Source organism: Rattus norvegicus, chromosome 6, assembly GCF_021556685.1.
Source record: "Rattus norvegicus strain SHRSP/BbbUtx chromosome 6, alternate assembly SHRSP_T2T, whole genome shotgun sequence".
Lineage (NCBI taxonomy): Eukaryota > Metazoa > Chordata > Mammalia > Rodentia > Muridae > Rattus > Rattus norvegicus.
Genome location: NC_141539.1, coordinates 12,079,364 through 12,201,259, shown reverse-complemented (window position 1 = coordinate 12,201,259; position 121,896 = coordinate 12,079,364). Strand labels below are relative to the sequence as shown.

The window sequence follows — 121,896 nt, the reverse complement described above, 5'->3', positions numbered from 1 at the left end:
TAAACCAAAGGCAGCAGTAAGTACAGGAAACCATGCTTAATAAGAACCATTAGAGAAATGCAAATTAAGACCAGAATGAGACACTGCTTCTTAATAATTAGAGCAAATTGGACAAGGAATATAGACAATGACAAATGCTTGTGAGGATGCAGAGAATTAACAAGTTGTATAGTCCACAGAAAAACGCTGTGGAAAATAGGAAGGTTCTAAAAGCTAAAAAGTAACGTCACCACATGACTTTCGGGGTCTTTGTTCAGCAGCTTGGAAATAGGGATTCGAGCAGATGCACCATTCACAACCTCCCTAAGTGGAAACAAATCAGATGGTCAGAAATGGATTATTTTATTTTGCAGTACTAGGGTTTGACCATAGGGAATTGAGAAGCTGAGGCCGGAGTATTCTGGGTTTAAGGATAGCATGGGCTAAAAGTGAGACACTGTCTCAGAAACAAACAAACTGGCAAGGAGAGTGTGCTGTGTACTAAAAGGCCCGCCAGCTAACTGTCTCTCTTACTCTTTCCTTGCTGTTTTCTGATTGCTTGCTTTGGACGGCTCAAGAAGTGCTTTGAAGTCTGAATGAAGATGTTGCTTTTCAGACATGGGCAAACATGGGTACCTTACCATAGCTAAGACTACACAGGTGGCTTCTACTCTACCATGAAATAACATTTGCCCAAAGGCTCAGAGTGTTTCTCATACTTTCTGTAAACCAGTGGCATAATTACTTGTGCATGTAATCAAGAGATGTTCTACAGTGTTCTCAATCTACACTCAGTTGAATCTTAGTACATATAGTAGCTATGTCTTACAAATTGCTACAAACATCAATGTACAAATAGCGTCACTCCTGGGGAAAATTCAGAGGTTCCTAAGCGCATCTGGTCACATTTTCCTTAATGGTTCCATACAGAATCACATTTTAAGTGTACTTGGGTTAAAGGCATGTTATTAGATAGATATTTTTCCTTCATTAATTTCAAATCAACGGTCAGCAGCACTCTGCTTCCTTCCCTCCTTCCTTCCTTCCTTCCTTCTTTTTTTTTTCTTTTCTTTTTGCGGCAGGGTTTCTCTATGTAGTTGTGACCATCCTGGAACTGAATAAGTAAACTAGGTGGGCCTCAAACTCACAGAGATCCTCCTGCCTCAGACTCCAAAGTTCTGAGATTAAAGGCATGCATCACCATATTCAACTAGCATTCTGGACTTAATGTTTGTCATACATGTTTGATCTTCATAAAGCTAAAACTAGCATTTCTGCATTAAGAAACATTGTCCAGGGGGTTGGGGATTTAGCTCAGTGGTAGAGCGATTGCCTAGCAAGCAGAAGGCCCTGGGTTCGGTCCTCAGCTCCGGAAAAAAAAAAAAAAAAAAAAAAGAAACATGTCCAGGGCTGGAAGGGGCTTCATTGTTGTGCTTGGGGCCATTTGAAATAGCAAACTTTTCAGCAAAATAATGTAAAGCACTCACCTAGTACTATCTCGCGGGATATCGGATCTTCGCTACTCTGTGCGTGCCTGCAGACACCCCAGTGAGTGATGTATTTGAGTTACACACACATTTTATGCAAATCTGAAGATTCATTTTGTGGATGAGTATTGACTGTGGGCACAGCATGTCAGAGTCAGCGGCAACCAACTTTTGTTGCATTTCTATGAATTTTTAAGAGATCTATGATTAATGTGCAGTGCCTTCCTTATTAGGTTTGATAATCAACAATTGACAGAATGGTATTGCACTTAATATATTTAAATTATTACGTGTGTGTGTGTGTGTGTGTGTGTGTGTGTGTGTGTGTGTGTATGTATGCCATACCTTGAGAACAGAAGTCCAAGTAAGTCAGCTCTCTCCTACCATGTATGTCCTGGGATTGAAATAAGTCTGGGGGCTGGAGGGGTGGCTCAGTGGTTAAGAACACTGACTGCCCTTCCAAAGGTCCAGAGTTCAATTCCCAGCAACCACATCGTGGCTCACAACCATTTGTAATGTGATCTTGGCGCCCTCTTCTGGTGTAAGGCATATATCAGTCAGAACACTAAATACATAATAAATAAACCTTAAAAAAAAAAAAAAAAAGGAAATCAGTCTGTGTGGCAGGTAGTCTCTGAGCCACCTTGCCAGCCATAACATTTTAAATTCAATCTTCATCTTCGTCGCCGTCGTCGTCGTCGTCGTCGTCGTCATCATCATCATCATCATCATCATCATCATCATCATCATCTAGTTTTCCCCCAAATCATGGGTCCTTAAAGTCCACTTGCCAGTTAATTTTTCCCATGCCTCAGCTATCCTTTGAAATAGTAAAATACATAGATATGGCTTTTTTAAAAAAATTAATTTGTAGGATCTCCTTATAGATTTGGACAAGAGCCTACTGTTGGGTACATATGCTGCTGTTAACTTCTTCCCCCTTGTGGCTTGCCTTTTTAATACTAGTTGAGAATGAAAGTCTTAATTTTAATTTACTCATATTTACCAACTAGAGTTTTTAAAACAATGTGTCTAGCCAATGTGATGGCCAGTCAGTCAAAGTAAATTTCTAAACCCAGTAATATGAATTCATAAGGCTCCCTGGCTAAAGCTGGACATTCTTTCTTTGGAAAATTATTTCTGGAATGACATTTTTGAAACAGTAAAAAATTTCCATTCCCATCCAAGCCATGGAAAAGTATTGCATTATTTAATTCTGCCACTTGGTGGTGCTACAGAAAACTAACACTTCTGTTAGGAACTATTATTCTGGAAGTTTGGATGGCAGTACTTGTTTATTAGCAAGCCAAAAGTGCACACTTTGAGTTCGGTCAGGAAGTGATACAGGCTGAGCTCTTTGCTGAACAATTCCTGAATTGCTCCCAGACAAAAGAGAAGCTAGGCTAGCACTGCTTTCATTTTAATTATGGCTCTAAATAATCTACAGTGCTGACCCAGCATTCCTGGATGGTTTCTTCCATAATAATGTAACAATATTTACTTTAAAAACCCTAAAGAACCCATCCCAACTCAGCTCCCAACACTGAGCATCTCCCTCACAATTCCATCCCAGACCCCATAATAACAGGAGGGGCCTAGGGAGCCCTCCCTTCTCTCTTGAATACCATCAATAAAGTTCGCTGCACCCTCAAAAAAAAAAAAAAACCTAAAAAAATAAGTGGATGCTCCTCTGTCCTGATCATTTCATTTCCTTCTTTTCTCACTAGAGGCACCCACCAACCAGAGTTCTAGTTGTTCAGGTGTTTAAAAATAATGTTACTTCACATAGGATGGATGGGTGTGTGTGTGTGTGTGTGTGTGTGTGTGTGTGTGTGTAGTGCTCTCAAACTTGATTTCCTCCTGCCTCCCACACGCTTGTACTGCTGGTATGACTAAACGTGTCTGGCTACTTCCACTTAATATTTTTAAGATATATTTATAGTATATTTTAATTCACATTTTTAAAGACAGAGTTTCACTGGCTTGCCTGGAACTTAATATGAAGACCAGTAGAGATCCATTTGCCTGACTGCCTTCTAAGTACTGAGGTTGGGTCTCTGTTCCTCCCTGTTCCAGAGACAGCCGCATCCTCTCATGCAGTGTGGGTGCCTTATTACCAGGGCTGCCTTCTGCTCTGCATCTGGCAAAGTGGAGATTGTTGCCATCAACGATACCTTCGTTGATCTCAACTACATGTTCAGTGTTCCAGTATGACTCTACCCATGGCAAATTCAACAGCACAGTCAAGGCTGAGAAAGGGAAGTTTGTCATCAACGGGAAGCCATCACCATCTTCCAGGAGCGAGATCCCGCTAACATCAAATGGGGTGACACTGGTGCTGAGTATGTCATGGAGTCTACTGGTGTCTTCACCACCATGGAGAAGGCTGGGGCTCACTTGAAGGGTGGGGCCAAAACGGTCATCATCTCTGTCCCTTCTGCTGATGCCCCCATGTTTGTGATGGCTGTGAACCATGAGAAATATGACAACTCCCTTCCTCAAGATTGTCAGCAATGCATCCTGCACCACCAACTGGCCAGGGTCATCCATGACAGCTTTGACGTTGTGGAAGGGCTCTTGACCATGGTTCATGCCATCACTGCCACTCAGAAGACTGTGGATGGCCGCTCTGGAAAGCTGTGGCGTGATGGCCACGGGGCTGCCCAGAATATCATCCTGGCATCTATGGGAGCTGCCATGGCTGTGGGCAAGGTCATTCTAGAGCTGAATGGGAAACTCACTGGCACGGCCTTCTGTGTTTCTACCCCTAATGTATCTGTTGTGGATCTGACATGATGCCTGGAGAAACAGGCCAAGTATGATGACATCAAGAAGGTGATGAAGCAGGCATCTGAGGGCCCACTAAAGGGCATCCTGGGCTACACTGAAGACCAGGTTGTCTCCTGTGACTTCAACATTAATTCCCACTCTTCTACCTTTGATATTGGGGCTGGCATTGTTCTCAATGACAACTTTGTAAAGCTCATTTCCTGGTATGACAGTGAACACACGGCTACAGCAACAGGGTGTTGGACCTCGTGGCCTACATGGCCTCCAAGGAGTAAGAAACACTGGACCACCTACCCCAGGAAGGACACTGAGAGCAAGAGAGAGGCCCTCAGTTGCTGAAGAGTCTCCATCCCAACTCGGCACGCAACACTGAACATCTCCCTCAAAATTTCCATCCCAGACCCCCATAATAACAGGAGGGGGCCTCTGGAGCCCTCCCTACTCTCTTGAATACCATCAATAAAGTTTGCTGCAGCCCCCCCCCCCCAAAAAAAAAACAAAATAAAAACTAAGTACTAAGATTAAAGGATTACACAGCTGCATCCAGTGCAATTTAGTTACTACGTTTAACATGTATATGTGTGTGTGTACAAATGTAGTTCATTAGTTTCAGCTGTCATAACTCAACATATTTTTATTCATTCATATTATTCTATCAAGAAATACTTCAATGCTACACCTACATTAATCCCTAACAGAACTGTCAAAAATATTTTAAATGAAAAAGGTGAGACAGATTTTCATCATAAGATATCTCAAGCTATCTAGTTTAGCCTTTGAAAATAAAAAAAATTAATGTTCTTTACACATGAATGTGTGGTAGAAATTCTCAAAAATTTCCTAGTGGCTTTTTATCACTGAAAATGTTCTGATGTATGAATAAGGGTCAGGAGTGGGCATATGGCATTTGAGTACGACAACAAAGGTTTTCTGATCTGAGAAGGGGAGAAGGGGAGAAGGGCAAACGTTATAAATATGTAGAAGGCAGATAATGAACGAGACAGCAGAAAACAAGCTTCCAGGCTCCTCTTGAAAGATGCAACCAACTGACTCCAGGCGGTTGCTATGGGAACCAGGTAGCCAGAATTCTTGATGCTCTTAGAATGTTTCTCCTTCCGGTTCTCCTTGCACCCCCTGTCTCTCTCCTCGGTGTTCTATCCATTCCGTATGCACTCATTCTCCTCCCGCTTGATTCTGGCTGGCCCAGAAGCTGGTCGCCATCTTGATGCCTCTTCCAAGATGGCGTCCCGGGCCACAGGCCGAGCAAAGGAACCGCACAAGCATATCGGCGAGGCCGCACATGCGTGAACTGAAGCACCAGAGGGTGGGGCGGTGATGTCAAGACGTTGCCCCGCCCACGGTGGTCGCCCCGCCCCTGGGACCGCTCCGCCTTCCTCCCGCCTGGAAACCCGGAAGTGGAGGAGGAGGCGCGGCGGCGGAGCTGCAGAAGCTGGCTGAGCCCTGCCCAGGAGCAAGTGTGGGGTTGGGGGCGGGGGGCGGGGCTCAGCAGCCCGGGCGGCCAGGCCTGGACGGGGCGGGGGAGGCCATGGCCTCCGCAGAGTTGCAGGGGAAGTACCAGAAGCTGGCTCAGGAGTACTCGAAGGTACCCATCGTGGGTGGGGAGACAGGGGTCCCTGGCCCTGCGGCCTCGGTTAGCCATGGCAGCGATTTGGGACGGTGGGGGATGCTGAGGGATCTCCTCTCCACCTCTTGCTTCCACCATTACGATGCCTCCACCTGCAGCTCCATGGAGATAGGGCCGGGCGGTGTCTGGGTCCGTGTGCGTCTCTGCAGAAGGGAGCTGGAGTTTGAGTCTTCCTTCTCGCTGGACCAGCAGGCTTAGAAATGGAATGACAGAAATCCAGGACTCAGCCCTTGGTGCTAGCCTGAGGGGAAGAGAGGAATGTGGGACCACCCTTTGCTCTCTGCTTCCTCAGTTTGCCCAGCCCAATGGTGGGGGAGATTACCCTTCCTTTGGGGATGCTTTAAGGATAAAGGGACTTATCTACCTCCACACCAGTTTGGGAGGGTAAACTGCCTCATCGGGACTGGTGTTTTAGAATAGGATGTTGTCTCCACTGATTTTGACAGCTTGGGTGGTGAGGCTGGTTTCCTTTTCACTTGTTCTATCCTTACCTGGAACGGGGCAGTGCACACAGCAGGTTCTCCTTACATACAGAATCATTCAAAACAGCCTTCTGAAGTGTCAGTCTTTCAAATGGTGAAACCTTTCTCTTGGACAAGGGTGGTGCAGTTCCTGGGTAGGGTTTTCTGCCTTAAGAATAGTCTAATGAAGTTATTAAAGCAGAACCTCACGCCGTTGGAAATCAGTAGTCCTGTTTAATTTTCACTTACCTTGGCGTTCACAGAACCAATGAAAAGATTTAGCACCTCTTCTAATTTAGAAAAGGCAGTGTGCACTCCCCTTTATGATTTTATTAGGCATGTGTTTGGGAAGGAAAAGTGAAATGTGTAAAGAAATGAAACTCTTCAGTCTTCAGCATTAGATGGGAGCCTTTATGAGGCTCTGCTTAGCCCATTCACCCTGCCATTGTCGACTTTCTATTTCCATTTGAAATCCTCTTAGGCTTCTGTGGCTCAGTGTCTGAGATAGTGCATTGTCTTTTGGGGAGGATTCCCTTGTTTGAAGCCAGAAGTTTGGAACAGTTCCATATGATGAAAGAGAGTGGGTGGAGGATGGCAGTGCCCAAATTTGCCTCTACTATTTTTGGTTGAAAATGTTTCATGCATATAAAGCAAGGGGACTGATTTCCATCTCTGGAGGGTAAACAGTTTTGAAAGGCGGTTCCAAATGGCCAGTGAGTAGTTCCAGAAGTGCTCAGAGCAGTGGCCGCTGTGCGGAAATAATGATATCACCTCCTGAAGTACTAAAAGACATCGAAAGGTTTTATTCTTTTAGGTATGTAAATGTGTTCAACAAACTCATGCTATTATGTGTACCCCACACGCGGTGTGCCAGGCTCAGGTGAGAGCCAGAGTTCAGGCCACACAATCGCCTTTAATAGACTGTTAAAGTGTGGCCTGAAATTATGATATGGTGTAACAAGTGATGGTCAGTGCAGCCCAGAGGAGGGTCATTGAGTGAGGGTAAAGTAGGAAGGGAGATGGAGAAAGCTTTCCATGTAAAGAGATTAGCCTGTGTTTGCTGTTGTGAAAACCCCTTCAGATAAGATGTGTGCAACGGGAAAGTCGAAGAAACCCTTCTATCAACCTGTCCATTTGTCCATCCATCCATCCATCCATCCATCCATCCATCCATCCATCCATTCATCTATTACTGTGTGTGTATGTGTGTGTGTGTTTGGGGGAGGGTAATGGTGGTGATGGTGAGGAGGAGGGGACAGCTTTTGGGAGTTGATTTTTTTTTTTTTTTCTCTACCATGTAGGTTCCAGGGACTGAACTGAGATCAGGATTGGTAACAAGTGCCATTAATGGTTGAACCAACCATCTTGCCAGCTTCCAAAGGTCTCTCTTACTAAGGGAGTAATATCACTCTTTGGAAGGAAATTAGTAGGCATATGATAGATAGGTTGGAGTAGAGATTAGGTTGTTGGACCACAGTGGGAAGAAAATGTAGGCCTAAGTAAAGTTCAGAACTGGAATGGAGAAGCTGCATTCAGGAGTTTTGATGTAACAATATGTTTTTTAGCTTACCTGCTTTGAAGGCCTGCTTTGTTCATAGCACTGGGCTCAGGAAAGATATGAACAGTGTATGAACTGTTTGTCCTCTGGTCTTACTTCGGGACTCGGTGAATAAGGGAAGACTCAGAGTTTGACAGTTTTGAGGTGAAGGATTGTGATTGCCACTAACCAAGGAAGGCCATGTGGAGCAAATGGGCGTCTTAAAGATATAGACTTGGAATTTAGGGACGCAGATCATGCTAAAGTTGCCTGGTTTATATGTTAGCTTGAGTTGATACTGAGAATAATTGCTGGACACTTACTGGCATTAAACTTGCTTAAAATGGTGGCAAAGATTAGTTCATTAAAATGTTCCATAAAGATGAACTTGGAGAGTGTGAGGGTGTGGGTGTGGAGAACACCTGTAGGAGTGATGTGTCAGGGAGAAGAAGCTAAGACGTCTGCTGGACTTGGGCTCATCTCCCCTTGGACCAGATTCGTTCTCATTCTTTTGTCTCCACTGTCACAGACATTTCTGAACATAGAAACAAAGACTGGGTGAGGTGACTCAAACCTGAGGCAGGGGCATTGCTGTGAGATCTTTATGTGGACCAGCTTTAGCTACATAGAGAATTCCAGGCCAGCCTGTGCTATAATAATGTAAGACCAAGTCTCAAACACAACACACACACACACACACACACACACACACACACACACACACACACACACACACACTCTTACACACACACTCACATACATGTGTGTCTGCTTACTTGCATGTTCACACATACAAAAACAGACAGACAACAGACACTGGTCAAGGACTTCCTGTTGTTTTATTTCCTGTCAGCTGTAGTGTAAAACAGTTTCTAGATTAGATCTTTACCTTTGATAGCCTTGTGCCATGGAAGAGATATTTTACCTTTTACTTCCCTTCCTTGGTGCACAGACCATGGGCAGATACTGAAGTGCACCTGTACTGTTCTGTGCTAAGGGAGAAGCTTTACTATTGATATATTAAAGGAGAGAAGCAGGCACGATTGATTCCTGAACCAGGAACGTTTGCATTCCTCTTAATCCCTTCAGAGCAGACCTCAGCCTGTGTTTGGGGAAGGCCTTCCTTATTCAATAACACGGGCAGATATTTTTCTGAGAAGTTTTGTTTTTCCCCCCAAGAATGGCATTAATTTTGGAAAGAATCAAGATGAACACAGACAGTAGTAAACTATGGGAGTATTCAGAGAGATTGGGGAATGGTAAAGTTCTCAATGACGAAAATGCTGAAGATTACAGTATTTTTTAAACTTTAATTAATTAATTATTATTGGTTTTTCAAGACAACTTTTTTTCCCCTGTGTAGTCCTGCCTGTCCTGGAACTCACTCTGTAGACCAGGCTGGCCTAGAACTCAGAGATGCTCCTGCTTCTGCCTCCTAAGTGCTGTGATTAAAGGCATGTGCCGCCACACCAGACTTTAGGATATTTTTTACTCATTGATGATTTCATATGTGTGTGCAGTGTGTGTAGACCATATCTACCTCACTTCCTTGATCTTTTCCCCCTGATCCCACAACATATCCCCCTTGTAGTTCATGTCTTCTTTTGAGTCCTCACATTAGAGCTGCCTGCATGCACATGGTTTGGGGCCATCTACTGGAGCCCCAGCAGCCTCCCAGGATCCACTCCCCCAGAGGAAATCAACTCTCCCTCCCCGACACTTATCAGTTAGTGGTAGTTCCTCTGTTGCGGCTGGGGTTTGAGTTCCTCCCCTGTGAGCTTTGAACACAACAAAATAACTGTAAAAAGAGATGAGAATGTAGTTAGATAAGAGCTAACTGAATTGGCAGAGAATCTGAAAGCTGAAAGGTAAACAGGTTGTTAAAACAAAGGTTAGGAGGTCAGTGCAAATGGTTTGGGCAGTGGAGGTCACTGGAGACTTTTAAGATTTCAGCTTCAGTTGTTTTTGGGAAGGAAAAGATCTAGGTTGGTTTCCAGAGGGATTTTGAAGTGAGCAGGTAAAATTGCAAGCTGCTTCTTCGAGACGTGGAGGAAACCTAGTGAAGGCTCCAGTTGCCACAGTATACATGAAAAATAAAAGACCACACAGTTCTCAGCGTTTCTGGTTGCCTTCCCAGCTCTCTGGTATGTCTCATTTTACCTCAGCTTGCTCTCCTTGAGAGACCACCTTTGCCCGGCACCATGGATTATGTGCGTGAGCCAGTTTCAGGATCCTGGTGGTGTTAATGCTCTCCTGCAGAGTCTGAGCCCTAGTTCCCATCAGCGACACCATCTAGGGAAGGGTTAGAAATGCAGACCCCAGAGTTCTCCCTGAACCCATGGGATCTGAAATGGCCCAGCCCTCTGTGCTGTGGTAAACCTCTGTGATTGGAATACACTACTTGTACACTTGTGTTGCCACAGCAGAGTTCCTGAGGGAGCAAGTGACTCGTACAAAGGTTTATTTAGCTCACTCTCTTGGAGGGTCAGCATCCAGAGAGTAGAGTGGTGCAGGCTCAGAGTGAGCACCTCTTGACTCCTCCTAGCAAATGAGTGCAGATGCAGGCGTCACTCTAGGAGCATGGCTGAAGGAAGAATCTGACGGCCCTAGTAGCCTGGGAACCTCACACTTAATTATCTTTGCCCCATACCTCCCCAAAGAACAAAACAAGCAAGCAAACAAACAAAACCAAATCCAACAACAATAGCAACAAAAGCCAAACCGGGGCTACACTAGACCCCAGCCTTTATGTGTGAACCTTTAGGGGTCACTTAATACCTAAGCCTGAGCATGTGATAAACTTTGAGGATAAACTTTGACAATCATCTTTGAAAGGACGCTATCTGTAAAGTAGCCTTTGTTCAGGTAAAGACAGTCTTTTCAGGCCTCTCTTTGTTGTCTTACAAACCGGTGGGAGCCTGTTTTATTCCCTAGCAGTTTATTTTGCAATTAAAGGATCTATTTATGAAGACAGATGGCCTTTGGGAACTTTTCAGAGCTACTTGGGGAAGGGCCAGTTTGATCCAGTTTGCTTTGCAGGTGATGGGGCCTGGCGGAGCCTGATGACTCACCAGCTCCAAGAGAAATAGGCTTGGTCCAGATTGCGTGGAAATTGAGTACCAGTTTTCTTTATTCCTGATGTGTGGATTTCAACAGCCAAAGTGGGGCAGGTCTGTGTTCAATGCTGTGGGTAGAACTTTGCATTAGAAGGGCGGCCTTCTTTTTCTTTGCTCTTTAGTAGGGCATCCACGTGTGGAAATTAACTTATGTGTATGTGTCAGTGTGTGAGTGCACGCACATGCACATGTATGTGCACAGATACACATGCGTGTGCCACCATGGATGTGCGGAGGTCAGAGGACAACTTGTGGGTTTCGGTTCTCTCCCTCTACCGTGTGGATTTCTCTGATGGAGTTTGGGTTTTCAGTTTTAGTAACCAGTGACCTTACTAACTGAGCCATCTCACTGGCCCCATGTACAGAGGATTCGGACTAAAGAATGAGGCTAGCAAGGCTGAGCTTTACATTGTATTTACATTGTATTTACATTTACATTGAACTTTGCATTGTATTTAATCTGGAGTAATTAACAAGGCTGCACATGGCTCGTGGCTACCCTGTTGGACGTTGCTCATTGAGACCCTGGTTCAGCGCCTTGTGTATCAGTCGGCAGACCTCTCTAACCTGCAGGTCTGGCCTACTAGGTCCGGGTGAGGCCTGGGGTTTCCTTCCAAGTTGCCGTCCTAGCTGTATGAAGACCAAGAGTTATGTTCAGCCTTCCTAGTGCTGTTACACTTTAATAGAGCTCCTCATGTTGTGGTGACCCCCCAACCATAAAATTATTCCATTACTACTTCATAACTAATTTTGCTACCATTATGAATCATAATATAAATGTCTGATATGCAGGATTATGTGACCCCCCCCAAAGGGGTTGAGACCCACAGGTTGAGAACTGTTGTTCTCGAAAGACAAGGTCTGGCAGATTGTTTTCCTCTGGCTGAGCTGACTCTCCCTCTAGTTGCTTGCTAACCTGCAAGCTTTGGGGGAGGACTTTGGTCTTAGCTAATTTTCTTTCATGAAGGCAGGGCCAGAAGAAAGGATTCTATTTGAAGGCATACCTGAGAGGAGGCTTTTCCTTTATCAATGGCAAAATAACCCCTGCTACTCAGTGATCCACAGTTTGCGGTCTGCCCCTGTCCCCACTTCCTGTGGTAGAACTGTCTGAGAGAAAGACCAGCAGATATTGGTACCAGGTTAGAATGTTTCAGAACTGGATGGAGTTTTAGGGATGGACAGTCCTGGCTAGACACTGTAGCTAGAACCTGCAGACAGCTTTCATATTCAGAAACTGAATTGAGGTTATGGTGAGGTTCAGGGTTGGCCCTTATACACATTGTTTGGGTTGAAGAAAACTGTATATTTAAAGTTCATTTTATAGGGTTGTAAACCATTTGTAAATGTCAGCACATATACTGCATGAAATAGCCATGTAAGAATGGTTCTAATGCAGATGGTGGTTAGGTTTAGATGGGAAAAGGGTGTGCATAATTTGTTTCTCCTTCCGTCAATGTCTTGTAGACATCGTGGTTGTAAAGTCACACACCCCTGGTCTTGGGCCTGTGATCCAAACAGAGATTGCTGGAGTGACATGAGGGGAACAGAGCTGGTTTACTGCCCAAGAGGAGCACCTGTGTCTTAGGCCTGACCAAGGGCTGAAGCTGATTGGTAGTTAGGCCCCAGGCGTTCGAGGGCTCTTTCCTCAACAGGACATGGAGAAGTATCTTGGGAAGGCCTGTGTACGTGATGTCAGTCTCTCCTGCCATTGCATTAGACACCCTTTGTGTGTTATTTTTATTTGAATAATTAGCTAATCATTTATTGAGCTCTTTCTCTATCCATGGCACTGATTTTTTTGTCATGAGCAGGAATTACATAGTTTCTCTCATGAAGAAGTTTAAATTGACATGTTGGATATGGGACAGAAATATACATGCATTAGTAACTGTAGACTTTCCAACTTTAGAAAAGTAAAATTAAGACAAAACACAAACAAACTCATCTTGTTACTCCTAAGTACCAAAGGAACCAAGGAGCAAGCTCACTGTGGGCCTCGGGTTGTGGTTGGGAAAAGATTATGGCAGAAGTATGGCCAGAAGTCAAGAGCAGCCTCCCGGAACTGATGGGGTTGGCTTGCCCCAGGGACGAAGAGCTAGGCACTGGGTGGGCAGTGAGGAGAGGTCCAAAGGACTGTGGAGGGGCAGGAATGGTCCTGACCCTCCACCCTGTGGCACAGAAGAGCTGTTGCTGCTTAGAACCAGTGATCTTTCAGGGTCACTTTCTGTGCACTGGAGACACCAGAGCAGTTGCTTCTCAGTCGCATCACTGTGAATCAGTCCCCATACCTGTCCCTGGAAGTGTCACAGTCTGGATGGCAGTCACAAAACTATCGAAAACAGAAACAGCTGCAGTCACCTCCTCTCAGTGTTGACTATGGGAGAGGAGGAAGCTGGATTCTGAAGGCCAGACTGAGCATAGGTATCAGGGTGCTGGCTCAACAAGCAGCCCCTGGCAGCTGCTGGTGTGCAGGGCAGCTTCAGTTAGAGAAGTTCAGCACCAGCTGTTCTCAGTGGCCTTCTACATACACATCCCTAATGGGGAGTTCGGTGATGAGTTTCACTACTTGAGTTGCCAGTTTAGCAAGCAGTGTTTCCAAAAGGAAAAGCCAGGTTTTTTTGTTTGCTTTTGTTGTTGTCGTAATTGGTGAGATAAGAATCCACAGAGTTGCTTGAAAGGTCCCCCCTTTAACAAATTGGGCTATTCAGTTTGTTCTAAATACTCTTCACTATACCTTAGAAATGAGTGGTAAGATTGGACTATATTTTAATTTTTTTCTGCCATTCTGATGGACCAGGAAGTGGTGAGTTCAGTAGAGGTGAAGGCCGATAGACTTTAAAGCAGTCACTAGGAGCTTATAAACACCACACAGAGTGTGCTATACTGCAGTCAGAACAGCGGTCAGAGTGATGCCTAAAGACTGAAGTGGGTGCGCTAATCCCAGTGCTGGGAGGCAGAGGCTGCAGGATCAGGAGTTCAAGGCCATGTTCAGTTACAGACAAGTTCCTGGCCAGCCTGGACTCCATGATGCCCAATTGGTAAGGTTTCATTCTACCAGATGAATAGCATTGTCCTCGGGGGTGACGTACTGAATCTACACAATGAAAGTCAATATTGAGATAGTGCTCTTCTGTTAGCGCAGAGGCCACCAGGTTTTTCTGTAAGGAGCTATCTAGTAAATAATTTAGTTCTAAGATGCTGTAAGATTCTCTTGCAATTGCCCATCTCTTCGTGTGGTACACAAATACGGAAGTATGGTTGCATTCCAAAACAACCTCAAATTAGGTAGCAGTTGTTTGGATCTCATCCTTTTGTTTGCTAAGTCCTTTAAAAATTCAATTTTTAATAATTTTATTTCTAAATATCTTATGTATTTGTCTATGTGAGTGAATGTCATTACGTCTGGGTACCCTTGGAGGCCAGCGGGTGTCACCTCCTCTGGGAACTGGAGTTTAGGTAGTTATGACTGTCACATGACATGGGTCCTGGGAATCAGGCTGGGATCCTCTGGAGGAGCAGCCACTGCTGAGTCATCTCTCCAGCCTCTTAACAAAAATGTGCCTACACTAAAAAAAAAAGCAAAAAAGTACACCATTCCTAAATTATCTTAAAGTACTTCATCTTTCCTTTTCAATTATTTATATTTTAGGACATCTATGTCTGTATATCTGTATATGTATGTGTACATGTGTGAGCAGATGCTAGCTCGGGGAGCAAAAGAGGACATCAGTTGTCCTAGGCTTCTCTCCACTTATCCCTTGGAGACAGTGTCTCCCCCTGAACTTAAGGCTTACATTTCCTCAGCTGAATGGAACCAGGAAGCCACGGTCATTCTTCTGTGACCCTCCCTTAGATTGGGGTTACAGTGTGCATGGGTGCCTGGCTTGTCATGTGCACAGTGCCTGGCCTGTTGTGTGCACAGTGCCTGGCTTGTTGTGTTCACAGTGCCTGGCCTGTTGTGTGCACAGTGCCCGGCTTGTTGTGTGCACAGTGCCCGGCTTGTCGTGTGCACAGTGCCAGCCTGTCGTGTGCACAGTGCCTGGCCTGTCGTGTGCACAGTGCCTGGCCTGTCGTGTGCACAGTGCCCGGCCTGTCGTGTGCACAGTGCCCGGCCTGTCGTGTGCACAGTGCCCGGCCTGTCGTGTGCACAGTGCCCGGCCTGTCGTGTGCACAGTGCCCGGCCTGTTGTGTGCACAGTGCCCGGCCTGTTGTGTGCACAGTGCCCGGCTTGTTGTGTGCACAGTGCCCGGCTTGTCGTGTGCACAGTGCCTGGCCTGTTGTGTGCACAGTGCCTGGCCTGTTGTGTGCACAGTGTCTGGCCTGTTGTGTGCACAGTGCCTGGCTTGTTGTGTGCACAGTGCCTGGCTTGTTGTGTGCACAGTGCCTGGCTTGTCGTGTGCACAGTGCCAGCCTGTCGTGTGCACAGTGCCTGGCCTGTCGTGTGCACAGTGCCTGGCCTGTCGTGTGCACAGTGCCCGGCCTGTCGTGTGCACAGTGCCCGGCCTGTCGTGTGCACAGTGCCCGGCCTGTCGTGTGCACAGTGCCCGGCCTGTTGTGTGCACAGTGCCCGGCCTGTTGTGTGCACAGTGCCCGGCTTGTTGTGTGCACAGTGCCCGGCTTGTCGTGTGCACAGTGCCTGGCCTGTTGTGTGCACAGTGCCTGGCCTGTTGTGTGCACAGTGTCTGGCTTGTTGTGTGCACAGTGCCTGGCTTGTTGTGTGCACAGTGCCTGGCTTGTTGTGTGCACAGTGCCTGGCTTGTCGTGTGCACAGTGCCCGGTTCGTCGTGTGCACAGTGCCTGGCTTGTTATGTGCACAGTACCTGGCTTGTTATGTGCACAGTACCTGGCTTGTTATGTGCACAGTACCTGGCTTGTTATGTGCACAGTGCCTGGCTTTTTGTGTGCACATTGGGGTCTGGACTCATTCCTGATTGCATGGCATCTTTCCAGTCCTAAAATTCTGTTTTTGAGACAAAGTCTCACACTGTAGCTCACTTAGGCTGGCCTTGAACTCACTATTATATGAAAGGTAAAAGACTGGCCCCAAATTCAAGGCAGTTTTCCTGCCTCAGCCTTGTAGTGTTGGGATTCCCAGTGTGAGTCACCGCCTCTGGCAAATTTTGAATTGTTTTTAAATAATAGCCAGATGTTTCCTGTTCTCTTTCTCATATTCTTCAGAACATGGTTCTTAACCTTGTCTTGGCTCTTCCACAGGGGTCACCTAGACCATCGAAAACACAGATATTTATATTGCAATTCGTAACACTAGCAAAATTACAGTTATGAAGTAGCAATGAAAATAACTTAAAAGGTTGCAGCATTAGAACAATGCCATGCATGTGCAAACTAATAAACACACCTTAAAGAGCAGGCTGTTTAAATCCATGCTGATGCTAAGGTCTCTCCTCCCATCTGTGAACACTGTTGCTCTGTGTTCTGATGCCGGCTTCTTATATGGTTCTCTTGGTGTCCTTAGAAGGAAGGGGATAGGGAAGATGTGTTCACCCATGTTGCTGGAGCTCAGAAGTCTAAGTGAAGACCCCGTTTCTATTGCCTACTAAATGGGGAGGGGCACTATTTAGATCTGCTTCCTGTTGTAGCTCTGAACTGTGATTCTTCACTTCCTAACTGGAGAAGCCAAAGATGCCTGTCTCTTCATTCTAATGGTAAACTTTCTGTTTTATTTTAAATATCCCATGAAGATTCAGCATTCAATATTCCCACTTTCTTGGCACAGAAAATTGTCACTGTCACTTCTATTCTCCTAAGGAGACAGATCTGAGCTATGCAGAATTTTAACTAATTCATTAATTTGAGGTAAGGTCTTCCTGTAGACTAGTCCGGCCTCAAACTTTCTGTGTAGCCCAAGTTTCCCTAGATCCTCAGCCATTCAGGTTATGGGATCCATGAATGGGAATACCTGGTGAAATAGATTTTTTTAAGCTCATAGATAAAGTTATCCTATTTCAGTTTCTCAGAGGAGAGCATAGTCATTCAGTGTCTGGGTTGAGCTCCAGGGTATTAGCCTGTCAGTCCCTTGCTTCAGCCATATTTAAGTCATATGTTCACACTTACCTGTGTGCAGTCTTTCTCACTGGGAAGATTTACTTCTTACCATGGAACAAGAGGGGAGGGAAGGGAAGGGGAGAGGAGGGGAGGAGGAGGAGGAAGTTGGGGGAGGGAGAAAGACTCCTGCAAGTTGTTTGCTGGTACACACACACACACACACACACACACACACACACACACACACAAACACGTAGTACAGTTATACATATATTTTAAAAAATAGCTTTGGGGAAGAGGCTCAAATTCTATCTCATTTTACAAGCAGAAGGTCCATTTTACAGCCCATTTTTATCTCAAAAGCTCATTAAAACAGTAGCTGGCATTGTCTAGCTGGCATTAGAACAGTCAGAACTGCCGGCCGGGCCTGATCTCAGCACCAGAACCCTTGCTGTTCTGTGCCTCGATGCCTCTAAAGTGGAGGTGAGGACTGTGAGCAGTGTCACACATGGAAGGCACTGGGATGCAGTGCGAGTAGAGGGGCGTGTGCGTGTGTGTGCGTGTGTGTGTCTGTGTGTGTGTCTGTGTGTGTGTGTCTGTGTGTGCGCGCGCGTGTGTGTGCGCGTGTGTGTGTGCGTGTGTGTGTCTGTGTGTGTGTCTGTGTGTGTGTGTCTGTGTGTGTGTCTGTGTGTGTGTGTCTGTGTGTGTGTGTGTGTGTGTGTGTGCATAAGGGCCAAAGAACAAACTCAGTTTTACTTCTCAGACTGGTCAGCAAGCCCCAGAGATGTACCTGTTTCAACTCTCATAGTCACCATGCCTGCCTTAAAAAACAAACAACAAAACAAAACGAGAAAACCCAAAGAGCAACAATAATAAAAATATGAATTCATGTCCTTGTTTTTGCAAGGCAAGTACTTTATTGACTCTGTGTGTGTGTGTGTGTGTGTGTGTGTGTGTGTGTGCACGTGTGTGTGTAGAGGGGGTTTGGAGAGCTACTGTGTGTGTGCGCGCGCACGCGTGTGTGTGTGTGTGTGTGTGTGTGTGTGTGTGTGTGTGTGTGTGTGTGTAGGGGTTTGGAGCTACTGTTACTTTTAAAACTGAGCGTGCGTCAGCTGACGGCTGATAAAGGCCTACCATTCCTGAGGCAGGTCATCAGGTGATGACGGTGGTGGTCTGTCCACCATCGGGCACCAGGTCCGATGAGTCTTCTTGCTCTACACTCTGCTCACATCTTGTTCTGTCATTTGCTGCCTTGTGTCTAATGAAGCTGTTCCAAATGTTCAATAAAATGGCATTTTCTCTTTTTATTTTGAGCTTTTATTTTATGTGGATTTATTTTATATGTATGAGTGTTTGCCTGCATGTATGTGTCTGTGGCATGAAGACTCAGGTATACAGGAACCATAGAGGCCGGAAGAGGATGTTGGATGTGCTGAAACTGGGATCCAGAACCTGGATGCTGGGAATTGAACTCAGGTCCTCTGGAAGAGCAGTCAGTGTTCTAACCACTGTGCCATCTATACAGCCCCACACTTTCTCTTCTATTGTATCCTTTTAAATTCAGGACCATGGCTTATAGAGAATATGAAAACATATAAAGAATGACATACTCAAAGCCAGGAGACCTGGGTTTTATTATTTACTTATCTATCTTTTAAATAAACCCCCAGACTTACCTCAGGCAAGCACTCTGCCTGCCACTGGGCTTCTGCACATTTCTAGGGGTTTATGTCACCGGAGGGCTCACCTTCTCTGTTCCAGGTGACAAGTTATTAAATGTTTGCCCCTTTGGGGCAAATAGTGCTTGTTTCCACACGAGTGTGTGTGTGTGTGTGTGTGTGTGTGTGTGTGTGTACAGAAGAATGTATATAGAATGTGAGAGGATATTTAGTTATTCAATGTAAAGTTTTCATTATGAAGTAACTGCATGTTCTTTCTGTAAGTGTTTGCTGTATTTTAAAAGTAATTACTGCTTTCTGTTTTCAGCTTCGAGCTCAGAATCAGGTCCTGAAGAAAGGTGTTGTGGATGAGCAGGCCAGCTCTGCTGCTCTAAAGGTAAGCAGCGGGAAGCTGGAGTAGCTGAGGTTGCTCCACGACTGGAAAGCAGGTGGTTTAGGGGTAAAGTCCTGGTCTTGACACTGATTGACTAGGGTAGGAATGACAGGAGTGTTCCCTGTGTCTAGCTCCCTTCACGCTGACACATGCATATTCTGTCTCCTCAGCAAAACAATTGTACGACAATACTGGCTTTATTTAGTGCATTTCTTGTGTAGCTCAAGGTCTTTGCGGAGTCAAATCCATGTGGATGAGGGCAGCTTTCTGTCTGCTGTCTCCAGGCAGCCCTCTGAGCGGCCATGTCTGTGTTTGCATCCCCGGTGCCCGGTGGTCTGCCCTAATGAAAGTGCAATGTGTGACTCTGGCTCCTCTACTGTGGCCTTCAGTTTGGCAGTGGTGACCGGCCTGACATGCACACACTGCCTGAGCGGCTCGTTCACTATCAGCACCTGTCTTAACTGAGGCATAGTGGGGTTGGGAAGGACTTCCCTCTGTACAATCTGTCTGGCATATGATGAATGCCGACCTGTGATAGTTTTGAATGGAGAGAGTAATAATTGTAGGGCATGGATCTTTCCTGAAGCCTTTGATGAAATGATCACTGACGTTCCTAATGTTTAAACCTACTACTGGCGAAGTGTCTCAAGTGGCCTGCTTTGTGTGGCTGCTCCTGATGCTGGTCTTGTGGTACCGCTGTGTTGGTGGGACTTTGTGGGTGGTTATGGTCGTGATCCTGGGATATTTACTTCTCTCTCTGAGCATCACCACTTCTAGGCATCGTACGGAGCACATTACTACACTGTTATCTTCTTGTTTCCAGCAACTCTGTAGTGCTGTCATCCCTGCAGCAGAAACTGGGCCTTAGACAGACAGCTTCTGAAGCTCCTGAGTGGTTAGCACATTTGGAGCTTCATTCCACTAGCGGGACGCGGTAGCAACAATGTAACGAAATGACTTCTCACTGTGCTCCTTCTGAGGTCATAGTAGTTGCTACTGGCCGTTTGCCAGCCGGCTAGCCACAAGTGTTGGGGTGTCCTCTGATTGATCTTGTTGGACTTGCGCCTGAGCGAGTTGCTGGGGGTGAATAGCATTGACTGGACTTACTTTCATTTGAGGTTTTACGATAATTTATACTTGAGCCAAGCCTATGTGTGGCTTTGTCCTTCAAGTAAAAATTAAGGGTTTACTTGATAACCAGTGGGAAAGAAACAGTTTTTCTACTCACCAGGGCCTGTGGCAGGGACTGTCTAATGCCCTTGTCACACAGCACACACACAGCACACACAGCACACACACAGCACACACAGCACACACACAGCACACACAGCACACACACAGCACACACACAGCACACACAGCACACACACAGCACACACAGCACACACAGCACACACACAGCACACACAGCACACACACAGCACACACAGCACATACACAATACACACAGCACACACAGCACACACAGCACACACAGCACACACACACACAGCACACACAGCACACAGCACACAGCATACACACAGCACACACAGCACACACAAAGCACACACAGCACACACAGCAGCCTCGGCTGTTTCGGCTGCCGCTCCTGTGTAGTTTGAATAACTATTTGTTATTTCACTTCTCAGTCTTATAACTGTTAGAGTGAAGTTAATTAAAGTAATTATTTAAATAGAAGACTGACCACTTAGGTCTGGTTATCAGTGAACACAAAGTTGTAAGTAGAATATAGTTGAAATAGTGAATTCTTTAAATAAGGTAAAACTGAATTATGTCTATTTAGCCTACTGTTTTTCTTCTTTCTCTCTTTTGGAGGGACACAGTCAGGACAGGGTGGCTCTGTAGACCTGGCTATTTTGGAAATCGCTCTGTAGACCAGGCTGGCCTTGAACTCAGAGCTCTGCCTGCTCAGCCTCCTGAGTGCTGGGGTTAAAGGCGTGCCCACCACTGCTCAGCAACTTCCTTTTCACCCTTTATGCACAGCAGAGGTCAGTGAGCAGATAGGATGCCCGTGGCTTTTCGGATGTTTAGAGTTTTGTGTTTGTTTCCATGAGCTTGACAGTGAGCTGTGGAGGACCCGCCTGACGTGCACTTGTGCTGGGTTAGTATTGGCCTTAAAATCTGACCGGCCAGAGACTTTGGTGAAATGAGTGCTGAGAAGGCCGTGGGCTGGGGATGGCGCTCGGTGGGAAGCACACTCCTTGGTCACGGAGAGGTATTGGTGTGAAGTCTGTAAAACATGGGGCTCCTGTAAGACATCACCTCTGTAAATGTGAGACCACGACTTATCTGTCACACACTCACGACGCACACTGGCGGGCCTTTGCTGTGAGCTGCTGACGGTCTGCTGTTCCTGTGTATAGCTTTTCTTATTTTATTTGTAAATATTCTGGTTTGGCTAGGAGATATTTTATATGCAATATAATTTTGCATATTGTGTATGCAAAATAGCCAAAACCATCACTGAAATGAGAAACATAAAACTTAGACTCCCCGGAGCACGTGTTTGATTTACGTTGGTGGAACACAGACTCGAAGAAGCAAAACTGTGTGTGTGAGGACCTGTTTGGCTCTGATGTAGGAGCAACTGAAAATGAAGGACCAGTCCTTGAGGAAACTACAACAGGAAATGGACAGTTTGACATTTCGAAATCTGCAGCTTGCCAAGAGGGTGGAACTCCTTCAAGACGAGCTGGCGCTGAGTGAGCCGAGAGGCAAGAAAAACAAGGTAAGCTCAGACGCATCCCTGTGTCACCTGAGGAAAGGCAGGTGACTGGCTCACCAGAGCGCCCCTTGGTCCTCCAGCCCGCTCTTGAGTCCACAGGGGAAGTTTGCTACGGAAGCCTACCACGTAGAGGCAGTTTCCTTTCCTCTTTTCTGTTTTTGAGACAAGATCTTTTCATGTAGCTCAGGCTGGCATCAGATCCTCAATTCTCTCATCAGCCTGCCTCCCTAGTGCTAGAATGACTGCCGGACCAGAGCCACATGACCAGTTCAGGGCATTTGCACAGGAAAGCCAGTTTTTAAACACTGTATTAGCACAAACAGGTACATAATTGAGGGGGTACCTGAGAAATCAACGGAATCTCTCCTAGTGCTCAGAACTGATGTCTTTGTTACCTTAATTCCTGCAAACACAATCCGATGGTGTGATGAACCCTGGCTGCAGCCGGGGCCTCTGGGATCAGGTGTTCTCTGTGTGTTACTTCTGTGATTTAAGGGAATCTCTTAGGTGAGCATATTTAGACCTCCGTCCTACAGGTGTTAACGAGCTGTGCTGACAGGAAGAAGCACAGAGACCCTGAGAAGGATGTGTGGGGGGAAGAACAGTTCCTGTACAAGACCAGGTCCTCTAGAGTTAAGCTCAGCTTGGATCCTCTGCCTGCTGTTTACGAACCTATGACTTTGGAAAAGTTGGTGATCTTTTAGCTTCACTTTCTTCTCAGTTAAGTGGGTCTGAGAGATTTGGGTTTATGGGATTAAATGGGATCTTACAAAGTGCCTAAAACTGCATTATCACACGACATGTTCATTCCTTTCCAAATGCACTGATCTGTTTAGGATGCTCTAAAGTGTTCAGGTAAAGAGGGGACAAAGAGGGCTCACCACATGCATGCTAGAGTCACTGGGAGGACATAGTCCTCCAGACTTCAGACTTGACTCTTAGGTATCTTTGTTTTAGTTTTTTGAGCTGGGGTCTTACTCTGCAGGCCAGGCTGCCCTGTTATTAAATATGTGGGCCAGGCTGGCTTCAGATGTGTAGAAATTCTCCTGCCTCCGCTTCCTAAGTACTAAGATTATAGGTGTGAGCCACCATGCCTTGCTAACCTACCAGATTAATTATTTAGCAGAAGTGACTAAGTCTTGTGAGTCAGTCTTGTTAAAGCTTCCGAGTTTAGGAGCATGAAGAGTACAAACACATCATTCCACAATGTGTCTTATGTGTCTATATGTGATGGATATTTAGGGTCTTATGAATACATAGCTGTATTCAGAGGACCCTTTCATCACCAGTTTGTGTTGGATTAGCAGGTGACTTTATTTGAAGTGATGAACAAGATGCAGAAAAGGCAGAGAGTGGGGACTGTTGTGTAAACACAGTGTCTTTGTTAGATAGCCCCTTGCAGTCTCTGTTCTGTGTGTCACCCACCCTGAAACAACTGTTCATTCTTGGATTTCTTAAATACTGCCATTCTTCCTAGTGGGAAAGTCAATATTGAAAAGAAGGGAATTTTTTTCATAAGCTTAGTTTTTTCTTGTGTGTATAGCAGCTTTATTTTAACACGGTTATTTTTTTTCCTTTTTTTTTTTTTTTTTTTTCGGAGCTGGGGACCGAACCCAGGGCCTTGCGCTTGCTAGGCAAGCGCTCTACCACTGAGCTAAATCCCCAACCCCAACACGGTTATTTTTTAATCTAAATAGAAGTTTATGTGAACTAGTTTGTGAATGCAAATATATAAATAAGTACATAAATAAATAAATTAATGGAACTTCTTAAAGGAATGTAATAATTGCTCAGACGCTAATGTAATCTCTCCCAAACTGAAAGGTCAGGTGAGTCAAGGCTGCCTGCTATTCTGTCTTACAGCAACTCCTGAGTCTGTATGCAAAAAATGACGAACTCATTTATGTTTTCCTCTGTCTTTTTAAGCTTCCTTGCCTTTGCAGTCTTTGCTGTTTGAGTTTGAGTCCCGTAGGCAGAGTTAAATGCTGTGGGGATGCTTGAAAACTGTAACGCATAGAGGAGACAAACCACTAGGGTCACAGAGCTGTCGTGTGCCTTAGCATGTTTTCCTAAAGGATCAAAGTTGTGTGGACATAACCTGTTCTTTTCGTTAGAAAAGTGGCGAATCTTCTTCTCAGTTGAGCCAAGAGCAAAAGAGTGTCTTTGATGAAGATTTGCAAAAGAAAATCGAGGAGAACGAACGGCTGCACATACAGGTGACTTAGAACTGAATTACAAAAGAATGGGTCTTGGGGGCTGGCAAGATGGCTCAGTGGGTAGGCACTGATTGTCAAGTCTGATGGCCTGACTTCCATCCCTGGGTCCCATATCATGGAAGGAGAGAACCAACTCCTACAAGTTGTTCTCTGACTTCCACATGTGTACTATGTGTGCCCCCCCAACACACAATAAATAAGTGAATGTTTAAGGAAGTATATCGGGCAGATAGCTTTGTGGTGAAGAGTGCTTACTGCGGTCTAGATGACCCAGGTTCAGTTCCTACCACCCACGTTATGGCTCAAAAATGCTTGTAACTCCAGCTCCAGGGGATCCCTTTCTGGCCCCTGAGAGCACTGTTTGCATGCGGTACAGTACAAACATGCAGACAAAAGTTTCATATACATCAAATGCATAACTCTAAAAGTGGGTTTTATATTTCAAGAAGTAGAGAAATTAATGCAAATAGTCTTCTATCTTGTTGTCTGCATGGGTTTTTAATATCTTCTATGTCCTTAAATATGTACTGTGACTGTGATTTGTTTCTTTCTTAAATCTCACTTACAGCTTGATGTGAATATATACATTTATTCAGAGTCTTCGGAGTAGAAATATATAGGCACTAGTGTCTTAACCTAGGAGTTGATAAGATGGATCATGTGGCTTATCAATAAGTAAGGCTTATTTCACGATTTATGGAGTAGAGTTGTTTCTTTGTTTATGGATTATTAGATTTTGGGTTTTTTCCCAGTCGGGGTCTTTTATTTCCTTTGTGTACATTAGGCCATGAATCCGTATGGGATGGGCTCCACAGCTCAGGCTCCTTCCCATTAGTCCTCACAAAGTGGGCTTCTCTGGGTGGCGCAGGCTGGCGCTTCAACTGAACCCAGCTGCCGTTCTCTTTGGCTTCCTCTTTCTTCTGATTGTTCTTCACCCGCTTCAGGAAGCCGTCTCTGCTCTTTGAGTGCTTGATGTGCTTAATCTGCACATTGATCCTCTTGGCCAGAATCTTGCCCTTAACTTGCTTGTTTACAATGATGCCCACGGCATGCTGGGTGACACTGTAGACTCTTCCGGTTTTGCCGTGGTAACACTTATGGTCATTCCTTTTTGAACAGTGCCCATTCCCTTGATGTCTATAACATCATCCTTCTTGTAAATTCACATGTATGTGGCCAAAGGAACGACTCCACGTTTCCTTTTCTTTTTTTTTCTTCCGGAGCTGGGGACCGAACCCAGGGCCTTGCGGTTGCTAGGCAAGCGCTCTACCACTGAGCCAAATCCCCAACTAACTCCACGTTTCCTAAAAGGCCTAGAGAACATACCTGGTGCCTCTCCTCTTTCCCTTTGTGTTCATCATTTTGGTGAGTTACTGAAAGATGGCTGCCATAGGTTTTTGGGGTTTTTTTGTTTTATTTTTGAGGTGGCTTTTGTTGTAGCTCAGCCCTGTCCCTGAGCTCCCTGTGTAGCTAAGGATGTTTTTGGACTCTTAGTTCGCCTGCTCCCTCTCCCAAGTGCTGGGATTACAGATATGAATCACCGTGCCCAACTTTGAAAGATCTTAGGGTCCCTGAGATGGCTCAATGCAGAAAGGTGCTTGCTGCCAAGACTGACAACTGGGATTCATTTGGTTCCCTGGGACCATAAACATCATCCTACAACTATCAGACTCAGGCTTTGTGTGTTTTGGGAGCAGTGCTTCAGGTGAATTGTCTCTGAGTAGTTGTTCCGAGTGAAGGTTCGTGAGCCTAAGAGAAGGGAGGTGCAGGCTTGGGGCGGGCTGCTGTGTTTTACTGTCCTGTCTGCAGTGTTTAACTCTGAGACGGAGACCAGAGCTGCACTGTGTTCAGGCTGTCTCCCTTCTGTAAAGCAGGGGTAAGAATGCAGACCCTGGTTCCCTCTGTAAGTAAGCTTGCCTCCTGCTAGCTACATGGCAGCCACGGGGTGAATGCCCGCTGCTGTCCCTGCTGTCTATATGGGGGTCTTCAGAAGAGCACGGTCTTCCCTTACAGTTTTTCGAAGCTGATGAGCACCACAAGCTTGTGGAAGCGGAGCTGCGGAGTCGGCTGGCCACTCTGGAAACGGAAGCTGCTCAGCACCAGGCTGTGATTGACGGCCTGACCCGGAAGTACATGGAGACCATTGAGAAACTCCAGAATGACAAGGCAAAGCTAGAAGTAAGCCCACTGCCCAGGGCGACGTGGCCTACGATCTAGCTCATGCTCCTCTGATGGTTTGGGTGTTGTGTGGGGGCTCAGCCATAGGCTGAACTGTCAACTTTCATTTTTCTCCCCAAATTTAGGTAAAATCTCAGACTCTAGAAAAGGAGGCCAAGGAATGCCGACTTCGAACAGAGGAGTGGTGAGTGGGAGCATGAATTCTGAGCGGCCCTGGACTCAGAATCAGCCCAAGGCTCCACTGAGCTTTTCCTTTTCCCGTCTTTTCTCTGAGTTGAGAAGACTGAAGTAGGTCACCTCAGGGTCCTTTTCCTTCTCAGGGGCCACAGCCTCTTGACAAAGTGGTCTCTGCTTGGCCTCAGCAGAAAGTCTGGGAGACCCTACTCTGCGCCTCCTGAACTGGGTCTCTATGTCTCTGCCTCTCCTGGGACAGGGACTGCCTAATTGCTCAGCACAAAACTGGGCTAAACCATGCCAACTTTTTACTGTACATTTTGAGTAAAATTGAAGTTATAGGATCTAACTGAGAGATTTCTAAACCTCAGAGCATTGCACAGTCTTGAACGTCTAAAGACATTCATAGTCTTAACTTTTTTTTTTTGATATTTATCTGTGCTAATAATTTAAACGAAACAGAAATTATCAGCTTTTGAACTCAAGCAGAAAATAATTTGGTATAATACTTAGAAGCTGTGTAGTAATAGTTGAATAAACATGGATAGTAAAGAGGAAGTTTATGCCTGGGGTTGTGTAAGAGACTAGTGCTATGGTGGATCCCAGACGTCTCTGGGGCTTTGCCGTGGGGCTGGTGCCTCCTAATGTCATCTTTGAACAACCCTCAGCGGAGTGTTTCAGATGTTGGCACAGCTCTCTGAAAGCTCGTTGCCAGCTGTTGGGGTAACGAGAATTGTCGATTCACTGATTAGTAATAATGTGGTTTTGTGGGTTCTTTTTTCTTTCAGTCAATTACAGCTAAAGAATCTTCATGAAGATTTGTCAGGTAGATTAGAAGAATCCTTATCAATCATCAATGAAAAAGTCCCTTTTAACGATACAAGTAGGTATTACATAAATGTAAGTTTCTGTTATTTGTATCTTTGAGTCTCTCTGTAGTAGCCAATAAAAAGTAAGATAATTTCTTCTTACTCAAACAAACAAGCCAACCAACCAACCAACCAACCAACCAACCAACCAACACCCCACCCAGATTGTCCCAGTGGAGGGCTCTGTCTGGCTCTCCTGATCGTGTGGCTCTGATGTTTCCTAAGTTAGCTCCTAAGGGTTCCAAAGTCAGTCTTCTTGGAAGATGTCCAGGGTGTTCTCTTAGCCGCATTTCTCTTATCCTAAGGTGAGACCCACCTGCATGTGAAGTGGTGGGATGTTTGCATAAGGGAGATGGCTCCCTGGGTTTTGGGGGTATGCATGTGTGTCCATGTGGGATGTGTCTTGTTGGCCTCTTAGCTCCTGGGGACTCCCCAGTGACAGGAAGCTGTTGCAAAGTCTAGCTTCTGTTTCCTACTGGGGATGGCCTCGTAGCTTACACATCCTGAAGTGACAAAAAGGGACTTAAACAATACTCTAAAACAGCATTCATATACTGTTTAGATATTTAGCCTTTAGGTAAGAATGAAGTGAAATCCTTGAAAGCAAAGGAAATATTTATTTGGGAAGCCAGAGGGATGGCTCAGTGGTGGAGGTGATTGCTGCCAAATCCGACACTCGGCAGAAAGAGAGAACCAATCTGGGAAGTTGTCCTTTGACCTCCATGTCTGTGGCATTCAGGGTTTCCTCTTACCTGCTTCAGTAAATAAATAGTTTTTAAAAATTAAAAAAGTAAATAAAATTTAAAAGAAAGTATCTTTGGAATTTGAAGCCTATAATCAAGTTAATACATGCTTCCTTTTTCTACAGCTATGTTTGAAATTCATTTTTTAGTTCCCTTAAATTTTTCTTAGAAAAGTCTAGAGGGAAAAGAGGGAAGCTTAGAGGAAGCAGTGCTTTGATGTCACGCTGACATCAACACTGAGGGGCCGGAGAGGGCTCAACTGGTGAGAGTACGGAGTACTCTTCCCCGGCCTGAGCTCCACGTCCAGCAAGATTACAGCAGCTCCCCACGGTTTACAGTTCCACTTCTAGGGGTCTGATGCTGTGGGCATGCACGGGGTGCACAGACATGCACTGTAATTGTTTCTGTGACTGATTGTTTATGCAGGTGAGACAAACACATAAAGTAATTAAAATCAGCATAGGCCGTTTCTGGGTCAGCAGCTTACATTTCCCTGGAAAACAGAGCCTGCTTCTAGCTTGTACATTAACTCAATGGTGTCAGCGCACCTTGGCTGGGCCATGCCGTCCTGGAGTCCTTTCCCCCTTACTCTTTGTATCAGTTAATGAGAGGGGATCGTAAGCATTTCTCCTTTCTTTCCAGGACTACTTGTCACCCGGTTTTAGATTCTTGCCACATCATCGTGGGTTGTCTTTAGCTGTTTAAACTGGACTCTGCCATAGAGAACCCTTGGGTTGGAGGGAAGGGCACTCACACTCGGAGTGGGGCGCCTCCTCAGGAAATATCCAGACCTGCATGCAAGAACCAGCTTTTTGGGTCTTCTGTATTTTTGTTGTTGTTTTGTTTTTGTTTTGTTTTGAGGAGGCAGGGAAGAACAGAGGGAAAGCAGCAGGGAATGTCAGAGAGTGTAATCCACGGGATGAGAACCGCCATGCTGTCTCAGGAACAGTATTTAACGGTCAGTGGCAGGAGGCTCAGGTCAGGGGCGAGAGGAGCAATGGCCAGGAAATTCTAGGGTCAGGACTTAGGACAAATTTCCACGGCTTTCAGGTTGAAGGAGAGTTGTGTGGATGAGGCATTTCCTGGATTTATGTATCCACACGGTTAATCTGGAGCACAGAGTGGGAGAGGGGAGAGCTTCTGGTCCGAGAGCCCATGTGCCGACATGGGCTGGGTGAGCAGGGAGCTGTGGAGGATCTTGTGGAAGAGGAAAGAACAGACTGGTGGGTGTGGGGAGGCAAGGGGAGGACGAAGCTACAGTAGACGGAAGTAAAAGGCAGATGGGTAGCTTTCTGTCACAACAAAACTACTTATCTAAAGAATCTAAAAAGGGGCTGGAGAGATGGCTCAGTGGTTAAGAGCACCGACTGCTCTTCCTGAGGTCCTGAGTTCAAATCCCAGAAACCACATGGTGGCTCACAACCATCTGTAATGGGATCTGATGCCCTTCTCTTGTGTGTCTGACAGTTAACGTGTACTCACGTAAAATAAATAAATCTTTAAAAAAAAAAAAGAATCTAAAAAGGAGGGACAGTCAAAAGGAGGGACACGGTTTCTTTGGGCTCATGGCCTTGGGTGTTGGTTTATGGTTCAGACGTGCTGATCTTGGGCCTGCGGTAAGACTGAGCGTCATGGTGGTGGCACATAAAAAGGCAACAGGGAAGCAGAGACAGGAAGGGCTGGGGTCCCCATATCCCTCTGAAGAGCACTTTTTCAGTGATGTAATTCCTTGCAATGGGATCTCACTGGACTGTTCCTTACCCTCACAATAGCACTATAAAATGCCAACCACGTCTTTGATGCCTGGGCTTCTGGAGAGGTCTATGGTCTAAGCTATTACTGAGGATGGATAGCAGGGTGTGAATAGTGAGGTGTACCTTGGCTTGGGTTGATGGAAAAGTTTAACTTTGTTGTTGGTTACTATTTCACACAGCTCAGGAAAGAAGCATGCTGGCCCTGCTGGCCCCAGTGTGAGCCCAGGGAACACGGACACACAGTGTGAGGCACCTGTGCAGGGCCCTGTGAGCCCATCTCAGTGGTGGGCAGTGAAGGGCTGAGACAGAGAGAAGGCGGGGAAACAGTGAGGATTTTCATGGAGGGAGTGCTTCCGTCGGGTGGTGTTGGTCATTGCTGCGCCTGGCTGTGAGGAGGTCAGAGACAGTGACTGGAAAGGCAGCTGAGCCTGCTGGCTGCATCTTGTGACTTTGGGAGAACTAGTTGTTTTTGAGGGAAGGGCTTCTGTGCCCACCCAGTTGCTAGCACAAGGACTCAGAGATAGATGGTTATTAGGGGACTGATAAAGTGATGTTTAGCTAGCCAGTGGGAATAAAGAAATGGGTGAGGGCAGAAAGAAGTCCGTTACAGGATAGGTAAAGGATGGAGGGCTGGATATGTGCTGTGTCCCTCCTGTTTTACCAGCATTGGGGAGCCTGAGGCCCTGAGAGTGCAGGTGTGAAACTAGCCTGGGATACATAGAAAGGCCCTGTCTTAGAGCTGGGTTGGGGGTGGGAGATGGAGGGGAGAAGGGAGGGCGGGGAGGGGGAGAGGGGAGATGCTTAGAATGAAGAAGAAGAAATGTGCTAGGTCTCTCAGTCAGTCAGGAGGAACTGTTGCTACAGAGCCCAAGAAGAGGATTAGCTGAGCTGTGGCCTTCAGCCTCTGAGGCAGAGTCAGGGAGTTTACGAGCACTGTTGGACTGGAGATACGGCTTAGCAGTCAAGAGCATGTGCTTCTCCTGTAGAGGACCTGAGTTTGACTCCCAGCACCCACATCAGGCACACAGCAGCTCGGAGAGTCTGAATCCCTAATCTGGCCTTGTTGGACACCTGTACATGTATGAGATACATAATCTCTCTCTCTCTCTCTCTCTCTCTCTCTCTCTCTCTCTCTCTCTCTCACACACACACACACACACACACACACACACACATTTTCTTTTTAAAAATTACTTCCACTTTGGCCTGGTCCTAGTAGACAGCAGGGAGGACATTGATTTCCTGGCAGAGTTGGAGGCCCCGCTGAAGTTACGTTGACTAATGTGGCAGACCTGCCTCTGGTATTATTATCAGGGCATTTTTAAAGGATGACCAGCATCAGTGGGGCAAGAAGCAAGGCTTCAGTGGAACTGAAAGAAGGCAGAGGTGCCGAGGGACAGAGCAAGCAAGGTGGGCCCGCATGGCTGAGTGACAGCAGAGCTCGCTTAGAGAGCACAGGTGAGAAGGCCCAGGACTCAGAATGGCTTGTGGCTGTGAGTGAGCCGTGCTGAAAGGAGGTGAAAGGGGTAGAAACAGCTACAAGCAGCAGCCTGCTGCCTGTCGTGGGCAGCAGCCAAGGCAGGTGGCAGCCGCCTGCGCATGAGGAGGCTGGAGGAGACTGGATAGGAAAGAGCACTGAGGTGCTGGGACCAGCAGCAGCAGGCTATGGTGGATTTGAAAACGTGGCTCTGTTAGGGAAACTATATGTTTGGAGGTCAGTGTGGCAGTCTGGCCAGGGTTCTTGTAGAAGAATGGCTGATGACAGCAGGGACATCACAGGCCTCTAAAGGAATCCTGAGGCCCCAAGAGCTGCAGGAACTAAAGAGGAAAGCAGTTACTACATTCGCTGTACATAGCGCCCCCCTGTGCTGTGATTGTGGGGTCTGGCATCTTGGTCTCTGAGGAGGCTGACTCTGCAGTTGCTCCTCCTCTGAAGGCTGAGATGCGCTCTAATGGCCTCCCTTTTGTTTCGTAGAGTGTAATCAGTACAACGCTCTCAACGTTCCCTTGCACAATAGGCGGCACCAGGTAAGGCTGGGCTGGTGTGAGCGTCCCAGTCAGAGGGTTAACGCTTGCTCTGTGTCGCACGCGCCCGCTCACATGCTGCCTACTCGTTTCTTTACACTGTGAGGATTGACTTTATTGAGTTCGGGTGCTACTGCTTTCTGAAACTACTAGTTTATTTTTTATGTTACTCGGGGAGAGCTCATGTGGGGGCTGAGGACAGCTTGTTGGAGTGTTATTTTCTCCTCTACATCCTGGCCTCTGCTCAGCAGGATTGGCAGCGTTGGCGGCAAGCACCTTTACCCAGTACCACTACTGATGATTTTATTTGATCGAAATAGCATCTCCCTGCATATCTCTGGCTGACTTGGAGCTTAGTTTATAAACCAGGATGGCCTCAAACTCAAAGAGATCCCCCTGCCTCTGCTTCCCAGGTCCTGGGATTAAAGGCATGTGGCAACATTGTAGTACTACTGATTTTTTTTTAAATATCTTTTTTCATTTTATCACATTAGAATTGAATTATGGGACACCTTACTTTTTGGCCAGGCTTTTGTTTAGGGTCGTAGGCTTCCTACGCTAACTTGGACAGGAGGGCACTGAGATCCAAGAGGGAGAAAGGGATGTGGACCTTTGCGGTTTCACTGGGGTTGGAGTCCTCTAAAACAACCGTTTGATAGGTGACCATGTTACTTTGCATTTTAAAGCTGAAGATGCGGGATTTAGCTGGGCAGGCCCTGGCCTTTGTTCAGGATCTTGTGCCGGCTCTTCTGAACTTTCACACCTATACCGAGCAGAGGATTCAGATCTTCCCTGTTGATTCGGCCATAGACACTATATCACCATTGAATCAGAAGGTAAATACAGTGCCTTTTGTTGCCTGCACAATGGGGACAACCAATAAGGAATTCTTTTCAGACTACGTAGCCAAGGATTGCGGGAGACAGGAAGAAATTTCAAGTCACGGTCTTCGTGAAAATGAGTATGGCAAATGCAGAGTGTTAGGGAATTATCAGGAGACCGCAGACTGACACATCAAGGGACACACGGGATGAGCGAGGGAGCCAGTGGCCAGCATCCAGTGTGGCCAGCAAGTGGGAACCAGTGGGCCAGGGAACTCCGTGCTACTCTCATCTGAGAACCTGGAAGACTGAGCAGGGTTTGAGGGGGAAGAGGGTAGTGACTGTCGTTTCTGTTTGTTTATTTCAACTCCCAGAAGGAGCTATGTGGCTGGAGCTGTGGGGCAGGAAAGCATGGTGGGAGGGGCTGAGCTTGGGCTCTGGAGGGGATGCTGAGTGAACTTCTGGCTGGAATGTGCAATCCCTGGAGGGGAGGAATGGGATGAAGGCCAGGACAACAAAGCGGAGGCCTGGAGCTGGGCTAGGGCAGACCTTCCCTTGCTGCTGCCTGTGCGACCCTTTGACTGTTGGCATAGTGGATGTTTCCATTTTATTGCTGGGAGGGCTGACTCCCTGGCATGTTTCTGTCTTGAGTGTGGTTGCTGTGAGTCTGTCGCTGGGCCAGGCAGCCATGCACTCTGCCTGCTCTCTTCCTTCTGCTGAGGCGTCTAGTGGGACAGGGCATTCCCAGGTGAGTACTCTTCAGGGTCGGTGCGGCAGAACTGAGGGTTGAAGAGGTTTACTTGCTACTTTCCTCAGTCCCTGCACTTTCTTTTTGACCAAAAGATTGTTCCCGCCTACCCAGGTAATTCTAAAAAGGATTTATGGACGTCTGCAAGATTTTATTTAATCAACAAAGCTAAAATGTTAATGAGTAGATCCGTTTTGTATGGCTGGACAGTAAGGTACCCTGGACTTAGTGTCAAGCAGCAGACATTGGCTATCCCCTGGTTTCCTGGTCAGCTGACTAGGGGGTTTGTGGCTCCTGACTTGCCTGTCACCGGCTCGGGGATTTCTCTCAGGTGGCTTAGGCCTGGTAAGTTAGTGCTAGATGGAGGCTTGCAGCTTATTCCTCATGAGCTCCTCTCTGGAGGGCGTTTGATGTCCTCATCCCTTAGGGAGTTTGCTTCAAAAGTCATGGAAGTCAGTCCTTTGAAACCCTTGTCTAGCCCCATTGGCATTCCTGTTGTGATTTTGGTCACACTGACTGTCTTAGTAACGGTTTTATTGCTGTGAACAGACATGATGAAGGCAAGTGTTATAAAGGACAACATTTAATTGGGGCTGGCTTACAGGTTCAGAGGTTCAGTCCATTATCATCAAGGCGGGAACATGGCAGCATCCAGGCAGGCATGGTGCAGGAGGAGCTGAGAGTTCTACATCTTTATCTGAAGGCTGCTAGCAGAATACTGGCTTCCAGAATACAGGCTTCCAGGCAGCTAGGATGAGGGTCTTAAGCCCACGCCTACAGTGACACACCTACTCCAACAAGGTCACACCTTCTAATAGTGCCACTCCCTGGGCCAGCACATACAAACCATCACACTGACTAACCCTGAAACAGTCTGAGTGGGTAGCATTCAAAGGCAAGAAAACATGGATGTCACTGAGGCCAGCTCACACACGGGGGAAGTGAAGGACTTGATGCAAAGGTGTCCTCTGTGGGCTTGATAATATGATCCATGGTCAGCCATGCTTTTTCACCCTGTGGGACTCTTCCTAGATTGTGTGTGCGTGTGTTTGTGCACGAGAGTGCAGTGTAGTACTTTTAGGGATGGTTGTACTCTTGTCTCCAGACACCCCAAATGCCTACTCATTTAGCAGAGACCTGGACTCTGAACTTGGACTTCTTGGTTCCCAGTCTAGCTCTGTCATGTTGTGTCAACTTGTAAACTTGCCTTAAATCCCTCTGTGTTTGTTTCCTCCTCTTTAAAATGGGAGGGGCATGTCCGTTCCACAGATCCCCACGAAGCAAATGAAGTGCTGAGTGGCTGGCATGCAGTGAACACTAGGTAGACGTCAGTGGTTCCATCCTGTGCCTCATCACTGCTTGGCTTTCACCAGTTCTCATTCCACAAGTCCACCGAAGCTCATACAAATAACTAATGTAATTTGAATTTGTCCAGACACTTCATTATTTTGAAGAGTTCACGTATGTCTCAGTATTTCATATTCTGTTGTTTGGAAGTTTATAATATTGAAGGTTTGGAAACCTTTTGCTAAAAGATGGCAAAAAATGTGTAAGCTCATTTCTAGAGTTATAAGGCAGTGGCTATCGGAGTACCCGAGCGGTATAGAAGACAAGACAGTTGTACATGTCTATATGCAGGAGTTCAGACATATCTAGATGGCTGAGACATTTAGTAAGTGAAACCCCGTTGTTTCTAAATTGTCTAAAATATAGTGGGGGTCCCCCCTCCCCATGTCAGGATTTAACCCAGAACCTCACAAATGCTAAGTGTACACTGTATGCTACCAGGCTGTGTTCGCACACTGATATCAGTGATGTAATAAACATTCTAACTCACCCTGATTTCAGTCCTGGCATTTGTTAACCTTGAGTGGTGTATTGAGTATACAGAAAGCTGCCAGGCGGGCTTGCTCTGAACACCTCGGAGCGCAACAGGTCCTCCATCTCCTGTGTGTCTCTCCCTGGGTCCCTGATGAGCAGCCCTCTGTGCCCTCACTGGCTGTGCAGTGTTGTGACTCTCCTGTTTCTTCAAATGCCTGACTATAAATCCTGTCATCACTCTCCAGCTTCCTTGGTTTGGACTGGGGTGAGGATCACGGCCTCTTATCTGGGGCTTTAGAGGGCTTTCGAGAAGTGAGTTCACACGCTCCAGCTCACTTCCCACATGCTGATGCACATCTTCCAGAGAATTCATTCACACTCTTCTCTTTCAGTTCTCCCAACACCTTCATGAAAACGCAGCGTATGTCCGCCCCCTGGAGGAAGGAATGCTGCATTTATTTGAGAGCATTACAGAAGATACTGTGACTGTCCTGGTAATTTTCCTCCTTGTTTAACAACAGAAAATAGGAGCTCTTACTGGGCTACCGAGTACGCTTGTAACTGTGAAATTACTTTTTATGCAGGAGACAACTGTGAAATTGAAAGTGTTCTCAGACCACCTAACTTCCTATGTACGCTTCCTGAGGAAGATCCTTCCTTATCAGTTAAAAAGGTACTCATTCTCTGAGAGGCCAGGGAGCCTGGGGAGCTGCCGGTGGGACCGACTTGCCCTGCAGTTAATAGAATAGTAACAGGCATTTTGCATCTGCCTGGGTCTTTCGCTGCCAGTCTGAGTGGTCAGTCAGCTGCCTTCTGCTCTGCTGACTGAATAACATCGCATGACGTCATAGTCAGTGGTTCCAATAATTGGGAATGGCACATTTTTTGTAAGAAAAATTTTGGCTTTCAGTTTTTATTATTCCTTTGTTGTTAATGTATAGATGGGAGTTAGAATATTTAACATCTGCATTTGAATCTAGTCCTTAGGTATTTTTGAAGTGATACCTTTTTATCACTATTGTGGGCTTGTTTAAATTATAAAGTCAAGTCTTTTATCTGCTCTGGGCCCAGGTCCTTGAATATTCTACCCTAAGTATTCAATAACCTTTAATATTCACATTAAATTTCTATAAAGGCATACAAATGTACAAGAAATTTGATAAAGTTGCTTGTAACCTTTAATATTGTTTGTTTGTTTGTTTTGAGACAAGATCTCATGATGTAGTCTTGACTGGCTAGAGCTTGCAATGTAGACTGGCCCGACCTTGATTTATAGAGGTCTACCTGCCTCAGCTTTTGGTGGGATTAAGGCATACACTAGGCCCACCGGACAAGTTTTTTTCTTTTTTTTTTTTTTTTTTTTCCTGGAGCTGAGGACCGAACCCAGGGCCTTGAGCTTGCTAGGCAAGCACTCTACCACTGAGCTAAATCCCCAACCCACGGACAAGTTTTAATACTTTGATATTTGATCTAAAACCACAAAGATTTCTGTTGCACCTAAATATTTTTTTAAATTAAGGATTTTAATACAATGGAACAAAAAATTTCTTGAAATATAAAATATTACAAAATTAGAAGCTACATAAATTAATTGTTGATTTTTAAAAGTTTTGTTTTTAGGAATTAATACATTTTATGTGATATCTTATTTCTGAATTCTAACCACTCCAGGTATTTGGGTAAACAAATTCTAAGGTTTGTGCATAAGAGAAGATTTAAACACTTTAAGACAGGGGCTAGAGAGATGGCTCAGTGATTAAGAGCACTTGGCTTCTCTTCCAGAGGTCCTGAGTTCAATTCCCAGCCACCACATGATGGCTCACAACCATCAGTAATAGATTTTTTTCCCCTCCATCTTTATTAACTTGGGTATATCTTATTTACATTTCGAGTGTTATTCCCTTTCCTGGTTTACGGCCAACATCCCCCTAGCCCCTCCCCCTCCTCTTCTCTATGGGTGTTCCCCTCCCCATCCTCCCCCCATTGCCGCCCTCCCCCCAACAGTCTAGTTCACTGGGGGTTCAGTCTTAGCAGGACCCAGGGCTTCCCCTTCCACTGGTGCTCTTACTAGGATATTCATTGCTACCTATGAGGTCAGAGTCCAGGGTCAGTCCATGGATAGTGTTTAGGTAGTGGCTTAGTCCCTGGAAGCTCTGGTTGCAGTAATAGATTTGATTCCCTCTTTTAGGTCTGTATAAAAACAGAGCACTCATATATATATATATATATGTGTGTGTGTGTGTGTGTGTGTGTGTGTGTGTGTGTGTGTGTGTGTGAATAAATTAATCTTTAAAAAAGACTTTAAAACAGAATAGACAGTACTGGTGTGGCTTGTTTGAGAAGATTGCATTTCAGAAGCATTGCAAAACCAGCCTGGCAGTATACACTCCGAGTCCCACCCCATGGGAAATGGGCAGGGGGATTATAAATTCTAGGTCAGTGTGCAGCACAGTGAAGACCCTATCTCAGAAAACAAAACAAAAACAATGAGGCCCAAACTAAATCACTGAAAGGATTTGTTATTTTACATTGCTATACATTTTCATGACATCAGTCTGTCTATATGTCTGTCTGTCTATCCATCCATCCATCCACCCATCCACCCACCCATCCACCCACTCATCCATCTATTTTTCTATGGCTGTGCATTTTATAATATCTACCTGTCTGTCTGTCTATGACTGTACATTTTTATAATATCTGTCTGCCTGTCTGTCTGTCTACCTACTTACCTATCTAAGGCAGTCTCACTATGTAGGCTTGGCCAGCCTGATCTCAACTGTATAGCACAGACCTCGACCCCCCAGAGACCTGCCTGCCTCTGCCTCTGCCTCTGCCGAGATTAAGGGTGTGCCCATCTGACTCTTTATGAACTTATCTTAAAGCACTTGCTTAACTCCTCTCTAATGCCCTTGCCTGCTCTGCTATCTTGCTGGCCCAACTCTTTTTAAATAACCACGTCGGGAGCAGATGAAGGGAGGGAGGAGATGAAATCTTGTCTCCACGTTAACTTTTCTAGGTTTTGTTGTTTTGTTTGAGGGTGGGAGACAGAGTTTGGCTGCATGGCCCAGACTCACCTGAAGTTCACCTTCCTGCCCCCGATGGCAGGGTTTTCTAGTTTCGCACGAGCTTTTTTACTTGATTATTGCACATTAACAATGTGCAACATTATTAAGAATCCACACTTAAAGAACTTTATAGTTAAAGTACCTACTTAAAGTTGAAAATGGTCAAGTATGTTTTTGATAATATTAAGGACATTTAAGTGTGAGCCTATAGTAGCAGCAATACCAGTTTTTGTTTCATTAATTCTCTTTAGGAATTCAGTTAAATGAATGTCTTCTATAAATGATTTAAGGTTTCCCCTGGCATGGCCTCCGTGTGTTTATTATGGAACTAACAAACTCACCTAGAGCAGAAGAAAAGCAAGGCGGCTCCCCGTGTTCCCATGCCCACTCTGCAGACGTGGGAATGCCCAGCTCTGTCTGCTGTGACGATGACAAACCGAGGCTCAGCAGAGCGGTTGTGACCCTGGTGTCAGCTCACAGAGGCAGCCTGGTTCTCCTCCATGTCTCCTCTTGCTTTGTCCTGTACTGTTTTGTTACCAGTTTTCGTCCAATCCTTAGGGAAACGAGACAATTTTGCTTTTGTTTCTTGGAACTATTTGACTCTTAAAGTCCTGTGAGAGGTCACGGTGAGAAACCCAGTGACACATTCCTATTTTATAGAGTCCAGAGGGTGGCTCAGTAGCTAAAGACTTCTGCTGCCCGGCTGTTGGGATCACGTGGTGGGGGGAGAGAACCCACTCCTGCAGATGGCCTTCTTACTGCCATATTGATGCCGTGGCATGTGCATTCACACAAATAACGTCTTGAAAACATGATTTTCATACTTAACAATATATATACACGTTCATGCTGGAGATGTGGCTCGGTGCTTAAGAGCACATTTTGTTTTTCCAGAGCACCTGAGTTTGATTTCCAGCAACTACCCAGACCTCCAGTTCCAGAGCACATTAAACCCCTCTGGCCTCCTCATGAACCTGACACATAGAGACATACACGCAGGCAAAGCATTTAGACAAATAAAAAAGTGTGTGTGTGTGTGTGTGTGTGTGTGTGTGTGTGTGTGTGTGTGTGTGTGTCTGACTGTCTGTCTATCTATCCATCCATTTAGACCAAAGGAAGCCAGGCATAGTAGCACACACCTGTAATCTGGAGGCAGAGGCTGGTAGATCTCTGCTCTGTGTGAGGGAGATGGTTATTTCTAGCCTGGTCTACAGGGCAAGTTTCAGGACATCCAGGGCTACACAGAGAAACCCTGTATCATAAAAACAAGAAAAGAAAGTCATTGAGGATGCTTACCTTTGAAACTGCTGTTCCTAGTTTAGAAGAAGAATGTGAATCTTCCCTTTGCACACCTGCATTGAGAGCCAGGAACCTGGAGCTGTCCCAGGACATGAAGAGGATGACAGCCGTGTTTGAAAAGCTGCAGACGTACATCACTCTCCTCGCCTTGCCAAGTAAGTGAGACCCCCGGCTCGCAGCTCGGCTGGAAAGACTAAAGAGCGTGGAGAGTGGGAGGAGCAGAAGGTCAGGAGCAGAAAACCCTGAGCTCAGTGAGCTAGAGTTAGGGAATTAAAGGTAAATGGATTTGAGTGTTGTGTAACGAAGTTAAGATAAACTGTTTGTCATTAACCATGGGTTAAATATGAATTCCCTCTCTCTTTTTTTCTTAAGTAGAGAAGGGCGTACTATGGCTGCCTATAGCGTGAACGTGTAACCACTTCACTAAGGAAGCCCCAGGGGCATCATGGCCGTTTGATAGCAGCACAGCACACGGAGCTTTCAGAGCCGAGGAGTATCTCCCTTTGGCCTAATTACAGGAAATACTGAGGAAATCACTGAGAATGCTGTGGTTTTAGCTGGGCCTGGTGGCACATCTGTGGTCTTAGGTAGGCCCAGCAAGCTGAGGCAGGAGTATCCTAAGTTTCCTGCCTTCCTTTGCATCCTGGCCTTTAAAGGAGGGAGGAGGGAGAGGGGGACAAGGGAGGACTCTTACAGCGTGAATGGCAGCGTAAGAAAAGCACCTGGTATTGTCTCTCGGCTCTCAGTTACCTGCTGCTCAGTTTACCCACCTAAGTCCAGCTCTGTAGCTTGCAGTGTACTCCTGACGGGTCCCTGCAGTGCAGACCATTGTACACCATTTGCCATCTGAAGAACCCTTTGTTCTTTAGCTCTTGCTTTCCAGGCTGCCATTCCTCCTGTCTAGCCCTAAGCATCCACTTCTCTATCTCCTGTCTGTGCATTAACAGTGGGACCACTGCATGCAGTTTGCTGTGCTCACTAGTTCATGTGGTGAGGCTTAGCGTGAGCCTGTGTCCACACTCCGTGCCTCTGTACCAAACACTACAGGTCCACTCATTAAGAACCTGGAATTGTTTGACAGTGATGTCTCAGACATTAAGACACACACTCTTTTATGTGGGCTGACCTTTTCATGCTCTGGGTCTGGCGACACATTTCTGTACCTAGGAGCAGACCGGCTAGATCAGATGGTGACTGTGTCGAGCTATCTGAGGAGTTACCAAGACAGTTTTCCAAAACAGCATTTTGCTTTCCTGCCAGCAATATGTGAGAGCTAATTTTTTCCATGTCTTCCCTAACTGTCGGTCCCCCGTCCCCCAGCTTGCTAGGCAAGCGCTCTACCACTAGCTAACTCTCCAACACCCCAGCTGTTCTTATTACCAGACTTCGGTCTTAGCTGTCCTGGTGGTTCTGAAGTGACTGCACTGCGGTTCGGCTTGTCCTCTCCTACTGTCCAGCTGTGCCACATGTATGGTTATTTCTTTGGTGAAACATCTGTTTGGATCTCTTCTTCATTTTAAATTGGGTTCAGTTGTTTGCCTTCTTATCACTGAGTTATAACAGTTCTTTGTGTATTCCTCAGCCAAGTCCCTTGTTGGATGCACGATCCACTGGATTTTCTCCTACTTTTACTTTGCCTTCAGCTTGCTTTGAAGCCCAGACATCTTTAAGTGTGACAAATCTCAGTTATCTGTCTAACTATTATTTTCCTTCTGTTGAGGAGGGGGTCCCACCTTTTCATATGTAAAAACCCTTTATCAAGTCCAAAGTTATGAGGACATGTTTTCTTCTAAGAGCTTTGCAGTTTTGTTACACTTAGGTGTTTGGTCCATTTTGACTTAGTTTGAGTGTGTGGTACAAGGTGAGGCTCTGGCTCCTTTTCATGTGGCCACCCAGCATGTCAGGTCCATTTGCTGAGAGGACAGTTCTCTGTGGTCCTGCACCCTCACTGAAAGGCAGTTGACCACACGTGCAGAGTTTCCTTCTGGACTCCCAGTGTCGTTTCTGGATCTGCCTGTCTCCTGTGACGTCACACACCATTTTGATGACTGATGCTTTGTAGTGAGTGTTGAGATGAGGAAATGTGAACTCCCTACTTTCTAATTTTCCAAGGGCATTTTGGTTGCTCAGGACCCTTTTTATGAGTTCTAACACCAGCTCTCGGGTTTCCGTAATGCAAGTTTCCCGTTTGCGGCACTTTGTTATACTAGCCCCAGGAGATAGACTTCTTAGGTCTTCTGATCAGTGAACATCACAGTTCTTTACGCACTGTAGTTTTGGGGGCCTGAGGCTGCTCAGTGCTGCTGCTCAGGGCCTCAGCCTTGGCCATGCACGCTCACGATGACAGTGGTTTGAGAGACTTCACTTTCTCCTTCCCTAGTTAGACCCTGGACTAAGCTCTGTGATTGCTGGATCATCGCTCTGGACTTTTCTGAAGGCTTTGGGGCATGTGTCACTTACAGGATGATTGCATTAAATACAGGCTTCTTTAGAGTTAACATATAACTAACTGGTAGAATTTTTGAGGTTCATGTTTATGATTTGTGACCACCAGAGGACGGTGTCGTTTCACTGTGGTAATTTACCTATCGTCTGGTTCAGTGACTTGGCCAGTTTCTTCTGTGCTTTCACACCACTTTATTGCGTGAGAGCCATAGGCTTGAAAACTTTTTCATGTGTCCCAGGTGAGATCATTTCCTTGCTGCTTCTTTCTAGAGCTCAATCTCAGAGCCACAGTTGAAGTGTTGGGGACAGTTGTATCTCAGGAGCTTCAGGTCTCTTTGGCTTGCCAGGGGTGACAAGGGCCATGCAGCACTTGGTCAAGGAAGAGCCTCCGTCTCAGAGGTGTGAGAGCAGGTGAAGAGTGGGCTCCTCCCCATGTCTTGGCCATACTGATCAGAACGGAGCCTTAGCAGCCTTGGCTGGGAGAAGAAGGGGAAATCCGGCCTTAGCTCGGGGACAGAGGAGAAGGAGGCCTGTGGGCTGGGCTGTGCCTGTTAGGAGTGGGATTTCTGTTGTCCTACGCTGCTGGAGGAGAGACTCGGCTCACTTAGGACAGACTCGTGCTGTCCTTCTGAGTTGTTACTGATTTTCTCTTCTTCATTTACTGTGTGTGTGAGTTCAGTGCTGTCTGTGGGTGTCAATGAGCGCATGCTTGCACACACCCTATCAGCTCTTAGGGAAATGCTCATGGGCTTGTGACTGGGTTTTTTCCTAGGTACAGAGCCAGATGGACTCCTTCGGACAAACTACACTTCTGTCTTAACAAATGTTGGTGCTGCTCTGCATGGATTTCATGACGTCATGAAAGGTGAGCCTTGAACCAGGACCTGAGTCCATGAAAACCTTCATTCTTCCGATCTGCCTGCATTTCACTTAAACACATATTGCTGAGGGCTACAGCCCAGAAAGAGGCTCAGTAGCCTCCAGCTTATGGGGAGGTACATAGCTGCAGCCTTCTCTTCCAGCTGCTTTATTTCTGAAGAGAAGCGCAGTGCAGAAGAGGAGACCTTGGCACAGGGGTTCACTGTAGTGACTCAGCGTGGCACTGTGATTGGACTACACCAGACATGATATTTAGTGGCACTCAGCAAAATTTGCTATCATGTTAGAACTCAAGCATGCAGGCATAAAGAAACCAAGCCCAATGTCTCTAGAAAATGGTATCCTAGTGTCCCTTATCCTGAGAATATTTATTTGTCTTTGTGAGACAGCCTCACTGTGCAGTCTTGACCACCTAGAACTCTCTATGGTTTAGGCTGGTGATCTCCCTGCCTCTGCTCTGGCATGCTGTGGTGCAGACACACACCCAGGCCCAGCATCTCACCAGCATCCTTGGTATTGTTGTTGCTCTGTGCTGGGGATTGAACCCGGGACCTTGAACACGGTACATAATGTTCCACACCGAGCTGTATTCCACGCTCATGCTTTGCCATCTGAAATGCCTGTCTTAAGTCTGGTCTTGTTGGGCATAACGTTTAAGAAATAAAAATCTCAGGTGTAGCGGCACACACCTTTAGTTCCAGTATTGAGAGGTAACGACAGGAGGATCTCTGAGTTCTAGCCAGCCTGGCCTACATAGATAGACCCTGTGTCAATAAATAAGTAAGTAAGTAGATAAGTAAATAAATAAATGTTGGTTAAGGACCTGTCTAGTGTTCATTTGGTTCTGTACTTTTAAAAAACAGTTGGCCACTGGGCAGTGGTGGCACATGGCTTTAATTCCTGCATTCAGGAGACAGAGGCAGGTGGATCTCTGTGAGTTCAGCATCGGCCTGGTCTACAGAATGAGTTCCAGGACAGCCAGAACTATGCAGAGAAACCCTGTCTTCCCACCTCAAGCCCTCCAAACAATGTTGTTGGCCAAGGAGTTGAGGGATGTCTTCTGAGTAATAATCAATTCATAGCTCTGTGTTGCTTCTAGATGCCCTGTCCCCTCGCCCCTCCCTTCTGAAACTGGAAAGGGCAGGAAGGAAGGGGAAAGATGCAGGAGCTGTTTGAGGGGCCGCGTAACTAGCTTAAGTTCCCAGGTTCTCCGCACTGTTGGCAGTTAGTGATTATCTTACAGGAAATGATTTGTTTCTCAGTGCAAAAGTGTTTTGTACAATGTGAAGGAGGGAGAGAATTAGTGTCCTCCTCAAGACTGGCATGTCACAGTATCTTTATTTTTATTGATATTTTAATCATCAGTTACATCCTAAGGAGCCTAAAATGCTTTAAAGACATTAACACACTTTAGTTTGTGTTTGTGACATTTTCTGAAGTCAGGATGCAGCTGAGGTGTCCAGGACACAGCGTGTTACTTCTCTTGCTTGGAGGCTGTGGACGACAGCTGGCTTCCTCAGCCCCTGTGCTGCTGCTGTTTCTTCTCTTTTCCAGTTTAGTGAGGGAATGATGGGTTTCATCATGACATTTTCAAGCTTGCTTTTACTCTTGAAAATGAACATAACAAAAGAAGAGAAAGGTGGGAAACAGGAAGGATGGGGAGGTGATTGTGGGCCCTGTTGCTAGGGTGATGGTCTCAGCCTCTTTGCCTGCCTGGAAAGACTGGTGCGATGAAGAGTTGGAGTGTAGTAGCCGGTGTTAGCAGAAGCATCTCTTCATTGCTGTTTAGGTGTTTGTTTGTTTGGTTTGGTCAGGGTCTTACCCTGTCACCTAGGCTGGCTTCAAATTCGTGCTCCTGCCTCAGTCTCCTGAGTACGGGATTACAGGCCTGCACCACGATGCCTGGCAGGATCTTGGCTTTAAAGACAACTTTGGTTGTAGCCCTCTTCCCTTCTGCTCTGCCTGAGTGATAAGACTTGCTCCCTCTAGTTTGGACATGGGAAGGATGTCCAGGCAGGGTGAGTAGGAGGTGGTTAGCATAGAAGGAAAGCATGGGAGTGTCAAATGTGTGCTCTATGTGGAGATTGAATCCAAACCGAGGCAGCAGGATAGCTCAGTAGATACTGTCCCTCACCAGGACTGACCGTGGCGTTTGATTCCTAGAAGCCATGCGGTGGAGGAGGAGCTGAGAAAGAACTACTGTAGGCTGTCACCTGGTTCTCTCACATGCTGTGGTGTGCGGAGGCCGTTTATGTAAAACACTCTGGGACATAATAGCCCTGTGCCAGCTCGTTGGGTCTTTGTAGTGGCAGTGTGACATAGTAAGACCACAGTGTGAAGATGGACACTCTAGCTCAGAGGTTAGAGCACTTGCCAGAAACATGCGGGGCCCTGGGGTTGGTCCTTGCTACTGAAAGAAAAAGAAAACAAAACAAAAATAACTCATGTAAGAAGGAAAAGTGGCTGAGGAATAGAGGAAAAGTCTAACTTGTCTCTGAACAGAACAGTGGACTAGAAGTTGCATACAGGGGCTGGAGATGGTTCAGTGGTTAAGAGTGCTTGATGCTTAATCACGAGGACCAGGTTGCAATCCAAGAACCCTTATCACGTGGCTCATAAGTGCTTATAACTCCAACTTCAAGGACTCTAATACCCTCTTCTGGCCTTCTTGGCCACCTGTGCACACATATGTGCATATATTCACACAGACGTGTACATTCCTGTACACACACACACACACACACACACACACATACATACACATGTGCGCACACACACACACATGTACACACACACATACACACACACATCACACACACATGCACACACAGACACATCACACACACATGCACACACATCACACACACACATGCACACACACCACCTCCTATTCACTTTGTAACCAGCTGATGTAGCACAGTCTTGATTCTTGAGGTCATTGTTTTCAAATGCACTTAATAAACCTGGAAGACTAGCTGTGAGAATCAATCCGACTGGCTAGCTGCATGCAGCTTGTATGTGAATACTCATGTTTTCATCTCATCATTTTTTATAGATATTTCCAAGCACTATAGTCAAAAGGCTTCCATAGAGCATGAACTTCCAACAGCAACGCAGAAGCTGGTAACGACTAACGACTGCATTTTGTCCTCAGCAGTGGCGTTAACAAACGGAGCGGGGAAGGTGAGTGTGCTCCAACCTATCCCAAACTTAAAGTCAGCTCTCCACACGTGCTCCTTAAAAAACGTCAGGAAATAAGGCCTGTGTGTGCGCGTGTGTGCGTGTGCGTGCGTGTGCATGCACGTGCGTGAGGGAGGAAGAGGAGGAGCAGTCCCTGGTTGACCCAGAACTTTGTGCATGGCAGGCAGACCCTCTGCCACTGTGCCGTGCCCCCCAGCCTTCTCTTCAGTGACCCATCTGTTGAATATCTAAAACACCGTGGCAGTGACCGTTGAGCACGCTGGTGAATGAGTGGCTCATCCACTGGTTTTTAAAACCAAAGCAGTTTTCAATTTTTTTTATTTCATATACAAAACAATGGGTTTCATTATGATATTGCTTACGTATCTGACACTGTGTTTTGTTGTGTCCAGCCCCATGGCCCTCGTACCCCTTTCCCTTTCCTTCCCGCTCATCTCTTTCCTCCCAAACAGCTCTTCTTGCTCGCACGCCACACCCGGATCAACATGCGAGCACACATCTGCAGCCATAACTCTTTTGAGTGATATATTATTACTCATTTATAATACAGCATCTTTACCATTATTTTTATCTGCCATGGCCCCAGCCAAAGAGCTGAGAGGACAGCTTGTGGGAGTTAGTCTTCCCTTTTACCCGTGGACCCTGGAGATGGGCCTCAGCTTGGCAACTGGCAGCAAAGACAGTCCCCGTCTCCCCGGCCCTCAAGTGCTGATCTTGTTGGACAGAGCCTGTACTAGTTTCCTTACCTGTGACCAAATGCCTTGCAAGAAACAATTAAAGGAGAATTGTAGTTATTGGTTTACTCTGGAGATTATACATTAATGAGACCATGAATTCACTGCACGTATGCGCGCTCACATGGACACACAGATACACAGACGCACTCCTAAGTGTTACGCCCTGATGAAGTATAGTAAGGAAGAAAGACAATTATTAGATCCTGATGGAGTGATTTATTTAGTGACTTACTAAATCGCCTGCACTGCTGTCTGGAACAGAATGACCTTGAGGAATAGCTGAAACACTGGGTTGTTGCCCTTAACAACCTGCTGATGGCCACATACACACCAGTGAAAACTGCCCTACTTTGTGGTGTTAGAGCACAAAATGAGAGTGGAAGCTGGGATTGAAGCCTTTTGGGAGCTTTCCTGACTTCAGTCCACTGGTGGCACCTTGTCTCTTCCATTTTCATTGGTGTCAGAGTGTTTCTTCCAGAAAGATCCCCACAACACTGAGTCTGTGTCTCTTGTGTGTATGTGTTCAGGGCTGACCGTTTGGTCTTGGGTAACTGACTGGTGCGCTCGCTCCTCCCTGGGAACTCTCAGTGTCCCTTAGTTGCCTGTGGTTCTTTGTGCAGGCCCAGGGCCTCCTGGTCTCTCCACTTTGGAATGTCTGTTGTTGGACTTGGCTTACTGTTTGAGGTAATACATCTGCAGCATGGTGGATCGGTGGCCGTGAAACGTGTAGAGCTGGTGACATTACATTTGCAGTCAGGAAGCAAGGAGGCCTATAAGAACTAGAAGGCTGTTACCATAAGGCCCATCCCCCAGTGTCCTGCTTCCTCCGCAAGACCCCACAACCTCCTAAAATACTACCAACTGCCACAAAGTGTTCACTCACATGAGCCATATAGTACCGACCACTGGGTTTTACCTGATGCTGTAAAAGACTGATAAAAAGTGAAACGTGTAGACGATTGGAGTGTGGTTGCTTAGTTTTGAGCAATATTTACCAGGGTTGAATTCTCACAAATACTGTCTCATACTGACAAACTAGGACACCTGCCAGTGTACGCAGAACTTCTTTCTGTAGCTAGGACGTTTAGCCAATCATTGTCTTTATTTCTCCATTCCAGATAGCACTGTAGATTCAGAACCATAGCTCGGCACAAATATCACTGTGGGGCTTGTAGCTGTTATATAGATTGAATACATGCTCAGTCTGGCAGGAGTCCACACATTTTTTAGTCTTGTTCATGTTCTATTTATAATTAACCAGTTAAGGTTGTACAGAACTAGGTTCAGGTAGCAATTATGAATAAGAGGCTTATGTCATATCTATTCTGTTGGAATATGAGATATTGAAAGTTAACATTAAAAACCCCAAACATAGATACTTTAAGAACAATATAGAAGTTATAGCTGATGAGAAACACCCATAGCTGAGCATGCCACATGCTTTTAATCCTAGGCAGGTGGTCCTCTGTGAGTTCAAAGCTAGCCTGGTCTACATGGTGAGTTCTAAGCCAGCCAGAGCTATATATTGAGCTCAGTTAATCACCTACAGACTAATTCTGCATCAGCCTGGGCTTTGAGTAATGAGCAGGGCACATCTGAAGTCTTCTTGTGTTTACATGGGCTTCCTATCACACGTTGTGAAGGTCGTCTCAGATAAGTGCAGGCTTCGGGGCAGGTGTGGAAATTTCATTTCATTCAAACTGCTCTGAGAGCTTGTGGTTCAACTGCTGTGACAAAACACTGTGGAAACTTAAAAAGGGCAGCATTTAAATGGGGGCCTGCGTACAGTTTCAGAGGGTGAGTCCATGAGAGAACTTGGTGGCAGGCAAGCAGGTGTGGTGCTGGAGCAATAGCTAAGAATGCACATCTGAAAGTCGTAGGCAGGCAGCGGCTGGGCCTAGCATGGGCTTTTGAAACCTCAAACCCACCCCTGGTGACACTCTTTCCAACAAGTCCACACCTTCTCTCTCTAACAGGGCCACACCTCCTAATCCTTCCCAAATAGTTCCATTAACGAGAGTCAAACATTCAAACATGTGAGCCTCTGGGGCCCATTCTTATTCAGACCACTGCAGAACTGTTGGAAAGCCATGTTTTCTTGTCGTGCAGAACTGTTGGAAAGCCATGTTTTCTTGTCGTGCAGAACTGTTGGAAAGCCATGTTTTCTTGTCGTGCAGAACTGTTGGAAAGCCATGTTTTCTTGTCGTGCAGAACTGTTGGAAAGCCATGTTTTCTTTTCATGCTGTGTTTAGATTGCATCTTTCTTCAGCAACAACATGGACTACTTCATTGCTTCACTGAGCTATGGACCCAAGACAGCCAGTGGATTCATTAGTCCCCTCTCAGCTGAATGCATGCTACAGTACAAGAAGAAAGCTGCTGCCTATATGAAGTCTTTGAGAAAGGTTTGTGGCTGCTGCTAACCCGTCGTTTCTTTACTCACGTTACCCTTATTGGTCTTGTGTTGGGGTGGGGACCACAGCATTGTGTCTTTTCTGTTTTTCTTTTGGAATATTGCACTCACAGACTTTCAATCAGCATTTCCTTTTGGGAGCATCAGTCACAAAGACGTCAATTAAACAACTCTAGGGTACTGGGTAGCCTTATATATGGCCAGGGATGCCCTTCAGAGAAGTGGCATGCTTAACTATAAAGCATGCAAACTAGGCAGCCTAAACACTCAGCTTGTCAGTGCTCTAAACTGTGCCTAGAAGATGTTTGCAAGGCTGTGCTCCTCAGTGCTCATAAGTCAAGAGGACACGTAAATGAACCATGGAGCATCCACACTGTAAAACCACACAGTGTGCAAACAGGGATAGAGTGGACACCATGTGCAGAGCAACAGTGAGCTCTAAAACATTGTGAATGCAAAGAGCGAATGGTACAGAGAAACTTCGGTTTAGAAAACAACAACGAGGCATTCTGCACAGCATGAGCAGGTTCATAGAGGTGCCCAGGGCCCAGACATATGTACCAGGCTGATAACTGATTGCCTCTGAATTGAAGCTGAAATTAGGGCTAATTCATCTGGAATGTTCTACTCTAAGAATGTTTGTATGTGTTTTATAGATAAAACCCTAAAACACAAACTATACTTACTATTAGCACTGCATACAAGGGTGAGAGCCAGGCAACAGCCCCACCCACCAGCAGTGGAGTGGTTAAGGCCTACAGATTCACAGAGTGAACTAGAGAGACAGTAAAAGAGTGGGGATGGTACACATTCCTCCAGTCACTATAACAGTGTACATCCTGCATATGTATTATATGGAATATATATAATACACAATGCATCAGGAGGGTAAACCTCTAAAAGTATATTCAAGCAGGACATATGCATCTTGGTCATATAGTCTCTGTGCACATGAGCACACATGTACAGTCAGTTTTTTGCATGTAGACAGTCTTCACACAGGGGAGAGTCCCATGAGGGGTAAGACTGAAAGTAGGACAATGAACCCTGCATTGCTTACGTCATCATTACATATTCTTACTATACTTAGAACAAAATTACAGATGTTTCGTTTTTTTTCTGCTTCTGCAACTTTTAGTGTTCCCGACTACACTTCATGACTGTCAGCTACTCATACATAGGCTTCCTGCTCACCTGGCTCAGAGTTTCTCAGTGTTTGAATGTCGTGTCTGTGCTGACGCACGGTGAGGCAGGGTAGCTTTTCATGCTTACTTCTAAGTCTTTTTAAAGTAAGTGTCCCTAGCTAGAATTCAAAGAGTTCCCTACATATTAAGAATTTAAAAAATATTTAAATTTATTTGTTCACAGTTTCTTATACAGACGTGGTATGTCTAGGTCATATCCATTCAACACCTCCTGGATATCCTATATTAATAATTTTAATTGCTTATGTAGAAAACCATTTCTACTCTTGGTATAGTACTGCTTTTAGAGTAGAAATTTGAATTGTATTTATTTTGAGTGGTCAGTATGCAGGCACCACGTTTGTATGCGGAACTTTGAGGACAGCTTGAAGGTTCCCTCTCTTCACCACAGGGCTCCCTGGGCTGGAGCTCAGGTTGTCAGGCCTGACAGCAAGCCCTCACCCACCGAGCCAGTCACACTCTACAAGTTCTGATCCTTATGCTATTTATCACTCAGTAGGCCTTTTCCTGTTTTTCATTTTTTTTCTCTCTTTTTCTTCCGTGGTGGTCATTCGTAGTCAAGGCCCCTTTCCCAAGGCTGTAGAAGCATGAGCTGTGTTTTCTTCAAATAGTTTTCCTCACCTTCAAGTGTTTGTCTCCGATCTGTCATGACTAACAGGAGAGAGAGGGCCTTACTCTTTGTGTGTCAAGCCTTCCTTTCCTCTCTGAGCTGGAGGGAGCCTTTGTCACCGAGCAGAGGCCTGTGGGCCTTGTCTGCTCTGCCACCACCCGTGTTTGGTACAGGTGCTGGAGAGCTGTACAATTGCCGTGACAAGTGTCTTTGTTTTCCTTTGACGCGTAATAACGGAGATCATGTGCATTGACAACCATCTTGGTTTAGGATCACACTCCACTCGGCCTTCTTGTTTCGTGTGTAGGACCTTTAATGACTACAGTGCTTTGTTTCCAGCCCCTGGCAGAGTCTGTACCTTATGAGGAAGCATTGGCCAACCGCCGGGTTCTTCTCAGCTCTACGGAGAGTCGGGAAGGCCTCGCACAGCAGGTATGGCTCCAGGGACATCATGGTCTGATTACAAGCAGAGATGGTCAGTCCTGTGGGAGGTTTAGAGTAGGTGGAGCGAGAAGGAGCGCAGACGGCTCTGGTAGTCAGTTCTCCATCTGTGCCATGTAAGACTGATGTTTGATAGAGCGTGAGGACCCGAGGCGCTATCCACTGACATCCAGGGCATCTTGCCTTGGCTGGTGTCATAGTTGGTGCTCAGTGGTAGCAACAGACGGACATCAGAACACTGAGGCAGGGAAAGGGGGAGGGGAGCCTCAGGCTATTTCCTTTTGTACTAATAGAACTTGTCCTTTGCTGATCAGTTGAATTGGGGCAGTAGTTGCCATGGAAGGCACTGTTTCTTTCAGAGATTGGTATAAACTAATATCAGCTTAGATTTTTGTCAGATATTCATTTAAATTACTTTAATGTCTGACTTATTTGTAATTTGGGAAAATTCTCCTTACAGGACTAGGAAATGCTTTCCCAAAGTACTACCCTGGTTCACACTGCTGCTTTCCAGAGGACACTATTCCAATCCCTAGCTCCATTGTGGCAGGGGGGATCAGATGCCTCTTCTCACCTCTGTGGGCATCTGATGCGGGTGCTGGGAAACAAATTCAGTGCAAGAGCTGCTAGTGCTATTAACTGCTGAGCCATGTCTCCAACCCCCCAAATGACTTTTAAAAAGATTAAAAGTATAACATGCAGAGATGTATCAGATCACTAATGCATGGCACGGTTGTTACAAGTTTTCACTGCTATAACCAGGATGGAATGGTCTAGAGTGTGTGGGGGGTGGTGGTGTGGGGGGGTAGTGCTTCACTGCGTGAGGTGTGTCTCAGGAACAATTCCAAGGTAACAAGCAGGTTCTGTGTGTCTGTGGCGTATTCCAGAGCTCTGACTCTGTTTCTGTTTTCGATTTTTTTTTTCCTGCTTTGGTGTCTTTTTCTTTTTTCTTTTTTTTTTTTTCATGGCATTTTTCTTTTTTTTTTTTAATTTATTTAATACTTAATAATAATTCTTTGGTTTCCGGGCAAACATCCCCCTCCCCCCTCCCCTTCCTTATGGGTGTTCCCCTCCCAACCCTCCCCCCATTGCCGCCCTCCCCCCAACAGTCTAGTTCACTGGGGGTTCAGTCTTAGCAGGACCCAGGGCTTCCCCTTCCACTGGTGCTCTTACTAGGATATTCACTGCTACCTATGAGGTCAGAGTCCAGGGTCAGTCCATGTATAGTCTTTAGGTAGTGGCTTAGTCCCTGGAAGCTCTGGTTGCTTGGCATTGTTGTACATATGGGGTCTCGAGCCCCTTCAAGCTCTTCCAGTCCTTTCTAAGATTCCTTCAACGGGGGTCCTATTCTCAGTTCAGTGGTTTGCTGCTGGCATTCGCCTCTGTATTTGCTGTATTCTGACTGTGTCTCTCAGGAGAGATCTACATCCGGCTCCTGTCGGTCTGCACTTCTTTGCTTCATCCATCTTGTCTAATTGGGTGGCTGTATATGTATGGGCCACATGTGGGGCAGGCTCTGAATGGGAGTTCCTTCAGTCTCTGTTTTAATCTTTGCCTCTGTCTTCCCTGCCAAGGGTATTCTTGTTCCCCTTTTAGAGAAGGAGTGAAGCATTCACATTTTGATCATCCATCTTGAGTTTCATTTGTTCTAGGCATCTAGGGTAATTCAAGCATTTGCGCTAATAGCCACTTATCAGTGAGAGCATACCATGTATGTCTTTCTGTGTTTGGGTTAGCTCACTCAGGATGATATTTTCCAGTTCCAACCATTTGCCTACGAATTTCATAAAGCCGTTGTTTTTGATAGCTGAGTAATATTCCACTGTGTACATGTACCACATTTTCTGTATCCATTCCTCTGTTGAAGGGCATCTGGGTTCTTTCCAGCTTCTGGCTATTATAAATAAGGCTGCGATGAACATAGTGGAGCACGTGTCTTTTTTATATGTTGGGGCATCTTTTGGGTATATGCCCAAGAGAGGTATAGCTGGATCCTCAGGCAGTTCAATGTCCAATTTTCTGAGGAACCTCCAGACTGATTTCCAGAATGGTTGTACCAGTCTGCAATCCCACCAACAATGGAGGAGTGTTCCTCTTTCTCCGCATCCTCGCCAGCATCTGCTGTCACCTGAGTTTTTGATCTTAGCCATTCTCACTGGTGTGAGGTGAAATCTCAGGGTTGTTTTGATTTGCATTTCCCTTATGACTAAAGATGTTGAACATTTCTTTAGGTGTTTCTCAGCCATTCGGCATTCCTCAGCTGTGAATTCTTTGTTTAGCTCTGAACCCCATTTTTTAATAGGGTTATTTGTTTCCCTGCGGTCTAACTTCTTGAGTTCTTTGTATATTTTGGATATAAGGCCTCTATCTGTTGTAGGATTGGTAAATATCTTTTCCCAATCTGTTGGTTGCCGTTTTGTCCTAACCACAGTGTCCTTTGCCTTACAGAAGCTTTGCAGTTTTATGAGATCCCATTTGTCGATTCTTGATCTTAGAGCATAAGCCATTGGTGTTTTGTTCAGGAAATTTTTTCCAGTGCCCATGTGTTCCAGATGCTTCCCTAGTTTTTCTTCTATTAGTTTGAGTGTGTCTGGTTTGATGTGGAGGTCCTTGATCCACTTGGACTTAAGCTTTTTACAGGGTGATAAGCATGGATCGATCTGCATTCTTCTACATGTTGCCCTCCAGTTGAACCAGCACCATTTGCTGAAAATGCTATCTTTTTTCCATTGGATGGTTTTGGCTCCTTTGTCAAAAATCAAGTGACCATAGGTGTGTGGGTTCATTTCTGGGTCTTCAATTCTATTCCATTGGTCTATCTGTCTGTCTCTGTACCAATACCATGCAGTTTTTATCACTATTGCTCTGTAATACTGCTTGAGTTCAGGGATAGTGATTCCCCCTGAAGTCCTTTTATTGTTGAGGATAGTTTTAGCTATCCTGTGTTTTTTGTTATTCCAGATGAATTTGCAAATTGTTCTGTCTAACACTTTGAAGAATTGGATTGGTATTTTGATGGGGATTGCATTGAATCTGTAGATCGCTTTTGGTAAAATGGCCATTTTTACTATATTAATCCTGCCAATCCATGAGCATGGGAGATCTTTCCATCTTCTGAGGTCTTCTCAGTTTCTTTCTTCAGTGTCTTGAAGTTCTTATTGTACAGATCTTTTACTTGCTTGGTTAAAGTCACACCGAGGTACTTTATATTATTTGGGTCTATTATGAAGGGTGTCATTTCCCTAATTTCTTTCTCGGCTTGTTTCTCTTTTGTGTAGAGGAAGGCTACTGATTTATTTGAGTTAATTTTATACCCAGCCACTTTGCTGAAGTTGTCTATCAGCTTTAGTAGTTCTCTGGCGGAACTTTTGGGATCACTTAAATAAACTATCATATCATCTGCAAATAGTGATATTTTGACTTCTTCTTTTCCAATCTGTATCCCCTTGACCTCCTTTTGTTGTCTGATTGCTCTGGCTAGAACTTCAAGAACTATATTGAATAAGTAGGGAGAGAGTGGGCAGCCTTGTCTAGTCCCTGATTTTAGTGGGATTGCTTCAAGTTTCTCTCCATTTAGTTTAATGTTAGCAACTGGTTTGCTGTAGATGGCTTTTACTATGTTTAGGTATGGGCCTTGAATTCCTATTCTTTCCAGGACTTTTATCATGAAGGGGTGTTGAATTTTGTCAAATGCTTTCTCAGCATCTAATGAAATGATCATGTGGTTTTGTTCTTTCAGTTTGTTTATATAATGGATCACGTTGATGGTTTTCCGTATATTAAACCATCCCTGCATGCCTGGGATGAAGCCTACTTGATCATGGTGGATGATTGTTTTGATGTGCTCTTGGATTCGGTTTGCCAGAATTTTATTGAGTATTTTTGCGTCGATATTCATAAGGGAAATTGGTCTGAAGTTCTCTTTCTTTGTTGGGTCTTTGTGTGGTTTAGGTATAAGAGTAATTGTGGCTTCATAGAAGGAATTCGGGAGTGCTCCATCTGTTTCAATTTTGTGGAATAGTTTGGATAATATTGGTATGAGGTCTTCTATGAAGGTTTGATAGAATTCTGCACTAAACCCATCTGGACCTGGGCTCTTTTTGGTTGGGAGACCTTTAATGACTGCTTCTATTTCCTTAGGAGTTATGGGGTTGTTTAACTGGTTTATCTGTTCCTGATTTAACTTCGGTACCTGATATTTGTCTAGGAAATTGTCCATTTCCTGTAGATTTTCAAGTTTTGTTGAATATAGGCTTTTATAGTAAGATCTGATGATTTTTTGAATTTCCTCTGAATCTGTAGTTATGTCTCTTTTTCATTTCTGATTTTGTTAATTTGGACACACTCTCTGGGTCCTCTCCTTAGTCTGGCTAAGGGTTTATCTATCTTGTTGATTTTCTCAAAGAACCAACTTTTGGTTCTGTTGATTCTTTCTATGGTCCTTTTTGTTTCTACTTGGTTGATTTCAGCTCTGAGTTTGATTATTTCCTGCCTTCTACTCCTCCTGGGTGTATTTGCTTCTTTTTGCTCTAGAGCTTTTAGGTGTGCTGTCAAGCTGCTGACATATGCTCTTTCCTGTTTCTTTCTGCAGGCACACAGCGCTATGAGTTTTCCTCTTAGCACAGCTTTCATTGTGTCCCATAAGTTTGGGTATGTTGTACCTTCATTTTCATTAAATTCTAAAAAGTTTTTAATTTCTTTCTTTATTTCTTCCTTGACTAGGTTATCATTGAGTAGAGCATTGTTCAATTTCCACGTATATGTGGGCATTCTTCCCTTATTGTTATTGAAGACCAGTTTTAGGCCGTGGTGGTCTGATAGCACGCATGGGATTATTTCTATCTTTCTGTACCTGTTGAGGCCCGTTTTTTGACCAACTATATGGTCAATTTTGGAGAAAGTACCATGAGGAGCTGAGAAGAAGGTATATCCTTTTGCTTTAGGATAGAATGTTCTATAAATATCTGTTAAGTCCAGTTGGCTTATGACTTCTCTTAGTCTGTCTACGTCTCTGTGTAATTTCTGTTTCCATGATCTGTCCATTGATGAGAGTGGGGTGTTGAAATCTCCCACTATTATTGTGTGAGGTGCAATGTGTGTTTTGAGCTTTAGTAAGGTTTCTTTTATGTATGTAGGTGCCCTTGTATTTGGGGCATAGATATTTAGGATTGAGAGTTCATCTTGGTGGATTTTTCCTTTGATGAATATGAAGTGTCCTTCCTTATCTTTTTTGATGACTTTTAATTGAAAATTGATTTTATTTGATATTAGAATGGCTACTCCAGCTTGCTTCTTCTGACCATTTGCTTGGAAAGTTGTTTTCCAGCCTTTCACTCTGAGGTAGTGTCTGTCTTTGTCTCTGAGGTGTGTTTCCTGTAGGCAGAAGAATGCAGGGTCCTCGTTGCGTATCCAGTTTGTTAATCTATGTCTTTTTATTGGGGAGTTGAGGCCATTGATGTTGAGAGATATTAAGGAATAGTGATTATTGCTTCCTGTTATATTCATATTTGGATGTGAGGTTATGTTTGTGTGCTTTCATTCTCTTTGTTTTGTTGCCAAGACGATTAGTTTCTTGCTTCTTCTAGGGTATAGCTTGCCTCCTTATGTTGGGCTTTACCCTTTATTATCCTTTGTAGTGCTGGATTTGTAGAAAGATATTGTGTAAATTTGGTTTTGTCATGGAATATCTTGGTTTCTCCATCTATGTTAATTGAGAGTTTTGCAGGATACAGTAACCTGGGCTGGCACTTGTGTTCTCTTAGGGTCTGTATGACATCTGTCCAGGATCTTCTGGCCTTCATAGTTTCTGGCGAAAAGTCTGGTGTGATTCTGATAGGTCTGCCTTTATATGTTACTTGACCTTTTTCCCTTACTGCTTTTAATATTCTTTCTTTATTTTGTGCGGTTGGTGTTTTGACTATTATGTGACGGGAGGTGTTTCTTTTCTGGTCCAATCTATTTGGAGTTCTGTAGGCTTCTTGTATGCCTATGCGTATCTCTTTTTTTAGGTTAGGGAAGTTTTCTTCTATGATTTTGTTGAAGATATTTACTGGTCCTTTGAGCTGGGAGTCTTCACTCTCTTCTATACCTATTATCCTTAGGTTTGATCTTCTCATTGAGTCCTGGATTTCCTGTATGTTTTGGACCAGTAGCTTTTTCCGCTTTACATTATCTTTGACAGTTGAGTCAATGATTTCTAGGGAATCTTCTGCTCCCGAGATTCTTTCTTCCATCTCTTGTATTCTGTTGGTGAGGCTTCTATCTACAGCTCTTTGTCTCTTCTTTTGATTTTCATATCCAGGGTTGTTTCCATGTGTTCTTTCTTGATTGCTTCTATTTCCATTTTTAATTCCTTCAACTGTTTGATTGTGTTTTCTTGGAATTCTTTCAGGCATTTTTGCGATTCCTCTCTGTAGGCTTCTACTTGTTCTCTAAGGGAGTTCTTCACGTCTTTCTTGAAGTCCTCCAGCATCATGATCAAATATGATTTTGAAACTAGATCTTGCTTTTCGGGTGTGTTTGGATATTCCATGTTTATTTTGGTGGGAGAATTGGGCTCCGATGATGCCATGTAGTCTTGGTTTCTGTTGCTTGGGTTCCTGCGCTTGCCTCCAGCCATCAGATTATCTCTAGTGTTACTTTGTTCTGCTATTTCTGACAGTGGCTAGACTGTCCTATAAGCCTGTGTGTCAGGAGTGCTGTAGACCTGTTTTCCTGTTTTCTTTCAGCCAGTTATGGGGACAGAGTGTTCTGCTTTCGGGCGTGTAGTTTTTCCTCTCTACAGGTCTTCAGCTGTTCCTGTGGGCCTGTGTCTTGAGTTCACCAGGCAGGTCACTTGCAGGGGAAAAGTTGGTCCTACCTGAGGTTCCGAGGCTCAAGTGTGCTCGTGGGGTAATGCCTAAGTCCTCTCCGCGGCGGCAACAACCGAGAAGATCTGCGCCGCTCTTTCCGGGAGCCTCCGTGCACCAGGGTTCCAGATGGCGTTTGGTGTTTTCCTCTGGCGTCTGGATGTGCGCAGAGTGCAGTCTCTTCTGGTTTCCCAGGCGTGTCTGCCTCTCTGTAGTTTTAGCTCTCCCTCCCACGGGATTTGGGTGCAGAGAACTGTTTATCCGGTCTGTTTCCTTCAGGTTCCGGCGGTGTCTCAGGCGCAGGGGTCCTGCCGCTCCTGGGCCCTCCCCTACGGGAACCCAGAGGCCGTATACAGTTTCCTCTTGGGCCAGGGATGTGGGCAGGGATGGGCAGTGTTGGTGGTCTCCTCCGCTCTGCAGCCTTAGGAGTGCCCACCTGACCAGGCGGTGAGGTCTCTCTCCCACGAGGTTTTGGTGTCTTTTTCTTGAATGTTAGAAAGTATACATAAGATTTGAGTGTCACCAAAACACATGTCTGCCCACGAAGGATTCTTTGTGTTCTAAGGAACATGTCTGTGCTGGATGAGCTCGCTTTCCCTGTCTGTGTGGAGGCCCATGGAGGCCAGAGGAGGCTTGAGCCACTGTTGTTCCTCAGGCAATGCCCACCTTCTTGTAACTCGCTGTGTGGGCCCACCTCTCTTCACTGCCCAGAGCTGGGATTATCAGTGTGCCTTTCAGTTTGTTAGTATGAATTCTGGGCAACAGACTCAGACCCACACTCCCTGCCTGAGCTGTCTTCCCATGGTGTCCTTTGATGGTTAGCTGGTTCAGTCTTTGCATTTAGGGTCATTCCTTGGTGTCCCTCTGCCAGTGTTGTTTTTAGAGCTCCCCTTCGGTACAGTCTTTGCCCCGACTACATTCTGTCTCTCATTCTCTAAACTCGGCTACTTTTTAAGGTTCAGCAGAGTTTGGAAAAGATTTCTAAACTGGAGCAGGAAAAAGAACATTGGATGTTAGAAGCACAGTTAGCCAAAATCAAGCTGGAGAAAGAAAACCAGCGGATTGCGGACAGGCTGAGGAGCACGAGCAGTGCCCAGCTGCTTGGGCTGGCCCAGGAGAATGCCACTGTGTCCATTGCTTCAGGCCAGGAGGAGGCTGCAGCCAAGGCCCTGACAGAGCCTGTGCAGAGCACCAGTCTGGTGAGTGTCTTCCCGCTTCCCCTCGCTGCCATTCATTTTAGCGGTAATTGATAAAGACCCGGCCCATTCGTAAAACAGAACAGCAGAAACTGCGTGGCTTCTGAACAGCAGGAGGCTGGGAAGTCCAAAGAGCAGGTAGGAATCTGTCCAAGGTGCACTTACGGGTTGTCCAGGATATACTTCCGGGTCACCCTACATACATAGTGAACATAACGAGCAGCCAGGGCCTGTTTTGTAAATGTGCAGGAGGCCGTCTCCCACGGGCCTCTCCTACTCCATCACATATGAACTCAGAGAGACACAAGCCCATCTAAATCAAGCCAGTTTCTCTTGCTTTAAGCAGAGGCAGCTTGTCTCCTTCAGAAGGCAGCTCCATGATGTTACAGGAGATTTTACCTGATGTCCATGTGGACAGCTGTGTTTCTAGACGATACAGGAAGTCAAATCAGAGGGGATTCTACTTCTCTTTGAAAACACTTCCAAGACGGAGCTGTGTGACTTTTAGTTTCCTCGGTTTTGGTCTTTTCTCTACACCTACTCCATTCTCTCTGTACTGAGGACTGAACCCAGGGCCTCGTTCTTGCTAGGTAGTACTGTATTACTGCACTGAATTCCACGTCCCATAAATGCTTAACTTTTCTAGAATGACCACTAACGCCACTTTAAAAGAATTTCCTGGTAAATCCCAGAAAGTGCCGAGCTCAGAGTGCACGTGCAGCGTAGAACCCTCGGGCTCAGTCTTTCCTGTCAGGGATCACCTGAGCAGTCAGTCTCAGCCTCACATTCCCCGCCTTCTCTGTAAGTGCTGTCTAAAAAGAAACATCTCTCTTGACACTGAAGAATTCAATTATTTTTATAAAGTTTTCTAGTTACACCACTGCTTGTTAATTTTAAAAAAAAGGGAAGTCAAGAAAGAGAAACCAGAAAGGGCAAATGTAGTTAGTCTGCCAGCTGAGCAGCTGATGGAGCTGTGTGCCTCTGCAGTGCTGGCCACCACTGTTCTTGGTGTGTCTAGGCCTGCCCGTGTCCAGTGCTGCACATGTGTGTGTGTGTGCGTGTGCGCGTGCGTGCGTGTGTGCGCGTGCGTGTGTGCGCGCGTGCATGCGTGTGTGCGTGTGTGCATGTGTGCGTGCGTGTGTGTGTGTGTGTGCGTGTGCGTGTGTAGGATAGAAGGAGGTGCTCGGTGCTTTATCCACGAGCCACGTTGCTACCTAGGAGCTCTCCTAGATGTTGAGAAGAGTATGTACATACGAAGGGTAAAGCAAAGGTAGAATGCTTCTGTTCAATCTAGATAGCAGATGCATGGATAAGACATCCAAAAAACACCAGAATTTAAAGGCTGCCCAAGAATCGTTTGACAGCATGGCAGCAGTAGTCACCATTGCATTCTGCAGGAACCACTTCAGAGTCAGTCTCGTCAGTGGGTCAGACTGTTTTCCATTGTCTGTCTGTGTCTCTGTCTCTCTCACCCCCCTCCCCCCACACACACAAACTCTTATACCTTCCTTCACTTACTTTGGCATTGGTGGTAGTCATGACATGTACATGGCACAGACTAGGCCAGAGGTAATGCTAATAATTTTAGCAGGGATTTCCCTAATTATTTGCCAGACTGGGTCTAAAACTGTGGCAGTGTATTATCTCAGTGCGTCCTGAGTAGCATTGTAGGAGTGTGAGTTGTAGCCACTGTCCATGTTACAGTTGAAGGTGAGGGAAGGAGAAGAGCTCTCCTGTGGCCACAGCTGGTCTCGCTCTAGTGAGCTGCTCAGCTCTCTGCAGAGACGGCATTGGAAACCAGTACACTTGGAGGTGACTTCAGCTGCTGAAAGCCAAGGCTGATTCTTTCCTTGACCTCTAGTAATGGCAAACACCGTTTTCCCACGTGTAGATGAGAATTCCCGGACATGAACAGCTCTGGGTCCAAGTGGCGACTTTACAGGGCTGGCTATATGGACTGCTCTTCCTCTAAGTAGAATGTGAGGTAGCATGTGTACGTCAACCTTGTCTTCTGCTCCTGACCATACCTCTTAAAGGTCCCTCCCCTCCCCATCACACACGCCGTCCCTGCTTTTCCTGCAGTCTAGTTAGTAATTGCTGTCCTCTAGCTCCTGTGCTTATGTGGCTTCCTGCTATCTGTAGGCTGTGGATGTTCATCTGGCACTCAGGGTCTTGGGTACCTGTCTTTCTAGCTGCACCGAGCTCTAGCCCTTCCTCTGAGGTACTCTCTGAGGTGCTCTCTGAGGTGCTCTCTCCATTCCCTCTGCGCCTTTGCCCGAATGCCCGTTTGCTCACCTCCTCTCACCAACAGTTCTTGGCGATGCATTTCTCACGAACTGCTATTTCAGATGCTGTCTTTGACGGTTCAGGTTAGAGAAAGGCAGGATTTTCATACACCGCTGTATAGAGTACCTCAGGGTCATTATCTTTAAAAGATCATAATCTCAAGAAGGAAAAAGCACAGAGAACACAAATGTTCACATTTTGTTTTCATTACAAACATTGTTTAAATTAGTGGACTTTTCAACTATATGTTAGATGTAAAAATTATCCATGTACATTAGAGCCAACTAAAAATAATATCAAAGTCAACCAAGAGGAAAACCGATGGCACTATCCTAAATACATACTCTACCAAGCGTCAGAGCTGACTGATGAAAGTATTGGGCCTGCTGGGCAGGGGCAGGCCTTTAATCTGGGCACTGAGGAGGGACAGGCAGGTGGATGTTTCTGAGTTCAAGGATAGTCTGGTGTCAAAGCGAGTTCCCGGACTGCCAGCGTTAAAAACAAAGCAAACAAACAGTTTGGGCCCTGTGTAAGGTTAATGCGCATCGAGTTAGCAGAAACTGTGGAGACCTGCGGTTCCAGCATTTGTCCTATCTAATGCCGTCTCATGTTCATGTTAGACTCTCTCTGCTCATTACATGATTTCCTCTTTGATCAGGCTTAGGTTTACTGAATTACACTGAAAACATGGCTCTGTGGCTCTGAGCAGGCTCTGCTCTTGTCGGGGACCTGAGTCCGGCTCCCTGCGCCCAGGTCAGACATCTCAGAGCCTCCTGTAGCTCCAGAAGGGATCTGATGCCCTCGTAGAAATGTTGGGGGCACTGAACTCATGGTGCGTGTACCCCACATACAGACACACACAGACACACATAGTTAAAATAATAAGAATAAGCCTTAAGACAGAACTAAGAACTAGAGGACATGAACATTCTACGTTCCTTGACCTTCATTGCCACATGTGTTCTAACAAGACTCTATTGCTTTGTACTCCTGTTAGTAGAATGAGAAACATTGAAAGAGTAAATCTCATAACGTTTTTTCTATTTGTAGACCATTCCTTTGAAGGTCTCTCCATGGTACCACATTTTCAGACCTGCGAGTGTGGGAATGGGAGAAGGATAGGGACATAGACATAGCTTTGCATTTTATTTCACCAAATATAGTTATATTTGATTATACAAAATCAAATGATAAATATAAGTAGTTTTAAGCTTAAAGAGAAACAGAGAAATTGCTACTCTTGCTTCACTGAGGAGGAAATTGTGGCTCTTCTATGGCCAAAAATCCTTAGGGAAGATTCTTGTAGCTAGATGGGAGGAACCCCATTAGTTCGTAGCACTCAGTCCTCACAGTAATACGCCTGAAAGCTGGGCATTGGGGTGCACTTGGGATCAGTCACTCTGCTGCCTAGGCCAGGAGGATTGCCACGAGTCCAGGGCCGCCTGCCATGGTTATACAGGGAAACTGCCTGTCTGTCTTAGTTAGGGTTTTCCTACTGGGAACAGACACCATGACCAAGGCAAGTCTTATAAGGACAACAGTTAATAGGGGCTGGCTTACAGGTTCAGAGGTTCAGTTCATTATCATCAAGGTGGGAACATGGCAGCCTCCGGACAGGCATGGTGCAAGTAGAGCTGAGAGTTCTACATCTTCACCCAAAGCTGGGCAGGAGAAGACTGGCTTCCAGGCAGCTAGGAGGAGGGTCTTAAAGCCCATGCCCACAGTGACACACCCACTCCAACAAGGCCACACCTCCTAATGGTGCCCTTCCTTGCATCAGCATTTTCAAACCAGCACACATGTTTTTACAGAGGCTGGTTGAGAGCATATCCTCCCTGGTGACCTCCCGAGAGTCTGACTACTGAGAGTGAGGTGGACCCTTTTAGAATGATTCCCAGTAGTTGTTCCCTTAAGTACTTCTACCATTGGCCCAACCCACCACCCTGGACGGTAGCTTGAATCTTGCAGTTATACCTGTGTTTGATATCTTTTCTCTTTTTTAAGGAGTGGGGGTAGTGCTCAAGATTGAACCTAAGACCTGTGAATATGAGGCAAGCTGTCTACCACTGAGACACCCCTAGTTCTGTCTTTGAAGTCTTAATCTATAAAAGCAAACTTCAGAAAAAATGGAGTTGTACTATAATTTATCTAAAATTATATATATTTGTTTTAAGTCTCGAATATTTATTAATGTCTTGATAGCATCATGTTGAAGTATGCCTTTTCCTTTTGAGTTTCTATACAGTGTTTATTTGTATTTTTCATTCAGCACATTTACAGGTTTGTGGTCTCCAAAGAGCTATCTCTGACCACTGCTCTGGAGATGATATTTCAAGGCAGAATCCGTGATGACCATCCACAGCTGTGTGATCAGTGTTGCCTGCACCAGCACAGACTGAGAAGAGAATGTGCTGTCGGCTGCTACCTTCTGTGTCTCAGATGTAAATCTCCTGTTCTAACGGTATTTTTCTTTATGTTCTAGATCGGGATTTTAACCAGGACTCCAGAAAGTGAGGTAACGTGCACTCGGGGTCATGATGTTTGTTAGCATGTGTGTGGCGCGTGTTTGTGGACAGTCCCGTAGGAGTCTTTTCCTCTCAATGATTCTTCCGCGCTGCTTTCTCACTCCGTGCATGCCGTCCTCAGTTTAGAGCCAGCTTTCACAGCTTTCACAGCTTTCACAGCTTTCACAGTTTGGCTGATGCATCCCTGCCTGGCTATGGCCACTGCTCTGGGTTCTAGGCCAGGTGTGTGAGCCAGGGCCGCTGAGAAGGTGTGGCTCTCAGGCCTCCATGTGGGCCTGCACATCTGAATTTTGATGTAGTTGAAGATCATGGTTTTGCAAGTGACCAGAAGATGAAAGCTGAAGTAGCTGAGGTCGCTTAGCACCGATGCAGTGGTTTAGGAGGCTGACTCTGTGATTTCTTTATCACGCAGTGTGGCCATAATACATGGTCAGGAGGCCAGGAGGCCCGGGTTTCCTTATTTACTCAAAGGTAGTATTGAGATTTGTGTACTTTTTTTTTTAAAGATTTTATTTATTCATTTTATATATGAGTACACTTTAGCTGTCTTCAGACACACCAGAAGAGGGCATCAGATCTCGTTACAGATGGTTCTGAGCCACCCTGTGGTTGCTGGGATTTGAACTCATGACCTCTGGAAGAGCAGTCAGTGCTCTTAACCGCTGAGCCATCTCTCCAGTCCGAGATTTGTGTATTTTTAAGTTTGGATCACTTATGTATCCAAACTTAAAGGAAGGGCAACCAGGAAAAATACCAGTCTGGAGCCAAGGCCACAAACAAAACCGTGAAGTTTGGTTTAATTTATTAGTATTTTTAAGAGCTTTATATTTTCCTGAAGAAAATTTAAGGTCTAAAAATATGGTTGTAAATTTAGAAGTTCCAAAGGTTGAGCACAGCACAGCACTCTTTCCCCTTAGCTGTTTATGCAGCAGTGTTCAGAGTGGCCAGGCCATGCAGTCAGCCTAGCTGTCCATCAGCAGAGCAATGGCAAAGAAGATGTGCTGTGTATCACAGTGGAGCTCCATGAAGCCATAAGCAGTGATTGTCGTCTGCCAGAAAATGGATCTAACTAGAGACTGTCATACAGAGTAGATCAGGTCAGGCTCAGAAAGACCAACGCTGTGTTTTCTCCCTTCTCGGGTCCTAGACTACATAAAGATACAGGAAAGCATATGTGGGATTGACCAAGCCAGCTCCATCAGTCAGCAGGTTCTCCAGGGCAGGAGTGAGGATTGAAAAGAAAATGGCAATTCGACAACATTTAACATGACCCCAGCCAGTTCGGAGGCCGAAGCAGATGTTTTATTTTCCAATCAGCTTTTATACCTTTAATTTAATTACCTGCAGAATACTAAGATCAATTCTGGGTCAAGGAACAAGCAAGGCTCCTGTAAACACCTTTCTGGGGGCTGGTCAGGATGACCGAGACAAAGGATGCCACACAGGCCTCAGCAGAGCCTGCTCTGAGCTTTGCATTAACTCAAATGTAAATGTTCTTCATCTGGGCCTGTGTCCTGAGTCCAGGCCCAAAGCCAGATTCCTGCCCTGTGCTTCTTTTTTGTCCTGATAATGTCAGATCCCGCCAAGTGTCTAGAAGCAAGTGGCCCGAAAAGGCTCTCCACATGGGATTATCTAGAAGAATAGTGGGGACTAATGGGAGGAGGGAGAGACAAGAGAAGATGGGAAATCTGGGGCACAGGCAAATGTATGTATACTTATATGAGCTGAAACCCAGTGCTGTATATATAATAACTATATGCTAGTAAAAACAGTGGTTCCAATGAATACCCCCCTTCTGTGCCCTCTTCTAGTTAAAGAGGACATACCAGTCAGAAACGTGGGGATTTTGAAAGTTAGGTTTGTAGCTGCTAAAAGCTGGTCAGAGCTGTGGTGCCTCATGCCTGTAACCCAAGCACTTGGGAGGTTGATGAAGGAAGATTATGAATTTGTGTTTAGCCCTGGATGCTTAGCAACACTCTAACCTAACAACAAGCAAATACTTCAAAGACCAAGAATGAATGAATCAACAGATGAATGAAAAACGTGGTTCCTGGAAAGGTGTGACCCATGGGGCTTCCGTACATCACCACAGTGCTGTTGTCTTCTGGGGAGCCCTAAGACACAGACCCCAGATGCTGACTGAGCAAGTCTGGTCTCTCTCTGCCATGACTGACGTTTGAGAACTGTGTGGTTCCTGTAAGGTTCCAGGGCTGAGAGGTGGTCCTTGTCTCCTTCACTAGAATTGCCCTTCTCACTGGCATCTCTGTTCATGTTCTGCTAGGCTCCCGACATTGAGTCCCGTGAAGACCTAATTAAGAGTCACTACATGGCCAGGATAGCAGAGCTCACGTCTCAGCTGCAGCTGGCTGACAGTAAGTCAGTACACTTCTACGCCGAGGTGAGTGGACCCACTGGGACCTCCACTTCTCCCTGACCCTGCTAGAGTCAGGTCACTGTGCTGTTCTCTGTCTGCTGGAAGAAAGCCACCATCACCTGCACTTTTTGTCCACGTGTGTCTGGATTGGTTGTGGCTCACGATGATTAGCCTGTACCACTCCAGAATGTTCATTTCAGCAAGTGTACGACTTCCTGTGTCGTTTCCAAGTTACTGCAAGAGAGAGGACGGAGTTCAGCAGCCTCTCCATGGTCCGTGCTGTGGGCTTTGCAGGATTAGTAGAGATAACTTATCTTAGAGGTAGAGGGCAGGCATAGAAAGGTGAAAGGTCTGGTGCACCTCATGCGTTTTATCTTTACATTTATTTGTTCTGTATGTGTGTGAGCGTCACAGCACAGGTTGATGGGAGAAAACAGCTTGCACCAAACTGTCATCCATCTATGTATGTGTGTATATGTGTATTTATGAGTGTGTGTGTGTGTGTGTTAGAAAGTGAATGATAAGTATTATTAAATACTTAATCATGCAAGATCTTTAAGCCTTTGATTTGACACTTTATAGCAAGAATTAATTACAGATGGTAGGCAGAGAATTACACCACTTATGTTGTCAAACTGAAAAGGAAGGAATGGCACACTGTATTGGGATCTAGCTTTACCTAGGATTGTCTCCAACACTGCAGAAATGAAGAGGTTAGCAGCCAGCCAGTTTGCTAGGGGTGGAGAAGGACTTTGGTTTTCCTGTTAAATAGGACCGAGTCTAGTCCACTGTTTAGGAAGCTGCTGTACCCGCCCTGGATAGGTTGGTCACGTGCTTGTCACAGTGCAGTGTGGGCTGGCAGACGCTGGAGAGCTGTCTTGAGCCATGCCTGCAGCTGACGCCGTCATTTCTGGCTCCCTTTCTGCTCTCTGGGTTGCTGTCCCAGCTGTGACTGTCATCTTCCTGGGGCCTGTGTCTTGTGTTGTCTCCCTCTTGGGAGTTCATTGCTGAGCACAGAGGGAAGCGGTTGGGTTGGCTGTACAAACTGTCCTGAGATTCTCTTGAGAACAAATACTAACTGGGGATTTCAGGCCGTCTGGTTTTCGTGAGATCTGCCTATTCCAGTAAGTGCTTCAGCACGGCTATGGTACAAGGAGGTTTAGATTGCCGGCTATGGTACAAGGAGGTTTAGATTGCCGGCTATGGTACAAGGAGGTTTAGATTGCCGGCTATGGTACAAGGGGGTTTAGATTGCCGGCTATGGTACAAGGAGGTTTAGATTGCCGGCTATGGTACAAGGAGGTTTAGATTGCCGGCTATGGTACAAGGAGGTTTAGATTGCCGGCTATGGTACAAGGAGGTTTAGATTGCCGTAGTTTGCGCTCATCTATAAACAGGAAGTACTGCCCCCTGCACCACTGTGCTGGGACAGACAGCATTCACACACGTCTTCAGATCCTCCCTGGGAAACAATAGTGTGAGATAAATAAAGTTCCCTCCTCTTCCTCTCACTGCTCTGCCTTGCATCCTCTGGGTTAACAACACTCCTAGAGAGACCGCCTGCTCCCCCAGGGGACTGACTGTGAGTCTTGGTGGGTTACCGGGGTGTTTGGTTGTCATAGTGAGACCCTAGTGAAGAACTCAAAGCCAAAGCTGCTATGGCTGGCAGCCTTCGGTCCCTTTTGAGATAACCACTGTCCGTTATCTGTCACCGATATAAATGGGTCCTGTGAAAATGGAGAATGTTCTTATTGCTTGTAATCATTGGTCACTGGACGGTAGCAGGATGAGAGTTTGGAGTGAGTGAGTGAGTGAATGAGTGAGTGAGTGAGTGAGTGAATGAGTGAGTGAGTGAGTGAATGAGTGAGTGAATAAGTGAGTGAGTCAGTGAGTGAGTGAATGCATGAATGAATGAGTGAATGAGTGAGTGAGTGAGTGAATGAGTGAGTGAGTGAGTGAATGAATGGGTGAGTGAGTGAGTGAATGAATGAATGACTTTCGGCTTTGGTGACTGTAACCTGCTAACCTTCCGAGGATAAGATTTGGTGTTTTGACCGTACAGTGCCGAGCGCTCTCTAAGAGACTAGCCCTGGCGGAGAAGTCGAAGGAGACGCTGACAGAGGAGATGAGGCTGGCCAGTCAGAACGTCAGCAGGCTGCAGGTGAGCTCCTGACGTGACCTCCGCACACCGTGCCCTTCACTGGCCACTGCGCGGGGTGCGAAGCCAGCCTTCCCCGGGAAGCAGCAGTCTATGAGTACCATAGGGAAGATCATTCATACAGGCAGAGAGGCTGGCCGTCCTGTTTGTGTCTGGCTTGAAGCTAACTTTAAATTCTCCCATAGAATTTTGTTCTTCCATTTGTTATTTACACTTACCCACAGTTTTCTTTCCCCTTTCTTGAGAACACTCACGAGTGACTGGAGGATTGTGCTGTACATAGTACTCAGTCTTGTTTCAGAACCTGACCTCAGTAACCCTGAGTGGGGCTGCCAGACATACATTTTAATGCATAATTAAATAAGTACATAAGTGGATAAGTCAAATTTCAGTTTCACACCTTGGCTTTCAGGAAGCCCCTGTTAAGCTGGACTGCTGGCCTCTCATCTTGTTAAAACAAGAGGGTGGGCCACATTTTCTGTGTTCTCCACCATGTGTATTCAGCAGAGAGTTTTGGAATGAATGAGTGAGTGAGTGAGTGAGTGAGTGCCCTTTGGCTTTGGTGACCATAACCTGCTGACCTTGATATCAACAAGAGGTAGGCACGGGGAACCCTGCAACACAGCACCTGTTCTCAGATAATCAGGAATCCTGCAGTCTGTTCCAGAGGCTGAGGAGAGCAGGGGGTGGGAGGAGGGAAGGCTGCCTCTGGGAAGGTGCAGAGGCCTGTGCATGTTTGGAAGCATCATTTCACCCTCAGGCTTTGGCAGTTCTGTAGCCAGCCAAGAAGAGAGTGCTTGGATTTTGTAAGTGCAGGTACATGTATGTGAGCATGTATGTGGAGACCAGAGGACAACCTTGGGTGTTGTTCCTCAGGAGCTGGCCGCCTTTTTTTTTTTTTTTTTTGAGACTGGGTCTCTGCCCCGTAGGCTGGCCAGCTTGTCAGTGAGTCTCAGGGACCTCCCTCTCCCGGGGCTGGGATCCTAGTGTGCACCCCCAGGTTCACCTCCTTTAATGTGTGTTCTGGGGAAGGAACTTGGGCCCTCCTACTCCCAGGCAAACATTTTGCTGATACAGCCGCCGGCCCTTCAATTTTGCCAATAAGTAATGAGTGCACTCCTGGGTGGCTGACACATTTTCTCCCAGTTCCTTTAACTCCGGCCTTCCATTCGGCCTGCACCTTAACACTGTGTTAACTGATCAACGTTGTGACAGGCTGCCCTCACGGATGTTTGTACTCAAGGAAGCTGGTGGGTGGTGGGGGGTCTTGACGGCCTTTCTTCCTTCCCTGCTGTTCAGGATGAGCTGACCACCACCAAGAGGAGCTACGAGGATCAGCTGAGCATGATGAGCGACCACCTGTGCAGCATGAACGAGACGCTGTCCAAGCAGAGGGACGAGATCGACACGCTCAAGATGTCCAGTAAGGTGTGTGGGAGGCAGCCTGCCCACAGGCCGGCTCAGGGCAGCGCTAGAAAATGCCGCACGTGCTGTGTGTAAGAGGAAAGCTCTTGGGAACCCTCTTCCTTTGCTTCACTTCCTGTCCCAAAAGAAAATTAAGTTTCCTTGGCTGAGTCGAAGCTATGGTCAGGTCTGACTTGTTGCCTTTTGTCATTGAGTCAGAGTGAGGGGCTGGCAGACAGCCTCAGGAGGGGGATACCGTGCTGTCTGCATAAGACCTCAGTGATGTTTGGGTAACCCTTAGCAAAGGGTTTTCTTTAGGAAAATCTGTATCTCGTTAATTCACAGATAAAAACCACACAAGCTTAAGGAAGCCACTCAAACACCCCATCCCAAACTCTCGACTCTCGGTGACGTCTGCGTTCTGAGACCACAGGCCTCACTGACTAGGTTACACCTTTCACTGCACTTCCTTTTTATTTTTTGTTTTGTGTGTTATACTTTTTTATGTTTTTTTTATTTGCTTTTTGTTTTTGCTGAGGCAGGGTTCTCTGTGTAGCCCTGGCTGTCCTGGAACTTACGATATATACCAGGCTGGCCTGGAATGCAGCGATCCGCCTGCCTCTGCCTCCTGAGTGCAGGGATGAAAGGTGTGCATCACTGCCTGGCTTCCATTACAGCTTTATTCAGTTATCCACCACAAGAAGAAGCAGAAATGGGCAGAGTTGAAACTAGCAAAAAAATAAAGTAAAATTAACTTAAGATCTTCTTCCATGGATCCCATATCTCCTGCACTGTCCTCCTCCTCATTCAGTGTCAGCCTCTTGACTTCTTCTCTGAGTGTTATACCACATCCACACTCAGACCTGTTAGACCATGGCCACCTTCAGACCTGTTAGACCATGGCCACACTCAGACCTGTTAGACCATGGCCACCCTCAGACCTGTTAGACCATGGCCACCCTCAGACCTGTTAGACCATGGCCACCCTCAGACCTGTTAGACCATGGCCACCCTCAGACCTGTTAGACCATGGCCACCCTCAGACCTGTTAGACCATGGCCACCCTCAGACCTGTTAGACCATGGCCACCTTCAGACCTGTTAGACCATGGCCACCTTCAGACCTGTGAGACCATGGCCACCCTCAGACCTGTTAGACCATGGCCACCTTCAGACCTGTTAGACCATGGCCTCCTTCAGACCTGTTAGACCATGGCCACCCTCAGACCTGTTAGACCATGGCCACCTTCAGACCTGTTCTATGCGTCCGTGTTTACATGAATGACTAGGATCCATATATGAGGGGGAACAGTTTCTTTTCCGTTTAGGCTACCTTTATTATTATTATAATTAAATAATTATAGTATTAGAATATTAGCTATAATTATGCCTCCCAAACCCATACATTTTCCTGCAGATCTCATTTCTTTAACAGCTGAGTAATACTGCAAATTTTATATCTCTCACATTTTCATGATCTCTTCATCTGTTGCTAAGCATCCAGGCTGGTTCCTCCCCTTGCTATTGTGAATACAGCAGCAATGAACGTGTATGTGTGGGCATCTCTGGGGTAGGACATGGCTGTGTCTGAACTAGGATTTCACTGCTGTGAGCAGACACCAAGGCAACTCTTACAAGGACAACATTTAATTGAGGCTGGCTTACAGGTTCAGAGGTTCAGTCCATTATCATCAAGGCAGGAACATGGTGGCGTCCAGGCAGGCATGGTGCAGGAGGAGCTAAGAGTTCTACATCTTCATCTGAAGGCTGCTAGCAGAATACTGGCTTCCAGGCAGCTAGGATGAGGCTTTTAAGCTCACGCCCACAGTGACACACCTACTCCAGCAGGGCCACACCTCCTAATAGTGCCACTCCCTGGGCCAGCACATACAAACCATCACAGGCCGTCTTTGTATAAACGCCCAGGAATGGAATAAAACCCTTTATTTATTCTCTGAACTGTCCACATAACCTAGGAATGCTAACCATTTTACCTCCAGGATTCCTGGTGGTTTTGTTTCTGAAAGGTCCTCAGTCTGAGCCCGTCGGTAGATAACTGGGTAATGTGCTTTGGTTGGGGTGCGTTTCCATGTACCCTGTCTGTGTTAGTGAATGGTACTATACAGCTTCTTTTCTATGAATGTAACCTTTAGGGTGCAGGCATTCAGTTCTGTGTGTCATCTCAGGTGGTCACTGCATATCTGTAGGTCAGACATACTTTCCCACCCATCTGTGAATTGATGAGGCAGTAGAGAGGTGCAGCTGCGGCTTTGTCCTGGCGGGTAGACCAGGTGTCTGCTCAGCGAGGTCTCCTTGGAGAATGTACTGTGTTCTCTGCTGGAGAAGTGTGCATTGCATAACACTTGTCATCATCAGTTCAGGATGTTCATTGGCTTCTCCCTGCAGGGAGGTCTTACTCCTGCTCAACTGGGCCACCTCTGTGCTGGTTACCAGCCACCTTGGAGGCAGGAGGTACATACAATGTGGGCAGGCTCCTTTCTGTGAATGCCTCCCCTTACTCTCATGACTTGGTTATATTTCTAATCATGGTCATATTTAGTTTCTCTGTAATTTAATTTATTGTAGCAAACTTTGAGAAGCTAGGTGTAATATTTAAAAAGCAGTGACCTTGTTCCCAGAGGAGTGCTTCATCCTCCTGAGGTACACATACATAGTGTGAGGCGAACACAAGCAAAGTGGACATTATAACATTGTCTCAAAAGAAACTAATCCAAGTAGGAAACCTCTCTAGGTCAGAGTGGTGATCTTAATCATTCTCGGGCCACTCTGGCAGCCCTGGGTTTTGCTTCATGCTAGTCTTAGTCAGGGTTTCTACTGCTACAACAAAACAACATGATTAAAGGCAGCTTGGGGGAGGAAAGGGTTTATTCAGCTCACACTTTCACATTGCCGCTCATCACTGAAGGAAGTCAGGACAGAAACTCAAATAGTAGGAACCTGGAGGCAGGAACTGATGCAGAGGCCATGGAGGGTGCTGCTTACCGGCTTGCTCCTCATGGCTTGCTCAGCCTGATTTCTTATAGAACCCAGGATGGTACCACCCACAGTAGACTGGGCTCTCCCCCATCAATCACTGATTTAGAAAATAGCCTATGGGCTTGCCTGCAGCCCAGTTATGGAGGCATTTTCTTAACTGATGTTCCCTCCTCTCAGATGACTGTAGCTGTATCAGCTTGGCATAAACTGTCCAGCACATGCCTCTACTCACTGGTCACCTTCATTGCTGTAGTGTCCTCTTGTGCCGAGTGACCATTTATCCACTGGATGCTGAGTGCGGTCTCTGCCGTGTGTGTCATGATCTTGCTCTTAGTGCCTGTGCGCTGCAAGTGTTCCCATTTATGTATGGACTTCGTCATTTAGGGACTTAATTGGAATGTAGCCCTAAGAAGTGAATGTCTCCACAGAGAAGAGAACGTTGTGAAACCACCCTGTGAGAGCGAGTTCTGCACCACCGCTCCAAGCTCTGAAACAGTAGTTTTCATCCTGTGGGTTTTGACTCCTTTGGGTGAGGGTGGGGGTTGAATGACCCTTTCACAGGGGTCACCTCAGACCATTGGAAGACACATACTTACATTACAGAATCATAACAGCTATGAAGCTGCAACACAAATAACTTTATGGTTGGGATCACCACATATTAAAGGTTGCATCATGAGGAAGGTTGAGAACCGCTGCTCTAAAACCCGTTTATTTAAACAACAAAATCCATATTTGTGCTAAAACTATTTTGTTTCATGAAATTCCATAAGAAAGGGATTTTGGTAAACCAGGTAATGGCTTGCTTTCCTGTCTTATCTGCCCTTGGCCCTGGGGGAGATTGGATGTGGACATTGGGAGTGGCAAGAGTCTAGACAGTTCTGTGGCTACTGCGTCCCAGCCACCGTGCAGGTTACCCGCCAGCTGCTCTCCTCGTGGGAAGCCACAGCTGTGAGAACACTTCTGAAACCTGGGTTCTTATGGTGAGTGCTTTTCTTTGCACAGGGAAATGCTAAGAAGAACAGGAGTCGGTAGTTGATGACCTCGGCTGGCCAGTGACTGTTCCCTCCAGATCGGCTGCAGCTGCTGCCTGGAGACTCGAGCCAGACTCCACAACCAGTGCTGGTGGCTGCTGGGAAGCCATGTGCTGTTGGACTTAGACTAGCCAGTGTCGTCTGTGACCCTGAGACATTTGTAAACAGCGAGGCGAATGCAGAATTTCATGTTGACAGTCAAATGGAGAACAATAGACATACCCATGGATTGTAGGTTTCCTTACGCTGTTTTTACTGTGCACTTTTTAAAATTAGGATTTAATTTCAGTATGTAAGAACAACAAATATTTTGTATATTTTCAAACTCAATTATATGGTAATGGATTTGGTATCTGTGGAATAGATATATGTTTCTGGATAAAATGCTTAAATTGTCAGATGTCACCACTTCCTGTATTGTCATTTCTTCTTATAATTGAAAAATTGAAAGACATCTCAGATTCCTTTTAAAAGACTCTCTCCTTGCCCTCTCTCCGTCCTTTCCCTTCCCTTTCCTCTGTCCCCTGGGGGTGACAAGCCTTACAGCCCTTTAGAGCCTGTGGCTTTGCTGTCATGTCTGCAGCTGTACAAATAACTGTGTTCAAATAACTGCTAAAGGAAATCCTGTCAATAAATTCATACGCACATGAACCTTCAGTCTGTGACGCTGTGATGAAAGACACTGATGTAGAGGTGACCTTCCTAATCGGGCTGTCCACAGCTGAGCCTGTAGGAGGCCCTCGGCTTTTGCTGTGGACCCTAAGCCCTCAGCTCTCCCTGGCCTGTGGTAGACAAGCTGCTTCAGTGCAAACCCCAAGTGCCTCTCCCTACACCCTGCTCCCCAGGCCACAAACACAGGCTTCCTGCTCAGCCGTTCACCACTGTCCTGCAGAGAGAAAAGTAAGGCTTAGAGGGCTGAGGCAGCCCGGCCACAGTTAGGAACACATGCCTGCGCCTGCTCACCAAGAGGCCTTTGGACGGGCATCACACTGCAGGTGCCTCATATCTGGAGGTAAACGGTCTCTCAGTCACTCCAGGACTTCATCCTGCCTGCCTTCCACACCTCATTCAGAAGCCTGTAAGCTGCTAGCTTCTTAGATCATTTCGAGGCCGGATACAATATTTCCCTTTGGCATACATTTTCTTTTTTAAAAAGTGATGTATGTGTGTATGTACATATGAGAGCAGGGGCCTGTAGGAGCCAGGAGTGTAGGCTCCCCTGCGCTGAGAGCCTTAGGTGGTTATGAGAGAGCTGTTCTGGGAATCGGGCTCTGCCAGAGCAGTGACCACTCTTAACTGCCACCATCTCCAGCCCTTGGCAAGACTTTTTCTTCTCTGACTTCAAAAGAAATTCATTTTTATTTTTTCTGTGTTTTACTTCTTTGCCTACAGGTATGTATGTACCACACCTGTGCCCGGTGCCTGGAGAGGCCAAAAGGGGGCATTGGGTCACTAGAACCAGAATTGCACCCTGTTAGAAGCTGTCATGTGGGTGTTGTGAACTGAGGCCAGGTCCTCTGCAAGAGCAGCAACTGGTCCTAACCACTGAGCCACCTCTCCAGTCCCTGGATTTTTTTTTTAATACATATTCTCTCCTATACAAACCTTGCCAACTAAGAAAGCAAGTTGAGTGCATTTATGCCATTAATTTGGTTGTCATTATTATGAGAATCTTGAAATAATACATGTCTTAGGGTTTTACTGCTGTGAACAGACACCATGACCAAGGCAACTCTTAAAAGGACAACGTTTAATTACGGATGGCTTACAGGTTCAGAGGTTCAGTCCAGTGTCATCAAGGCAGGAACATGGCAGCATCCAGGCAGGCATGATGCAGGAGGAGCTGAGAGTTCTACATCTTCATCTGAAGGCTGCTAGGAGAAGACTGGCTTCCAGGCAGCTAGGGTGAGGGTCTTAAGCCTACACCCACAGTGATACACATACTCCAACAAGGCCACACCTTCTAATAGTGCCACTCCCGGGGCCAGCATATAGAAACCATCACAGCAGATGTGAAAAGAATAGCCTCATGCCCACCGAGCTTTAGAGATACTTTACTAATCTTGTTTTTTTTCCTCTGTGTACGCACTTCTGTTCTCGGGCTCTTCTAAGGCTGGGTTAGTTCATCTGAACGCTTTAGTTCTGCGCGCTTGTGGGTGGTGTAAGCACTGATTCTGGTCCCATCTTCTTCACACAATCACTCAGGTGCTGAGAAGCATGTGCATGTGTGGGGTGTGGTGGGGCCACAGAGTTCTGTCGGCTGCCTGGAGAGCCGGGAAGGGACAGAATCGGGGACAGAATCACCACTGTCTTTTGCTTTCATTCTGTCCTGGGATTGTCTCAGATCAAGAAACCAAGCAGAATACATAGAGGCTAGTTTTCTTCATGTTACTGTTTCATTTTTGACGATTTTTTATTACTTTTAACTATGTGTGTGTCTCCCTGTGTGCATGAATGCAGGAGGCCAGAAGCATCTGGACAAGGAGTCTCAGGTGGTTATGAGCTGAGCTATAAGTGGGTATGGAGACTGAACTCGGCTCAGAGTTCTTAACTGCTGAGCCATCCATCGCTCTAGCTCCCAAGTTGTCTATACTTTAATCCTGCTACGAACTTCAGCTTGAGTGAGGCTATTCTAAAATATGTTACTGAGGAAAAACAAGCAAAAACAGTCCCTCAATCCTCTGCCTACCTCCTGCTCTGTAAGAGAAAACCACTTCCGCTCACCGGTCTGGTCTTTAAATTCCCTAATAGCATGTACTTAACTGTGATTTTCCTGATGGGCCCTGGCCCTGCCCCTGGGAGATGTTTTATGTGCCTCCCTGCCCACCGCTCACACAACACTGTCTCCTTAAATCGTTACTTCAACATCTGATCATGTTGATATTCAATATAAACTTCCTTATGACTGTTCAGATGCACATGATTATCCAAGTCACATAATATATGACTTCTCCATTCCTACATAAATCTGGAGCCAATAAGGACCTTTAAAAACAAGCAAGCGGGGCTGGAGAGATGGCTCAGTGGTTAAGAGCACTGACTGCTCTTCCAGAGGTCCTGAGTTCAATTCCCAGCAACCACATGGTGGCTCACAACCATCTGTAATGAGATCTGGTGCCCTCTTCTGGCCTGCAGTCACATATGCAGGCAGAATGCTGTACATAAAATAAATAAAATTAAAAAAAAAAAAAAAAAGGACTAAAAACAAGCAAGCACACAAACAAGTTTGTTTGCCTGTGGTGCACGAACCTGTTCCTAAGCTTTTCTCCAGGTAGTAATTCTCCTTTCTGTGAAGTCAAATTCGGTTGGGCATCAGCAACTCATCTTCAAGAAATCTCAGGCTGGGCGTGATGGTGTGCCCTGAGTCCCAGCCACTGCGGTGCCAACACAGAGCAGCATTTGTGTCCAGGACTGTGAGGTCAGACTAGGCAACATTTGAGACTCTATAGCATGGAGCTCCCTGACTCACTGGGGTCTGTCTTGGTGGCTCCCCGTCTGGCAGATCTGCTGTTCTCTACTTCACGTTGTGAGTGTCACTGTCTTTACTCCCCCTCAGTTTGAGAAACCCTCTCATGGCCGCCCTCTGCCTACCACTTCAGCCCCCTCTCAAAACTGTTCTCTCCTCCGCTCGAGATGTGGACAGAAGGAGAGAAGATTCTCACCTTTAGCAGATAGTGACTGAAGTGCTCACACGCACACACACACACACACACACACACACACACACAAACGCACACACATAGCATAAATAACAATAACAACAACAACAAAACTGACGTGCTTTGCTTTCTGGAAAACATTAAAATGAAATTTCCCATTTTTTCTTGATTATGTACTATACTCATGTTATTGAAAACTTCGGGAAACCAGGAAGCAGATCAAGAACACACATCTCTTAATAGAGATTTCATTTCTAACATTTTACTTTATTCGCAAGGCTGGGGAGATGGCTCGGTAACTAAGGGTACCTTCTGTTTTTGCAGAAAACTGAAATTCAATTCCTAGCACCCACATCAGGAAGCTCAGCACCTTGTAACGTCAGCCTCAGGGGACCTGACACCATGTTCTGGTCTCTGTGGGCATCGTGCTCATGTATACACACCCACACATAGAGACGGCATATACCCTGAAACAGGAAGATAAATAATTTAGAAATGTACTTATTCCCACTCTTATTTAAATAAACATGTTTTAATAAAAATACGTGGTTAAGGGGTTGGGGATTTAGCTCAGTGGTAGAGCGCTTGCCTAGCAAGCGCAAGGCCCTGAGTTCGGTCCCCAGCTCCGAAAAAAAAAAAAGAAAAAAAATGTGGTTAAGAAATTCCAGTGGGGGAAACAAAGACTGTCCGACCGTAAGGGAGGTCTATCACCTCATTAGCTGGCTCCTGATGCCTGGCAGGCTGTGCGCACTCAAGAGGCTGGCAGTGTGGAGAGCCTTCAGACACAGCTTGAGAGACGGATGAATATGTCTTGCTGTTTGCTGAATTGTCATTCGTCAGTATCACCTGCATTAAGTTGTCAGATGCAGTGCTGCTGGCTCTCAGAGCTGATAAAATCTATAAAATGGGCTTTAACAGGACGATGGTAACTTCGTTGGCAGATAACAGCCGGGCAAGCATGTGAGAGCCACCCCACCAAGGGATAGCTTGTTCTGTATACCGAGAATGTTCAGTTCTCCACACAGAGCCGCTGCTTTTTGTGAGGTGGTTAAGACACTGTTGGGTAAACCGATGTGACTTGTAACATGACTGCTTCTGATTCCTACTCCGTTGTCATGGTTAGTACCTGAAACGCCTCTCACAGGGCCGTGCTTTGGATGCAGGGCCCATCTTGTGGGCCATTTTGAAGACTGTAGGTGGTAGAAGGTCACTGGGTTATAAGCCCACCGTCTAGCCTGCTCTTTCTGCTTCCTGGACCACAGAGAAGTGGACGGCCCTGGCACATGCTCTGCTGCTGTGCTTCCCTTCCGGGACGGACTGACGTCTCTCCAAACCCGTTAGCCAAAATAAACCTTTCCTCCCTTGAGTTTTTCCTGCCAAGTATTTAGTTACTGCAAGACAGAAGTAACTAGCGTTTGCATTAAAAACAAACAAACAAACAACTTACAAACCGAAGCAACTGAGCCATAGCACAGCCTCTGCAAGCCAGTAAAACTGGAAACAACCAGCTTGAAGCCACCCAGTGAGAGCAACCAAAAGCTTTCCTCAGTTGGTCAGAAACCTTCTCTACTGTGAAAATCCTCAGGTGGACTAAGTGTTATCCCCTGTGGTTGGCTCTGGTCTTTAAAAACAGTATCTTTTAGATTTATTTACGTGATTTTACGCACATGAGGGTTAGCCTGAATTTGTGCGTGTGAGCTTGCTTGGTGCCCTGGAGATCAGAAGAGAGCTCACTCCCTGGACCCGGAGCTGTGGATGCTTGTAAGCCACCAGGTCGGTGCTGGGAACTGAACCTCTGTCCTCTAAGGGTAACAAGTGCTCCAACTGCTCAGGCATCTCTCCAGCCCTCCCCGCTCTTAAAGGCCTCAAGCCACTCCGTAACTCCAACCCGAAGAGAAACCATAGATGGAGATGATGCTGAGAAGTTATCCGAGGGTCAGGCCAGAGAGTCGTCCAGTCTGTGTACACAGAGGAAGTTTCTGACCTCGGCCGGGAGTCCTGTCCTCAGAGGTGATCTGAGGGGGGAGGCTGTCAGCAAACAGCGCCCTCTGCCTTACATTTCTGAGCAGTTTGGTAATTAGCTCCAAGTTAGGAGGCTAGCTGGCAATTATAGCTCTGTTCTTCTAAGTCTTTGGAAGAAAAGGCAAGAGAACTTTTGGACAACTTTTCCATGAAAAGGCAGGGAAACTCAGCAGAAGCGTGGGGGAGCCCGTCAATGGAGGGGCCTCGAAAGGCAACTCCCCAATTGGAACCTCGCTGTTTATTTTGCTGGGGGCTTTAATAATCCCTGAACTCCCCAGTCCTCTCTGAAACACCAGGAGTGTAGTGGAATGGCCCAGGAGGGAGATCTCTGAGGCCCAAGAGTAGACACAGCATAATCTAGTCCACAACACGAGGCAGTCACACCCTGCTCAAATACTAAAGAGTAGTCCCCCTTGGCCTGCCTGCCTCTCTCCCTCCCGCTCCCCCACGCTCTCCTCCTCCTTGCTGGGCCCTGATTCATGGGCTTCCTTCCTTGGCGTCTCCTCCTGCGTGCTATAGGCATGCATCATTCTAACCTTTCTTAAGTTCTTTAGTCATCCCTTCAGTTGGGCTACTTGGACTATTTTCCCTTTGTGTTTTAATGTGTGTCATCGGCCCCAACAGCGGCCAGAGCTGGAGGCGGGGACCAGCGCTAGGCTCAGATTGTTGCCGTTGAGCAGTGTGTATCTTGTACACCGAAGGCAGTCAGTAAACGCTCATCAGGTACTTCACAGGCGAGGGCCATGGACCAGCTGTAGCCAGCAGCCAGCTTGGCTCAAGACAGGCAAGGAGTGTCATCCTCATGATAAAAGACTACCAGTCGATGGCTGGCTGGCATTGATGTGGTGAAGATGTGAAGATGTGGGCTTTTCAGCTCAGGAATTCCCCTCTCAAGGGTTGTTGCAGTGTAATTAAATAGGTACATGACCTGGTTCCCGAGAGTTCCCACTCCGCACGAATCTGCATGCTCTAGCTGTTTCTCTGCCAGCTGCTTTCGCACGCTGTCGCCTTGGCGAGTTGTTACCACGCCTGTTACCATCGAGTTCCGAGGATCCTGCTAGCGTAGCCCCACGCCATGCTAGCCCCAAGCATTCTATAGCCTGGTATGACTTCCTGTCACAGACTCTGCTCACACTCCCAACAACCCAGTTAAGTTGTCACTCAACAAACGGGGACCCAACAACCAGATTTGTATGTTAAATGCTCAACGTACAATACATCCACTCGATTAACTTACAACCAATTGATAAGGATATAAACCACCCACCTAGATAAGATATAATTTGTTCGTCTAGACACACAAAATCCTGTACACATCCATCCCTTAAGAATAGTCATAACAACCTGTAAATGTGCAGAGAGGAATCTTAACATCTGCCTCCTTGCTCTCTCAGCTGCTCCCTCTCCTCTCACTGGTCTCCTCCTCTCTAAAACTTTACTCCCTCCCATCCTTCTTGTCCAATGACAAGCCTCTTCTATCCTGTACCTGCCTTCACCTGCATAATGACATCAATCTACAGAGTGTACTTGAATTCCCTCAGAAAAGGACTTAGAAAAGCTACTTAGCTCGTGTCAGAATGTATCATGCATGTGAAATGTCTGTGCTCGGGTTTGTTTGTTTTTTTTTTTAAATAGTTTCCCCCAAAGCCATCCCATTGTCTTGAATGGTTCTTGTCATTTAGAGACTATTGCTGTAAAGTTTGAGAGAGAAATAATGGCCTCATTAAACATTTGAGGCCAAACCTTGCCCTCCTCATGAAGGTATGTTGATCCTAGTAGCTTTAGCTGACTAATTTTGTTGTGTCTACCAACAGAAACTTTGGAGATCTCCTCGTAATACTGAATCCTGAATGCTTTGACTCCTGGTGATTGGACAGGCCACTTCTATATCTTTTCCATCTAATAGGTTTTCCAAGGTCACAAAGACAATAGCAGAGAAGGTGTTTAAAACAGAACCCCACTGCTGTGTGAGTTCAGGGACCTCCATGAAAGTTCTCAGTGGTTTCCACGAAAAGGGAAGCTCTGAGTAAAAAGGAGGAAGGCGTCCTCCGAGGGTCCATGTAGTGCACAGCAGGCGAATGCAGCTGGAATGAAATGGGGTCCCAGCTGGTGCATGGCTGCAGTGGCTTACGTGAGGATAGGCTAAGCAGTTTACCACTGGATTTTAATATAAAAAGACTTTGCCAGACAGAATCCTATAGAGATGAGCGTTGTACATTCAAACAGGCCAGAAAGAAGAAAAGATCTGAAAGGTGGCAATCTCCAGAGTGACGTAGGGTCACAGGAGGGTAGGAACATAAGGTAAAAGAAGAAGCAGTTTTCAGTTAACTGGAGAAGTCTTCTGAGAGTTTCATGTCTGTTTGCTCCCCAGAAAGTGTCAAAATTTCCCTGAGATTTCTTTCACCAGCTTAGCTACCCTAAGCTACTAATTAAGGCCATACTGCTTGTTTCAAAGATGACATGATTTATAATCTGCTCTCAGAAAGCTGTTGTAAGTGGTAGTGACTTTTCCAAGTGCTATTCTTTTCTGCGTGCCTCTCCAGTTAGCTATGGCCTTCCTGAGAGGGACTGTCCCCTCCAAACCTCCAGAAGCTGATGGTAGACACAAGGGACACAGGAACAGTGAATCTCAGTCTCCATTGTTTTTTGGTTTGCTTGTTTGTTTGTTTTTATTTAAATCTGGTGCTCTGGGCTAGAGAGGTGGCTCTGTGGTTACAGCACTGTGTTGCTCTGACAGGACTAGAGTTTGGTTCCTAGCACCCATGTTGAGGAACTCACAGGTGCTTGTAACTCTGTCTCCAGGGGATCTGATGCCATTTTCTGGCCTCTTTGAACACACCTACACCCACAAACCCTCCCATGGACACACATGTACCCAAAACAGGGTGCTGGTGACCAAACACCAGGCTTTGTGTGGTAGGCAAGACCCAGCCGTCCCTACCCAGACCTGCCTTTCAAGGCAAGGGGCCCTCCTTCTTCTGTTTGTTTAGCTCTCTTAGTGTTATGCTCTGAGTATAAACACAATTAGAAATCTTACCAGAAAATAACGTTATCCCAAGTGTGCCCAACTGTGTGATGCCAGGCACACCTGTCTCCTCTCTGGAGCCCCATTTTCTCCCTGAGTCTTGGTGGTTGGACAGACTTCTGGAATATCTTTTCCATTTCACTAGGTTTTCTGAGACCACAAAAACTACACTGGGGAAAATGTTGTGTGAGTTCAGGGAGATGCTCCACCAGACTTCCAGCATCCTCTCACCTGCCAGCCCAGCCTCTGCTTGAGCTGTTCTCCCTCCCACACATGTTCTCTTCCTAGGCAGTTTATCTTGCAGAGCACTAAACAAGAATTTCTTCTGGCCATTCTCAGTCCACGGGGATTCACGGTGCGCCCTGCTGGGGAATACAAAAGTGAGTGGGAATCCACTGGAATCAAGGCTCTTTGCTTAAAACCTTCTTTGTGTGTCTTTGTGTGTGTGTGTGTGTGTGTGTGTGTGTGTGTGTGTGTGTGGTGTGGGTTGTGGGGAGAATACACTGGAAACCATCTGGGGAAGAGGCCTCCTCTTCTACATCCCTCTCGTACTCTCCAAGATGCACGCCAGAGCATTGTGGTATTCCTGTCTTCGCACACAGCCTGGCCCTTCACTCTTTCACCTGGTCATCTGTGCGCCAGATGGGTGTGGATTTCATCAAGGAAGGAGGGTTTTTAGCATGACCAACCATCCATCACTGTGGGCCCGGCTGGTTCCACTTTGAAAGGAAAAAAGGAGGCTTCCAGAATAATTTGGTGACTGCTTTCCAGCTCCCTTTCTAGGGACTACAGACTCGCCCAGGACAGAGGGAAAGCGAATGTCCAATCTCACACCAGAAAAAAAAAACAACTTTGGGGGATCTAGGTTGGAGAAACCAGCAAGGGAGGATCTCGCAGGGGAAGAGGGGCGGGGACTGAGCGTCCCCCCCCACCCCGCCCCCAGCCGCCCGGGCCCTCCTCCCCCTTCTCCCTCCCTCCCCTCTTCCCTCCCTTTCCTCCCCTCTCTTCTTCCCTGTGTGGATGGCGGTGCCCAGAGTCGGAGCCCCAGCAGCACTGCGTGAGTGATCAGCCCCAGGGACAGGCCCAAGGCGGCTTGGGGGAGACCCTCTCCAGGGTGGGATCGCTCTGATTCTCTGGAATTTGAGGGCGGGGGCAGAAGACATCTCCCTAACTCGCGACAGGCGCCCACAGCCGGCGAGGGGATGGGCCCCGCCAGCTTCTCTCTGCCCTGGGCCTGACTGCAAAGAAAGAAAAGTACTACAGCACGGGACAGTCAAGTTCGTGGGCAGGACGGGGCGGGACTGTAGGAGCCGACGCGTGGCCACCGCCACCCAGACTTGTCGGATCAGGGCAGAGCTCCCTCAGAACTCCGGATCCCCACACCTATGACTCCCACCCCTCTCCTGCAGTCTTCCTGGCTCCTGTCCTCGGTGGTCCTGTGAACCTCTGGGTTCACTTCCATCCCCTCTTGCCCTCAGAGATGACCAGCCAGGCTGCAGTCAGGCCAAGGGGTCACGCAGGAGTGTCAGCACTAAAGTTTGCTGCAGGAATGACATGTGTGAGGATTTGGCATGGGGACTTTGAGGATGCTGAAGGGGTTGAGACTACATTCCTTTACAGGACTTGACTCTATCTAGATATCTAGTTGTCTATGGTCTGTCTATTTTCTTTCCAACTGTATGGTCCCATCAATGACAGTTAATCTAATTAGATGGCAAAGCTCATGAAGGAAAATAGAATTCTAGTCAAAAATGTTTGTTTTTTCTTTTGGGTCGGTGAGATGGCTTAGTGGGTAAAGGTGATTGCTGCCAAGCCTTGAGGACTCGAGTTCAATTGCTGGGGATCTAAATGGTGCAGGGAGAAAACCCACTCACATTCCACCCGTGGCACTCTATCCCTGCCCCACTGCTGACACTTAAACCGAACAAACACAAAACGGAACAAAAGCAACTAACAAAATAAAACTGCGTGCAGAAGCTGGGCTTGGGAAATTAGAGATTTCAGTCTCCACTCAACTGTGTTAGTTTGTTTTGTTTTGTTTTGTTTTTTGACTCCTCTAACGGGGCTATCAGCCCCCTCCAGGCTGGAGGCTTTAATTTCCCGCACTTGCTTGGGCAGGAAGACTGGTGTCACTCCAGCCTGCCATTCTGCAGCGCTCTCTGTTCCCTTTCACACTTTCTCTGCCCTAAGCAGGAGGTGCAGACGAGAGAGAGAGAGAGAGAGAGAGAGAGAGAGAGAGAGAGAGAGAGAGAGAGAGAGAGAGAGAGAGGGGAGGGAGAGAGAGCGCGCAGAAACTGGAGTGAGGGCCATAGACAAAATGGGCAGCGGGTAGCGCACTTATTTTAGCCCTGCGGCTGCGGCTTCCACTGAGTTCTGATTGGGCGGAAGGACTGCTTAGTTCATTTGTGTGCTTTTTATGTCGGGTCTTATTATGGCTGAATCAATGTTTCCATGACAGGCTTGGTTCTCTGGGCTCTTTCAGACAGCCTGCTGATTTTCCCATAAAGCTACGCAGATGGGTCAGGAGTAGTTTGTGTCTACACAGATGGGTCAGGAGTAGTTTTTGTCATTCCGCCTGTGTTTTAGGGATTGAGTGAGGCTGGCTGTCTGTTCATCACTCACTAGGAGTCAGAGCTGCTTCAGGCAGCCGGGCCTCAGCAGAGCTGCTCTGTGTGAGGGGAACTACAGGGGCCACAACACCTCACTGTGTGTGAGGAATACATGCTTGCCTTAAGTTCACTTCTTGAGGGTGTTTGTGCATGTGGGGTGTGTGTGTGTGTGTGTGTGTGTGTGTGTGTGTGTGTGTGTGTGTGGTGTGTACACAACTATGGGTGGTAGAGGAGGATGGTGCATGCCCTGCTCAATCCCCTCTGCTCTATTCCCTTGAGACAGGGTCTCTCTCTAACCTGAAGCCCACTGCTTGCCCAACAGACTGGCAAACCCCAGCAAGCATCCCGCCTCTGCCCGGGCATGCCTGGTTCTTGCCAAGTGTATGTTTTACGTGGGTGCAGAGATTCATATCCAGGTCTAGCCCCTGAGGAAGACATGATCTGAGGAACATGAGCTGTTCTCTGTATAAACAACACTGGGGTCATAGCACATGACGCAGAGAACAGTATATGGCAGGCGAGGGTATTCATATAGAGTTAAAAGAACCTGCAGAGACTTACAACTGCTTTTAGCACACTGAAGATAAGGGACTGCCCATGAGACGTCTGCATCATTCCCTGCAAGGCTCTGGGACTCGGCAGAAGACAGGGTGGATAGAAATGAAGAACTGACGGATGCTAAAACACTTACATGAGCTCAGCTGCAGTAAGGCTACTGCACAAAACTGGGCCCACCAACGTCCATCGAGGATCAGGGAGGGACTCCTAAGGCGCTCCCTGTTGAGCTTCAGATAATCAGTGATCTCCAGGAGATAGTCCTCAGTGGTGCAGTTACTGGTAAGTTGAGTAAGGGCACCCCCTACCCATGCTAAAATAAGCGATTGTGATAAAGTGCAATGGAACACACACACACACATTCACACACATTCATACACACATACATACACCCACACTCACTTACACCATACACACATACACACATACACAGTCACACATACACATATACATACACACACCCGCACTCACATACACATACACACCACACACATACACACACACAGACAGACACACACACATACACCCACACTCACAGCACACACACATACACACATACACACTCACACATACACACATACACACATACACACAGACAGACACACACACATACACCCACACTCACTCACAGCACATACACATACACACTCACACACACACACACTCACACACACACACTCACACACACACATACACGAGGGGGCACTTAGGATGAAGAGCAGAGAGGAGAAGGGGTAAGAGGACAAGGAGGGGATGATTAAATCACGTTTTATGTATGTAGGCATTGTGAAAAACTTAATACAACAAAGGATTTTAAAAACTGAATTCCTGAAAATAGGGGGAGGGGTGACTTGTTTTAAACAGGATGTGTCACTTCTGCCCAGTGTGACAGTCTCATGTTTATATCAGTCAGTAAGGCTTTGTCAGTGGTCTTGTAACATCATAGGGTGTTGGGATATCCTTCATTTAAATGCAAGTCCTCAAGTGTTGAACTTGTATGCTCTTGTTCCCTAGACAAACAATGTACCCTGATATGAATCTTCAGTCTTTTCCTGTTCCTGAGAATTTCTAATGGTGAGGTTAATGCCCTGGAAACCACTTTATACTGTCTGGGAAAACAACGGCCTATCTGCCCATGCTCCATTTGTACCCATCACGGGATGAATCTAATTACACAGAGTAGTCTGCCGCAAACCCAGCAGCAAAGGCTGGCTAGGCATGGGCTACACAGGAGAGACCACAGAAGGGGCCCTGACCTCAGCGTGAATAGTGAGGGGGAGTTGCATCTCCGCACAGCCAGGGGAAAGCCAGCCACCACCTGTCTGTCTGTGTCCAGTGGGTTAGAAATACAGAAGGTGTGAGACTTCTGTCCAAAGGCATGAGGGTAGGGGTTGTCAGAAGTAAACTCACCCGGAGGAATGTTTTAAATGCTATGCTGTACAGAATACTGAATTACATAGCAGATGCTAAGAGAGCAGGGGTGAATTCAAATAGCTAGTTATGGATTAGAAAGCACTATCCTTTCACTCCGAAAATATACCTGTGACGTCTGAAACGCTGTGCTTGAGAAACGCTGTGCTTTGAAGCGGACTCAGGATTACAGTTGCTCCTGCTTTTCCTCATGTTGGCCAAGGTTCCTCAGCTTTTGACAGTCATGATAGCTAACGTTTCCCGAGTGTTAAACACTCATGGGAAGTATTTAGTCTTAAAATTCTCTGAGGTAAGAACTATTATTATTTTCATTGTGGAGATTCAGAAACCAGGATTAGAGGGGAACTTGCCCAAGGCTGCACAGGTGCTAAGTGTGGGAAGCGAATCTCAAACTTAGGTCAGTGGCGAAATCCTACACACCTCAGTCTCTACTGTCCCTGCACGCAGATTGTCCGTAGTGTTATAGACAAGTAGAAAAGGGAAGGAATACATTTCTTGCTTTAATAGAGTTAAATACTGCTTATAAAATGCTCCCACTGACCCCTTTCCTTGGAAGTTGTCGAGGACTGTTCCTGACTTACAACGTAATTGCGAAACTAGTCTTCCCCATAGATGTAACCAGAAGTCTCTGGAAGCTTCCCAGCCAGACTGGAGTTCCAGGGACCCATGGGACTGGGAGCAGCTGGAGTGTGAGGCTGGGCGTTTTGAAGTAGACCAGACAGATTCTGTCTACACAGCTATCAGCTTGGGCATCTGCTGCCCTTCACGGCAGTGTCGATGGGGTGTGTGGAGAAGCTCCTTGTGTCTCGATGCTCAGTTCATTTAGAAGTGAACTCGTATTTGGAAGCCTGGCTCTGTGGGCGATCTCAGGCATTGGCAAGGTTGGCTAATTTAATGGGGGTGGGGAGTTTGGCAGGAATCTAAAGCTTAGCTCTGCCCACTCCCACAGGGAACCAGACTCAGCCTGCCCACTCCCACAGGGAACCAGGCTAAGCTCCGCCCACTCTAACAGGGAGCCAGGCCCTGGAGGTCACTCTCTCCTTCCCCTGTCCTCAGAAATATACACTGTGTTGTCACTGCCCCTACCCACCGACAAGCCTTGTTAAGTCTCAGAAAAAGTCTTTTCCCCATTCTTCTGGGAGCGATTGCTGGAAGCGTAATGATTCTAGTAACGGTGACCTCACTGAACATACATTTTGGTCAAGTGTTGTGGCACACACCTTGAATCCCAGCACTCAGGAGGCAGAGGCAGGCACATCTCTGTGAGTTCCAGGACAGCCTGGTCTACAAAGTGAGTTCTAGGACAGCCTGGACTATGTAGGGAGACCCTGACTAAGACTGCATACTGTGCTTGCAGAGGACCTGAGTTTTGGCTCACAAACCACTTGTAACTCAGGTCCAAGGGATCTGACACCCTCCTCAGGCCTCCGTGGGCACCTGTGCTCACATGCCCGTATCCACACACATACAATATAAAACAATAGACACATCAAAAGAAAAATCAATATGAGTGTCAAGGACCCCCTCCTGATTCACTCCAATTACACTGTTATTTGAGTTCTTCATTATAGTTAACAAATAAGAGGTTTCTTTCTGGTCTCAGTGGTGGGAGTATGTCCCTCTGAGCAGTTTGCCTGTGCTCTCTAATGGGGGTTGTGCCCCACAATTATTGGTGATTATCTTTTATCATTCTGCTGGAGGAAGCTCGAAGCCAACGGCAGTTGTAGGGCTTTCTGGGTCTTTCTATTTGACAACTAATGACACTCCATTCCCTGTCTGCTTCTCCTTATGCTTCCTGTTTCACACTTACATCACAGTATTTTACTGTATCCATTCAGTGGATTTATGAGGCTGCTAATATATGTGTGTGTGTGCGCGCGTGTATGTGTTTATGTGCGTGCGTGCGTGCGAGAGTGTGTGTGTGTGTGCATGTGTGTGTGTGTGTGTAAATTATGTGTATGTGTGTGGCTGAGGTATGGGTGGTAGGAGCTGAACTCAGGCTTCCTGACAAGAGCAGTCCTCAGCATCCTTTTCTCTACACCTTTCTTTTGAGTTTGTTTGGTTGGTTTTTTTTTTTTTTTTTGAGACAAGAGTTTCTCTGTGTACCCCTGGCTGTCCAGGAACTCACTCCGTAGACTAGGCTGGCCTTGAACTCACAGCCTGCCTCTGCTTCTCCAGTGTTGGGACTAAAGATGGGCACTGCCATCTCCCAGCTGAGTCTATTTTTCCCCATTTGTGTAAATTTACAATCTCTGTGTTTGTCTTTTTTTGTACTCCTTGCTTCCCTCCCTCCAGGGTCTTCCCACGTACCCCAAGCTGGCCTTAAACTCATTCCCTGCTTTCATTCTTTGTTCTGGGAACTTGAAGTTCTCTTAAACAGGCTCCTTGGTAAATTTTAAAATACTTATGTTCCTGAAAGTATCTTCAGTTTGCTATCATTTACAAACGAAGAACTCCATGCAAAAATTACCTTAGCATGGGGGAGGGGTGATGTTGTCTTCTCCGCAAACCTCTCACTGCTGCTTAGGAATCAATGGCACATGACAGACTGACCAACCGACCCACTGACGGACTGACTGACGGACCGACCATCATTTCCAGTGGCCTGTCTTCTCTCTCACAGCTCCCGGGTTTTTCCTCACTTATGCATACGTATGTCTAGGTGTGGCTTCATAAGGTTTTCCAGCTAACCTACTAATATGTCTGTTTTCATAGGTGAGTAACCTTGGTTTTTTTAAATCTGCCTCCCATCCTTAAAATATAAATAACAGCTCCACCCAAAGTGTTATTGAGGAGACAAAACACACAGTGAAAAGAGAAGAGCCCTGACGCACCAAAGTACAAAATAACTGCTACCACTACTACTCCGTGGTTTTAAAGGATTTACTGTCTACTTTGGGTTCTGTTAGCTTATATAAATCAATTTTTGTCTGCTTGCATGCACATAGACATAGAAATTTCTACTGAGATTTCTAGTAAAATTACATTTAATTTATATGATGACTTTCCTGCGTCTCTGGGAGCTGGACTCAGGTGTCACGCAGGCTACAGCCGAGTTACGTCACAGCCCTTTCTGTTAATTAGAGACCAGGTCTCACTAAATTTCCCAGCTTAGCCTTGAACTTACTCTGTATGTGTCGCACGCAGGCCTGGTATTTGTAATCTCCCTGCCTTAAAATCTCCATGGTGGCTGTTCATTAGTGAAATTGTTTTAAAATTTCCTTTGGCTGGGCATGGACACCTTTAGTGCCAGCACACTGGAGGCAGAAGCAGAAGGATCTCTAAGTTTGAAGTCAGTATGGTTTATATAGTAAGTTACAGAACAGCCAAGGCCACGTAGACAGCCAAGGCCGTGTAGTGAGACCTTGTCTCAAAAAACTAAAAGGAAAAAATTTCCTTTGCTCTCTTATTTTTTCCTTATTTTTATTTTTTGCATCCAGTTTAAATTGGTCTTATTAAATAAGTTGGATAGCTTTTCTCATTTATGTATAATAAACATACCTACATATATGTATATTTTTTGAACAATTTATAACATGTTGTATGCTGTTTAAAAAGTTTGGTAAAACTTGCCAGGCGGTGGTGGTGGACATCTTTAATTCCAACACTTGGGAAGCAAAGGCAGGTGGATCTCTATGAGTTGATGCCAATCTGGTCTATAAGAGCAAGTTCCAGGATAGCCAGGCTTACACAGAGAAACCCTGTGGTTCAAAACCAAAACCAAGGGGCTGGAGAGATGGCTCAGTGGTTAAGAGCACCGACTGCTCTTCCAGAGGTCCTGAGTTCAATTCCCAGCAACCACATGGTGGCTCACAACCATCTGTAATGGGATCTGATGCCCTCTTCTGGTGTGTCTGAAGACAGCTACAGTGTACTCATATAAATAAAATAAATCTTAAAAAAAAAAAAACCAAAAACCAAAACCAAAAGGTAAAATCACCTAGATCACCTATACAGAGCACATGTATCAAGTTGAAGGAGTTAAAATTTAAGTACCTGTAATTAAAAAGCACAAACTCTATAGTCAAGCAGAAAATGGAAAGAAACAGAAAGAGGTAGGCCTGAACATGCCCGGACAAGCCTGAAATAAGGCTACCAAGTCATCAGAGAAGATAGCTGACCATAAAGGCTAAACAATCTCCACAAGGCCGTGGACCATCTGGAATCGCCCACTCCCCTTCCTCCCAACCCCTCTAAGGTTAACTTGACCGCCTGCTAACCAAAATAAACTGCCCTACCACGTCGCTGAATGTTAAATTACACGTACTACTTGCTGATGTAATCGCGCGCCAAAATTAGCCCGCCACTGCTTGAATCAGCCAATTATGTGTAACCGCGCCAAACTCCCTAACTTTTCCTATATAAACCCCTGATTTCTGAGCTTCGGGGTCGACTCGACACGTGTTGGCCCAGAGCTCCGTCATTACACTGCCTCTTGCCTTTGCATCAAGCCGGACTCTGGTGTTTCCTGGGGCGCACTATCCCGAGACTCGAGTGAGGGTCTTTCAAAGTGTTTGACACCTTCATGTTCTCTCTCTCTCTCTCTCTCTCTCTCTCTCTCTCTCTCTCTCTCTCTCTCTCTCTCTCTCTCCCCCTCTCTCTCTCTGATACAAGGTCTCATGTGCTCTATAGTGGACTTGAACCCACTATGTAACTAAGTTTGTCCTTGAGCTCCTGATCCTCCTTTCTGTGCCTCCCAGGGAATTATGGGTGTTACCAGGTCCTGATCTGACGAGTATTAGGAATGAACATTGATTAATTTGATTTTCCATTTTCTCTTGATTCAGTTTTGATTATTGTTAAAATCTGCTTAGGTGTTTTCAGATTTACTCTATGTTTTAATCAATTAATCTTTATTTTGTGAGTACGCACGTTTCGCCTGTATGCAAAGCAAGAGACGTCGGAGACCTGAAGAGGACGTTGGGTCCACTGATACTGGCATAGTAGACTGTAGTGAGTAAATCTGGGAACTCTGCGTTCTGTGTTCTTAGATTTATTACCATAAAGTTAATCACAGTTTTCTTTTATGGCCTTATAGATATTAACTGTAGCTTGATGTGCTTCTTTACGTGCTTAATATTGTTAATTTGTGCCAACTCTTTCATTTCAATTAACATAGAGTTTATTTAACCCTTTCAAATCTATATTATCTATGTCCATATTCTTATGTGTATATATATGTATATATGTACACACACACATACACACACACACACACACACACACACATCTTGACTGATATGATATTTGCTATAGCCCTCAATGGGTTCAAACTTATGGCATTCCTCCTGCCTCAGACTCTTGAATGCTGGGATTATGGTTTGGTGACATCATGCTCCACTTAATTTTTTAAACCCTAGTTCACAGAATAAGATGTTTCTTTATGACATTTCATATATCATGTTGGTTGCTTTCCCCATTGCCTCCTCCCTTACCTCTCCGGCTCACCTTCTCTGCTGTATCTTTTGCTTCTATGTCTTCCCATCCACTGTCATATTGTAACCTTCTATTCTTTCATTGTCCTACCATACCCTTCTATTCTATCACTGCCGTATCATATCCATCTATTCTATCACTGTCACACCATACCCTTCTATTCTATCACTGTCACATCATACCCTTCTACTCCATCACTGTCACATCATACCCTTCTATTCTATCACTGTTGTATCATACCCTTCTATTCTATCACTGTCATACCATACCCTTCTATTATGTCATTGTTGCATCATACCCTTCTATTCTCTCTGTCTCACCATAAAGATTCCTTCCCATCTCACATCTACACACATTTCTTCACCTATCGCATGCATGTAACAATGTGTGTATCAACAGACGAGAGGGACTGACACCATTCATCTTTTTGCGCCTGAATTACCTCACTTTACATTTTCTAGTTCTACCCATTTTCCTACAAATTTCATTTCTTTCGTTCTTTATTTTTCCTTTTTTAAAAACGACTGAATAAAATTCTGTTGCATATATGTCCTACATATTCATTACTCATTCGTCTGTCGATGGCCATGTGGACTGATTCCAGCTCCTACCTGTTAGGAACAGAGCTACAGTGAACAAATGTGAAAGTACAATGTATCTGTAGTAGGATATAAAGCACCTTTGGAAATATACCCGGGAGTTGGTAGAGCTGGCTTATATGATAGTTATATTTTTAGTTTTTGAGCCATCTCTGCCCTGACTTCCATAGTAGCTTACTGTGGAGAACTATAGCATATGTTCTCCCCAAGTAGGTAAGGGTTCCCCTCCCTTGTCTCACCAGCATTTGTTACTGGTTTCTTGATCATAGCTTATATGACTGTGAAAGAGATGGAAACTCAGAGTAGTTTTAATTTGTATTTCTCCGAAAGTTCTGGGAATTGAATACTTTCTTAGTGGAATTAAAAAGATATGTTTATTTATTTGTTGATTAATTGATTGATTGATTGATGTGTATGTGTGTGTGTACACACACACACTTGATGTAGTTGGTTCTTTGCTTCAAGAATGTGGGTTCTGGGGACTGGACTCAGGTTTTCAGGTTTTGTTGGTTAGTTGGCTTTGTTTTTTGTTGTGCTTTTCCAACAAATCCAGGTTTGGCACTCCCACCCACTCCACCCCAGCGATAATTTATAAATAACGTAGAGGCAGAGTTGGAGGGGACAGAACAGGGGCGAGAAGGAGGGAGAAGAGCCCACTACAGTGCCCCAGTACCTGCCTCTTGTCCAGCTTTTTCTTGGCTGCCAGCTTCTTATCTCAGTACCCTGCATGTTTTTTGGCTGTGAGATCCTCAGTTCCTTCTAGGACCCCTACAGTCTTAGCATCTATGGAGGAGGCTGCAGCCTCATGGCCAGGTAGTCTTAGCTCTCCACTTCTGGTTCCACCTGTACGTACCCATGGATCTCTGTGAGCAGGCTGGGCTAGCAGCGTACTCTTTCGTAGTTCTCCAAAAGCAGGCGGCATGCTTCCTGGTTGAGTGCCGACTCTGGGTTAGGGGAGATCAGCGGGCCCTTGTGCTGCATGCCCAGCTCAGCTGTTTGGTCCCTCGAGAGCACACTGGCACCCACACTTCGTAGATCTTAGTCAGGAGGTAGCTCTTGGTTACCTTCCCCAGTAGGAGCTTTGTATGGAACGGACCCCAGGCATAGGGCATCCCCATGGGGACTCCATGGTGACCTGCATATTGTCGAGCTCCTCCTCAATGGGGAGACTCATTGCCATCAGGTGAGTCCTCTGTCAGTGCTGTCCCCTCATTGTACACTAGGTAGATGATGTGAGAAGACAGATTCCTTATGTTGCAGTTCATCACTTTGGTGGGCTGGAGACATAGAAGGGAAAGGTGTCTTTTTCTGATTAGCCTATGAACACTTTAAAAGTATTTACCGGCCTTTTGTATCTCTTCTTTTGCGATGAGAACTGTTTAGCTCATTGACCCACTTATTGATTGGTAGTTTTTCTTTTTTTGTTTTTTTAAAAAATTTTGGTGTTCCGTTTTTGTAGTTCTTTGTGTATTCTGTGTATTAGTCTTCATGCATTCTGTGTAGTAAGCTTTTGCCTGAACCACAGGTAGCAAAGCTTTTCTCTCATTCTGCAGGGTGTCAACTCACTCTGCTGATAAAAGTGTATTTTGTTGACAGAACCATTTTATTTTCATATAATCTCATTTGTTAGTGCTTAGGGCTGTTCCTGTGCTATTAGGGTTCCTGTGTGATAATGGGTCTCTGTTGAGAAATTTCCTGCCTATACTGTGTTCTGGGTGTTTTTCCATAATAGTATTTACTTCTAGATTTCCGTGTTTATTATTTACGTATGTCTGTGCATATTTTTGTGAATGTATGACACACATATTCGGGCACCCTTAGGGGTAAGGAAAAGGCTTCAGATCTCACGGAGTTAGAGTTACGGATAGTCGTGAGCCATAGTTGGGAGCTAGGCAACAAATGTGAGTCCTTTGGGAGAACAGTACATGCTCTTAACTGCCAAACCAGCCCCTCTCCTTTCTAGTCTTAAGGAAATCAGATTTGCAGCAGTCCCCTGCCTTTTCTACTTCAGCCCTAAGTCACAAGGGAAGACAAATAGACTTTGGAGTTAACAGAACTTGATCACAAAGCAAGCTCTGCCACCAAGTAGATGTGCACCTTTGGGCCAGCCATTTAGCAGTCTTTATAGCTACATTGCTTCCTCTATAAAAAACAGTAATAAGAAAGTCTACCTCAATAAGTGTATCTGAATCCAAATGGCATGACAGGAAATAATAAATACTGGGCTTATGTTAAAATCCAGGAACAGCAGTCACCTTCCATTACCTACCCCCTGCTGAGATTCTCACAAACAAGGACAGTGTTTCCTGAGGTCTAATCAGAGAGGCAGTGGCTATTCCTCCAAATGGCTCCTGATTTCTCAGTAATCAACTTAGCATGCTCTTAGATGAGTTTCCTTTGGATTTTTTTTAATCCATCTTTATTAAATTGGGTATTTCTTATTAACATTTCAAATGTTATTCCCTTTCCCGGTTTCCAGGCCAACATCCCCCTAACCCCACCCCTACCCTTCTATTTGGGTGTTCCCTTCCCCATCCTCCCCCATTACCGCCCTCCCCACAAGAATCACATTCACTGGGGGTTCAGCCTTGGCAGGACCAAGGGCTTCCCCTTCCACTGGTGCTCTTACTAGGCTATTCACCTATGAGGCTATTCACCTTATAGGCTACCTATGAGGTTGGAGCCCAGGGTCAGTCCATGTATAGTCTTTGGGTAGTGGCTTAGTCCCTGGAAGCTCTGGTTGGTTGGCATTGTTGTTCATATGGGGTCTCAAGCCCCTTCAAGCTCTTTCAGTCCTTTCCTAGATACCTTCAATGAGGGTCCCATTCTCAGTTCAGTTGTGTCAATGATTTCTATGGAATCTGATGCTCCTGAGATTCTCTCTTCTATCTCTTGTATTCTGTTGGTGATGCTTGTATCTACAGCTCCTTGTCTCTTCCTTTGGTTTTCTATATCCAGGGTTGTCTCCGTTTGTGCTTTTTTTATTGTTTCTATTTCCATTTTTAATTCCTTCACCTGTTTGATTGTGTTTTCCTGAAATCCTTTCAGGAATTTTTGTGTTTCCTCTTTAAGGGCTTCTACTTGTTTAATTGTGTTTTCCTGCATTTCTCTAAGGGAATTCTTTATGTCTTTTCCTTTAGATTTTGATTTGGCTGTTTGTCACCCTCAACTGTTGTGGTTTGGCCTGGAGTTATCTGTATTTTGATGCTAATTCCACCACCCCAAGGACTCAGGTGACTTCACCAGAACCTTCTCCCCATTTAATTTTTAAAGTGCAGGTGAGGGCAGGTACAGGATAGAAGGAGGCCTGTCATTGGATGAGAAGGAAGGATGGGCAGGAGAAAAGTTTGAAGGAGGAGGAGGAGACTGGAACGGAAAGGGGAGAGACAGGAGGGACAGAGGGAGAAGCTGTGGGGGCAATATGGCAGGTGACAATGATTCCACGCTGTACCTTTACAGGTTGTTATGAACGTTCTTAAGGGATGGATGTGTACAGGGCTTTGTATGTTTAGGTGGGCAATTATATTATCAATTGGGTCAAAGGTCATTGTGCTGTGTGTTCTTTCATGTGCAGATTTAAGAGTATGTGCAGCGGCTAGTCTGGGCGGCCATGGAGTTGGGATGTGTTTCTGGCATGGAAACCTGCCTTGGGAACTAGATAGGTAGAGAGATTGCTGCCAGGCTCAGAGAGAGGCCTTTGGCAGTGTGATATGGGATGGGACACTGCGGTGCTGGAAACCTAGCGAGGTAAAAGACAGCATTTTATTTTTTATAATTTTACAACAACGTTCAACTACTAGGCTTTTCTGCAGGGTGATTTTGGCCACCAAAGAATCCTGTCCCTCTATAATCAGAATCACTTCTTTGCTTTATTTCCAGTGTGTTTGTCTTTTAAGGAAACAAACCCTTAACTTTATTTGTTATACATATTAATGTTTTAAATTTACGAGTCCCCTAGCTGCTATTTTCATGGTGGGGCCATGAAGGGGCTGAGCATGGGAGAGGAGGAGGGTTAGAACATGCATCAAGGAAGACATGGCCGGAGGAGGAGGAGGAACTCAGCTGACTAATCCTTGAGAAATTCTCAAAACCGAAAATATGCCTATATTAAAATCATCACCTATTGGGTTCTCTAGCATCTGTATTTGGCTTAGAGAATGTTGAGTTTTGCAAGAGTCTTACTAACCATCGTGCTGACATTGGACTGAATTCAATCCTTGGGACCCATGTGGTGGAAACGGAGAACTGAGTTTTATAAGTTGTCTTCTGACCACTGATGTACTGCCCCATCCTTAGCACACAAACGCATACATAATATTTTAAAAGAAGATATAGAGAAGATAATAGCTATGTGTGTTCTTAAGAGGAAGAAAAAAACATTATGAAAAGAAAGTGTGATTGGAATTACAGATACATTTCCATTTCAATATCTGTGGCTCATGCATAAAAATAGCCTTTCACTGTGGAACTAAGCCAAGCGCCTTGTGCAAACAGCAGTGAGAATCTAATTTAACACAACCACAACCCAGGAACACAGGGCTGCACACTGGCCACAGCTCTTCCCTTTGAATGCTTTTTTCCCCCTAGTTCACCACAACCCATATTCAAAGTCAATTTGGAAGGTTAGAAAAATGAAAAACGAAGTTACAGATCTTGTTTTCTTTTTCTCTTTCTTTTTCTCTCCTTTTCCTCCCTTTTCTGAGACGGGGTCTTGCTACCCATCAAGGTTGATCCTTCCCTCTGCCTTCTCAGAGCTGGGATTACAGAAATGTACTACCTGTGCCCAGCTCAAACCTTGTTTATGTTGACCTCATTTTAGCATTTACACAGTGCTTGAATCTGCAAATCTTCACACCCAGACCCAGTCCATGCCCCTGCAATGTGCAGCTAGCTTCAGGTCTGTTGTTCATTTGGCTTGAAGCAGTCTTTTGCTAGTCATGATGTTATCCAGGCATGGGCAGGCGTCCATTTGGTCAGATGCTCCTAGTTGTTTTTTTTTCTTTTAATTATTATTTATTCCTCTCTCATACAATACATCCTGACCACAACCTCCCCTCCCTTCCTTCCTCCCAGTCCTCACCACCTCCCCCCACCCCCAGATCCACTGATCCTCTGTTTCCCTTCAGAAAAGAGGTGCTCCTAACAGTAAGTAACTTGGAAAAATCAGATGACAGAGTCTGGTCCTCCAAGAAGGCACAGACTTGGAGATTATCATCTCCTTCCAGTGAGAAGGGATTGTTTGCACACTGACATCATCCATCTTTGAGTGTGAGCTGTATGTAGTGCTAGCTGGGGACGGGCCAACTTCCACTGCCCCTGCTTGTCGGAATCGGCCTCCTCCTGTGGTACAGTTCCCCTTCTGCCAGATGTTTTTACTTAACTGTTCACGTGTGCTCGCCCTGTCACCAGCCTCCCTGCCAGCTTGTCTGTCTGACTAGAGGGGAGTCTTTCCCCAACTCCCACAGGGGAACTGGAGAGGCTCTGTGCATACATAGCCTCTCCTTACAGAAGACAGTTTCCTAAACTGCAGGGAGTTTAGCTCCCTGAAGCAGCCGACTCGGGGTAGAGTATTGGCAGGGGCAAGACGTGGTCTTGTGAGAGGTTAAGGTTGCTTTCTAAGGTTTACCTGTCTTAACTCTAAGTTACTCTAAGACAGAACAACAGACCTCTGGGTGAATTAACACCTGTTGCTTAACAGCGTGGAGATTAAGTAAGGATTAATTGCCCAGAAGCCCCCCATCTCCCTTGCCAGGCAAGAGGGAGGTTTGGAGCAATAAACTTATTAAACCAAGAGAAAAGAGTCATGTTTGTGAAAGGAAAATGTTTACGCATGCAAATGTGCATAAACTCATGTACGTTCACACACATCCACGCACTTTCATTATCATGCACTTATTTCTTGGACCCAGCAATGTGCTGCATCAACTCACTTAAACACACACATCCATACATAAGGACCAGTGTACAAAGAACGCATTCGTTCTGGATGAAAAGTAAGGTTTGACCTTTATTGCGTAGAGAAAGGAAAAGCTTCTACTTTTTCTGTCCCATTGTCAGAAGAGCAGCCTGCTGCCTTCTCCAACCCCTGCAGCTTCATCGCTGTCTCTTCTCTCCTCAGCTCAGCTCCTCATCTCTGTGAAGATCCTGTTTCGCTCCTGCCCTTTCTCTCCGTTCTCCTGCCTGCTACCTTCTGCCTCAATTTCAATTCTTTGCTGCATTCTGTGTTCTGCATACTTAAAGTCATCGTTCCTAGTTTTGTATTTTCCAAGGACACATGATCACATGGTACTCCAATTCTCAAAAGTTTACCACAAGTTTAAAAATAAATTCAAATCATAAATAGGTTTACAACGGATGTATTTGCACGTGTTTCTATTAAGATGAGTTATCTAGCTAGACATTCATTATCTGTCACTAACGCCACAGGTTCACTGAGAGTCTAACACTATAATTCTTGTGCACTAAGGGTCTACTATTATAATTCTCATGTCTAAATTAACCATGAAGTTTTATATAGGTAAACCCAGTCAATATTTTATCTTCTTTCTTTGCACCTACGGTAAATCGTTCATTCCTTTTACAGCCTTTGTTGATTGCTTTATGGCCTAGAAGAATGCATTCCTGCATAGTAAATCTGCTTGCCCGCTTTCCATCCGGCACAGTTATCCAGGGACATGAGAAGAATTGCAGAGTCCCAGTTGCAGCTTGCTGTCATGTTACAGAGAGCTCTAATTGCGGTCCTTATTATAAAAGGCTTAACGGTTACTAGTGCAATCTTAGGAATTCTTCTAGAATCATCATCAGGAATTAAGAAATCAGTTATTTGTCTGTATAGCATCACTACAAGACAGTTACATCTTTGTGGATCTGCAGAAAATCTGCCCAGTAGAGTGGGCTAAGACCCAGGGAGTGTTAGGTTAATGATGACAGGAAAGGCATATCAAGAGCAGGAATCAATCCTGAGGCTTGTCCTTCAGGCCTTGCCTCTAAGGGCACACTCATCACAGTTCCACAGTGAAGCATCTCCTGAGAATCACCTGCAAGCCTTAGCGTTTCCTGACACTAGATGTCCTGCGCGCTTCATTCTCCCTCCTGCGGCTCCCCACATTCTGTAAACCCCTCTCTTGTGGACCTTTCCCATTTGTCTCTTCTTATGCCGTGTTGCTGGAACTTCTCAATGCTTCCTGGACCCTGACCTTGCTTGGCTTAGGACTGCTTCAGCACCGTTAGACGTCTATGGCTTAATCATTCTGCAACTCCTTACTAAACCCCTGCTCTGTGCTTCTGTTAGCAGCACTCTCTAGGACTGAGGTCTTGCGGAAGCAATAAGGAGTTTGGCAAAATTTTGGAGAAATCGTTCCCAAGCCATGCGAGATGCACGAGATAAATAATTTCTTCTTCCTTCCTTTATTTCAGATGTTAAATAGAAGCTTCTAAGACAAGAACCATCAGGTCTAATCCTGGCTTCTCTCTTGAAGCCTCCACCTACGTCTCCTGCATTTGACCTGACCTGGTTACTCTCCCTTCTGCCCTCAGTTCTGTTGTAGTATGCTTTTCAAAATCTCACTCTGATCACCGCCCCTTCTCTCTCTTCCCTACTTCCCCGTACCCTGCTCTCTCCAGGCTCTCCCTATGTAGCCTCTCCTGACTATGCTGGCCTTGAACTCACAGAGATTCACTTGCCTCTGCCTCCCGAGTGCTGAGAGTAAAGGCTGCCCCACCATGCCTGTCTCTTGTTTACTTATTCTTTCTTTAAATGTTTTCTCCCACTCCTCATTGTATTTAGGATAAAATCGAAGTTGTTGCTGTAGCGTCCTCACTGACTTGTGGGCCTTTTCCCATTCTCCTGACTACAGCTGTGCCTATCCAGCTGCAGGTTTGGGCTCTCTCATGGCGGTACCTTGCAGACCTGCTCTGTTCTGTCTTATCAGTTATGCCAACCTCCATGGTGCAACCCAGACACCGTCTTAGTCACTGTTCTATAAACAGTGTACAGAGACATCATGACCAAGGCAACTCGTAAGAGAAAGCATTCAAATGTTGGCTTGCTTACAGCTTTAGAGGGTTAGCCTACTGTCATCAAGGAGGAAAACAGGCATGGCATTAGACCAGTAGCTGAGAGCTGTACATCCTGATCTGCGGGCAACACGTGTGGGGTCAGGGTAGGGGAAGGAAGAGGGAGAGAGACTGGGCCTGGCCTATTTCCAGTGGCACATCTCCTCCAACAAGGACACACACTCTAATCCTTCCCAAACAATTCCACTCCCTGGTAATTAATCATACAATAATCATGAGCCTACGCTGTCTTGAAATAAATAGCTTATGTTTATTTTTATTCAAACCACCACAGATGCCCTACTCCTCCTGAAACTCTTTTCAACTCCCAAGGGCCAGAAACTTCAGCCCCTCCCCTCAGTTATAGACATTAAAAATAATACATCTAGGAGTTGGGGATTTAGCTCAGTGGTAGAGCACTTGCCTAGCAAGCGCAAGGCCCTGGGTTTGGTCCCCAGCTCCGAGAAAAAAAAAAGAAAAAAAAAAGAAAAAAAAAAGAAAAAAAAAAGAAAAGAAAAAAAATACATCTATTTTGTGTGTGTACACTATGTGCTCAGGCACAAATGAAAGGTCAGAGGTCAACAGGTTCCTGGGATTGAATTTAAGTTTTCAGGTTGGGGGCAGGCACCTTTCCCACTGAGCCCCCTGCCCACTCGAATTATGGGTATTTATTACTCTCATTTCTGCCATTATTGATTAGGGTTTGAGTTTCCAAGGAGCCCTGCATTTGACTTTACCACGTTAGACAGCGTTCGAAGGTTGCCCTTACCAGACAGAGGACTCACATAGCTAGTAGACGATGACTGCTTTTTCTTAAGTGTTGTTTTATAAGTGCTGCATAACCATTGTGGAATGTGTTCATGCACAAGGTAATTAGCATGCATGTGTGTGTATGCTCACACATGCTCTCATGCACATGCATGTGCGTACACACACGTATACACACACACACACACTGCATGTTCACAATCGCATTCCCCAAGACATAGATCCTTAGAGGAAGATTTCTTCAAACCTTAAACTATTTCTAAACACATACCCATGTCTCAGTGGGTTACCGTTTAAACAAATATGGACGGAAAGCATAAACTTGCAAAGTAGAGGAAAATTTATCTCAGTCATACTCAGAAAATGGATACAATTCAGCTTTGTTTCCTCTTCACTGCGAGAGAAAGAGAATGGAAAGCATATTACATAGTTAGAGCTCAGGTTCATCTCTGTTATCCTGAGATCAACACTTTATCTTTATTTATCTATCTCTCTCTCTCCGCTTGTCAAATGAAATCTGAGAAAACCCAGTATGTGATGCCTGTTGAACACTCTAGTCATAAGAAACAACTTGTCTTCTGTTCACGCGGAGTGAACTTGGGGCTGCCCAGTGTCGGCCTGGTCCTGTGCGATTCATGGCAATCCCTCAGCCTTTGACTGAATTGGGGCAAGAGGCCAATGGCTGCGAAGGGAGCACAGAGCTCACAGGTATGAGGTGGCAAAGCAGAAGCAGCAGCCAGTGCCTTGTGGCAGTGTGACGTTAGGGACGGTGGCAGTGTGTGTTTAAGGTTAGCTGGAAGGATGCAGACTCCTGCTCTGGCGAAGTGTTGGGAGACCCAGTGCAGGGTGTCAGCAGCTTCCTTGGTTAGCTGAAAGGTGGGCGAGGGAAGGCTGTTAAACACACCACAAACGGGCCCTGGAGACTACATACATTAAGGTTAATATGAGGGAGAAGAGTTTAATCCTGTCTAAATGAGAATGAAATGAACTCACAAAATAATGAGGTCTCTATCACTGGAAGATTCTGTGCAGTTTCTGGCTAATTCCCCAGTATCAGTATTCCTAGCCAGGCAAGGTGGCTCCTGCCTTTAATCCCCGAATCAAGAAGGCAGACAGGAACCTGTTGGGATCAGACTTGCCTAATTGGTGATTTTCTACTTTAAGAAACAGGGCTTCACAACCAAACCAAACACTACAACCGAAGGCAATGTAAAGAAGACAGAGTTTACTTGAGGTTACTCTGGTTTTAAAGGGGTGAGAGTCCCTAACGGCAGGGGAGACGTGGCATGAGGAGGGAGGCGTGGCACGAGGAGGAGGCGTGGCACGAGGAGAGGCGTGGCAGCAGGAAAGAGTGTTAGCTGGAGGCAAAAGCTAAGTGATTACAATATCAATCACTGGCTTGAAGTAGAAAAGAGGGAACTTGGAAGTGAAGCAAGACGTGACCTCTCAAAGCCACCTTACAGACCTGCTTCTTCTAGCTAGGCTTCACCACATCCCCAGACCGAGCCACCAACTGAGGACCAAGTGTTCAAATGAGGGTTGTTTCTCGCTCAGATCTCCAGAAGTGGACAGCATCCGAGGAGTAGTAATTCTAAAATTCACCTCTGACCTTCATACACACGTGTACACAAGATGCCTTTTGACTTCCACATGTGCTGCGCGCACGCGTGTACACATGCACACACACACACACATACACAGAGAGAAGAGGGAGGGACTCCTGAATTATGAAATTGGACTAAGTTGAGGCTTTTCTAAAAAATTGATTCTAGGAGATCCTCCCCCTAAATGCTCAGCTCTCTTACCTCTTCCTGTAGTGAGAGAGAAGATCGGGATGCACCAGCCATTTGTGGCGTGATATGGTTGCAACTTGCTGTCCTGTGACTGTGATCTTTGTGGACTCTAGTCTTTGTCTCCTCAAAGCAGAGCTTCCTAATTGTACTTTGTGTGTTGCCGCGTGGGCTGCTCAGAGGTCCTGCTCAGGTGTTCAGCTTGGGGTTCTGCTGAGGGGTCCTGCAGAGGGGTCCTGCTCTGGGGTTCTGCTCTGGGGTCCTGCTCTGGGGTTCTGCTCGGGGGTCCTGCTCGGGGGTCCTGCTCAGGGGACCTGCTTGGGGGTCCTGCTGAGGGATCCTGCTCTGGGGTTCTGCTCGGGGGTCCTGCCCCGGGGTCCTGCTCGGGGGTCCTGCTCAGGGGTCCTGTTCAGGAGTCCTGCTCAGGGGTCCTGCTCAGGGGTCCTGTTCAGGGGTCCTGCTCAGGGGTCCTGCTCAGGGGGTTCTGCTCGGGGGGTTCTGCTTGGGGGTCCTGCTCAGGGGTCCTGCTCGGGAGTTCTGCTTGGGGGTCCTCGGGTCCATCCCAACACTTCGAACTTCAATGAGTAGGCTTCCTGCTCTGAGCTGAGTTGTACTTGTGCTTGTTCTTCTGATGGACGGCCTGTTTCCCTCCCTTCTGCTTTTCTCTGCTGGAGAAATGTCTAACCTAGACAGACCCTGGCTCTCAGGCTTGGAGAGACAGGAGCCACCCTGCCCCAGTTTCTTTCTTGTCTCTCTCTCTCTCTCTCTCTCTCTCTCTCTCTCTCTCTCTCTCTCTCTTTAAAGATTTATTCATTTATTATATATAAGTACACTGTAGCTGTCTTCAGACACACCAGAAGAGGGCATCGGATCCCATTACAGATGGTTGTGAGCCACCATGTGGTTGCTGGGAATCGAACTCAGGACCTCTGGAAGAGTAGTCGGGTGCTCTTAACCGCTGAGCCATCTCTCCAGCCCCTTTCTTGGCTTTCTCAAAGCTACACACCTCACCCCCAAAATTCCTGCAATCCTCCTCCCTCCCTGCCTCCCTCCCTCTCTCCCTTTCCTTCTCCCTCCCTCCCTTTTTCCCTCTTTCCTTTCCTTCCTTCCTTTCTCCCTTCCTTTTTCTCTTTCTTTTTCTTTGTCTTCTCCCTTTCTCTCCTCTCCATGCTAAATATTACCACGTTTCTACATATCAGTCTTGGTTTTTTTTTTTTTTTTTTTTTTTTTTTTTTTACTTTCTTCAAGTTCACTGCCTTCACCGTTTGGTGGTGTGGGTGGCTTGCAGGCTTCATTATGCACACGAAGACAGAAGCTCTGTGAGTGGCTAAGTGGCTTACTTTACTGGCAGACCAACTGGGCCAGGACAGTTAGTTCCCCGACTTCCTGGTTCAGCCCCGCGCCTGGACAGTATGTTCTGTTTGCTAACAGCACTGTATTCACACTGCAGCGAAGCTTTTCTGTGTGTGGTTTTTGTACCAGAAGAATTTGCTTGGGAATTAGTCCCAGACCCTTAGAGACTCAGAGTTTGAGCCTGCACCCAAGCCTGATAGCAGCAGCAGCAGCAGCAGCAGCAGCAGCAGCAGCAGCAGCAGCAGCAGCAGCAGCAGTAGCAGCAGGAGCAGCAGTCCCCAATGCCTCAGACTTCCAAGGACAAACTTATCATTCTGTGTGTCCCCACACCTCTTCCTTAAAGGTTGAGAGCCTGTCATTTTACAGTCAATACCTGAGGTACGTGAAGGAGGCCTGAGCAGAGTTTCAGGCTTCTATGGTGGGTGTCCTGGTAGCCACACTTCAGGAAAACCATGAAAAAGATGGAGCTGTTTCTGTCTAGTGTGAAGGTGGCGGGGACCTTGGAGGCAGACCTGGGGTTCTAGGTATGGCAATTGGCAGCTGACGTGATATCTGAAGGTTGAAAGGCAGAGTAGAACTGATGTGATCTGTTGGTAGTGAGGGAAGACTTAAAAAAGACTCAGTGTGTACTCAGTGTGGGCCAAGTCTCTCATTCCCTCCATGCCCTGTACCGTTCCAGGGGTCAAACCCTGCCCTTGACCCTCTAATAGGAGGATGAGGCTCTATTGTTCCTGAGCTCTGGGGAGAGGATGCTAAATATGTGTGTGTGTGAGTGTATGCACGCATGTGCATGTGTATGTGTGAGTGTGTCTATGCATGTGTTTGTGTGAGTGTGTATGTCTGTGTGTGAGCAAGTGTGTGCACGTATGTGCATGTGTATGTGTGTATGTGCGTGTGTCTGTGTGTGTGAGTGTGTGCTTGTGTGTGTGGTGTCTGTGTGTGAGCGAGTGTGTGCACGCATGCTCATATGTATATGTATGTGTGTGTGTGTGTGTGTGTGTGTGTGTGTGTGTCTATATGCTCATGCAGCACATGGGGTACCATGTGTTTGGGGATAAGACCTGAGGGAGTTGGTCCTTGCTTTCCACCTTGTTTGAGACATGGTCTCTTCACTGCATGGGCCAGGCTTGCTAGCCTTTGGACTTCTTCTGTCCCAATCTCCCATTTCCCCATGCTGGGATTAAAGGCAAGTGCTGTGTCTGGATTCTCAGGATCTAAAGTCGGGTCATATAGCTTGCATAATAAGCTTTTTACCCATAGATATATCTCCCCAGCCCACAGATGTTCTTAACGACAGGAAAATATGTGCTAAACAATGGTCAAATAGTAACATTTATATATATTTTACCACACAGGCATAAACAACAAAAGTAGAGTTCTATGCTGTCTCCTGGGTCTGTGGATGCCCATGGGTTCAGATGGGTGTCCCTACTTAGAGATTCCCCTATGGCTGCAGCTATGGGGAATACCATTCCTGAAGATGTCAGTCAGGACACCCAACCTCTGCCTTCATGCCTTCATCCCAGGGTCCCACCAGCAGCACCGTGACATTCTGCCTATACTTTGAACTGTCTCTTCTGCCATACTGTACCTGAGAGAGCAGCCAGGAGCCACCCAGAATGAGGGTGATAGGGGACAACCTTTCCTGATGGAGGAGGGGAGACGTGGGGCTTGGGGAGAGTGGGAGGGGAGATGTTCTTGTGTCCCTTCATCTTGGGGAAGCCACCAGCTTGCAGTGTGCTGGCAGGCGTCCTTGAGACCTTGAGAGTCAGCAGAGAGGCACCCAGTTCTCAGTAGATTCCTTCTTGGGAGAGCGAACCCTCATGGTGTGTGGGCGTTTGACGGAATGTTGGCAATTCCTTGAGATCAAGGACTAGTTTAAATGTGGAGCTGGAGAAAGATGCAAAGCCATAGAATACCATTACCCCTACTAGCTGATCAAGTCCCAGTCTGACAGCATGGGGGAACTTATACGGGGGGCCCTGTGCCATGAGCAAGAGAAGAATGCACTCATGGTGGGGAGATGGCCGTGAGGGTCACTGAGCTGGGGCTAGGGTTGGCCAGCGGCCAGTACTGAGAGCTGGCTGAGCCCTCGCCACCCAGGGCCGGATCTGTTCCAACTTACGTGTCTTGCCCAGCAAAGGCACCAGGGATGGCCTTCAAACTTTCAGGAGTCGCCCAGAGTTCAGAGACAGGGCCTGCAAGTCAGAATATAAACTCCATGAGGTTAAATGGAGGCTAACGGGAGAGCCTCTGTCCTGGCAGATTTAGACGCACAGCCAATCTGTTTTTCCATGCAAAATAACCTCAAAGCCTGACATATGATAGATACCTTCTGACATAGAATACCTTCCTACATAGATAGCTACCGTCTGACATATGATAGAATTCACTGTGTTTTGCAAATGTCCCCCAAACCTAGGAATATGAATATTATTAATATCTATATTTGGGATGAAGACACCAGTGAAGGCTGATCTTTGATACCTGGTTTATAACTGAGCTCTAAATCAACGCTTTAATAAAGTCTCTAATTTTGTGAGGGTTGAGCATACTCACACACACACACATGTATTTGTGGACTCCCACGGGAGTGGCGAGGATGAAAGCACAATTTTGTTCTCTCGTTTGGTAGGTGGAGACGATGTGTAGATGTGGGTGTTTCTGGTCAGTTACAGCCGGCTCTGACCCTGGAAAAAAACAGATTCATTTGCTGTGGGGCACACATGCAACTATGATTACCCAGGTCTCACCTTTGCAATGATGAGGAAGAGAAGTAATTTTGCTCCCAGGGAGACTAGGCCCATGTGGGGGAAATGTCTTTACACTGGTATTAATGTGCACATGACAATGTTCCAACGGAAACATGAGCAGAGCCTGAATCACTACCGTTCGGTTAGCTATCGCCTCTCTACCTGATCAGTCACTGCTCCCCTTGAAGCGTCCATGGGAGTCAACTGGCCAGGACTGCTGGGCACTCTCAGCCTTCCATGGATGTTAGGAGAGGATGAGCACATTTATCCTCCATTTGTTGTTTCTTTTGGCTTTCCTACCAGGTTAGGAGCTCCTTAGGGGCAGGGTCCTGTAGCAGTGGCCATCTTTGCTGTCTTCCTCATAGCCTTTTCACAGACGCTAACTGTCCCAGCTATCCAGTGCGCTATATAACAAAACTTCATACATAACCTGGAGAGTGCACACTCAGCAGAGAGTTACTGCTTGCAGCCCTGGGGCTGTGAAGTCCAAGATCAAAGTGACCATAAGCTTGATGTACAGTCAGAGCTTGCACTGTTCTGTGCTTTTACGTGAGAATTTAACAAGCGCTACAGAGCTTTTTTGTAAGGGTACCAGTCCCACTAATAAAGAGGAGCCCTGAGGACACACTCACCCCTTCACAGCCCCCCCCTGAGTATATCATGGTGGAGATTAAGTTTCATCGTAGAGGTGTCCCCATGGTGGGAGGCAAGCATTCAAATCCAACGGTAACGCTCATTTCTCAGGGAGTTGAGGTAACTTGCAGCTGCACCCCAGTACTCAAACACGGAACTCTCCAGTCTTGCCTGTCACCTGCCAGGCACTACTGGACATGTGTGTGGTCTTTGAGGTGTATAATGCAGAAGTCAGCACTTAGGAGTGATGCTGCGATCTTCACCCAGGGAGAAGCTGTGGTGTATGTGGTACACGAGTGTGTACCAAGACAGTGCCTATGTGCTCCAGAGCCTGCCTCCAGGGATTGCTCTCCTAGATGACTTCCCTGACAGCTGCCGTTCCTTAAATCTTACAGGCTGCTCACAGGCTAGCGAAAGCTTGCCGTCTGTCAGGGGAAGAATTCCATTTTAGAGTATTAAATGTCCTCTCTGGGCCATTTAACTCTTCGTCTTTTCTCAAAACACTAAAATAATTACAAGTTAATTAATCAACTCCTTTGCAATTTTTTTTACTATTTATATCAATTTTTTATAGCAAAGGAGTTGATTTTTGTTAGCCCTCTACTAAGATTGTAAGTCCGAGGCCAGTGAGATGGCTCAGTGGGGAAAGGCACTTGCTGCCAAGTTGGATGACCTGAGTTTGGTCCCTAAGACTGTCAGACTTTCAGGCATCTGCCCAGGAATAGCACTGCCTTGTAGCGGAGGAGACCTGCCCGAGGGCCCAGAACTCATGCCGGGTCAAAAGGCTGTGAGTTCCCTTCCCTTCCAGAAGGCAGCTTGGCCTTGTTTCTCCTAGATCTAACCACCTATCACAAAACCCTAAAGCTTTCTTCTTGGCTGTCTCATGTCCTACACACTCTTGTTGGGGTACACGGGGGTGTACACACATACAAACACACACATACACAAACACACACACACATACAAACACACACACACAAACACACACACACACCACACCACACACACAAACACACACACAAACACACACACACACAAACGCACACACACACACAAACACACACACACACCACACACACACAAACACACACACACATACAAACACACACACACAAACACAAACACACACACACCCCACACACACACAAACACACACACATACAAACACACACACACAAACACACACCACACACACACACACAAACACACACACATGAATAAAGTAAAAAACGATTTGAATTTTTAGTCGTAGATTTTTAGACTTCTAAGATTTTTGCTCATTCTCAGGAGGGTGACGGGCTGCATGGAAGATTTGCATGTCTGAGACCATAACCAGACACCTCCCGCCCCCTGCACCCCACAGCTAGTTTTACTGAGCAACATTTTTGAGGTTTCCCAGAAGAATTCACAACAAAGCCCAGGAGCAGAGGTTGTCTGGTAACCAAGGGCCCCTGGGGGATGGTGCCCTTTCTTACTTCTCTCTGGCTGTGTTTCTCTTTTCCACTGAAGAGCCCACAGAAGCCAAATACCAGAAGGCTGCCCTGAAAGCAGGCCTTGTGTTAGGCGTTACCCCAATGAAGAATGCTTGTCTGTCTCCTTCTGATGGCCAGGGTGGGTAGAACTCTCTGGAGAGTGGGCAGACCTGGGGTCCTTTTTAAATGCATCTTCTATGAGCAGGAGGTAGGTAGATCATAGAAAAGGCCATTACAGGATTGTCAGGAAATTGTGCACCCAGGGAACAAAATGGGTTCTGGAAGCTGTAGGTGGAAACCTGCCCATGGACCCAGCTGCCATGCAGGATACAGAGGTCTTTGCCCTAGAAGGGTGGCTTGGTCTTACTGGTCCCGCATTGATTTCCCCAGATCTAATGACCTAATCATGACCCCATGTCTGTGTTGTCCCTGGTCTCAGCCTAGCTTTGACCTAGGCCTTCCTGGGTGTGTCTCTCTCCCTTTCCCTTCTCACCCCTGGAAAGTGGCTCAGCTTCGACTGTGGGTGCCCTGCAGCTTGCCCCGTTCTCTACTGCTGCGGTAAACCCTGTCCTAGATCAGCGAACACCCTCACTGCATGCCCAGCCTCCTGAGACAGACCTCAGACCTGACCAGTGGGTGGTAAGGAGAGATGATTAGCTCTGGGACTTGGTGCAGTTTGGAGGAGGTAGCTGTGATCCCAAGGCCCAGGCAGAGCACTGAGTATTGTGTAGCCTTCTAGAGCCCCACCTCATGTTCTGGCTGAGCCTCTTTTAACCCTATGGGTTCTGTTCCTTGGCCAGGAAAGGCCAGGGCCTGCAAGCAGGAAGCTTCAGTGTGGCGACCAGATGACCAGTGTTAGGAGCTGCTAGATGCTGCCGTCAATGCCTAGAGGATACCCTTGCATGCTTGTTCCAGTCAAAGGCACAAGTGTTCTACGTGGAAGCTTTTGTCCCTTGTCTGTGAGAGCAAAGGTGAGGATATCTCGTTATGTGAGCCACTGTTGTAATGAGGAAGGGACATGTGGCTGCTGCTTGTCCTTACAGCTATGCCAAGAACCTACTAGTTCTGAACATGACTGTGGGTCCAGAGCCAAACCTCAAGGCTGGAATAGAGAAGTTAGCGATAGAGAAGGCTGAGACGATCAGAGTTAAAGTCAGCCGTGTGCACTCCTGTTCCGTGTTCTGCCGTGTAGCATTTCTTTCTTCCTGTGCAAGTGCGTGGGAACAAGAGTGGGCTTCAGTCGTTTATTAGAATACAAATGTTGGAAGAGGTTGCCATGAAGAGATTTGTCGATCCTTTATTTATATCAGGATTTTGTAAGCACATTGGATCTCTCTCTCTCTCTCTCCCTCCATCCCTTACTGACTTCTTACTTTGGAAGACGGTGCCTTCAGAATTTCTTCAGCTCAGGTCTGGAAGCCTGGGCTCAGGGCTCAGGATGCTAACACAGTTGGCTTCTGGTGAGGGCTGCAGATTGTCATCACTCACTGTAGTCTCATGGGAGACAGACCGTATTAGCTTCTGTTTCACTGCTGTGATAAAATACCTGACAAAATAACTCAAGGCAGGGCTTGTTTTGTCTTACAGTTTGAGGGTGAAGTCCATCATGGTGGCAGGAACATGAGGTGACTGGTCACATTGCATCCACTGTCAGGAAGGAAAGGGGTAAATGCCAGTTGGTGGTCAGCTCTTGTTTTTCCTTTTGCTTAGTGTGGTACCCCAGCCCAATGATGGCAGCACCAACAGAGGCCCACTAGGCATCCAGGTACCCAAGGAAAGCAGTGAGGTGTGGTGTAGGTGACTGGAGCCAAAAGCTGATGACTTTTGCCAATTTAATTCTCACTTGCTATTCTGGGCCCAAAAGCTGACAACGTCTGACTATTAACTCTGGCTGATAGAGTTTGGGCTCTTTTCTCTTCAACTCACACACACACACACACACACACACACACACACACACACACACACACACAGAGAGAGAGAGAGAGAGAGAGAGACAGAGAGACAGAGAGAGAGAGACAGAGAGAGAGACACACACACACAGACACATACACACAGAGAGAGAGAGAGAGAGAGAGAGAGAGACACACACACAGAGAGAGAGAGAGAGAGAGAGAGAGAGAGAGAGAGAGAGAGAGATGCACATTGGGTGAAGCAGAAAAGAGCTGCACCAAACCTTTACTTTTGCTTTTAATAATGTTTTTAGACAAAATTCTTCTATATAAGAAAAATTATCTCATAGATAAAATGTTACATAAAAAAGGAGTTACAGAAGGATTTGATAGTAAGTTCAAAGCAGTGCTTTACTCTATAAGCTCAGTATAAGTTCAAAGCTACAGTTTCACATGACCTTGCTTTATCATGGTGCACACCTGTGGCTAAATCCTTGGACCTGGCCTAGAATGAATGTTTTTCTTTGATCACGAATCTGTCCTAAGCCTATTTTTCCTCTTTGTGCAGTTTATAAAAGCTCATTACATTCCTAATTATGCAGTTTTTAACTATTTACTAGGAAGAGGAAGCACATTCTATTCTTTTTTTTTCTTTTCTTTTTTCTTTTTTCTTTTTTTTTTTTTTTTCGGAGCTGGGGATCGAACCGAGGGCCTTGCGCTTGCTAGGCAAGCGCTCTACCACTGAGCTAAATCCCCAACCCCGCACATTCTATTCTTGATTCTAACTTTATTACATCTTTCTGGTAAAACAACTAAAATCATCTTCTTAAACTTTCTAAAATTATTTGAATCGAATCAGGAATTCTATAAAGTCATTAACTCATCTAAATAGCATTAGTTCATGAAAGTTTGTCTTCATGTTGATCTGCAGGAAATGTGCCCAATAGGGTGGGCTATCACCCTGGAAGTAATCACACCAGGCAGTAAGGGTTTCCCAGGAAAGCAGGAATGTGGTAATAACAAACATGAGAAAGTACACCAGTAGCGAGAAGCAATCTTGGGACTAAGTGTCTGGGACCGTGCCTCTCCGGAGCACACCCATCACAGCTGAACAGGACAGTGGGCCTTCTCCAGGGAACCTGCCTGCCCAGTGCAGCTCTCTTTGCATGGCCTCCACCCAGCACCCACATTTATGGTGGCTCTTTCTTCTTCAGTGAAAACTTCCTAGAAATACTCTTGTAGCACATCAAGAGGTGTGTGTGCTTCCATGAAGATTATAAGCCCAGTTAAGTTGATAATGAAGACAGCAAGCTGGACTTTTGCTCTCCCATCCCCTCCTCCTCTCTGTCTCTTCTTTTACATAATCCACTCCTAAGTGTACTGCATTACCTATTCGCCCCCCAGAGGCCCTATCTCCAAACACTATCACGTTGAAATTAGAGTTTCAATGGATACTGATCTATGGATTTTGTGGGTACGCAAACATTAGGCCAACAACAAAGAAACAGCCCTGAGAGGAATTCAAGCTCCAACATGGAAACTGCACCTTCATAACCAGAGGTAGGACACGGTCCTGAGTGAGGCCGAGCAGAGACTGTTATAGATAGGACTTCTATCAATCCGGCTAATACTTCTCCAGCCTCCTCCAGAGCTCCTTACCTTCCTCCTCACTAGAAGAACGGGTGTGTTCTACAGGCTAAGGGCTGAGGGGAAACAGGGAGAGAGTAACAAATAGTAACAGATAGTAACAAATAGTAACAAATAGCAACAGATAGTAACAAATAGTAACAGATAGTAACAAATAGTAACAAATAGCAACAGATAGTAACAAATAGTAACAGATAGTAACAAAGCTTCTTACTATGAGGCAATGAGGTGAGGTCAAACTCACTTGTTTGCTCCTTCATCTCAGGCTATACAGGTTAACCCAGTGAGCTCACTGTGTAGTGCAGGGTGGCCTTGGGCTTAGGACACTCCTGCCTCAGGCTCCTAGGGTCTGAGCCTCCATGCTGGGCTTGGGAAGTAAATGTACATGTCACCATTGGGCAGATGAGAAACTGAGGCTCTGGGCTTCCACTTTTCAAGTTTCTGTAGTGTGTATGATAGTGGTGAATACCTGTTCAAATGTCAGGACACAAGACATAAAAATGCACAGTTGAGGGTACAACTCTGGTGGAGCTCATGCCTAGCACAGGTAGGGTTGTGATTTCTACCCCCAGCATCGGGACACATCAAGATACCAATACAACAGCAAACAGACAGCTCCCCCTTCCCCCGCCCCAAACAATACAATTTAAAATCATAGTGCCCTACCCAGCTCCAAAGTTGAGTTCCTGTGAAGACCCTTCCGGGGGTGGTTTGGTTTGCTATCTGCTCACATGTGAGGGGAAGTAGGGATTGTAACCAGAAGCAAGGGAAAGAGTATCAACTCAACTGCCCTCAGCCCAGTGTTGACTTGTGCAGCCCAGGCTGGACTCCACAAAGCGGGAGTGGGTGGTCCACAGGAGCGTGAAATGGTTACATACGGGCTTTCTCAGAGTCAGCTCCTGCTCTCCCTTGGAGCCCAGGGCCAGGTCTCCAGAGCTGGTGGATACACACAGTCTTTAGGTAGCCCTGAGTTTTCTCAGGCAGACATTCTGAGCCAGGGTGGGGGTGGTGGCTGAGGGTGAGGGGTGGTAGGGTAGGGGTGGGGAGGGTAGGGGGTTGTCATCCTAAAACGAGGACGAAAATTTAAACACTGTTCCCAATTGCTCAGGTTTCCATGGGCACAATTGATGGGACTCTTTTAGAAGCAGGCTTTGGACTCGGTAAGAGTCTGGTCAGAGAGCATCTGTCACTACTCTCAGAACCAAGGAAGGGGACAGATAAGGAAACACGCTTCAGCCGGTAGGAAAAGTGAAGGTTAATTGCCACAAGGGAGGGGTGGGTTGGGAATGGAGCTGGTAATTTTCGAAGGTGCTGGGAGACTGTGCTGTGGTTTAATATTGTGCAAATGGTATTTCCTGTCACATGAGTAAAATACGCATGTTTGTGATCAAATAGTATGGAGTGCACAGCATATGTGCTAATACTACGGTTCGTGCAGACTTGGCCTCCGAGTGACCTAGATGGGGGTGAGGCATGCTCCTTTTTGTTTTTGTCTCAAACTCTTCAAGGGAAAACTTTCGTGGGACTGATCACCACACTATCACAGCAAATGTTTTGGGGGGGAATTCTTCGTGATGCCCTCAAGGTGGGCTTGGCTTCCCTAGTACCAACCCTGTAACAGCAGCTAGTGAGGGTCCCAGGCCTTCCAGAGAACACACCCAGAGACTTCACAAAGGCAGCCAGCGTCCATCTGGTTACAAAGTTGCTTTGGAGGAGTTTGGCATGCAGGAATCCGAGAATTCCTTATTTGGGAGAGCAGCCAATGAAACCACAGAGATATTGACCTCAAGACATTCTTTCTCTAGATTATTCAGCACTGTTGCAGAGCAAAAAGCCAGAGCCAGAGATGTTCAGCCTCGGTAAAAGCCCAGAGGCTGGAGCGGGAGTCTGCCTGACCGTGACTATGGGGTCCAGCTGACAGCTTCCAGGGACAGCTTCAGCATCAGTCCCTCAACTTCTGGCACATTCAGAGGAGCAAGATATTAGGGTCCATGTGAAATGAGGCCGCTCCTCTCCACAGACCGGCAATGATGTGGAGACAAAGCCTTAGCCACAAGTGGTCTGGAATGTTACTTTGCCAGCTAAAGGCCACCAGTCGGATTTCAACAATCTGCAGGAGATGGTAGGACTCTGTATGTTCCTTTATGGAAAGGTTTCTGAAGAAAAGTCAAGGAAAAGGAAGGTAGGCCAGAAGGCCTGAGAGCAAAGAACAGCTGAATCGAGGGAGCCCAGGGCAGTGGGGAGGGGAAGGAAGGGGAGCAAGACAGAGTTTGGGCAATTGGTGCACCAAGACTGCTCCAAAGGCAAGCAGGTCAGCCTGAGTTAATAGAGCTCGTGACAGAAGGGGAGCCTAGCCTGATGTGGCTGGCCTTTGTTCTTGCTCACTCTAGGGGTCGTGGTCGGGTCGGGGTCGGGGTCAGAAGCGGGGTCGGGGTCAGAAGCGGGGTCGGGGGTCTCCCCGGGAGTTTCTTTTCTAAAGTCTATTGGTCTAAGAGCAAATGTGGTAAGCAAGAAACAACTCCTTCTAGGCTCATCTTCTTTTAGTTCCTGGCTCTAGGGAAGGATCTCTGCCGCTGGGAGCTGTTTCCCTGAGGAAGGGTGTGGTAGTGACTGCACACCCTGCCAGGAGGTCAAGGGGATCTTGGGAGTATTGGACTTTGGCATCAAACAGACCTGGTCTCAGCCAGGTTCTGCCTCTTGCAAGCTGGGTGACTTCTGGCAAGTAGCTTAACCTCTCTGATCCTCTGAAGCTCTGGGTGTTAAATGAGACACTTGTGCTGCTGTTAGACAAGCATTGTTGGTAAATGTTTTGTTAGTCAAACAGAATACTCGCACTTTCTTACTAACACTAAAATTCAGGGAGCAGGAGGGGAGACACTACACAGAGCCTTACTTTAGAAAAAGGAGAGCCTTACTTTAGAAAAAGAAGAAAAGTCCACTTGAGGTTACTTTATCAACAATGTGTGGAATTCTGTATTTCTGCCAAATTTTTGTAGGTAAAGTAGACACGATCCCTGCTTGAAAAAGCTTCCGACTGAAAGAATACATCTATTCCCATGACTTGCAAGTTTCTACCCTGGGATACTCTCTGAGATGATATTTTATAGCACAGCTTCTTACGTGCACAGTGATGTTATTATGGAAGGCAGGGTATTGTTGCTTTTATCTTGTGTGTAGGTTGTATGTATGGTGTATGTGTGCATGCCCACATGTTAATCTATGTGAGTGCTGGTGCCGGTGCCATGTTTCAAGTGTGGAGGCTAGAGGATAACCTGGGTGGTTCTTGACTTCCTGAGGTAGGGTCTCTTGTTTGCTTATGTATATGCCAGACCATGTTAGCTGATTATCGAGCTTCCAGCAATGATCCCACCAGGCCATAGGCATGCTGGGAAAAGACTCGAGTGTATACACACATGCATGCACTCATGCTGTGCCTGGCTTTATGTGTGTTCTGGGGATTCAAACTCAGGACCTCATGCTTACATGGTGAGTACTTTACCCACTGAGCTATCTCCTCAGCCTGGGTATCACTATTTTTTATTTACTTATAGCAATTCATGGTTATCTCCCCAGTTAGACAAGAGTTTGATTTTTCGACTGTCAGAAAGAGTAATGTATTTTTTTTTTTTAGGTTTGCTGTGACCTATTGTTGCTCACACACCCTTTAGAACAGGGTAGGGATAATTGTTGTGGAGATCCCCTAGTTTGGAGGGTGTTAAACTCTTAGCAGATTCTAAATGCACCTTATCAAACTCAAACCATGGTTTTCTGTAGCCCTGTTTTTCCTTGTGTGAATGGCCAAATGCAGCTACGTTTAACTTGTTCTCAAGTTGAGTCATCCCAAAGCTGCTTTGAAACTGGCTACTGTGAAGAGAATGTTGTTTTTCAGAGGAGCAAACATCTCCCTTAGGAATCTTAAATATCAAAAATAGGTTTCTAGAAATCTCCGCCTTAATAAATTTTTTATCTAGACAGAATCTTGGTGTCCTGCCCTATTTCTAGGCCTGATAGGAGCTGTGTTCTGGAAGTTTGCTCATGATCCAGTTGGACTGCGCACAGACTTCTGGAGCGCTGAAGCCACAGGAAGGCATGGCCTCCCTGGCAAGGAAGGAGCCCGTCAGACAGAGGAATCTTAGCATCTGAAGAAAACAGCAAAGGCAGGAAGGAGACAGGCGTTTCTGGGCCCTGAACTAACTAGATTCCGGACCTAGGAAGATGCCTAAATGCTGTTGTTGGGAAGTTTAAATGAGATGTTGCTCATGCAGTGACGGCAACTGGAGGAAGGGGCGTCAGGAGGGGCAGGAGCTTGACCTGATCCAGTGTGGCTGCCAACGTGGGGTGGGAGTGGGGAGGGACGAGCGGTAGCAAGCGCTTGGCAGGTGTGGGGCGGGGCGGTCAGCCCAAAGAAAGTAAAGGGAGACTGCAGCCTTAATCTCTGAAGTAGCTGGGGGCAGGAGTCACCGAAGGAAGATTGCTGCCAAGTCCGCTGGTGCTAACCTCCCCTGCCCAGGGCCTTCTGAGCCAAGCTCGGGGGTCGGGGTGGGGTTAGAGGAAGGAAAGCATTTGGATGGAGCTAGCTCTGGTTGTCAACTTTGGGCTCACTGACTGGAGGGGGCTGTGGGACAGAAAGATGAGGTCATATCGAGCGAGGAGCGGCAGAGGTAAGAGAGGTGTGCGGTGGCGGGAGGGGTGATGGGGCAGGGCACAGAGGGAAATAGGCCAGGCACCCACTGCGCTCCCATCTGTAGAGGACTAATCGGAGTCTTCGGAAGCAGAGACTGACCACTGGCTGGGGAGCCAGGATTGAGAGATCTTTGTATGGATTTTGGGTTCAAGATTGCAGGCATTTTTTGAGGTGTGCTAAAAAAATGGGGGTGGGGTGGGCAGAGGGAGGTCCATTTACCAAGCAATGGGCCAATTTCTTTGTGTGTATGGAAATTAGTTTCTTTGTCTCACTAGAGGCACAAAATGAAAAATTTCTCCAAACTACCCAGGGAAACCCAAAGGGGCAAAGGCTGGGCGTGGATCCCAGCAAGACTGCGCTGAAGTCTCTCTCATCTTTCTTTTAACAAAGTAAACTCGGCTGGAGTAAATATTTGCAGGACGTCTCGTCCTCCAAAGGGCTGTTTGGACTCGATTCCTTCTGAGGGTGGGGTGAGGACCGGTCTGGACCCTTGAGCCTCTGGGCGGCTCTGCAAGGTCCCAGGGGCCGGGGGTTTTTGGTCATTGCTTCTTTTGAGCAGAGACCGACAGTGAGGTCCCCCACCCCCACCCCCGCCGCTCCCCCTCCCCTTCACCCTGCTCCCCTCCGTGTGGGTTTAGAGACCCCAGGAATGTGCAGAGGCAGAATGACCTCGGCCATTGTCTTTAGCCCAGCCCCAGGCTCCCTCTGCTATTTCTTTGTGTTTGCTCTTTTCCGAGCTTGAGTGAATCAAAGAAGCACCAGAGGGCGAGGAAGGAGACCTTACCAGCGCCATCAGGTTTAGAGTTTCCTGTCCAGAGGGCGAGGAAGGAGACCTTACCTAGCGCCATCAAGTTTAGAGTTTCCTGTCCAGTGGGGCTCCTGGAGCTCTGTTTGTTGTCCGTTCAGAAGGAAGGTTCAAAATAATGGATGTATCTCAGTGGTAGAACCCTTGCCAACTACACCCAAAGTCCTGAGTTCGATTCCCAGCACTGGGTTGTCTTGGCACTGAGGCCCTGGAACTGAGTTGGGAACAACATTTTTGCTTTTGAAAATACACATTTGACTGGATATCAATGGCTGTAGAATTATTTTAGAGCTGGGAAGAACCGCAAAGAGTGTTTCAGTGTAACCAACCCTTGGTGTTTGAAGAGACTGGATTCAGGTGGCCCCGCTACTCTCAGGAATGTGCCTTAAAGCTCATTGCCTTTGGTGTCATTAGACGGATTTCAATAATTTATGTTATACCAAAGGAGACAGCATTTGCTCAATAGAATTGATCATGGAGAGGACAAGTTCACAAAGATAGAGGGTAGGTTAGTGAATTCCGGAGCTCAGGAGAAGGGGAGGGGGAGAGTGCCTGCAGTTGGTCTAGAGTTTGTTTTAGGGGCAGGAGGAATGTTTTGGAATTGGTGGCGAAGGGCACACAAGTTTGTTACTATTCAAAACAGTACTTGAATGCACAGTTGGTCTCTTTGAAAGTGGCCCCTGGTACATGAAGGGTGTGTCAGTCAGTTCTGATTGTGTCCCCTTGCCGATGGGTGATTTCAGGCTGCATACAGGAATGTCGGTATGCACAACACAGGTTGTTTGATAAGCCATGAGCCAAGACCCTTCTGAACGATAAACTTCACATATTTTGGGGGACGGGGTGGGGTGCAGATGTGTTATAAACTTACTGGATTTTTAGCTTTCCCCTTCACCTTCCACTCCACTAACAAAGACGCTACCCAGTAATCATTCCAATGGGGACTTGGTGATTTGATTAAAAAGCTTTGAACTGCCAGGTGGTGCGGTGGTGCACACCTTTAATCCCAGTACTCAGGAGGCAGAGGCAGGAGGATCTCTGAGTTTGAAGCCTGCCTGGTCTACAGAGTGAGTTCCAGGACAGCCAGGGCTACACAGAGAAGCCCTGTCTTGAAACAAAAACAAACAAACAAACAAAGCTTTGAGTCAAATACTCCCAGCCTTCCTGTCTATTCTTCTCATACAGAAGTGTGTGTATGCGTGTGTGTGTGTGTGTGTGTGTGTGTGTGTGTGTGTGTGTGGTGGTCGCTGTGGGAAGGCACATGAATTCTATCCTTTGTAATACAGTTTTAACTGAATAGAGCAGAACAGCTATGCCATTGCTCGGTCTGCCCACCGTCCTGTACAATCCTCTCAATATTTTTATGACTCCGTGGCAACGCCTTTTGTTTCTAATTTTCTTTTTCCCATTGTTCATTAAATTAGCTGTAAGGACTTCTACGTTTTCAATAGAACTGTGTGCACTGCCTGAGCCCCAGATCTCCCCAATGCTTTCAACCTTCACAACTGAAATGCTCTACCCTCTGAACAATGGCTCCCCACTGGTCCCTTTCTCAGGGGCCTGACACCTACTGCTTCACTTTCTGCTCTCCGAAGCTGACTTCGAATACCTCGTGTAAGGGAGGCCATGGCGTAGATGTCTCCGGCTGGCTTATGTCACCTTATATTCGTAATCAAGGTCTAGCTGTGCTGTGGCTGGGGTGAAATATTCCCTTGTATACATAGACCGCATTTTCTTCAGTCTCAGAGGCCTGTAGTGTTTTCCTCTTTTAAATAATTAATTCAGTTTTTAAGGGTCCTTGTCTAACTTTGTGATTGGAGTGGAAGCGGCCTCATAAATCAAGTTTAGAAGCAATCCCTATTCTCCAATTTCTGAAAGACTTTGTAAAGGATTTACATTACTTCTTTGGTCTGTGACAGGGAAGCCATTTTGTGTTGCTGCCATATTGTCTCCTGCCAGCATCTGAATAATGACACAGAGACAATTGTTTTTATTATAGCTCTGAACTTATAGCTTGAGCTCATTCCCAACCAGCTCATATGTCTTAATTAACCCATTTATTTTAATCTAAGTTCTGCCACATGGCTGGTTAGTTACCTGTCACTAAGTCCCTGTAACTGTTTCTTCCTCCTCATCTGGCTGTGAATCTCCCACACCTCTCTCCTTTCTCCATCGTCCCTTTCTCTCTTCCAGGATGTCCTGCCTTCACCCAGCTATTGGCTACCATACTTTTATTAAAGCCAGTCAGAGGGAGGACAGAGACACGCCTCACACAGTGTGCCCCAGCAGTCCTGGACTTCTCCTTGTTGGAAGTTTTTCATGATGAAACCCATCTGCCTTCCTAGTTACAGTTTCTTTCTTTTAGATTTATTTGTTTGTGTGTTTGCGTGTTTTACCTATGGAGGTCAGAGAGGTTGTTGGATCCCTGGGATTGGAGTG

General features: G+C 46.3%; 2 protein-coding genes and 2 pseudogenes across 6 annotated transcripts in view; 3 read left to right on the top strand and 1 right to left on the bottom strand.

Moving 5' to 3' along the window:
* Positions 1-3,560: 3,560 nt before the first annotated feature.
* Positions 3,561-4,531, top strand: LOC148005030 (glyceraldehyde-3-phosphate dehydrogenase pseudogene; annotated as a pseudogene).
* A 1,148-nt stretch (positions 4,532-5,679) lies between these two features.
* Positions 5,680-74,920, top strand: Ppp1r21 (protein phosphatase 1, regulatory subunit 21). 3 transcript variants are annotated; one of them, XR_015621975.1, is made up of 23 exons: positions 5,762-5,859; positions 19,008-19,076; positions 21,658-21,804; positions 23,916-24,017; positions 26,031-26,195; positions 26,321-26,379; positions 27,158-27,252; positions 31,711-31,763; positions 32,447-32,596; positions 35,543-35,644; positions 35,735-35,823; positions 39,536-39,672; positions 42,735-42,827; positions 45,897-46,024; positions 49,032-49,184; positions 51,347-51,439; positions 59,253-59,495; positions 64,261-64,293; positions 66,585-67,979; positions 68,038-68,500; positions 68,546-68,838; positions 70,135-70,263; positions 74,241-74,920. XR_015621975.1 is itself a non-coding variant. In NM_001271305.1 (22 exon segments), coding segments are annotated over 22 exon segments (2,343 nt in total). In that variant the 5' UTR covers positions 5,680-5,802; the 3' UTR covers positions 74,271-74,920.
* A 9,044-nt stretch (positions 74,921-83,964) lies between these two features.
* Positions 83,965-121,896, top strand: part of Ston1 (stonin 1) — a 50,775-nt gene continuing 12,843 nt past the window's right edge. Inside the window, exon 1 of one of the 3 annotated variants that reach the window (XM_087553620.1) lies at positions 83,965-84,032. The gene's annotated coding sequence lies outside the window, so the exon portion shown is untranslated. 3 annotated transcript variants of the gene reach the window in all.
* On the bottom strand, positions 91,511-94,870 carry Ube2s-ps2 (ubiquitin-conjugating enzyme E2S, pseudogene 2; annotated as a pseudogene).

Excerpts from the sequence above, each read along its gene's own strand:
- Ppp1r21 (XM_087553662.1), top strand. The coding sequence starts at position 21,670 with ATGAAGGACCAGTCCTTGAGGAAACTACAACAGGAAATGGACAGTTTG. Across the intron at positions 21,805-23,915 it reads CGAGAGGCAAGAAAAACAAG|AAAAGTGGCGAATCTTCTTC; the intron begins GTAAGCTCAGAC and ends TCTTTTCGTTAG. Across the intron at positions 59,496-64,260 it reads CTGTGCAGAGCACCAGTCTG|ATCGGGATTTTAACCAGGAC; the intron begins GTGAGTGTCTTC and ends TTTATGTTCTAG.